Source organism: Sus scrofa, chromosome 5 (assembly GCF_000003025.6).
Source record: "Sus scrofa isolate TJ Tabasco breed Duroc chromosome 5, Sscrofa11.1, whole genome shotgun sequence".
In the NCBI taxonomy this organism is placed as follows: Eukaryota; Metazoa; Chordata; class Mammalia; order Artiodactyla; family Suidae; genus Sus; species Sus scrofa.
The window spans coordinates 40,822,493-40,966,671 of record NC_010447.5 but is presented as its reverse complement, the minus strand read 5'-3'; the positions used below and the strand labels follow the sequence as shown (position 1 = coordinate 40,966,671).

The window sequence follows — 144,179 nt, the reverse complement described above, 5'->3', positions numbered from 1 at the left end:
AGGTAAATAAAGACACTGTTTTCAGGCATGATGTTTCAAGGGCTCAGAAATTACCTTCCAAGAGCTGAGCAAGGGCCAAACTTTTGTTTCAGAATGTTCAGGGTTTGGACCAGCAAGGCCTGCTGAGTTAATCCTTTATTGAAAATATCATGAATTTTATTTTGTAATATTAAAGGAAGTATTATAGAAATTTTTTGTTGTAAGAAAAATAAATTGGGTCTTCTATAATCACTGTATTAAACATAGTGTATGATTGAGACTGATAATAAAACAAAAAAAATACATTCTGTCTGCTATTTCATTCCACCCCCTTTTTTCAGCCTCCTTCAGGTGGTAGAGTACAATTTTCAAAATATAAGACTTTTGAGTTAAACTTTCTGCATAAAAGCCTGGATCTACTATTTACAAAATTATGTGATTCAGAGAAGGGTATTAAAAGGTTCCATGACTCAGTTTCTACATCTGTTAATAATTAGAGCTGTAAATGTTCCCACCAAGCCAGTTACCAATAAAATGTTCTTAGCCTTTGATGTTTATCAGAATTACTAATATTACCTAGCTTTTCTAAATAAACAAATGGGATTACCAAATTCAGAGAGAAAAGGAAGATTAATGGTAATTTGAAGTTTTGGATGAGGTGCCCTTTCAGGTAGGGGTTTCGGAAGGCTCCTGCTCTCAGTCTTTCTCCCAATTAATGAGGGAATACCTGCTATTTGAGATAAGTTTTGAACTCTGGAGAATGAGAAACCAGTATGGAAAAGTGTATTTGTCTTCTGAGGGCTTGCTCATTGCTTTTGGTTCAGAGAGAAAGCTTAAAGCAAATCTCTCTCTCTTTTTTAAGATTTTTATTTTTTCCCTTATTATTGGTTTAAAATATTCTGTCAATTTCTGCTATAGAGCAAATTGACCCAGTTATATATATACACATTCTTCTCACATTGCCCTCCATCATGTTCCATCACAAGGGACTAGATATAGTTCCCCTGGGCTATACAGCAGGATCGCATTGTTTATCTCCAAGTGCATCAACTAACCCCAAATTCTGAGTCCATCCCACTCTTTCTCCCTCCCCTTTGGCAAATCTCTTTTTTATTCCTAAACTGTCTAAAACTATTCACTAAGGTACAAATAAAGCAGAAATTCAGGGTAGCAGTTCAAATAACAAACATTTGGTTGAAGCTTTCTTTTGGTGCTGCTTCTCTTGAGAAGCTCAGAATAGAGTTTGCATATGGTACCCTTTACACATGACAGTTAATGAACAGCCTATACTCATAAAAATTTTCTTAACCAAGATGAAAAATTACATTGTATAAAGAGATGTTTAAGTGCTTTAGTCATTGCTTTCATGATATAAATACAATTTACAAGAGTATGGTAATGATTTGTTTTGCCAAAAATGGGTTGCCATAGGTTTACTTTTATCAAGAACAACTTAGAATAAGAGAATCAGTTAATTGAAGACTGTGTATGCCTCAGCCGAAGAGTCTTCCTGGTAGAGTTACATATCACTTTATGCAAAGTGAAGTGACATTAAGCAGCAGAAAATGAAAATACATATTTTACACTAGAGAGCTTGGCTTCTAGATCAGCTGGCAGGGCATGGGGGTGGTCTTTGGCTGCTATAAAGCAATTCATGCTCCCAACCCTCACTAAAAGTTATTAATTTTTTTTGTAAACTTAACTTTTTCACAGAATTGAAATACAACAGAGCTGTTGAATAGTACAACTTAATCAGAGAAATATCTCCCGGGAGTTTCCCACAGCTGTCACCCAAAGAGATCATGAAACACTGAGCATATTTTACAGACTTCAGCAACCCTGGGAACCCGAGAGTTTACCAGAGTTCTGAAATCTACCTCTTGGCATTTCTGCTGTCTTCAAACACTCTGGTCATGGAAACATTTCCAAGTTCACATTCTTAGCATCCTCAGGCTCCTCTCCACTGATTTGGTCTCTCACCCCTCCTACACTCTCCTAAACCCTTTCACTGTGCCATTTTCTATTCCTGACCCATGATCAGCAAGCTCTTATATAGACTCAGTATCTTTCACATGTTTGCTTTAATCTGACCTCCTTCTTGAGCATCTCTCAAGCTGTTGTTCACCTGCTCATACCCCACTCATCTCTAGGTCAGATCATATAAAATACTTAGGTTACTACTGCATTAATCAGCTGCTTTAACTGGGGTTCTCCCATCCACTTAAAATTCTCATTCTTATTGCTATATTCTGTACCTTTTGCCACCCAAAAGGTGCACCCAAAAGGTGCCACCTTAAAATCCCCAATTCAGACATTCTACTGTAAGGCCTCAATCTAATATTTCTTATTGGCTTATATGACCTGTTGGCATAATTGGGTTTGTTTCCTGCTTTATTGAGATAATTGACATTTAACATTATATAACTTTAAGGTTTACAATGTGATGATGATATATATATATATTATGATCTGTTTATCACAATAAAGTTAGTTAACACATTCTTCATATAATTACCACTTTGTTGTTTCTGTTATGGTGAGAACATTCAAGCTCTGATCTCACAGCAAATATCAAGTATACGATACAGTGTTGTTAACTATATCACCATGCTGTACATTAGATTCCTGGAACTTATAGACGGAAATTTGAATCTTTTTAATTTTTTTAATTTTTTAATTTTAAATGACTTTTATATTTCCATTATAGCTGGTTTAAAGTATTCTGCCAATTTTCTTCTGCATAGAAAAGTGGCCCAGTCACACGTACATATATACATTCTTTTTCTCACATTATTATGCTCCGTCATATGTGAGTAGATGTTGTTCCCAGTGATACACAGCAGGATCTCATTGCTAATCCATTCCAAAGGCAATAGTTTGAAGTTTTATCTTTTGACCAACATTGCTGCATTTTCCCTACCCCTCTGTCCTTGGCAACCTCTGTTCTACTATCTGTTTCTGAGACTACAGTGTTTTTAGATTCCATATGTAAGTGAGACCATATTGTATTTGCTTTTCTCTGTCTGACTTATTTTACTTAGCATAATGCCTTCAAGGTCCAGACATGGTGTGACGTAATTGTTTAATTTTTATGCTTCAGCCCTTCAGCATCAACATTAACTCATGTAGCTTTCTCGTACTCTTCAATAACTATTTCGAAAATTTCCTCTCTATCCTTGAAGACCTACTTCTTTCTTATTCTCAGTAAATGATTTAAACCACTCAGCATAGACATTTAGATGTTTCCATCACTTCAAACTCAATATGTGGGAAAATATTTTTGAACTATCACTTCTCCATCAAAAATGCCTCTTCTTCAGTGTTCTCTCTCTTTCACTCTTGTACACCTCTGATCTATTCTCTCAATATTTAAAAATGCAAACCTGAAATCCTGTCTGCAGGCATATCATTCCCTTGTTAGAAAATCCAAATGAGCAGTTTTCTCTATTTCCTATCCCATTCATCTTACATTTTCTGATTCTTCATGTCTCAATTAAAATATCCCTTCTTCCAATGAAGTATCCGAGGACACATCTTTCCAACAGACTAGATTAGGTCTTCCTATTACACAGTATAAAAAGTTTCATGTCTCAGTTAGAATTATTATTATTTTTTTTACCCTTAATAAGCTCCATAAAAGTATGATATAGGTCTGTTTTATTCATTCATATAGATTCTCAATAGCATTCATGGAAATGACTGAATGAATTTAAATCTATTAGTTCACCATATTTTATAGACTATAATTATTCCAGCTTTATTGTGACAAAGTGGCATGACTTTCCTCATAGAAGATATAAATAACTGCAACCTTACTATTATCTCAATTTCATCCATACTGTTCTTGGGTCACTATCCCCTATCTTTCCAGCTCTCTGCTATTATTCCATCAAACTTTTGTGCCTGTAGACCCAAAGCTGAACTTGACTGGAGAAAAATGCAACCACACTGACTGTTCCTACTTTAAATTCAAGACATAAACTTCAAAGTGAATACTTAATTATGCCCAGCAACCACAGTACATTTCCCTAGGCTGCTCACCCTCCTCTGTTCTGGGAGATTTTTCACATCTTCCTTTCTCAGACTTTGAGTACTTTCCCTGCGATCTTCCCTCTCAGCTGATACTCTTGTTTCCTTCTTCTCTGAGAAAAAACACTGAATCATTTAAAGGAGAACTTCCTCAGATCCCAGCACCACATCTATCAACCTACCAACACCTGTAGCTAAAAATCTGAGTGAATAATAGTACATGAATTGCCTGTGCTCCTGATTCAAGCCAAAACTCCTAGGGCGCATTAGATCTCAGCTCTTCTCACTCATGTAGAGACCTTGCTCCAGAAATTCTTCACCTCCCCTTGTATTATGTTTTCCTTTCTTATACTATTATTGCACCCATGGAATATGAAACTTCCCCGGCTAGGGGTTGAATCGGAGCTGCAGCTGCCAGACTACACCACAGCTCTTGGCAATGCTGTATCCTTAACCAACTTGAGCAGGGCCAGGGATTGAACCCACGACATCATGGATACTAGTCAGGTTCATTGCCACTGAGCCACAATGGGAAATCCTGAAATTGTGCTTATTAAGGTCACAAGTCACCTCCATGTTACTAAATCTACTAGCCAATTCTCACTCCTCATCTTATCTGGTCCTTTTGAAACACTTGACTTCAGTTGATGACATCCCCCTCCTTAATACACTTTCCTAGCTTGACTTGCTGAAACCTGCATCCTTCTGATTTCCCACAACCATCCTTGTTGTGCCTTCTTAGTCTCCTTTAGTGCCTTCTACACTTGATCCATGCTGCACTGTGGGAATCCCCTGGGTCTCAGTCTTTATTTTTTCTTGGACATCTATATTCACTCCCTTCGATGATACAATGGCTTTAAATTCCAATTATATCCAGTTGACTTTCAAATTTATATCATTAGTCTGGACTTCTCTCATATGTACATCTGCTCACTCAACAGTTACATATTTCAAACTTAAACTTGTCCAAAACTGACTTCTGTCCTTCTGCTTCCACTCTTTCTACATGACTTCCCACTTTAGGTGAGGGCAGCCTAGTCTTTCCAGCTAATTAGGCCACCAACAGTCATTTTTTAATCTGCCAGGAAATTTTGATTCAAACTTTATGTTACAAACCAATCAATTCTCTCCACCTCTAAGAGCTATACCCTGGTATGAATGGTCAGTATTCTCTACCTAGATTGTTGCTATAGTGTTTTCACTGTATAGTCTCCCTGACTCCATATAATACAGTCAAACTCTGAACTTGAAATGATAGCTGGGCTAATTTTTGGCTGAAACTATTGGATTTCGTCAATAATCTGCACAGTTTAAAAGTCATCACTTATCAAAAAATAAATTACATCCAAGAACAGCTGAAATTTAGGATATTTTGTGTACTCATAATAATATTGTATGATGTCACCATAAATAAGCAAGCATGCTCATTTTCTGAAACTCCCACAATGACCCCATAACTTAGAAGGAAGCCAAAGTCTTTACACAAAGCCCACGAAATCCTACGTGATCTGTCTCCACTATACTCTGATTTCATCTCTTTTCCTCCCTTGCAGCTCAATGGTCAGCTTGCTTTTCTTTGAACATCTTAGGATGCCCCATTTTACTGTCTTTTACTGGCTATTCCCTTTGCCTGAGACATTCTTCTTTCCAAGTAGCTTCATGTTTAACTACTTCTGCCTGTATTTTTAAAAATTTTTAAGCTTTTTTTTCCATTATAGTTGATTTACAGTGATCTATCAATTTCTACTGTACAGCAAAGTGACCCTGTTTCATATATACACATTCTTTTTCTCACATTATCCTCCATCATGTTCCATTACAAGTGACTATGTTCCCTGTGCTATACAGCAAGATCTCATTGCTTATCCGCTCCAAATGCAATAGTGTGCGTCTATTAACCCCAAACTCCCAGTCCATCCCACTCCCTCCCACTTGGCAACCACATGTCTGTTCTCCAAGTCCATGAGTTTCTTTTCTGTGGAAAGGTTCATTTGTGCCATATATTAGATCCCAGATATAAGTGATGTCATATGGTGTTTGTCTTTCTTTTTCTGACTTCACTTAGTATGAGAGCCTTTCAAGCCTTTGCTTAAATGTGACCTCCAAATGGCTTACCTGACTAATTTTTAAATTTTACCATTCTATTTAGAATTACAACCCACCTTCCTAGCACCTGTGATTCCTCTTAATCTGTTCTTTTTAATACCATTGTCAGCTTATGCCATATATATTTTATCTACTGGCTATGTATAGTTTAATGTATAACTCTCAGATGAGAATTATATTACTGTAGCATCACAGATCTTATTATCTTTGTACTTTTGATCATTGAAGAATTTTAAGCCCCCAAAAGAATTGCTGACATAGAATAGCTTCTCAGTAGATTTTGTTTGAATAAACTAAGTTCTAAAGAAATTTTCCTCCTTGTTAGAAAATCACTGGCATTTATAGTAAAATATATTATTTACATTTGAAACATATGAAAATATATCCAAAGGGAAAAAAGTCACATCAAATTGCATTCTCCTGAAACACAGTTTCATCTTATTTTAAACTTCTCTCTATGTATCAAAATATAACTGAGATGGCAGGTGAGACCACTCTATCTGCACTGCTCAATGCTCATTCTCTTCAGGAGGCAGCTGGTATTATAAACCAAATATCTTCTTGAAATTACTTTAAAATTTATAAAAATAGTTTTCTGACATCAGTATTTTTCTGAAATGTCATTTTTTTTTTGTTTTAGTGCAGTATGTGACATGACTTATTTTGCCAAAATCTTACGGTTGGACTTTCATGCTTTTTACTTAATCCAACACTGTTTGATATAAATATGTGAGGTTTCTTTACTTGCTTTGATTATTTTAATTGATATCTGACCTTATATTGTCTTGTTTATAATGCATTTCCTTTTAATGTTTTATTATTGTTTTCCTTCTTTTTTATGGTCTTCTGCTTTTTCTGTCTGTTAATTTAGAAGATGTATTTCATTATAGTAATATCTGTTTTATTATTTTCCTTGAATATTTGCATCTAAGTATTATTAACAATCTCTATGTATTATAATACATCAAAATTGCCTTTCTTCTTCCATACCTTCCCCATTTCATTTCCAGTTTTCATTAATGAAATATGAAATTTAAGTCTTTGTTATTTTGTATTTTATATCTTATCTTCTCTTTCACGGTATTTTTATATTGCTTTGTAAGAATTTAATATATTTATTCAATAGCCTTATTCCTTAGCAACTATTCCCTTATACTGTTTCTCTATTCTTTTTTTTTTTTTTTTTTGTCTTTTTGTCTTTTTAGGGCCACACCTGTAGCATATGGAGGTTCCCAGGCTAGGAGTCTAATCAGAGCTGTAGCCGCCGGCCTATGCCAGAGCCACAGCAATGCGAGATATGAGCTGTGTCTGTGACCTACACCACAGATCATGGGAACGCCAGGTCCTTAACCCATTGAGCAAGGCCAGGATCGAACCCACAACCTCCTGGTTCCTAGTCAGATTCATTTCCTTTGTGCCACGATGAGAACTCCCTGTTTCTCTGTTCTTAAGATCTTTGCTGTTTTGTTCTATTCTCATTTTCTTGAATTACCTCTTCAAAATTTTTTAATTAAGTCTTTGCAAAACTTAGAGAATGTTGTTCTACTTTCTGATCTTAAAAACAAGATCAGTGAACTTTGGGGATACGTATACCCTGCACCACACCCACAGTTGTGAGAATGTGCCACTGTTAAAATGTGGTAATTTTTTTAAAGTACAGGTAATCAGTAATGTAAAAGATAAATCATATATCCAACTATTTTGTGACAAGGTGAACGTGGAAGTATTTTTATCCAGAAAGAAAATGAAGATAACACAACTGTTTTTTTGTACTTAAATTTTACCACCTCTGTCCTGCTTATGTCCTGCCCACACACCTGTTCAAGCATGCTTGCTTGTTTGCGGTGATGTTGTACAGTATCATTACGAGAGTACACAAACTCTCTTGCACTTCATCTGTGGTTGGATGTAACTTATTTCTTGATACCTGTGATGATTTTTAAACTGACTTTATCAACATTGCCACATTTCCATACATTCATTACTAAGTCAAGAATTTGAAACAAATATTTTATTATTATCAAGAAGTTTCCATCTTGTGTCAGTGTAATGAGAATTTATTGAGGTGCTAATTATCACCTTGTTTTGAAAGTCATGAAAATAAAGGAGAAATAATATCAAAAAATGTCTACCTATAAATCAAGGAAACTTTAAAATAAAACTTGAAATTTTAAAACATCTTGGTTCAGATTTTTATCATTATTTTATATGTAGGAAGTAGAATTTCCTGGTTTGAGTCATTTGTTCTAACAAAAATTTACCCATGGAAAAAATAACTATTTATGGTACAAAAATTCTAATTTAAAGAATATTGGAAAATATAAGGGACATTAGATACTTTTGAAATAAATGCTACTGAGGACTGAATGCCAATTTCTTGCTAAAACTATTGCTGATAATTATAGTTATATATTAAAATTACAATTAAATTATCAAATCACTCACAACAGGTTAAATAACTAACATGAACTTGAAATTCACAGTTACTATGTTTACTTAGACAACCATGTCTATATTTAAGAGCGATGATGTATTTCATTGTGAACATAATCCTTAAAAGAACTATCCCAATGTTTTAATTCATAAGGCAGTATACCCATAAAATTGTGCAAATTTAATATAGAATCATAAGGACTAGAATGCTGCACGGCATTGGTAACTAGATCCTTTTGGATTTATTTAGGAGTTTCTGGTGCAAATAGTGATGTATAAATAAATGACAGCTGTCAGTTCATACAAGCTAGCTGAATTAAATATAAAAATTTGTTTAAGAAGAGATTGTAAATTTTATTGTTGTTGAAGGGACACCTGAAAACAATTTAAAGGGGTTATTATAATGAATCAAATAAATCAAAGTTAATTTAAAGAAGATCTGTACATGTGTATATGACCTCTATATAAATTTGAATTTTAGTGATGACACAATGGTGAGGCTTTGTAATTCCAAAATGCTCTGAACTTTAAAAAAATTTTCATGAAACTATGAATCTGAGATATGATAGGCATTTTATTTCCCAAAACCTTTTTGAAGATGGAATAGGTGTATCATTTAGGAAATGATATTGTTATTGAAAACACATTGAATCGTATAACATCATGGGTTACACAAAACAATGTTTCAAAAATGTAACTTGGCCAATAACTGAAGTGATTTGCTGAAATTGGCTTTCAAATTCAAATTTTATTTTTACCTTAAAACTGCTAGATTTTACTTTAAGGATACCAAAGTAAAAATATAGCCATTCCTCACTTTTCAAGAGTAGGAGCATTGAAGACAAACAAAACTATCAAGGAGGGTAAAGAATTTATGTATGCAAAAGCAAAAACCTAAAAACAACCAAGCAACCTACCAAACAACAACAACAACAAAAAACCCCATCAAAACTGATGATTCTAAAGTTACTAGATTTATAAATTATGAAACAAAGAATTTAGGCTAAAAATTGTGTGAGACGATTTATAAACTATGTTTTATAATGTAAAAACACTCCATGGTCTCTACTCCACAGCCAATTTTGTATGTCAGTTGTTTGGCCAGTGCTGCTACTATCACTATTCTTTCTTTCATTTCCCCATAATCTATATGATGACAGACTGTTGTGTAAATGAAATGAAACATACGTATTCAAAGGGAAGTATGGGCATGAGGGATAGTGGGCGAATGAGCACAGACATAATTCATGGTCCCGGTACAAGAAAGATTTAAAGAGATCAACACCTATTCATTTTGCATTTATCACTTTATGTTTTAAAATTAAAATTTTATATGTTTAACAGTCAATCAACCACATTTGATCAATCAATCTGGTCTCATGATGTGATATATAAAATATGACAGGATGAATGTTAATGAGTTTTTAAATGGACCTCAGTTACACGGAACTGTGTTAATCATAATGTTTGATTTGTAGACAATTTATGTTCTTGCAATGTCTCTTTGATGGTTTTTTTTTTGATATGGTGCATATATGCATTTGTTAGTATAAAAAGCATCCATAAACTCAAATCTTAAGAACTAGAGCATTTCTATTTATTTATTTATTTATTTATTTATTTATTGGTCTTTTTCAGGCAGCACCCAGGGCATATGGAAGTTCCCAGGCTAGGGGTCCAATTAGAGCTGCAGCCACAGGCCTACATCACATCTCATGGCAACACTGGATCTTTAACCCACTGAGCGAGGCCAGGGATAAAACTCGCATCCTCTTGGTACTAGCCAGGTTTGATAACCGCTGAGCCTTGATGGGAACTTCAAGAACCAGATCATTTCTAATTTATTCATCCTTTTTCTATTCCTCTAGCTCTCACTTCCAAATAACCAATATCTTGAACTATTTTGTTTGTCATTCTCTAGATTTTTTTGTAGCAGCTTTATTGGCATATAATTCATACACATTTCTTTTAAAGTATTTAAATGTATGGTTTTTAGTGTATTCACATAGTTGTAAAACCACAATAAATTTTAAAATATTTTCATCACCCCCTAATAATCCTGACCCCTTTGCATTCACCTTCAGTGTCTTCATCCTAGACTGACCTAGGCAATCACTAATCTACTTTCTATCTCAATAGATTTGCCTACTATGCATCTTTAGTATAAACAGAATCATAAATTGTCTTTTGTGATTGACTTCTTTCACTTAGCATGTTTCCAAGGTTCACCATGTTATAGTATGTACCAGTACTTTATTCATTATTTCTTAAAAATAATGTTCTATATGTGGATATATCACATTTTCCTTTCCTATTCACCAGTTGATGGGCATTTGGATTGTTTCCTCTTTTTCACTTATTATGAATAATGCTGCTATGAACATTCACGTACAAGTATTTTTGTGGGACATATGTTTTTATTTCATCTTAGTATATATTTAGGTGTGGAATTTCTGGGTTATATGGAATTTTGTGAGTAACATTTTGAGGAATTGTTAGACAGTTTTCCAAAATATCTGCACCATTTTAAATTCTTACCAACTTTCAATGGTGATTCCATTTTTTATACATTTTTGTCAACACGTAATTCTCTGTATTATAGACATTTTACTGGATGTGAAGTGGTAGCTCATGGTTTCAGTTTCCATTTTCCTGATGACTGATGATGTTGAACGTCTTTTCCAGAGTTTATTGGCCATTTGTATATCTTTTGGGAGACATGTCTTTACAGATCCTTGCTTATTTAAAACAACTGTTCTTAGTTTTTATTATTGAGTTATAAGAGTTCTTTATATATCTAGAAACAAAATCTTTATAAGATAAATAACTGGCATACAGTTTCTCATATTTAGTAGACTGTCCTTTGTCTTGATGGTATCTTTTGAAGCATAAAAATGTTTAAATTAATGAAGTTTAATTTATCTGTCATTTCCTTGATTGCTTGTGCTTTTGGTTTCATATCCAAGAAACCACTGTCAAATCCAAGGTCAAGATTTACCCTATCTTTTCTTCTAAGAGTTTTATCATTTTAGCTGTTACATTAAAGTATTTGATCCACTTTGAGTTAATGTTTTTATAGTGTGTCAGCTTATCCAAATAAACTTCATTTATTTGGATGTGGACATTCATTTGTCCCAGTATTATTTGTTGAAAACTATTTTTTCCTCATTGAATTGTTCTGGCACCTTTTCAAAAGTCTGTTGATCATAAATATGAGTGCTGATTTCTGGACCCTAAATTCTGTCTCATTGATCTATATGTATATCTTTATCCAATTATCAGAATTTTAATTACATTGCTTTTTAAAATTAGTTTATAGGTTTTTTTTGCAATGATACAACATTCTTTCAAGATTAAAACATTTATATAAAGGTGTATCCATAAATTCTTTTTTTTTTTACATAAAAAGGATAAGGGTTTATTCCAGCAATGCAAGGTGTTTTTAACATTTGAAAATCCATCATTGTAATTCACCATATTAACAAATGAAGTAAGAAAAAAATGTATGAGAAGATCAATAGATGCAGAACAAGTGTTTGACAAACCTAAAATACATTCTTGATCAAATTCTCAGCAAATTATAGATAAAAGGAAATTTCCTCAACCTGATAAAACTTAAGGATAAATCTGGCAAAAGAAGTATAAAACTTTATATTAAAAACAATGAAGGAAAAATTAAGAAAAGTCAATAAATAGAGAGAAATACCTTATTTATGAGTTAGAAAACTCATATTGTTAAAAAGTAAATTCTTCCCAAATTGGTCTATGGATTCAAAACAATTTATGATAAAAATTTAAGAATGTTTTCTTATTTATTTATTTATTTATTTTTATTACTCAATGAATTTATTACACCTATAGGTGTACAATGATCATCGCAATACAATTTCACAGGATGTACAATGATCATTGCAATCCAATTTCACAGGATTTCCATCCCAGGCACATCCCCCCACCCCCAAACTGTCTCCTCTGGACACCATAAGTTTTTCAAAGTCTGTGAGTCAGCATCTATTCTGCAAAGAAGTTCAGTCTGTCCTTTTTTCAGATTCCACATGTCAGTGAAAGCATTTGATGTTGGTGTCTCATTGTATGGCTGACTTCACTTAGCATGATAATTTCTAGGTCCATCCATGTTGCTAAAAATGCCGGTATTTCGTTCTTTTTGATGGCTGAGTAATATTCCATTGTGTAAATGTACCACATCTTCTTGATCCACTCCTCTGTCGATGGACATTTAGGTTGTTTCCATGTCTTGGCTATTGTAAATAGTGCTGCAATGAACACTGGAGTACATGTGTCTTTGCGAGTTGTGGTTTTCTCTGGATAGATGCCCAGGAGTGGGATTGCTGGATCAAATGGGAGTTCTATTTCTAGTTTTCTGAGGAATCTCCATACTGCTTTCCACAGTGGTTGCACCAATTTACAATCCCTCCAACAGTGTCATACGGTTCCTTTTTCTCCACATGCTCTCTAGCACTTATTGTTTGTCGACTTTGGGATGATGGCCATTCTGGCTGGTGTAAGGTGGTACCTCATAGTGGTTTTATTTTGCATTTCTCTAATAATGAGTGATGCTGAACATCTTTTCATGTGTTTCTCAGCCATCTGTATGTCTTCTTTGGAGAACTGTCTGTTTAGATCTTCTGCCCATTTTTTTGATGGGGTTGTTTGTTTTTTCAGTATGGAGCTGCAGAAAGTGTTTATAAATTTTGGAGATTAATCCCTATCAGTCAACTCACTTGCAAAGATTTTCTCCCATTCTGTGGGTTTTCTTTTCATTTTGTTTAGGGTTTCCTTTGCTGTGCAGAAACTTTTAAGTTTGATTAGGTCCCATTTGTTTGTTTTTGTTTTTATTGTCATTGCTCTAAGAGGTAGACCTGAGAAGATGATGTTGTAATTTATGTCAGAGAGTGTTTGGCCTATGTTTTCCTCTAAGAGTTTTATAGTGTCTGGTCTTATATGGAAGTCTTTAACCCATTTTGAGTTTATTTTTGTGTATGGTGATAGGGAGTGTTCTGATTTCATTGTTTTCCATGTGGCTGTCCAGTTTTCAGCACCACTTATTGAACAAGATGTCCTTTCTCCATTGTATAGTCTTGCCTTCTTTGTCATAGATGAGTTGGCTGTAGATGCATGGGTTTAATTCTGGGCTTTTTATCCTGTTCCACTGATCCATATTTCTGTCTTTGTGCCAGTACCATACAATTTTGATGATTGTTGCTTTGTAGTATAGTCTGAAGTCCGGGAGCCTGATTCCTCCAGCTCCATTTTTCTTTTTCAGGATATCTTTGGCTATTCTGGGTCTTTTGTGCTTCCAAACAAACTTTAAAATATTTTGAGTTCTGTGAAAAATGTCCTTGGTAATTTGATAGGGATTATATTGAATCTGTGGATTGCCTTAGGTAGTATAGTTATTTTGATAATATTAACTCCTCCAATCCACGAGCATGGTACGTCTTTCCATCTATTTGTGTCATCTTTGATTTCTTTCATCAGTGTCTTATAGTTTTTAGAGTATAGGTTTTTGTCTCTTTAGGTATGTTTACTTCTAGTTATTTTATTCTTTTGAATGCAAAGGTAAATGGAATTGCTTCCTAATTTCTCTTTCTGATCTTTCATTGTGAGTGTATAGAAATGCTGTTGATTTCTGTGTGTTAATTTTCTATCCTGCGATTTTGCCAAATTCATGGATGAGCTCTAACAGTTTTCTGGTAGAGTCTTTAGGGATTCTTTAGGTATAGTATCATGTCATCGCTAATAAGGATAGTTTTACTTCTTCGTTTCCAATTTGGATTCCTTTTATCTCTTTTACTTCTCTGATCTGTGGGTAGTCCTTCCAAAACTATGTTGAAGTGTAGTGGCGAGAGCGGATATCCTTGTCTTGTTCCTCATCTCAGTGAGAATTCTTTCAGCTTTTCACCATTGAGAATGATGTTTGCTGTGGGTTTGTCATATATGGCTTTTATCATGTTGAGGTAGGTTCCCGTTATGCCCACTTTCTGAAGGGTTTTTATCAGAAATGGGTGTTGGATTTTGTCAAAGAATTTTTCCACGTCTATTGAGAGGATCATATGGTTTTTATTCTTCAGTTTGTTTATGTGGTGTATCACACTGATGGATTTGTGGATATTGAAGATCCCTTGCATCCCTGGGATAAATCCCACTTGATCATGATGTACAATCCTTTGAATGTATTGTTGGATGCGGTTTGTTGGGATTTTGTTGAGGATTTTTGCATCGATGTTCATCAGTGAAATTGGCCTGTAGTTTTCTTTTTTTGTGGAATCTTTGTCTGGTTTTGGTACCAGGGTGATGGTGGCCTCATAGAATGAGTTTGGGACTATCCCTTCCTCTGCAGTTTTTTGAAGTAGTTTCAGAAGGAGAGGTGTTAGCTCTTCTCTAAATGTTTGATAGAATTCGCCTGTGAAGCCATCTGGTCCTGAACTTTTCTTCGTTGGACGTTTTTTAATCACACTTTCAATTTCAGTGGTTGTGATTGCTCCATTCATCTTTTCTATTTCATCTTGGTTTAGTCTTGGAAAATGGTACTTTTCTAAGAATTTGTCTATTTCTTCTAGGTTTTCCATTTTATTGGCATATGGTTGCATATAGTAGTCTCTTATGATCCTTTGTATTTCTGTGGTGTCTGTTGTTACTTCTCCTTTTTCATTTATAATTTTATTGATTTGAGTCCTCTCTTTTTCTTGTTAAGTCTGGTTAAGGGTTTATCAATTTTGTTGATCTTTTCAAAGAACCAGCTTTTCGTTTCATTGATCTTTTATATGGTTTTCTTCGTTTCTATTTCATTGATATCTGCTCTAATCTTTATGATTTCTTTCCTTCTACTAACTTTAGGTCTTGTCTGTTCTTCTCCCTCGAGCTGCTTTAGATGTAAAGTTAGCTTGTTTATTTGTGCTTTTTCTTGTTTCCTGAGGTGGGCCTGTATTGCTATAAACTTTTCTCTTAGAATGGCTTTTGCTGCATCCCATAGGTTTTGGAGTGTTGTCTCTTGGTTGTCATTTGCTTCTAGATATTTTTTAATTTCCTCTTTGATTTCTTCAGTGATCCATTGGTTGTTTAGTAGCATGTTGATGAGTCTCCACATGTTTGTGTTCTTTGCAGTTTTATTCTTGTTGTTGATTTCCAGTCATATAGCGTTGTGGTTAGAGAAGATGCTTGATATGATTTCAATTTTCTTAAAGTTACCAAGGTTGGATTTGTAGCCTAGGATGTGATCAATCTTGGAGAATGTTCCATCTGCACTTGAGAAGAATGTGTATTCTGTTGCTTTTGGATGGAATGTCCTATAAATATCTATTAAGTCCATCTGGTTTAATGAATCATTCAGGGCCTGTGTTTCCTTATTGATTTTCTGTCTGGTTGATCTGTCCATTGCTGTAAGTGGGGTGTTAAAGTCCCCCATTATTACTGTGTTATTGTCGATTTGTCCTTTTAAGGTTGTTACCAGTTGCCTTATATATTGTGTTGAAACTGTGTTGGGTGCGTAGATATTTAAAATTGTTATATCATCTTCTTGGATTGATCCTTTGATCATTATGTAGTGAATTTAAAAAAAATTTTTTTTTAGTCTTTTTGCCATTTCTTGGGCCACTCTCATGGCATATGGAGGTTCCCAGGCCAAGGGTCGAATTGGAGCTGAAGCTACCTGCCTACACCAGAGCCACAGCAACGTGGGATCCAAGCCACATCTGCAACCTACACCACAGCTCATGGCAACACCAGATCCTTAACCTACTGTGCAAGGCCAGGGATCGAAGTGAAACCTCATTGTTCCTAGTTGGATTCGTTAACCACTGAGCCACGAGAGGCACAGTGACCTTCTTTGTCCCTTAAAATATTCTTCATTTTAAAGTCGATTTTGTCTGATATGAGTATTGCTTCTCCAACTTTCTTTTGATCTCCGTTTGCATGGAATATTTTCTTCTATCCTCTCATTTTCCATTTTTATGTGTCCCTAGAAGTGAAGTGAGTCTCTTGAAGACAGCATATATATGGGTCTTGTTTTTGTATCCATTCAGCCAGTCTATGTTTTTTGGTTTGGGCGATTAGTCCGTTAACATTTAAGGTAATTGTTGATATGTATGTTCTTATTGCCATTTTATTAATTGCTTCGGATTTGTTTTTGTTGCTCTTTTTTCTTTCCTTCTTCTCTTGTTCTCTTCTGGTTGGATGACTATCTTTAGTGTTGTATTTGAGTTGATTTTTCTTTGTTTGTATATAAATTTTAGGTTTTTGGTTTGCAGTTATTCTGATGTTTTGATATGAGTCTATATGTATATGAGATTTTTTTAAGTTGTTGTTCTTTTAATTGTAAGTTCATCTCCAGTGTCTTGCATTTGTACCCACCTCTTCTCATGATTTCTGATTTTGGTGGCATAATTGTGCAATGATAATTTCATATTTTTATATACTAATTTTCATATTTTTACTATATATACACACACACCTTTAATGGTGAGCCTTTTTATTTGTGGTATTTTTGTTTCCTATTGCTCTCTTTTCTGCCTAGAAAAGTTCCTTTAGTATTTGTTGTAAGGCTGGTTTAGTGTTGCTGAATTCTCTTAGCTTTTGTTTATCTGTGAAGCGTTTGATTTCTTCTTCAAATCTGAATGAGAGGTTGGAGGTTTTTTCCTTTCATCACGTTAAGTATAGCATGCCACTTCCTTCTGGCCTGCAGAGTTTCTTCTTAAAAATCTGCCAATAACCTTATTGGGATTCCCTTGTATGTTATTTGTCCCTTTTCTCTAGCTGCTTTCAAGATTTTCTCTTTGTCTTTAATTTTGGTCAGTCTGATTAATATGTGTCTCAGTGTATTCCTCCTTGGGTTTATTTTATGATACTCCTTGTGCTTCCTGGATTTGAGTGAGTGGTTCCTTTCCCATATGAGGGAAGTTTTTGGCTATTATCTCTTGGAATATTTTTTCTGTCCCATTCTCTCTCTGCTCCTTGCACCCCTATAATATGGATGTTGGTGTGATTAACATTGTCTCAGGTCTCTGAGACTTTCTTCATTTTTTTCCATCTTTTTTCTCTTTTCTGTTCCACATCCATAATTTCTACTAATCTGTCATCTGCCTCACTTATTCGTTCTTCTGCCTCTTGTATGCTGCTATTAGCTGCTTCTAGTGGATTTTTTATTTCAGTCATTGTATTTTGCATCTCTTCTTGTTTAAGTTTGATATCTTGTATCTCTTTGCTCAGTGTTTCCTGTAAGTTATCCATCTTTGCCTCCAGTTTATTTCCAATATCTTGCATCATACTCGGCATCAACAATCTAAAGTCTTTTTCCTAGAGGTTGAGAATCTCCACATCACTTAGCTGATTTTCTGTGTTTTTTTCTTTCTCCCTCATCTGAGTTATAGTTCTCTGTCTTTTCATTTGTATAGGTTTTTGTGGTGCTGAACTTTTTACAGATAATAGAGTTGTAGCCTCTCTTATTTCTGGTGTCTGGTTTCATTGTGGCTGAAGTTGGTACAGGGACTTGCTGTAGGCTTCCTGATGGGAGGGACTGATGCTTGACCACTGGTAGGTGGAGCTGATTCTAATCCCTCTGGTGGGTGGGGCCTTGTCTCTGGGTGAGATAAGAGGCCACTTTGTGCCTGGGGGGTCTTTTGGCAGACTATTTACTGGTGGGTGGGGCTGTGATCCTACCTGGATTGTTGTTTGCCCTGGGGCTTCTCAGCAGCTGACTGATGGGTGGGGCCAGATTTTCCCAAAATGGCCACCTCCAGAGAAAGGCACTACTGCTGAATATTCCTGAGAGCTTTGCTTCCAATGTCCTTCCCTCGCAACAAGCCACATTCACCCCTGTTTTCCCAGGAGGTCCTCCAAGAAGTGCAGTCAGGTTTGACCCAGTTTCCTATGGAGATTTTGATTTGCCCTGGGACCCAGTGCATGTGAAAGTCTGTGTGTGCCTTTTAAGAATTGGGTCTTTGTTTCCCCCAGTCCTGTGCAGCTCCTGCACATAAGCCCCACTGGCCTTCAATGCCAGATGCTCCAGGGGCTCTTTCTTCCAGTGCCAGATCCCCACATGTGGGAGTTGATGTGTGGCTCAGAACTCTTCCTCCTGTAGGTGAGTCTCTGTGAACCAGTTACTTTCCAGTCTGTGGAGCTTCCCACCCAGGAGGTATGGGGTTGCTTATATCATGTAGTTGCCCCTCCTAATTCTTGATGTTTCCTCCTCTTTGTCTTCTGGAGTAGGATATCTTTTTTAAGGTTTCTGGTCCATTTGGTTGAAGATTCTTTAGCCTTTAGTTGTGAATTTTGTTGTTTTTAGGAGAGAAGTTGAGCTCCAGCCCTTCTATCCATCCATTTTAATCCAAGAATGTTTTCTCCTTAAATTCTTTAGCTTTAGGGTTTCCAGTTAACATGTTGTTGGCTAAGGTAATTATTGCAGGTAACAATAATTCAGTCATTCTGACTATTGTATATTATTTTGTTGTTGGATATACTATACTTTTTAAATCTAGCACTTTTCTATAGGTATTCAGGTTATTTCCTCTTTTTACCTCCCCTATTTTGTCCTGTTTCTATGGAAATTATTGTACTTATCAATTAATCCACATGGGTAAATTTTTCTTTCAGTATACACCTGAGTGGAATTGCTCCATCCTAGATATGTGTTTAATGGATACTTCAAATTGTTTTCTTATTACTTTCCTTCCAGATATATATTAGAAATTCTATTGGTCTACTTGTCTTCAGAGTTGGGGTTGTGAGACTTTTTGCATTTGAATTAATGCCTATGATATATTATTTCATTACAAGCTTTATTTGCATTTTCTTGATTAGTGAGGTGGAGCATCTCTGCATGCTTATTGTTCATACATATTTCCTCCTCCATAAAATACCTTTTATGATTTCCATGTTTTTGCCCATTTTAAATTTGGTTATTTAAGCTCTTATGATTGATTTGTAGGATTTATTTTATATAATTTTCTAATTCTTTGTTAATCATATGTGTCATAAATATCTTCTCACTAGTTTGTAGCTTGAATTTTCACTTTTTAAAGGTGACTTTTTTATAATGACCAATTATTTGTTTTTTTAAGTCAAGGTGTAAAGGACATGTATTATATTAGTTTCAGATGTACAACATAATGATTTTATATTGTAAAATGATCACCACAATAAGGCTAGTTAACATCTATCACTACACATAGAATTTGTTTTACTTGTAATGAGAATTTTTAAGATTTATTTCCTTAGCCACTTTCAAATATGCAATATTGCATTAAATAGTCACCATGTTGCACAATGCTTATCCTTGACATATTAATTTTTTAATTGGACATTTAATATATCTTTTGACTTCCTTTTCCATTTTGACACCACTTCACTACTACCCTCCTACCAACTCCAATGCTTCTAACAACCATCAGTCTGTTATCTATATCTATAAGCTTGGTTATTATTGTGTTTAATTTCCACACATAAGTGAGATCTTATAGTATCACTTAATGTAGTACCTACAAAGTCCAGTCATGTTGTCATAAATGGCAAGATTTCCTTCTTTTTTATGGCTGAATTATGTTTATATGTATATTTGCATATATATATGCACACACACACACACATATATATATTCTTTATCCACTCATCTGTTGATAGATACTTTGTTTCCATGTCTTGGCTCTTATAAATAATACTGCAATGAACATGGGAGTGCATGAATATTTTCAAATTAATATTTTTTTCCTTTGGATAAAAACACAGAAGAGGAATTTCTGGATCATATGGTAGTTCTGTTTTTAAGTTTTTGAGGAATCTTTATACTGTTTTCTGTGATAGCTGTACCAGTTTACATTCCCACCAGCAGTGCATGAGTGTGCCCTTTTCTCCACATTCTAGCCAACATTTCTCATTTTTTTTCTTTTTGATAATAGCTGTTTTAACAGATGGGAGGTTATATCTCATTGTGGATTTGATTTTCATTTCTCTGAGGATTAGTGATTTTGAGTGTCTTTTCATGTCCTTTATGGTAAATTTTCTATACAGGTGCACTGTCAATTCTTATTTTTTTCTTTTGTAAACTTCTTTTTTTCTTTAAATGATTTCTATTTTTCCATTATAGCTGGTTTACAGTGTTCTGTCAATTTCCTAATGTACTACAAATTGACCCAGTCATACATACATACATATATACATTCTTTTCTCACATTGTCCTCCATCGATATGCCATCATAAGTGACTATCCCCAGTGCTATACAGCAGGACACTGCCAATTTTTAAACGGATTGTTTGTCTTTTGCTTTTGAATTGTAGGAGTTCTCTATATATTTTGGCTATTAACCCTTTATCAGATATATGATTTGCAAATATTTTTTCCCATTCAGTAGGTTGGCTTTTCACTTTGTTGCTAATTTCCTTCTTTGTTCAGAGGCATTTTTTGATGTAGTGACACTGATTTATTTTTGCTTTGGTTGCTATTGCTTTTGGTGTCAAATTACTTAAAGTAATACAGTTAGTCTTCTGTTTTAATGTTGAGCATATTGTGTGTCTTAGGAAATCATTCCATCTCTCTAAATCATTTATACTATATAGTAGAATTTAAAGTTTTTCTTCAACTTTTAATGCCATTTGAAGGCGAATTTAGTATGTGGGCTGAAAAGAGGATCTGCATTTACATTTTTCCCTACAAATAATCATTCTTTTTTTTTTCCTGTCTCATCTTTTTATTTTTTTTTTCATTTTTTTATTACTCAAATGAATTTATCACATCTGTAGTTGTATAATGATCATAACAATCTGATTTCACAGGATTTCCATCCCAGGCACATCCCCCCACCCCCAAACTGTCTCCTCTGGACACCATAAGTTTTTCAAAGTCTGTGAGTCAGCATCTATTCTGCAAAGAAGTTCAGTCTGTCCTTTTTTCAGATTCCACATGTCAGTGAAAGCATTTGATGTTGGTGTCTCATTGTATGGCTGACTTCACTTAGCATGATAATTTCTAGGTCCATCCATGTTGCTAAAAATGCCGGTATTTCGTTCTTTTTGATGGCTGAGTAATATTCCATTGTGTAAATGTACCACATCTTCTTGATCCACTCCTCTGTCGATGGACATTTAGGTTGTTTCCATGTCTTGGCTATTGTAAATAGTGCTGCAATGAACACTGGAGTACATGTGTCTTTGCGAGTTGTGGTTTTCTCTGGATAGATGCCCAGGAGTGGGATTGCTGGATCAAATGGGAGTTCTATTTCTAGTTTTCTGAGGAATCTCCATACTGCTTTCCACAGTGGTTGCACCAATTTACAATCCCTCCAACAGTGTCATACGGTTCCTTTTTCTCCACATGCTCTCTAGCACTTATTGTTTGTCGACTTTGGGATGATGGCCATTCTGGCTGGTGTAAGGTGGTACCTCATAGTGGTTTTTATTTGCATTTCTCTAATAATGAGTGATGCTGAACATCTTTTCATGTGTTTCTCAGCCATCTGTATGTCTTCTTTGGAGAATTGTCTGTTTAGATCTTCTGCCCCAAATAATCATTCTTACAGTGGCCAATTATTGGTAAATAATTCCTTTTTTCCCACAACTTCTCTGTCACATTTCTAATTTCCATATCTACTTGACATATTTTTACTGTAAATGTTTTGCTAATTTGTCTATCCTCTCACTGGTATCACACTGTTTTAATTACTACAACTTCAGAATAAACCATATTTTTAGAGTAAGTCTCACCTCTTTTCCTCTTTCTGTTCCTCTTCCCCTGGCTATTCACAGAATTTACTTTTCCATACACATTTAAGAATCAATTTGCCCCATGCTGTGCAGTGGGGAAAAAAAAAAAGAATCAACTTGCCAAATTTCATTGACATAAAAGTTAAAAACTCATTGGAATTTTAATTGGAGTTGCTTTGAAAAGTCGAATTGCTTTAGATTAATTTGGAGGATTTTTTAAATCTTTATATTTTAAGACTCTCTGTAATTGTCTTGGGCTATTTTTAATAAACTAGAAAGTCTTGCTTAGATGTGCCTACACCAAGAGTATGAAGATATCTTATTAGTTCTTTCAGAAGCTCTATATGTTTAAGATTTATATTGAGATCTGATGATTTGAATTTAACTTTTATGTATGATACAGTGCAGGAGTCAAATTATTTATTTTCTATGCATTTGCAATTGTTCCAGTACTATTACTTTCACCTTTAAAACACATTTAGGGCTTTTGTGTAAGGATGTGGGATGTATAGAGATGAATTTCTAGAGGTGGATCTAAAAGCACTAAGTAATAGAGAATGACAGCAATGAGAATCTGGAGGTTTTTAAACCAATTAGTAAGATTCATAAAATGCAGACAAAAGTTTTCATGGCCTAAACTAGAATGGTGTCAATGGAAAAATAACTTTTAAGTGAGTTATGATTACCAGGAGTCCATGTTTCCTTCTCTTCTCCTCTTTGTTCTTTCAACATATCTGAAGGGAGTTCCTTCTTTTTAGCAAATTGATATGCACATATTCCTATATTATGGCTCTTCATGGGATTTAGGTATTAATGATGAGGATGATGTTGATGACAAAATATAGTACCAACTACTTGCATAAGTGGTTATAAAAATGACACATACATTAACTATTAGGCAGATAAAACTGATCTCAACTTATAGATGAGTAAAGGACAATAAAGTTCACATTGCTTTCATCTTGGTGATTTACCTAAAGAGGTAAAAAAAATCAATAATTTTTCCATTGTATGCTTAGAGTGTTATATTGAAAAAGCATTGGGTTGCTTGTACATGTAGCTTGAGGACCAAAAATCTAGGATTGAGGCCCAGTCCCTCCATCGACTGCATGACCTTAAGCTTTCATTTAACCTCTCCTAACCACAATCACTATCTCTGTGAATTGGGAGTAGTAAACCACACATGCCTTTGGGAAGAAATAAGAAGCAAGTGTGGAAATATTTTTAAACTGTATAAATATTAACTTTTATATTCCATGACATATAGAGAATATAAAAGCCTAGGCTTTGGGAATGAGTTTACCATGTGTTCAAAGCTGTGTTCTTCAATTAAAAAATAAATCTTTCAATTCTTGACTCTAGTGTTTAATTACTGCCTCAGGTTAAGGTACCTCTATAGCTTTCAACATCCTTCTCTCTTATATTCATTAATTTATGGTGGTTAGATTCGTGTGCTCCTGAAGGCACCATTTACATAGACTAGTGCCAGCAATGTCCCCAGGAGTTGTGTAGTTTGGTGGCCTGTTTTTATCTTGCCTCAATATGATTGTTATCTATTAGTTCTTTTACTTTCTGGTTTACGTTCCTGTCACTGACTCAAATCTAGTTTCCCATTTAAGGTACAATGTTCAGTCATATATATACTAAAAATTATATATAGAAAAAAGGAAACAATTTTGCTCATGAAAATGTACATAAGCTAAACAGTTAGACTCACTAAGTTCATTCACAGTTGAAATTGGTTTCATTCACAATTTATACTTGTATGTGGAACTTTGTATGATATTTTTCATTAAAAAATGAGTTTGTAAAAAACAGAGAAACACTTTGTGGTAAGTGACCTATTTGTGGTTACAGTTCAGATTTTTGGTTTTATTTTCTGTAGCCATTAATGGATATATCTTTTTTTTGTTCTGTATTATTTTATGAGAGTGGATAATTTGAAACTGTTCAAATTAGCACAAAATTTAAATAAAAAATAAACAATGGCTTTTCCATGAATTGAGTGCCTCAAAATTCTTTCAGATACACTGGTAGTGACAGCACAAAATGATCTATAACACTGTCAAGATAATAAATTATGCTATCTAAGATAAAAGATGGTAAACTTTGATAACACTTTGCTTCATATTTCTCACATATATTTTTATTATGTATATAATCATTCATATAGACTGTATACATTTATTTTACAGATTATAACCTAATGTTATATGACCTCTGCTTTGCAGAATGGAAATCTGTTTCATATGTGGGCATATGAAGAATATGTCTGCATTTAAAACATTGGAATAAAAATTTCTAAAAGTTTATAAGGGCAACAATTCCAACAGAAGAATGGGAAAAACCTTAAGCAATAAAATTCAAATTTCCAATATATCTATCTATCTATATCAATTTATCTATCAATTTTTCTATATCTATATATCTATCAATCTATATCTATCTATATCTATCTATACAGTCTATATCTACATATATATTATCTGTACATCTGTCTATATTATATATAAATATAATCTACACATCTATATATCTATATATTATATATCTATATTATATATAGTGATTGTATATAATCTATATAGATAGACAGATTGGACATTTGAATATATATCCAATCTATCTATATGATTATATATATAATCATATGTATAAATGATTAATATCACTGGATAAGAAAGAAGTAAAATCAAAACATTGATGAAATATCATTTTTGTGTTCAAATTGGTAAAGATTCAAATAATAACAATGCCAAGTATTGACTAGAGTAACTGAAAACTCTCATATATTGTTAGTGGAGACATAAGTTTTAAATCACTGTAAATATAAACTCCTGCTGGGAAATATTTGGAAACACTAACACAAAATCTTTAAGAGTGGCTGTTTGACTAATACTTTATAAGCAACTTAGATTTCATTCACGCTCCTCATACTTTTTGGATGTGAAGACAGCAAGACCAGATAGGTCAGATCATTGACTTTTCATTATCCGGCATTCTATACAGAGGCATAGACTTATTTGTTTCTTCTTACAAGAAGAATTGTACTTTTTTTCCTTGACAATGACTCTAGGTACAGAACATCTAGATTATCGATGATTATGATTTCCTTTAAGTCAGTGTTGTGTTGACTGCCTAAGACTAGTTGCTACTTGTAAATTCCCTATGAAAGTATTTTTGAAAATCTGAGGTAAAACAGAAACAAACAAATTAACTGGTATACCCTAGCTACTGTATCACCTGCTAAGGTATCTGTAAGAACTTTTTGCAAATGAAACAAATGTAACTAATATATGTAAAGGTAAACCTCCTTTAACACTTGGGTAATGATTCTTTAATGAAAGTAATCCTACTGGAGTTAATAATTTAAAAAAAAGATACATATTAAGTGAAGTTTCTAAGATATATTCAGTACCTAAGTTACTGAATTATTGATAAATAAATTGCTCTGCTCTCTAATGAGTGCCAAAATTAATGACTATTAAGGAAAGATTTAGCAGCATAAAGTTTTTAGAATTAAATCTGAAAAAGATATTTTCTTCAAAGACAAGAAAAATAATTTATAATCACTTTATTTTTCAAAATACATATGAAACAGTAAAATTATATTTCAAGTGCTTTTCCATTTTCTTTTACAAAAGTAATCATAAATTTTACACTTCATAACAGCTTTGAGGTTTCATTGTTACCTAATTAATCTGAACCTGACAAATATGTTCACATATTTTAAAGAAGACATTGTAAAAATACTGAAATATGTAACATCTTTTAAAGTTGGTTGCAAAACATTTGTTCTAAGTAATACAATTATACACTGTCAAGTTTCACAAATGGCTGGTTACCTGTAGAAAAGCAAGAAACATGAATTACAAAAGATTTTAAAATTTCTACTCTATAATATGGAAGTCAAAGATAATGATTTGAACAATGGCTAGTTTTACATCACAAACTTCAGCTAAAAAGCCACCTTATGAACAATAACTGAGGGATACGAAAAAAGATCCTATACAACAGATCCAAATTATTCAATGTCATGTATGAAATGAAGATTTATCATGGTTTCTGTCAGCTTAGAATAATCTGCAAATATCTTAGACAGTTCATTAGTGGAATCATCATTTTTACAATGTGAGAAATTTATATTTTTAATTTGTCATTCTTCAGTGGATATCTCATTACGTGTATTCTATAATTTATATTTTGCATATGAACCCAATCATTTCTGTCATTTGGGAGGGTCAATAAAAAAAAGTAATGCAGGAGTTCCTGCTATGACACAGTGGATTAAGAATCCGACTGCAGCGGCTTGGGTCACTGCGCTGCAGAGACACAGGTTTGATACCTGGCCCAGAGCAGTGGGTTAAAGGATCTGGCATTGCCACAACTGAAGTGTAAGTTACAGCTGTGGTTCGGATTCAATCCCTGGTCCAGGAACTTCCATATGCCATGGGTGAAACAAACAAACAAAAAAAGGTTAATGCAAATGACATAAACTTGGGTTGGATTTTTTAATTAAAACTATAAATGCATATATTTTGTGTATTACAGTTGGTCTACCTGCTCCTTTCTTATGCAGTGAGAGAATTTATGAAGCTATTTGCACTAGGATTACTGTAGTTTTAAATGAAAAAACAAAAGTATATAATAAAATCCACAAAATGATCTATACATGGCTAGCTCTATATATATGGATATAAATGTAATAAGCCATGCAATTTTTAAAGAGTGTGATTTTGTGGCCAGTTTGTACAGAGCCTTAGGGATTATAGAGGTTTTTCTAGTTCACACGATTTATCCTACAGCAAAACCATAGTCAAACATAATTCCCTGTATTGATGTTCAGATTGGGAAAATAACAACAACAAAAAATTCTGAAAAGATAACAAAAACAAAAATCCAAAGCATTAATCTTCAAACATTGGGGTTTATCCAACTTTTCTTTTCTTTTTTTCGTTTTTGCTTTTCAGGGCCACACCTGTGGCATACGGAGGTTTCCAGGGGTTGAGTTAGAATTACAGCTGCCAGCCTATACCACAGCCACAGCAACACAGGATCTGAGCTACGTCTGTGACCTACACTGGAGCTCATAGCAATGCTGAATAATTAACCACTGAGAGAGGCCAGGGATTGAACCTGCTTCCTCATGGATACTAGCTGGGTTCATTACCTCTGAGCCATAAGAACTCCTCTTAACAATTTTTGACTCATTTCTATAATATGTATTGTTATTCAATAAATTATTTTTGAGGAAACAAAAACACGAAAATATAAATCAAATAATTGAAATCCACCACCCTGTACAGAAAATGGAGGTCCTGTGCATAGCAGGTGCAAATCAGAACAAAATTTCTGCAGATATGGCCTATTTTTACACGTTTATGACAAAAGTCAGACATGGTTTTCTCTTTGGAGAGGGTATTCATGACCCAGATGAGCTTAGAAGAATTTATTGTGAGTTTGAGATGAAAACATTTCCATACAAATACTATATGTAACTTTAGATCCATTAGTAGCGAGTCATTTCCAATATTTCAGAATAGATAAAAATAGTTCTATTCTAATGAATTCTCATTTAGGAGTATATTTAAATTGTTTTAAACATGAAGAATCCTATCTTTTCAATCACCTCTCTAATATCCAAAATGTTTGCATTCAATAAATCCTTAAGTCCCACCTCAGCTCTTAAGTTAGTGCTTTCTTTTTAAAGTCTCTATAGTGTGAAATTATCACACAATCAAGTCAAACTTTGGTTACCAGTCTTCATGATGTACTGGGTGGAAATAAAAAGTTTTTTACTGTGATGAGAAAACACTTGAACTGAATATTTATTAATTGCCACTGTTCAAATACACCTCTTTTTACTTAACTGTTATTTACAGATGACAAGTATTACCAATACATCTTTTATCAAACTGCTATTTACTTTAACATAAGATTGAGCAAATATAGGAAAAGTCTTTTAATAGAAAATTCTTACCTTAAAGAGTATCACTGAATAACATATTGGAAACATTTAGTTTAATTAGCTGTCTTTCCCATGTAAAATATAAACTCACTACTTTATTTAAAATAAGGGGTCTTGGTAGTTCCCGTGGTGGTGAAGCAGAAACGAATCCAACTAGGAACCATGAGGTTGCCGGTTCGATCCCTGGCCTTGCTCAGTGGGTTAAGGATCTGGCCTTTCTGTGAGTTGTGGTGTAGGTCGCAGATGCAGCTTGGAGCTGGCGTTGCTGTGGCTGTGGCGCAGGCTGGCAGCTGTAGCTCAGATTAGACCCCTAGCCTGGGAACCTCCATATGCCGCAGGTGCGGCCCTAAAAAGCAAAGTAAAATAAAATAAAAAATAAAATAATGGGTCTTAACAGGTTTAGCTGAATCATATCCTGAGCCACGTCATTGAATAACTATTAAAATCTGTGTCATGGGATTTTTTGAACAGTGTTAGAGGAGTTATTTTCCCCTAAAATTGAACATACAAAGGTGGTTTTTGATTTTTGTATTCAATGTCTTTATTTCCATATGCTTTAACATCTGTGTTTAACTGCTATTTAGTTGTGTAGATTCTTAATTTAAATTATTTTACTTTCCATGCTTTTGTATAATCCCTTATGGCAAGCAATATATTCTTAGCCTATAAACCCTAAAAGTTTAAATCAATTAAAGTACATCGAAACAACTGGAGCTGCTTCAAGAACAGATTTAGTAGAGGATGAATGATTTTCTTAAATCCTGATCAACTCTAGTTTTCTTCATTCTTTTAAAAATATTATCAGATAATTAAAATACTTGGTCATAATTGCAACTCGGGTGGCAAAGAAAATCATATGGAACTCCATTCCATGAAAATATATGAGATAATAGAAAGTATTCTTTTTAAAGAGTTAAAGAAATAACCATGTGTTCAATGTTAAGATTTTGTGTTACTTTATTTGCAATAGTCTATGGCTCTTTTGAAAACTCATTCTCAAATAATTTCTATTTTGTTTCATGGATAATAAAAAAAGTTGAGAAAGAAGTGAAAGTTTGGCTTTTTCATTTCTGAAGCAATTAATCATTAAATGAAAGCCTTAAGAGATTGATACTTCTTGAGTTTGCAAAGTTTTAAAATAATAAATATTACAAAAGATAATACAGACGGAATTGTCAATTAAATATTAGAACCAAATAGGTTCAAATATATTTTTCTTTTACCTAAAACCTGAGTCAATATTGATCAGCTGTGATCTCCCTGCAGTAACTAGAACATGCACACACTCCCGGAAACTGCATAAGAAAGTGGGCGCTTGGTTCTGTGCTTCCATCTCTAGTTCCCTGGCACTAGTCCTGATGATATTTTTAATTGAACTGTGAATGTATTAACATCATGTGTTTTACATGTAAAATAAAGTGCCAGAAACAGGGCTGGCCTGATAAAAATTTTTAATTGACCAGAAAAATATTAAGAAACTAGTGTAAAAATAGCATCAATTGTTCAGATTTTTTGTGAGAAGACTGTATACTTCACAAATATTAATGCATTTTCACATTCTATTTTCTCATTCCCCTGATTATTGAATCAGGTAAAATAAATGCATGAATAAACAAACTAAAAAGCAAAACCCAAAAGAACATTAGTGTTGTTATGTTAACTAATCAACACTTGTTCCTTTTTCTTAGATTTATGTTTGGCAAGTCCTTGAATAAGTCCCTGAAATTAGGTATTCTTATATACCTAAGCTGCAACACCATAATGTGTCAGTGCTATCATTAAAATGTGGTGTTCCACAAAAATTTATGGAGGATAATCTCAAATCTTATTTTAAATACTGAAATGAAAACAGTCCATCTTCAAGTAGAAAGAGGATAAGTTATGTTTATATAAATGTGTGGCTGTGCAGAATGAGGGTATATCATATTGTATTGAAAATGGTGGATTACATTTTTATAATATGAACTACCATTTTAAGTGATGCATGAAATTTGAGTTTTGGGTTTTCCCTTATCTTTCAAGGGTAAACAACTACTCAGGCATGATGAGTTTATTCTAATCCCTAGGAAAGGTTTTTAAAAATTACCTTATACACTTATTTTAATTTACAATAGCCATATTAAATGCTCCTGGTTGGCTGATTGTTTGCATGTTTTCACCATAAGCATTGATTTTTTTCTCCATAGGAGACAAAAAAAAAAAGCATAAATAAAAAGTACTTGAAATATATTTTCAGGTGAAAATAATTATTATACTCATTTAGGAAATATAGTTGTTAATTAACTGTAAGCTGCAGCTGTACCTACAAACAATTATCTCCAAATATGTCATTTTATTAAGTCTTCCCATCTGACAATTTTACTTCCCAGTAAAATAAAGAATTATAAAACAGAAGTGTCATCTTCAGTTATCCTGCCTATAGCAAATGGTTCTTTTAGGCTTGAAAAAGTAACTGGTATTTTCAAACATGTTTCTTCAATTATTTTCAGTTAGAAAATTTTAGTCAGGAATACTTGTTTTCATTAAGATAGCACAAGCATTTCTGAAAAAATTTAGGGAATTGTGTTTGCCTTTAAAATTTTAATGTGTAAAATAGTTACATCTAAATTGAGTAACATCATATGAGAGATGCCAACATAAAAAAAGAATTTCACGATTTTAAAACTTTTTATTTTTTAATATTTAGAAATAAAGGATTTTATTAAAATCAAAATTTTGTAAGGTTGATAAAAGTTTCTCACTCTGACGAGCATGATTTATAGTCTAACTATAGATTTTTCTTGCCTTTTCAGTTTTTTTGGGGGGTTCTTTTAAACTTCTATTTTGGGATAAGCTTAAAATATGCACCATCTATGGTACACATCTCAAAAGTAAGGTTAGGGATCATTCAATATAGATACCTTCCAATAGGGACCAGAAATGAGAAAATAAAAAGTTGACATGATTTAAAAGAAAGTTCTGTCATGGAAAAAACATTTGCATAGTTTTTACGACTAGTGGCCTGATCCTCATGAAAAAATGTCTTTCATAAAAGACTGTGGGTCTGGGCCTTTAAAATCATTTATTTTTACTAAATGTTGAAGTTGTATTATTTATGGTATAGTTCTATAATTTTCTGAAAAATAAGTCACCCTTTCTTTAGAAAAATACCTGCTTCTAAGGATCAGCTTCTGATTGGGCTTAAAATCACCATTACTGTGTAAAATCCAAACAACAATGAGCACAGACATTTATTGTACCTTTGGTGTCTGTTAGTATGTCTATCAGAAATACAGGATCTATGTAATAGCTTTATGTCACAAAATAAACATGTCACAGTACTTGAGAACCTTATGAACACTTATGAGTTCTAATTCTATTCACTTAGGAATACTAATGCTACATTTGAGATTAAGAGTAATAGGACTTTTAAAATATCAGTTAAACAGTGCTACAGATGTTTGAACTAATGTAACTTTAAGACAGTATAAAACAGTAGCCCAAATGGCTCAATCTTCATTTTCCAGCTACTAAATATTACTTGTTAAATTTATACTCAAAGAGGTTCTTTAAATTACAGTTTTTCTCTATATCTTAAAAAACAAGTGTGAAAGAAAAAGTTTAGCAGAGCCAAACTTTACCAAGAAAAGATTTTGCTGAGAATGAAAGAATATATTACCAGATAAATAATATGAACTTGATTATGCAAGGATTTAACACTCTGTGAGTAAAGTTCAAAATTTCAGTAAAGTTTATATAGAACCATGTGCACAACTAGAAATGAACATATTTTTAACAAAATCCAAAATTATACAGATGTTACACATGCTACTTTATACAATAGCAGCATTAACTATTTAATTTTAGATCAGTATGGATTATTTTCAAAAACTATTTCTTTGCTTATGCAAAGAATTTACAATTTATTAAAATACCATCTGTGCTAATAGGCATATGATGTGAAGAATAAAATGCTTTATGTAAGTAAGGACCATTTATATTCAAGTAAAATATATCAAGATGCCCAAAGTGAATAAATAGACAAAAAAAAAGTAAATAAAATTTGCCATCAAATTTGTTCATTGTCAGAATATACTTTAAATGATGAAATCAAACGTTCCACTTCTTTTTTTTTTTTTCTGATCTGATGAGTACATGTCCTGGGTCCTTATTACGGTGTGGAAGGTGGTTTGGGAGATGGACAGGATCCTTGACTATCAAAGCTAGTTGCCCGGCCGGGTAACTGAAAGATAATAATTTCATAATGTATGATCTAGTGTAAAAAAACAATAGAATGGGTAATTGTTACATTTAAATAGTGAATATTCATCCATGATATGCAAGTCTCTGAAGAAGTTACATAATTCCCCATGCCCTTCAGAATTCACTGTCTCAGGTAGCATGAAGGGACACAAACATCTCACAAATATGTAAGCAGGGCATGGGACACAGATGGCATGCAGAACAGCTCTGCAGAGACAGCTCTTCATGACTTCGGAATAATTTTACATTCTATGACATCTTTTAGTTCTTAATGTAAAATAATTAATGATTTACCAGAGTCAGGGGAAATTGCTGGGTAAGATCAAGAAGGTTCAAGAGACACACGAGATTGCATCCCACTTGCTCTAAGGCAGGAGGTGATTTTTATAGGGGCAGTTAATGATATGAGATATGAGAAGGACAGAGTTTGGAAAATGGGAACCACAAATGATAAAGAATAATTTCTTGCAGTCCCTAAATATATGTATTTAAAATTTTAATTATAACAATAAATTTTTCTACCTAGGTAGGAGTAGCCAGATTTTCCACGTGATGTTTTAGTCTTGTCCTCCCAACTTATTCAGATCTTGAATATTTTATTCCCTTTTCATTTTAATCCCTACTCTGGCAATAAAACATACAATTACACATTCATCACTTTCCCAAAATGCAAGATCCAGCCAGTTCTTAGGTCCCTAGTCTCTGCATTTTGTTTGACCAATGAATGTAGGTGCGTGAGTGGGAAAAAAGGATCTATTTTCTGGAGAAAGTACCTTTAATCTTTTCAGTCCACTTGTGCTCTGATAGTCAGCTGTTAGAAAAATATCTGATATCTTCTGATGCCCATATTGTAGCTTATTCTTTCTGTATACACTACAGTAACTGGAAAGTTCACATATTCTTAGACACAAACACATACCTATTTCATAGTTCCTTTCCATCAGATAAATTTATAACTGCTTATTAAATGGTTCTAAGTGATCATAACATGCACTGGGTCATAGAACCTCTGTCCTTTCATAAGTGAAAGTTATTGATCAAATTATCTCATCTCTCCCTACATTATCCCTGTGAAATGTAGTTGTAGACAGAGTAGGTGGTCTATCCAGGATTAGATGGTCAGAGAAACAAGGGCTTGAATTCATGTCTCCCTTTCAGCATGGTTCTCTACCCAACAAACTTTACTCTCATGTCTAGATTATTAAACTTAATCACGTTTCAGACTTTAAATGAAAATAAAAATAAGAATCAGGAAAAGGAGAGTAAAGCAGTAGAGTATAATTTATACATTAGACAATACACATTGTTGAAAAGAAACAACTTGCTCAGAACTTGAGCTATTGCCTAAGAGAAAGTACTGTGTGAATATGCATTTGCATGTGTCTGTCTTTTATGCTTTACATTAAATGATGAAGTGAGGCAAAGATTTGGGACATTAATATATTTAAGTGGATATCTATGTTGAAAGTTCACTGCTATTGTCCAGCGTTCTTCAAATTTTCCTTACAATGTTCTGAGTAACACAGCTAAGGTCACATTTTCATGACTAAGCTGAGCTTAGAACCAGGGCTCATTGACATTTAATTACACTACTTTGTCTGTACTATTCAACCCAGTGCCTAATGACAGAAGCAGCAGCAGAATCTTACCCATAGGAGAGATGGTAATGTGTTGCTCCCTTACTACGTGGTTATCATAACTTCTTTTTTATTGAATTGCATATATTCCATCCCCTACCTCTCATCTTTTTATTAACCAGTATTACCTCTCCATTAATCAGGTCATATACACGACTAATTTTGTGACTCTTCAAGAGACTCCAGCAATTGTCTTTGGAAAAGAAAGTCACTCCATCAAGCAACAGTGTATTGAGTAGACTGACAACTGACTTTGTGGCTAAAAATCCTGGTAGAGGGAGTTCCCATTGTGGCACAGCAGAAACGAATCTGACTAGTATCCATGAGGATTTGGGTTCAATCCCTGGCCATGCTCAATGGGTCGGGGATCTGGCATTGCCATGAGCTGTAATGTAGGTCGCAGATGCAGCTTGCATCCCATGCTGCTACGGCTGTGGTGTTGGCCGGCAGCTGTAGCTCTGATTCAACCTCTAGTCTGGGAACTTGCATATATTGTGGGTGAGGCCCTAAAAAAGAAAAAATTTAAAAAAATTTTAAAATCCCAATAGAAATCGGTATTGATACTTCTGGTTAATACAACTATTGATATTAAATTATAGAGTAAACATTGTGCCATACTCTGTACTACGCATATACTATTCAGCATTTTCTTTAGTTTTACTCTATGTGTTTACTGCTATTAGAAGGCAATAGAAGAAACTTAGGGTAAGTCTTGTCCAAGGTTCTTTAACATCTAGTGACACAATAGAGACAGGCTTTCAATTTAGGCAAGCTGATGTCTCAGTGTTTTAAAAATCTGTGAGCCCTTTAATTTCCTGATCAGAAAGTTACATAGATGAGTTGAAGTAGATCTAGTACCTCTATTTAGAGATTCTGGGAAATTTTAGGTGAGGTCGCTGTTTTCACAAACAAGAAGCATGAAAATTCAGTTTCCAGTTAGTAATAAATTTACTTGCTCACTCCACCACTCAATGATGTAAGTTTGCAGTCTATGCAAAAATAATAGACTTGCAGTTTTTATGGGCTTACTATAAAGGAATATCAAACTCAGAAAGTTAAGTTGTTTTTAAAAACCAACAAGGCACATGCAACTTTGCATACTGGATGGTAGAGTCAATTGGGGCTTCTCAGTTCTTTAGCTCTTTCAAAACAAGAGCAATGTATGTTAAAAAGAAAAATAGGTGAATATATAAAATGTCAGAGAAGTGTTAGCAGATAAATAATATTTAAGCAAGAGATAAAGAAGAGAGTAGATGTCAGGGAGTCCCAGGGCTTACCTCCAGCAAAGGGTGCCAATGTGTTATTGGTTTTCGGTGATAGGCCAGCATTTCATTCCAGTGGTCTCGCCCAAGACCCTCAGCGTCCAGTCCTGTTCTACACACTCCTATGACCTCATTGTGTCCCACCCTATAATTTGGAGAATATTCTACTTTCATTCTAATGTTCAGTGATAAATGGAGTTTCATACACCTTAGCAGAATTTTAAATATATGATTAAAACACAGATTTTGTGATAGATTCTAGATAATTTTACATATAAAACTACTTCAAGTCAAATAAAAAAAATCTTAAGCGAAAACTTACTAAATAGGATCAACATTCAAACATTTGTAAAAGAAGCACACATAAACCATTTTAGTGCTCTGTAACTTGAGCACATTTCACAATAATAAGGATAGTGTGAAAAGAAATGGCAGCTTGTCCTTACCTACGTGATGAGTTTCTTTCTTGGAAGCATTCTATTAACTTTAAGTGATACAAATCAAATTTCATTATTTCCACAAGGCTTAATGTTTTATAATGATGTCTAGATTTCTCACCAAGGGTTCAATGCAAATTTTCTTATATAAATGACCATAATTAATTGACTAGATGATGTCAGTGGACATTACTATTTGTACAACAATTAAACAAGGCAGCGCATGGCATTTGACTTATTGTTGGATAGCACCAGAGCATACCAAACGACACTCTTATTTCCTATTCATGTCTTGTTTTCATGGCAACATATCAAAATAATAAAGATAATTAATATTTTTGAGAGCTTATTATGTGCCAGACACTGTTCTGAGTAATTTAAATGTACCGGCTCACTTAATCCTCACACCATGATCATGAATATCATTGTCATCATCTCATTTTACAAAGAATGAAACTAAACACCCCGAAGGTAAGGGACCTGTCTGGCTTTGTACACTTAGTTAGAGGGAAAGGGAGGACTTGAATCAAGACAATTGATTCAAGAATGAATGAACTTACTGTGTCAGGAGTAAAACCAGGGAAATTATCTTGCATTTCGATTATTTAACTGTCATCACCATGGCATTTCGTGGTTTATTAAATGCTGGTGCTAGATTGTCTTTTCATCTCTAAGAAAACCCTGAGAGTAGATTTCTTAACTCCATTAAACTAAAGAAAACACCGAGGATCAGGGAGCAGCAGGACCAGCACTTTTGATTCCTGATCGGTGGTTTGTTAGAAATTTAGAAGAATCCAGGGGAGGGATTGATCCAGTTGCCAGAGTTAACATGACAGTGTAAGAGTTTAACATGGTGAAAACACATATAAGAAACAAGCAGGAGTTCCTGTCATGGCACAGCGGAAACGAATCCAACTAGGAACCGTGAGGTTACAGGTTCGACCCCTGGCCTCACTCAATGGGTTAAGGATCTGGCGTTGCCCTAAGTTGTGGTGTATGTCACAGATGTGGCTCAGATCTGGCATTGCTGTGGCTGTAGCGCAGGCTGGATGTTATAGCTCCGATTAGACCCTTAGCCTGGGAACCTCTATGTGCCACGAGGGTGGCCCTAAAAAAAGACAAAAGACAAAAAAGAAAAAAGAAAAAGGTCAGGAAACCAATTTCAAAGAATAAAGAAAACAGAAGAGTGAGGTGAAGAGAAATGTTTCAAGTAAGAGTAAAAATGAGCCCCAAATTAGAGTCTCCTGATATCCCTGTACATCAAAAGATGTATTCAGTCACATATGGGAGAAAATCCAACTGGATGGATGGCCTGAAACAAGAAAGGGAATTTATTGACTGACATAACTGAGAAGTCCAGGGTCATTCTAGTTTCAGCTACAGTTTAATCTGGACTCTTCTGTAAGTCAGTTGTCTGTGCCTTCTCTTTTTAAATGTTTTGTTCTTGTTTTCAGCTTTAGACATATAATTTGACAAATTAAATTATACATAAAGTGAACAACCTAATGTTTTGATATACATGTAAACTATGAAATGATAAAAAAAGATAATTGATTCAAGCACACATGTGGTAAATTGCCTCTCAAGAATGGAATGTAATTTAAAGGCACTTTCTCTAGTGTTATTCTCATAGACATCTCTAAGGAGACTTTTGAGATGATTTTAGAACATTTCATTACTTTTTTTCTGTCACTGATGTAGATAGGTATGCTTAGTATAATTTTCCTTAATATGGGAAGCCATACAAGCACACTTTAAAAAATAACTTAAATATCTTTCCATTTTATATATTGTCTGGATATATTTCCCCAAAATTGTTTCAGTGACAAATGCTCAATTGTCTCTATCTGCAATCTATGTTGTGAGAAATCAACAGGAGTAATTTTTTGTAGTAAAGCGTAACAAGGGTTTCTAATAAAAAACGTTATATCTTTAGAGTTTTCCATTTTAACTAATTCAAGATTTCCCTCTCCCTTTAAATAGTGACAGTTTTTTTTTTTGGGGGGAGGGAACTGTGACATAAAATAATTTCAAAGAGATGGTATAAATCATTTAATTTTTCAGTGCTTTATTTTCCCAGCTCTCATCCAGATGATACCATTTTAATCTCTCTGTATTACAGGGTCCTGGTTACTACCCTTTGCATAATAATATAAATGGATAATCTGAATATTTGTGTATATGTATTCTGTACCACTTGTGCTATCTTTAGAACAAAATAAATGTGGTAATACATTGTGTACATGCTGATAATTTTTTAGGTTAAACATACAGGATTCCTTTCCAAAATTATTATAAATATAAAAAGCAAAATAATAAAAAGAAGTATATAGCAAGGGGTGGATAAGAGATATAAGCTTTTAGTGGGACAAAAGTTCAGAGAAAGAAGAGGCTGGTTAGCTGAGAAAGACACATAAGTGGTGACTTGAGCAGAGCTGTAACATATGAGTGGAAGGAGCAGGGCAAAATTTCAGACAAGGAAGGAGTGGGAGCTGCAGCAGAAAGAAGCTTCAGAGCTGCGTTTGAGAGTTTGTCATTTATTTTACAAAAGGAGAACTAATAAAATTGTGTGGGCTGGAAGAACTATAAACAAAACAATGTTTAAGACTGATGTGAAAGCATCAAGGCAGTATCCCCATGGACGCTATTCACCTTCCACTCTTAATACTGTTCACAGTTTCACATTATGCTAATTCTCTGTAAATGAAAAAGTGAATCTCTAAGAGATAACTTGCCCTTTCACACAGCTATTTAACGACAGAGCTTGGGGAAGTATCATGGTACTCATATTCCAGCCCCGGTGGGAAAGTAAAATTTGTTGACTATAATTTCTGTGTTACTGTTAAAAAGCCTTCATGATAGTGCTTACTATTAGGTATACCATACAACTTCCACCCATTCTTTCACCAGCCCCAGGTATCCTGTCCCTTGAGAATGATGTATTTTGGAAGAGAAAACTTAAAAACATGGAAAAAAATGAATTTTGAATGAATGAAGTTTCCCTCTTCCAACTGAAATTGAAACTGTTATATCAGTGAATAACATGAAAAGCTGAGTCTGGTCTTCCTATGACTAACTGAAATTTGTTCAGTGAGTAGAAAGATGAACGTACCTATCGTAATCCATGACCGCAATAGAGAGGCTAACCTGGTCCACGTTCTCTGGAGGGATGTCGAAAATAATGGCCTCGTTGTACACAGGGTTTAGAGTATTTTTCTTTGTAGTTGTTTTTCTTTTTTTTAATCTTCGACCCTCACACATCAGAGACACTTTGACATATGGATCTAGGAATGGGAAGGCAATTTTATTAAAATGAAAGGAACAGTACAAAGCACAAATAAAATTGTGGTTAGTTGTTACTAAATAAGAAAAGTGGTATATTAAGCCCCTTAGTATTACCTGCTTTAAATTCAAATTACTTAGTTGGGAGCAATAGACTCTCTAGGACTTCATACTTTGAAAAGAGCTTTATCCTTAATTAGCTAGAAAAGAGTTAACTTGTGTTTAGCATAACAGAGAAAATTCACTAGGTTACCAAGAGCCAATCCAAAACTATAATGTGTCTTTTAGTCACATCCATTGGAGGACATGTTCTGTCCCAAGTGATTTATAGGGAATGTAATCATAACAAGTAAAAATAATTGTTTTCAAGTCAATCTCCTATAACATGATTTAGAATAAGACTAAAACTTATGAAAGAGCAAGACTGTATCTAGACAAGTACATATGATCACAATGAATTGAAAACAGCAAAAACTATATTAGTCATGGCTGAGTAGTAGTCCATTGTGTATACGTTCCACATTTTCTTAATCCATTCATCTGTCAACAGACATTTATGTTATTTCCATGTCTTGGCTATTGTGAGTATTGATGAAATGAACATAGGGGTGCATGTATCTTTTTGAATTATAGTTTTGTCCACAGAAGTGGAATTGCTGGATCATAACAAAGAACAAAATGATGTCATTTGTGGCAATGTGAATGCAACTAGAGATTTTCATGCTAAGTGAAATTAGTCAGAAAGAGAAAGATAAGGTATCACTTACAAGTGGAATCTAAATTATGGCACAAATGAACCTAACTACAAAACAGAAACAGACTCACAGACATAGAGAACAGACTTGTGGTTGCCAAGGGATGGGGAAGGAGTTGGATGGACTGGGAGTTTGGGATTAGTAGATGGAAACTATTACATTTAGAATAGATAAGCAATGAGAGCCTACTGTATAGCACAGGGAACTATATCTGATCTCTTGGGATAGAATGTGTTAGAAGATAATAGGAGAAAAAGAATGTGTGTATACACACACACACATATGGCTGAGTCATTTTTCTGTAGAGCAGAAATTGGCACTACATTGTAAATCAACTTTACTAACTAAAAAAAGAAAAATTATATTACTTGGAACTGTCTTGAATTGTTGGGAAAGGTACTAAACTTAGAGGTTCTGTTTACAGTCATAGTGCTTGATAAGGGGTTTGGATTGATGAAATGATCACTACATATCATTTATTAAATGGTCAACACTTTGCAATAAAAAGGTGATATTTGATTTACAGATGTCCTAAAGAAAGTTTCCTGATGTGCATTGCCTGTATAATGCCAATTAGAAGGAGAAACATTTAACTGGAGTCTATTTTTATGGGCCAAAGAAGTCAAATAATTAAATAATTGTTAACAAGTTCTGCCCCAGCTGACAGATCTTTACTGTCTTATTCTTGCCACCTTCAGTAGGAAACTAGCACAAGTGTTATAGATAAGTATACAAATATTAATCAAAATTTTCTTTAAAAAGTCTTACTTTTTGTATCTTTTTCTAAAAAGTTTTCATGGTTTTTGTGTGTTGGTGTTTGGGTACATATGCTAGGTGGTTAAAACAATCAGTGTCTGCTCTGTTGTCATTCATTTTTTTTTTTTTCCATTCTGATCACCCTACAACTGTAGCACCACCACCTCTTTTTTTTTTTTTTTCTAAATCAATGTAGTAATAAATCTTATTTCCCTAGAATAAGCCAAAGATATGGCAACACTAATTTATTTGAGCAAATAAGTGCTTTTTAAGCTCCAGAAAAATGTATTTGTATATTTCACAAGCATTTCTATCAAGGGGCAAAAATATACTCTGTGGCTGTAAATGCTGCATATAGAAAAAAAAAGTAAAAGGGCAATGCTTAATGGCTGTTTCCTATTTATTTTTCAACCCCTTTTGGTCACATCCATAGCGTGCTGAAGTTTCCACACCAGGGATTGAAATCAAGTCATGGCTGTGACAATGCAGACAGTTAATCTGCTAAACTACCAGGGAACTCCTATTTTTCAATTTTTTAATAATAAGAAATATGTTCTAGGGAAGCAACCCATTTTTGTGATACACTTTTTATTTGAACCCCCAGACCTAGGCCTCTTGTTAACAATGGGAATGAGGCCTGGTTTATCATTTGCTACCCCCGTCATGTATATGATGATGATATTTCTCTACTAGTGACAAGGAAAATTTATTGGCTTCTTAGTTGATTCACAAGCCTATTGTGAAAATTAATGAGATGATGTTCTCAAAGCATGCACTACCCTGATGAGATGCTTCGTATAAAAAAAGTAGTCTTGTTCTAATTACAACTTTGATACGGTTTGCTTGTCTGGAAATTTCACTCTCTTTTGATACATAGTAGAAAGAGTAAAATAAACAATAATTTACAGAGTACACTGTTTATCTTAAGTTCTTCAACATTTACTTACATAAGACCTTTTCATCAAAATGAATGTGGAATTTACTTACTTTCTATCTTTATATTTCAATTACGTATTGCAAATTCCAAAAAAAATGAATAGGAAATTCATGCTATAGTTCAAAATTAGATGTTGAGAAAGATGTGTGATGAGAAGTCTCTTATCCATCTGTCCCCATACTTTCCACTAAGTTTTTGTGTATTACTCAAGTATTTATGCAAATATAAGCAATATAGATATATATTCTAAGATTCCCCATTCTTACATAGAAGGGAACATGATATCCATATTCATGCTTGAACTTTATTTCTTTAAGTATATACTGGAAATCTTTCTACTCTAGAACATAAAGTTTCCTCATAATTTTTATGGTGTAAATTTCGTTTATTTATTTATTTATTTATTTTTTTAAAATATTTTTATTGTTATTTCCCCAATACAATTGTTTTCTACTGTACAGCATGGTGACCCAGTTGCACATACATGTATACATTCTTTTTTCTTCCATTATAAGTGACTAGACATAGTTCTCAGTGCTACACAGCAGGACCTCATTGCTAGTCCATTCCAAAAGCAACAGTTTGCATCTATTAATCCCAAGCTCCCAATCCATCCCACTTCCTTCTCCCCCTAGGCAACCACAAGTCTATTCTCCAAGTCCATGATTTTCTTTTCTGTGGAAAGGTTCATTTGTGCTGTATATTAGATTTCAGATATAAATGATATCATATGGTATTTGTCTTTTTATGACTTACTTCACTAAGGATGAGAGTCTCTAGTTCCATCCATGTTGCAGTAAATGGCATTATTTTGTTCTTTTTATGGCTGCATAAATTTAGTTTATTTATTTGTTCTAAAGAACCAGAAAGGTATATTCCATTCCCACGTCATCCTTTACTATATCCCCACTACTATTTTTTACAAATTTAACAAATGCTTACTGATCTCTCTATTCTGTCCTAATCATCTTCCACAGAGCTGTGCCAAAGTTCACCTATTAAATTATAAATAGCCCTGCAGAGCTGTGGTGATTTAAGTGAAGGGACTAAAGAAAATGATGTGGTTTTACCTCTTTATCAAAGTTAGTATAGAAGCAGAGTTCCTGTGTGGCTAAGCAGAAATGAATCTGACTACTATCCATGAGGACTCAGATTCGATCCCTGGCTTCAATCAGTGGGTTATAAGGATCCATCTTCATCCCTGAGCAGTGGTATAGGCCACAAATGCGGCTTACATGTATCTCTCATTGATGTGGCTGTGGTGTAGGGCTGCAGTGGCTGTGGCGTAGGCCAGTAGTTACAGTTCTCATTGGACCCCTAGCCTGGGAACCTCCATATGCAGCCCTAAAAAAAAAAAAAAAAAAAAAAGACAAAAAAATAAAAGTTAGCATAGAAGAAATTTCTTCTATACTTTCTATTGTCCAAAGTTTTTAGTTAGAAATGTGGTAAGAATGCAAATGTAAACAGTGGTCCTGAAACCTTGTTATTTCTCTGCAGGTCAGGTGAGGGAGATAAATTCATTCTAAATATGTCTTCTATGGCTCTTACTCATAGAGCAACACAAGTTTAAATTGAATGGCTTAAAGTTTAAGGATCCTCCTTTATGTATAAGTAACTAACTAGCTGAAAGTAGGGAAGCGTATGGTAAATTATGCATTTTTGAGAAAGAACTAAATCAGTAGAGAAATAAATAAAAATAAAACCTCAAGTTCAAAGTCAGTCTATTTGATAATACCTTTTGAAAATTTCATAATAATAATGTAAATTAAAGAGGTATTTGGAACACTTTATTTTGTTTTATTGATAATCTCTTTTTCTACTTTTATAGTATCCCACTACAGACAAATTAACTCAATAATTCAACAGTGATATATAATTTGGCTATGTAGAATATTTTATTTGGGTACGTACCCTTGACCCACTGCCAATTGTGTACATACCGGATGAGCCAGTGATATCCATAGCCTTCAGATTTCTGCACTTGATGACTGTTAATGTCATACGTCCAGCAGTTGGCAAATAACAAAGGGAAAACATGATTTCACCCAGGTCTATACTTTCCTGGAAAGACAATTGGTAATGTTAGCAATTTCAAATACCAGATAGTGAAAACAAAATAAAATTGAGTGAAAAATCACCTTAATGGAATGTTTGAATGTTTTTAAAATTTTATTAAGGATACAGATTACACTGCAAAAAAAAGCTGTACTAAACAGTGTAGGAAAAGAGAGTATGTCTCAATTATTCATTTGATATATCCACTGGTATTTCTGACAGAAATCTCAAACTTATCACAATCAAAATCAGACTGCTGATTCAACTCATTCCCAATCATCTTCTGAAACCAGTTCCTTTGCTGTCTTTTCAAAATCAGGAGAAATTATCAAAATTCAACCAGAGGCTGGAGCCAAAAAACTAGCAGTCGATTTTATTCTTATTTCCCTTTACCCCAACATATTCAACCCATGTCTTGTCTACATTATCTAAAAATATATCTAAAATTAGTGCCTTTCTTTTCAGCTCTATATTCAAGCCACTATCACTTCCTGCCAGGATTACTACATTAGTCTCTAAAACTGATTAGAAGTAGTCAAAGAGATCACTTATGAAATGTAAATCAAACTGTTTCATTTTCCTGCTTAAAACCATCTAAAGGCTCACAACTATATTGCAATAAAATTCAAATTCTATACCCTGGCATATAATTGGGTAACTATAAATACTGGTATATCTAGAAAATTTCAGGTTTACAACTATTGTCCCAAGATAATTATTACAAATATCTCCTATTATTATTAAATACATCTTTGTTTAGACAGTTCATTACAAGTTCATATGTATAAGGCCCCATGTGATTCGGATCCACCTATCTCTCTAACTTTATCCCTCGCCTCTTCCTCAGCTTACTCTCAAGAAGGTACAAAAGTGTGTTTTTTTTGTTATCGAACATTTGATGTTTGTTCCTGCTTTTGACTTTTGCATTTTCTTTTTCTCTCTCATATATTGCATGGCTGACTCTCACCATGCAGGATCCAGCTCATCACTAAGGCCTTCCCATTCCTATCCTTATACTCACCCAATCACAGATTTCTCACATTTTTTCATAGCACTTATCATTATAAGACATGATTTTTTCAATTGTTTTTTTTTTATTTCTTCGATTCTCATATATAAGGTCTAAGAGAACAGAGTTCTTATACATCATTTTTTTTTTTTAAGGCCACACCCACATTTGGAAGTTCCCAGGCTAAGGATGGAATCAGAGCTGCAGCTGCAGGCCTATGCCACAGCCACAGCAATGTGGCGTCTGAGCCACATCTGTGACATACACCACAGCTCCACAGCTCATAGCAATGCTGGATCCTTAACCCACTGAGCAAGGCCAGGGATCTAACACACATCTTCATGGATCCTAGTCAGGTTCGTTAATCTCTAAGCCACGAAGGGAACTCCCCCACTGTATTTTTATATCCTACTAATGGTACATAGCTGGCTCAGTGCATTTTTTAAGGGATGAAAAAATTACTAATTAATCTGGATAAAGACTTACTTGCTTTGTTTCATTTGTAAAGTAAAACTGTCCACAGTACCCTGATAGAGATAAATTTGCTGTCAATGGCTGCATAGATGGTAGACAAATGAAAATGAGCATGAACAAAGCACATTTAGGTTGCTTTTTAAAGAGCTGTTTACAAGATTTAATCAAATTTTATTATTCCTAGTAAGACAATTTGTGGTAGATTTAATATGGGGGGAGGGGAATAAGTTGCTATACATTCAGGTCCATGAAATTCTTAAAAATTCTTTATGATGAAACTATTAACATTTATTGGACTTATTCTTACAGCTCATGTTCTGCTTTATGTAATTACCATTGCTTTTTCCTTCTTCTTCTTTTTTTTTTTTTTTGTCTTTTTGTCCTTTTCAGGGCTGCACCCACAGCATATGGAGGTTCCCAGGCTAGGGGTCTAATCGGAGCTGTAACTGCTGGCCTACACCGGAGCCACAGCAAGCCAGATCCGAGCCACATCTGAAAACTCCACCACAGCTCATGGCAACACCGGATCCTTAACCCACTGAGTGAGGCCAGGGATCGAACCCTCAACCTCATCATTCCTAGTAGGATTCTTTTCTGCTGTGTCATGATGGGAACTCCAGTAATTACCATTTCTTTATTCATGGTCCATCAATAACAGAGCCTAGTAATTAAGAACATACATTTTAGAGTAAGTTAAACTTGGGTTGACTCTTATTTTCTACTTCTTAGCTGTGAGATCCTAGGAAGTTTAATTAAGCTTTGAATCTCTGAAACTTCATTTTCAGATTGAGGAAAGTGCCCATTCCTTAGGCGTTTCAATTATTAATTGAGATGATATAAATAAATTCCAAGGAATTTAACAGTGTCTGACATATAAGGCACGCTGTTGTGTTCACTGCTGTATTGCTATTACATGGAGCAGTGCCCTACACATATCAAGGGCTCAAAAATACTGGAAAAGTGAAAAAAAAATTAATAAAAAGAAGCAATTATTTTTTGGGGGGAAAATAATTATTTTAAAACAAAATTATATCCACATGGGTCTCCTCTGGGCTGTTTGATTGCTGCAGATCCAAAATTGTGAGCAAGGGAGTTCTGGCTGGGTGCAGGGAAATGAATCTGACTAGTATCCATGAGAATGTGGGTTCGATCAGTGGGTTGGGGATCCAGCATTGCCATGGGCTGTGGTGTAGTTTGCAGACATGGCTCAGATCCCACATTGCTGTGGCTGGGGTGCAGGCTGGCAGCAGCAGCTCTGATTGGACCCTTAGCCTGGGAAATTCCATGTGCTGTGGGTGTAGCCCCAAAAAGCAAAAAAAAAAAAAAAAAAAAAAAAAAACTGGTGAGCAAGATCTAAAAGGGGACGCCTGAGGAGAAACAGGAAGAGCTTAACCTCCTAGGAGAACTCATTCTTTTCCCTACAAAGCAAATACTGAGTATTATTTGTTAGGTGCGCAGGTATGTGCTGTAGACACCTAAATAGAAATGGCATGATTCTGCTCTTGAAGATCTCAGTTGAGGGGCAAGAGAGTAGGCTATAAGGGGCTAGGAAAATAAACCCTATTCTATTTGTAGCTGCTGATTCTTTATTTCTCTTTCTTTTTTCCAGTGTTTCTCTAGGCTCAGTCCATGGGCTGGAGTTCTCTGGTAGCCATCCTTCTTTTCCTCACTGGGCACTTCTTCCAGGAACAATCAACCAGAGTAGGCATATTTTGTTGAGAGATGATTAAAAATTAAGGCATCCCTTTGTATATGTAGAACAAGACAGCAAGTTTCACCAAGAAATATGGTGGGGGTGGTAGTGGAGAAGTTGGGAAAGAAATTAGGAGACATGTTCTCAGAGATGAAACCTTAGACTTCAACAGGAAATACACAACATACAAACAGAAAAAAAATACAAACAAAGATATCTAAAGGGATTAGTAAATGAAACATTTCCACATGTCTGACTGATATTGTTTTATTTTTACACATTACACCATCATTTACACTCAAAAAATAATGATACTAATGAAAATTATATTTAAAAAATAATTTCCTTATTTTGAGTAGGCTAGATTAGGATGGAAAAAGAAGAGAGGGGCCATTGAAGTAAACAGGTATGGGAAGGTGTTGGCTTAAGACAGGTTTGAATTCAAAGATACATTTAGGAAGACTCATTAAGACTTATTACAAAAAAGAGCTTTAAACAAACAATTGGTTGCCATGGTGACAGCAGTCATCACAATTCACTTAACATTCTAAATGTAGTCTGCCTTCCAGATTTTCTGGTTGGTAAGAAAACAGATGGTTTTCCTTACACTATTAAATGATGTGTTATTAGATCAAATGAGCTTCTTCATTAAGTTACTACATTATTTCATGAAATAAAGCTACTGTGAAATGCAGATGCAAAATGGGTCTACAGAATTCAAACTATAGTAAAATATTTATTTCAGTCTTACCCACACCTCCCATTCACCTGAGAAAATCATGGAATTTAACCTCAAGCAACCCATTTAACCCCACTTCGCCTCAGTTTCTTTGGTATAAAATGAAGGGTTCAAAAAGATAAACTAGTTTATTTTCCAGTTCAAAAATTTTGTACTCTTAAGCACCAGCAAAATGAGGATTAAACAGTATACGTAGCTCTGGTAGGGTCAGGAAGGTGTATGGACAGGTCCTTTTAGATTTGCTACGGAGCTGGCAAAGCCTCACTGGAAAGACCAGAAAGGATCAATTGGTGCTAATAGCTCAATTTCATGTCCAAGAATCAGTGGTCATAAAACATGGCTATCAGTTAAATTTCTAGGGGAAGGGTCCAATCCTTAAAGGAGAGAGCATAGGGTTGACTCGGGGATTCGTGAGAAAAAACCATACTGGAGAGTGAATGTGCAGTGTCACTTACATTCCCCCCTGCTCTGCTAAAAATTTCAAAAGGATTGTATTTGACTCTGTTATGTGTTGGACACATACGGCCTACAACACTGAGTCTATCCTCCTCAACGTGACACATGGTCCCTAAAAATCTGGTCCCTACATTTTCTCCTACTTTCATTTTACAAATTCCTTCTTATACACAACAAACCTCGAAACTCTGCACTCTATATCAAATGCCTTATCAATCTCTAAACATTCGTTCATTTATTAGAATGCTCATGTTTATTGAGAGTATCCAAAATGGCAGACACTCTTCTAGTCATTGAGGAAACACAGACAATCATGACAAAATTTTCATAGGGCTTATATGGGATTTTGGACAAGTCACAAAACCTCTCACGATTAATCAAGAGACAAGCCAGAATGAAAACACAGGTCTGCATAATTTTAAAGTACATTTTTTTTTAATCCACTGTGTTAAGTGATTTTAAGAGAGATTCGTGGAGTTTCCATTGTGGTTCAGTGGGTTAAGAACCCAAAATAGTGTCCGTGAGGATACAAGTTTGATTCCTGGTCTCCCTCAGTGGGTTAAGAGTCTGGCATTGCCTTGAGCTCCAGCATAGGTCTCAGATGTGGCTCAGATCTGGCATTGCTATGGCTATGGGCATAGGCTGGCAGCTGCAGCTCAGATTAGACTAACCCCGGAGCTTCCATGTGCCACAATATTGGCTATAAAAAAAATGAAAAAAAGAGAAATTCTTTAGTAATTGTGGGTATAAGACAAATAGTACCTGATTCTTCTCTGGAGGCTCTAGGAGGACTTCAGAGGTGAATGACCTTTATTCTGTATCTTGAAGAGTGACTAATGGTAAAGGGAATTAAAAACAGAGGGAACAGAATATAAAGAAGCTGTGATGTGAGGCTTTGGAGAGTCTAACCAAGACTGGAAGGTAACAGAAGCCATTGGCTCTGACAGCGCCACAGGATAATTTAACTGGCAACACACTGGCTTTATTCTAAATGACTCTTCTCAGGAATACTTAGATCAACCCTAATTTTCTCTGAAGTCAGAATGAGATCCAATTTTATGGCTAATAAAATGGAGAAGTTGCATTTAGATTTAAAAGGGATAAAATACAATGATAGTATGCCAAGGGCCCAGTTTGCAGCCTGACACATGGTGTATGCTCAAAACATATTATTTTCTTATTTATAACAATTTTTATAGAGCCAGTGACTGGTATAAGGTTGATGCTCAATAAAAAGCATATTAAATAAATAAATCATTAAAGCATCAGGTCAAGGTCATGACTTCAGTGGCAGCGGGGTCATTAACTGTTTGCAGAAGTGAAGACTACTCAAAAAGCAAAGAGCAAATGAACAAAGACACTGTTTATGAGTGTTGAGGGTTTTGTGAGTGAGATGACCCCAGACAAGTGCAAGGGCATGTCCACATACATGGCCCTCAGAGTACTGTAAACATAGTTAAAACATCTTTTGAGCCATTTAAAAGGACACTACGGATTTGCAGAGTTAAAGTTATACAATACTTATCTTCTGGTTTTATTAAACTTTATTTCTTTGTAGATCCTTCTATCTAGGGTGATCTGGTATGATGTTTGCTATAATTCTACACTGCATTGGAATTTCAGAATTAACTGTATCCTTAAGGTGGGCAAATTGTCTTTTTATCTTTGTACATCTGTCCATCTGTTCCATCCAGACAGCACAATATAGCACTTCCCTCCTTTTCCTTCAGAGAACCACAGTTTTCCCACAGCACGTCCTCCCTGCCCTTCCTCTTTCTCACAGTCATTCTGATTAAACCAGATTTCATCATGTTCAATGAAGGTAGGGGAAAAGATTGACAGAGGAAGGTTATAGCACTAAACCTAGTTATATTCTTGGATTTTTACATCACATTTTCAGATTTGATTTTTTTCCCCCACCATCTCCACTTGAAGACAGAGAAAATGTTCACCTAATGTCCTTTAGCAGGACCTGCTTATATTTCTATATGAAGGAAGGAATTCACTCTGTTGAGCATATAACATTAAGCATTGTGCTTGGCCATGGCACAAAGATGAGGTGACATTTTACTGAATTCAGGGCATAAATGGGTAGAGAGCATGACAGTGCTACAGATGGGACAATTATAAACCCCACTGAGCATTAAGTAATTAATGGTCACAACCTAGACCTATTACTGCCAGGGATGCTATTTAATAGTGCTCGTGTTTCTTCTCAGTGGGAAAACCATTTTCAGCCCTCAATCCAGGCAGAAATAACTCTACCTGGCACAATGGTTTAGCTCATATTCTATCCAACACAGCCACAGACTTAGCTAGCAGCAGTCATAAAGTGTTCAGGTTGTAGGAACAGAGCTGAGGCCTTAAAACAAACTTTCTTGGGTTTATCAAATCAAGTCTCCTAACTTGATTAGGATAAGAATAGAGTGGGTAGCCTAATATAGACACTGGGACAAGAAGAACTTGGGACATAATTAGAAGGTACAAACTGATTAAGAGATATCACAAGTTCCTTGTTGAGAGGAACTGGAGACTTTTTTCAAACCTTCATCACCATTTATAGATAGGGACATAAACTGGTGTAGTAAACTGTATACGGCAGTCCTTGAAGTGTTTGATGTTTTTAAACATCATTACAAAATTCCTAATTGAAGGAATTCCTCTCAATATTGCTGGATGTAGACACTTGAACTGGATGAACTTGGCTTTACTATTTTATTTTTTTCAAAAATTTATTTATTTGTCATTTTAGGGCCCACTCTTGGCATATGGAAGTTTCCAGGCTAGGGGCTAAATCAGAGCCATAGCCTCTGTCAGAGCTGGATCTGTGACCTATGCAGCAGCTTGCAGCAATGCTGGATCCTTAACCCACTGAGCGAGGCAAGGGATTGAACCCACAGACTCGTGGAAACTCGTCAGGTTTATAATCAGCTGAGCCACAATGGGAACTCCTTGGCTTCACTATTTTAAAGTAAAGAATATGAAATTGGTTTACATGATTCCAATCCTCCCCCCACCCCCGCCAAATTTTATTCTCCACATGGTAGCCAGAGACCTTATTAACAATAAATGAAGCCATGGCTCACTTCTGTTCAAAACCCATCATTGGTCTCACATGTCACTCAGAATAAAACTCAAAGTTCTTTCCAGGACCTAAAGGCTATATATGATTTGACCCTCAGCTATCACTCTAACCCCACCTATCCCTTTAAGAGGCCTTAACTGACCAACTATGAATAGTAGCCCCACCTCACTGCCATTTCCTGTCCCTTACCTTGCCTGCCTCATGTTTCATATAGTGCTTCCATTCATTGAACATATTACATATTCTTTCATTATTACCTGTTTCCTTTTTTTTTTAAAGTAGGCCTTGTTAGACTGGGGACAGTTATGTCGCAAAACATCCAAAATAGTATCTGGTAAGTAGAAGTATTATTGGTTGAACAGATAGATTAAGATCCTTTCTGCAAGTGGGTGTAACAAGTACTGGTCTTGTTACAAAATGTTCTCAGAGTCATCTTTTTTTTTTTTTTTTTTTGTTGGATGGGCAATATATCATACTTGCCCCTCTATAAATAACTAGATTATAAATAAAAACATTTGCAATCTACTTTGTATGGTAAGAACCTAACAGGTTAAAACATAATTTTCTGCTTCTGGTTATTTAAGCTCTTCTATTAGACTTGTATTTCATAGGTGCCTACACTTGTAAAGAATCTCTTTACTTACCATGGGGAATGGGATTGTGTGTAGAATATATAAACATTTAAAAGCACTCCAAAAACATAAATAAAATTGATATTCAGTCAATAAGATCCTTGGTTTACCAAACTAGTGAATTAATTATAGAAAGTAATGCATGCCTCAGCATAATATTATATGACATTGCCATATTTTATTCAATTTCAAGATTGAGGAAAAGAGTAAAGAATATCTCTTTCACTTTTTAAAAATTGTAAGCATAATGGAGTTCCCATTGTGGCGCAGTGATTAACGAATCCGTCTAGGAACCATGAGGTTGCGGGTTCGGTCCCTGCCCTTGCTCAGTGGGTTAAGGATCCAGCGTTGCCTTGAGCTGTGGTATGGCTGCAGACACAGCTTGGATCCCACATTGCTGTGGCTCTGGCATAGGCCTGCGGCTATAGCTCCAATTCGACCCCTAGCCTGGGAACCTCCATATGCCACGGGAGAGGCCTTAGAAAAGGCAAAAAGACAAAAAAAAAAAAAAAAAAAAAAAAAAAAAAAAAAAAAGTAAGCATAATATATTTAAGACATTTAAATATTAATGTGAGAAATTTAAGACAAGTAAGGAATTGGGATATCAGTAATTAAATAAAACAGCTGCTTTGTTTGTAATGGATTACAGCATGTTAAGGATAACCGACACTTAACTTAGCAACTTTAACTTTTATAAGAACTGTACATTTATTATCTTATGTTATTTTCAAAATATTCCTGTGGGGTTGATATTATTAAAAATCTCTTTTTATGGATGAGGAAGCAAGTTCAGAAATGTTAAGCAATTTACCCAAAGTGATATGACTAGATGGTAGGAAGTCCATGATTCTAATTAAAGGACACTCATGTTGAGTTCCTGTGGTTTTCTGCTTTTCTCTGTAACTTTCCCCAGTGGAAATCTACTTCACACTCTACTGGCTGGAAGAACAAACTCGAAATTGTATTTATGACCTTAGATTTCAAATCTAGCAAATAAAGTACTATATTTCTTTGAATTTTTTTAAAATTAGAAAATCAGTTACCTAAATTATAGGAAACTATTTAATACAGTCTATTATAGAGAAAGAGGATGCTATTTTGAAAATTCACATTTAAAAATCAGCTTCATATTTTTTTAATATGTAAGAGAATATTAATCACTAAATTACTTAAATACAGGAGATAAGTGAACAATTCTATCCTAACACTACCTTTAGAATTATACTAAATTCCTAAAATTTGCAACAGACACAAGTATGCTGCTAGAACATAACAGGAATAAGAAGCTTCTCATCTTCTACAACTTTCAAGAACTACAAAACAGAAAGATACAAAAGATATAATTAAATTATACCTCTGATATGGATTTTTTACTAATTATATCCAATAAAGAAAAATAGCCAAGAAATTTCCTGAAATAACACTAATTGTTTTGTTTTTTGTTTTTTGTTTTTTTAGGGCTGCACCTTGGGCATATGGAAGTTCCAAGGCTAGGGGTCTAATCAGAGCTACAGCTTCTGGCCTACGGCACAGCCACAGCAATGCAGGATCTAAGCCATGTCTGTGGCCTACACCATAACTCATGGCCACTGAATGACGCCAGGGATTGAACCCGTATCCTCATGGATACTACTTGGATTTGTTACCCCGAGCCATAAAGGGAACTCCCACCACTAATTCTGACTGCTCTTTTGAACAAGGCCGAAAGTGTCACTGCTTAGTTTTTCATGCATTTTGATAAAAGTTGTTAACAAAATAGATTTGACAGGACTATAAGTTTTAAAGGCCTTATGCATGTATTTTGTCCTAAGTATCATATTAAAAATTTCTTTAATTCAATTTATGTATTTTGAGATTTTCATTCTGAAAACAAAAGAGAACTTTCATGTTAAAAATTTAATTATTTTCATTTCTTTTTAGTATGTTTCAAGAATGGTAACAATCTAACATAATTCAGAACAAACACTGAACTAAGAGTTAATTAAGTTTTAAAAATCTAGTTTTAGAGCTTCTACATGAATTTTAAGTGATTTTCTTAATATCACTGGACCTTCTTTTGCTAAACTATAGAATGAAAGAACCTCTTGAATTCTCTAAGGATTATACAATAATGTGCTCATAAGATCTGGACTCTCAAAATCTTACTCAGAACATACCTATGAACATTTAAGTTAATATAAAAAGATGTGGACTATTGCCTTTGGAATGGATTAGCAATGAGATCCTGCTGTGTAGCACTGGGAACTATGTCTAGTCACTTAAGATGCAGCATGATAATGTGAGGAAAAAGAATGTATACATGTATGTATAACCGGGTCACCATGCTGTACAGTAGAAAAAAAACCCAATATATTGGAGAAATAAAAAAAAAAGAGGAGTACAAAAAAAAAAAAATAAAAAATAAAAAGACTTCTGACCTATTATAAGTCTCATGCATTTTTCTCTGAGAATAAGATCTGTTAGTTAAGACATATTGATTTTGCTTATATATAATTCTCCCAACTTAAGTATTTTATTATACAACATAAAAGAAACAAATTGGAGAAGTAAGGAATGCAGGAAGCATGTATACTTATAATGGAGAGAAAATAGTGTAATAGAAGACAAATGGACAAACATAAAGATCTGTTTTTTAAATATACCATCGTAATTAATGGGGTCATAAAGATCATCACTATCAAGAAAAGGTTAAATTATATTCAGTAGCTTCTACTTAAAAAGTAGAGACGTGTTTCTATTTCGTATTCTAAAGTAAGAAACTGGGCTTATAAATATATGTTTTGAAACCTATAAAATTATCATAAATAGAGTTTTCCCAACTTTTCTATAATAATAATATATGATTTATGCTAAAATCTTGATTTTAAGAGGCAGAAGTTTGGACTACCCAGTTGCTATGAAATGTGAAATTCCAATGTGAGGAGGCCCTCTGAAATTCTCTGTAAAAAAGATTAGAAGGCTTTTAGCAATGTCATGGTTCATTTTCTGGTTAAAAGCCTTGAGTTATTACCAAGTTTTATTTTTTTTGGTTTGTTTTTTTGTTTTTGTTTTTGTATTTGTTTTTTTTTTTTTGGCTTTTTAAGGCCACACCTGTGGATATGGAAGTTCCCAGGCTAGGGGTTTAATGGGAACTGTAGCTGCCGGCCTACACCACAGCCACAGCAACATGGGATCTGAGCTGAGTTTGTGACCTACACCACAGCTTACAGCAATGCTGGATCCTTACCCCACTGAGTGAGGCCAGGGATTGAACCCGTGTCCTCATGAATCCTAGTTGGGTTCGTTACCACTGAACCACGATGAGAACTCCCTTACTATCAAGCATTTTAAGGGACGAATTTAGCTTTCATAAAGGTCATAAACATATCAAACATCTTAGACATATGGCATGGTCCAAGAAGGTACAAGAAATTAACTTGTTTGTAATCAGGAGTCATGTTCTTTCTTTGTGGTATCAGCCTGGGATATAGGCAGAAACAGACAACCTACACAAATTAGGGTAATTCCAGAGGGTTTAATGAAGGACTATCTACAAAGATGTGAGCAAGAAGTAGGGAAACCACAAGAGATGGCAGGGTCCCCTGGTGCTGCTAACAGTAGAAGCTGTAATGATCCATATCTCTGAAAGGGCAAGGGAAGTGACAGCTGAATTCAGAAAAAAAAAAAAAAAAGTGATAAGAAGAAAAGCCTGCTTTGAGAGGAAATGTAAAAGATATATCCAGCCTGAGGCAATCTCTCAGACAAAGAGCTAAAGAGAATACACATCCAATGTCATTCTCCTGTCCTAGCATCTCTTGCCAGAACTCAAGAGAGCAGAGAGCCTGTGGGTAAACAGGCCAGGTTTCCAAGGCAGCAAACAAGGTGAAGACAGTGGAAAGTGAACCTAAAGGAACATATAGAAGATATCCAACATCTTTAGATCTTCAGGTTTTATAATATGCACTATTTAAGTGCATGAAGAGGTTGGTGAGGGAAAAAAGAGGAGAATGTACCCAGTGGAAAAGGGAGATGAGGGGCAGTATGAGTATGTATGTATGTATATGTATTCACAAATACGTATACATATACACAAATACACATACATATACCATAAAAGAAAAATAGTATCTGCTCACTGAATCACAGCATACAGTAACTAGATAGATTTAAATGATCTCGTACACAAAACTTTCTGACCTAAATAGGAAAACATACCACCTAAAACTATCTTCACCATAATAATAGGACATGGCCATTTTTAGGATTAAGATCTTCATTCCTTATTAATACATCAACTGCAACAACCGAAACCATATCCCAATGATATCATTCTGTTAATATTTCTTGGCAGCTAATGTATATTGAGCATTAACAAATTCCTGGTTCTATGCTAAGCATTTGTCTTATTTAGTTTAAATTAGGTAAACTCTGGTTTACCTTCTTATAATCCTCATTTTGCAGATAAGATAATTAAGACATAAAGAGATCTATTAACTTGCTCAAAGACATAAAGATTAGCAATACAGTGAGGATGCAAAAGCATGATCAATTTGTTCTTTAGTGACTAGGTTATACTTCTTCTTAACTATACCCAGAGAAATACAGAGACAAAGAAAGACAGAGACAGACAGAGACCCATGGATAATACAGAAGGTAGCTAGCAATCGTACTCTTTAAAAGTAGAACGATGTAGGGATTTAAACTGGAAATTACATAGATGGCATGAATATAGGCCAAAGTATTGTTTTGCTTTTTAAAGAACCCCAAATAGTATGATTCAAAATTTAGGTTTTAGATATGCATTAGCTTTGAATTTTTGTTTTTTGAAACAGAATTGTGATGAATACCATGAGAATCTACTGCTTCATTGTTAATAAAAGGCTAATAAAATCATTGTTGTGGGCTATTTTACTAAAGCCAGATTATCTGCAATCTTTCACATGAAATGCAAAAGTGATTAGACTGATTAGACACCGAAGACCTGTCCACTAAATGTAAATGTGATTTAACTTTATATCCCATTGTGTCTAAGTGGGTTAAGAACGTGACATAGCATCTGTGAGGATGTGGGTTAAGTCCCTGGCCTCACTCAGTGGGTTAAATATCTGGCACTGCCACGAGCTGTGGCATAGGTCACAGATACAGCTTGGATTCGGCACTGCTGTGACTATGGTGTAGGCCTCAACCCCTAGCCAGGGATCTCCCATATGTTGCAGGTGTGGCTGTAAACTGGAAACAAATATATATAAATTATGATGATTTGTTGAATATAAAATATTTATAATATAAAATCCCTTTCAAGAGTCTGTTGTTAAAAGTTAAGTATGTATTGGGGGAAGGGCAAAATGGCAGCATAGGAAGATCCTGAGTTTACCTTCTCCTTCGGACACACTGAATCTACACTTGCATATACAGCAATTTCTCCAGAAGACCTGTGGACTGACTGAATAGCTAACATTATGCTCAATGGTATTGAAAAAAGTTGAAAGCATTTTCTTTAAGGTCAGGAACAAGGATTCTACTCTTCCCACTTTTATGAAATATAGTATTGGAATTTGTAGCCACAACAATTAGTCATGAAAAAGTCAGAGTTCCCACTGTGGCACAGCAGAAATGAATCCAACTAGTAACCATGAGATTGTGGGTTCGATCCCTGGCCTTGCTCAGTGGGTTAAAGATCTGGCATTGCCCTGAACAGTGGTATGGGTTGCAGACTTGGCTCAGATCCTGTGTTGCTGTGGCCAGCAGCTAAAGCTCCGATTGGACCCCTGGCCTGGGAACCTATATATGCAACAGGTGCAGCCCTTAAAAAAAATAAATAAATAAAAAATAAAGCAAAAAAAGTCATCTAAATTAGAAAGGAAGGAGATAAACTATCACTGTTTTCAGATGACACTATATAGAGAAAAGCTCATAAATGCCACCATAAAAATATTAGAACTAATAAAATAATTCAGTGACATTGAAGGATATAAAACTAATACATAGAAATATATTTCACTTTATATACTAATAATGAACTTTCAAAAAGAGAAATAAAGAAAACAATCTCATTTACAAGTGCATCAAAAAGAACTAAATATCTAGGAATGAATTTATGTTAAATTTATTTAAGGAGGTGAAAGACCTTTATTCTGATTACTCTAAGACTTTGAGGAAAGTAATTGAAGTTGGATGAATCAATATTACTAAAATGTCCATATTACCTAAAGCGATCTATAGACTCAATGTAATTCCTATCAAAATACAAATGACATTTTTCACAGTACTAGAACAAATAATCCTAAAATTTGTATAGAGCCATAAATGACCTTGAATAGCCAAAGCAATTTTGAGAAAGAAGAATAAAGTTGGAGGTATCATGCTCTCTGATATTAAATTATTACATAAAGCTACAGTAATCAAAACAGCATGGTATTGGCACAAAACCAAACAGATAGATCAATGGAACAGAAAAGAGAGCCCAGAAATGAACCTGTATTTAGATGGACAACAAATCTACTTCAAAGGAGGCAAGAAAATGCAATGAGGAAAAGCTTCTTCAATAAATGATGTTGGGAAAACCGGACAGCTAAATACAACAGTATCAAATTGACTACTCTCTCACACCATATACAAAAAGAAAATTCAAGTTGATTAAATATCTGAACCCATAAAATTCCTAGGAGAAAATGTAGGCAGTACATTGGTGACATTGGTTTTAACAATTTTTTTTTTTTAGATATGTTTCCCAAGGCAAAGGAAACAAAATAATAAGTAAGCAGATGGGACTAGATCAAACAAAAAAGGTTCTGCACAGTGAAGGAAACTACTGGCAAAACATAAAGGCTGCCTATTGAATGGGAGAATATATTAGCAAACCATTTATCTAATAAAAGGTTAATAACCAAACTATACAAAGAATTCATTCATCTCTACAATAAAACACAAGCAACCTGATTAAAAAATGGGAAGAGGACATGAGCAGACATTTTTCCAAAGAACACATGCATGCAGATAGCCGGTAAACATATGTAAAGGTGCTCAACACCACTGATCATTAGGGAAATGACAGCCAAAACCACAATGAGATACTAACTCAAACCTGTCAAAATGGTTATTATTAAAGACAAGAAACAATTTTTGGTGAATATGTGGAAAAAATGGAATTGTCATACAATATAGATGGAAATTATAAATTGATGCAATCACTAAAGAAAACAGTATGGAGTTTCCTTAAAAAAATGAAAAATAGAACCACTATATGGTCCAGCAATTCCACTTCTGGGTATTTATCCAAAGAAAACAAAAACACTTTTGAAAATGTTCTGCACCCCTATGTTCACTGTAGCATTATTTACAGCCAAAACATAGATGCCACCTACTTCCTTGATAGATGAATGAATAAAGAAAATGTGGTGTATATTTATGTATAGATATGTGTGTGTGTGTCTGTATCATATATTTGTATGTCTATATATTTATACATATATACGTATACATACACCTGCAATGGAATAATACTCAGTCTTAAAAAAGGAATAAAATTTTGTCATTTATAATAATATGGATAGACCTTGAAGGTATTAGGCTAAGGGGAATAAGTTAGAATGAGAAAGACAAGTACCATGTAATTTCATTGATATTTGGAATATAAAAGACAAACACAATATAACAGAAATAGACTCATAGATACACAGGACAAATTGGTGGTTGCCCGAAGGGTGGGCAGTTGGCTGTGGAAAGAAATAAGTGGAGATTAAGGGGTATAAACTTCCAGCTATAGAATAAAGAAGTCATAGGGATATAATGTACACATAGGGAATATAGTAAATAATGTTGTAACACTTCGTATGGTAACCAAACATTGTGGGGATTTTCAGTAATGTATTAAAATATCACATCACTATTTTGCACATCTGAAACTAATATAATATTTTATGTTAAGTATAATTTAACAATTTTTCTAAAAAGGAAAAAAATCAAGTAGGTTTTAAGGACAAGAAGTATGCTTTGGGAATTCAGATATTCTGTGATAGACTTAATTTCAACTTAATTTTAATTTAATTTTATATTGCAACATAGATGTTTCCTATCAATTCTTGCAAAATGACTAAAATACCTAATAGGTAGGTTCATGAAATTTATTTGCATCATTTGAGTTAAAAAACTAATTAATGGTGGCACATTAGCAGATGTTATTGACATTCCAGTGTCAAGTTTACAAGAAAATTAGGAATGATCAAATAAGTGCAGATATAGGTTTATTGTCCCAATCTGCAGGTCTATGGCTACAGAACTATCTGGTGTACCTTGGATGATCTATGAAGACAGTCCCTGACCAAAAACCACACTGCCCTGCCTTCTACCACACTTTCTTCTTTATAATGAATTAGAATTTTGCATTCTTTAATATGTTATTGGATAACACATTATTACATAGTTAACAAACTTTAGAAGATAATTTTCTGATCTTTAAATGTGAAAAAAAATTCAGTATTATTCTGATCCTGGGATAGATCCAGGATGACTGGGGATAGATTTAAAGACAAATCACTAGGGAGCTCCCACTGTGACATGGTGGGTTAAGAATCTGACTGCAGCAGCTCAGTTGCTGCAGAGGTGTGTGTTCAGTCCCTGGCCCAGCACAGTGGGTTAAAAGATCTGGCACTGCCACAGCTGCAGTGTAGTTCTCAGCTGTGGCTTGAAATTCAATCCCTGGCCAGGGAACGTCCATACACTACAGGTGTGACCATAAAAAATGAAATAGTAAAATAAAATAAAAATAAATTACTCCGAATAAGAAAACAAAGTTAAAATTCATTGAAACATTTAAAGAATTTTTAGTAATGTATATTAAAATACATTATTCAAACCAAAACTCAGCTAGTATAGTTAGTACTCTGAATGACTGGTACAATGAATGCAACAGTTTCTTGGTATTTGTCACATTAAGACCTATTTCAAATAATATTTTATATTTAAAGAAATGGAAAGATATCCTCTGCCCTTGGATTGGAAGAATTAATACAGTTAAAATGGCCATACTAACCAATGCAATCCCCATCAAATTACCCATGACGTTTTTCACAAAATTAGAAAAAAAAAATCCTAAAATTAAAAAAAAAAATTAAAAAGACCCTGAATTGCCAAATCAATCCTTAGTAAAATGAGCAAAGCAGGAAGCATAACCCTTCCAGACTTACAACAACACTACAAAGCAACAGTGATCAAAACAATATGGTACTGGCACAAAAACAGGCATATAGATCATGGAACAGAATAGACAGTCTGGAAAAAAAACTCACACACCTATGGTCACCTCCCTGGTCAGAATGGCCATTATCAAAAAAGCCTAAAAATTATCAAAAATCACCATTATCAAAAAGGTCTACAAATAAAAAAAGTTGGAGGGGGGTCTGGAGTAAAGGGAATCCTCCTACACTATTGGTGGAAACATAAATAGGTGCACTGTGGAAAACAGTATGAAAGTTCCTTAAAAAACTAAAAATAGAACTATCATATGATCCAGCAATCCCACTTCTGGGTATATATCTGGAAAAGATGAAAGTTCTAATTTGAAGAGATACACACACCACAATGTTCACAGTGGCACTATTTACAGTATACAAGATGTGGAAGCAATCTAAGTGTTCATTCATCAAGAGACAAATGGATAAAGATGTGTGTGTGTGTATAATGGAATGTAAGCCATAAAGTAGAATGAATTACTGCCATTTGCAGCAATATGGATGGACCTAGAGGCTTTCATACTAGGTGAAGCAGGTATGACAGAAAAAGACAAAAATTACATGATATCACTTACATGTGGAATCCAAAAAATAGTACCAATGAACTTATTTACAAAACAGAAACAGATTCAAAATATAATATGATACACACTTGATGAAAAACAGTATGAAATAAAAAGACACCCAATGTGACTTTGAAATATAACCCAGTTTTTTCCCTAGTAGATTATCACAGGAGACCATGAAATAAAAAACCCAACAACTAAAAATGTTTTAATGATGCAGTACAATAAACTAACAGTGTAATTTTTTATTTAATTTATCCATATTATTTATAATGAAAATTTAATGACCTCCAATACTGGTTGTGCTTAGTAAAACACCAATAAAGGGAAAATACAAAAGAAGATGTTTTGAATTAGAAAATTATTTTCTTATATTTTAAGTAATCCCTGTCCCTGTCCAAAACTTCAACATTTCAAGCTTATAAATTTTTTAAAATTTAGACAAAAGATGTAAAGACAACTTGGTGGTAAAAACTAATAAATGAAAACAATTTAGAAATCTAACCTCCAAGAGATGAGTTCCCTAATTCTGTTTCTCCAATCTATCCTGGTCAAATAATCTTGGATAGTAAAAATATTTATGTAAAAAGAATGCAACAATTTTCAGTATAACAAAATTTATGCCTAATTCAAATGTCCCACGATAAAAGAAGGGTTAGGTAACTGGGTAATATACTTAAACATCATGGTACTAAAATATAGCATGAAAAAGAATGAGTGTGAAAAAATTTAAACTTAGTTTTATCTTAATTATTTTAAAGAATTCATAAAAAACAAACTAGAAAGCAACATGCCAAGATTTTACATATAACCCATGGCATTACACATTTTAATTTTATGTTTTTTACTCTGTTTTTCAAATTTTCAATATTAAAAAAGTACATTTCAGGTTGGATTTGAGGAACGAAATCATCTTAAATGATAAAAGCCAATAATAACTATGAGGAAACTGAGTGCTAAGAATAGGTCACAGATAATTATGTCAGAAGGCAAAGGCCTACTATTTTTGGCAAATTACAAGAGTTTTTTTTTTTTTAATTCATTTAATTTATCCAGACACTAATGTTACCTACATAGTGTTACATGCCTGAATTATTGTGTATGTATGTAATCACACACTCTATTTACAGGTATTTAGGACATAAATTCCCTAACTTTGTAGAATTAATTTAAGTAATAATTAGTTTAATATATCACTGTAGGTGAAATAAAAAGCAACATATTGATAGAATTATAACTTACTGTGGTAGCACAATGAATATCTTTCCATACTGTGGCTTCCCTGGAGAGATCAGAGGCTTCAAACAAATTATCGAGAATCACTTCCCCAATCATGTCATGTCTAGAAAATCTGTCAAAATCATATACACTGAAATGTAGCTTTCGGTTGCTTAGTTGATCATACGCTACAGGAAATTGAAAAGTTTCATCAAACAGAGGATTTAAAGTCTTTCGGTGTACACGGGTCTGATATTTCTTTTTCCTATCTGGAAGAAGGTACATCTTCACGTAAGGGTCAGAAGTTCCTGTAAAATCTTTAGCAGGGAGATCTAAGGCTTTGATAATTTTAACAACTAGAAGTTCATTTTCATAATCATACTGGAGTGTAAAGTTAAGCTTCCCACAGGTTTTGACATCTTCTTTCCTGTTGCCCTCAGAGTCAACTGATTTCTGTTTGTAGAGCTCTGGTTTTATTCTCCCAATGCTGGTTGTTGTTTCTCTTCTTTGTAAAACAGGTTCTGTGCCCATGCCAAAATCAACACTGGAAACTTGCATTTGCCTTGGGAGATGTCTTCTGAAGGAATTGTGGCTGTAAACACACACATACACACAAAATCATTTAGGTCAATCATTTTGATGACAGTATTACTCCGGCATATAAACTCTCCCCTACATCCAGGATAATAAAAGTGTTATAATAAGCAGATGCTCATGTGCACACACACACACACACACACACACAATCAGAGTTACTTCTGAAAAACCAGAAATGCAGTTTTCAAAGGAAAAGTCTTTTAAAGTTATATAAACACCTAAAACACACAAATGTACATTTATATGAGCTTTTGGAATTTTTACTTATCATCATAGGCACATAATTACCAAAAAAGTTCAATATTCAACAAAATATTATAAATGTTATCAATCACTTGGGTGTAACTAGATGTAAACACTATGCAGACAAATCATTCAGATAGATGGTTTCTTTTCATCTGAATACTTTGGTTTTATCAATTTCACATTTTAGTGATGACAATGTTAAAATACATAGGTCCACATATTCTCACACAGTGTTATTTAAGGTAACTAAATGAATATTTACTTTTTAAAACAATATATTCTTAGTGATAGCCAAAATGAGTACATTTTCTTTTTCAAAATGAAGTGGGCTTTAGGAATTCTTAAGGATTAAAAAAAAAAAATGGAGAATATTAGAATTTGGGGCTAAATAATATTTCTTAAAATTCAAACTGAACTTCCTATAGTCACTTTACTATTTATCTTGCCCACATTTCCAGTGCATTAGACATATCAATTTACTAATGTGTCATAAATGTGACTTGCAATAAGACATACGTATACCTTCTTTATGATTTCCAGCATCAGCTATGTCAACTTAAGTATTTCCTTAAGGTCTGGCCTCAGGTCTTTGTTCTTATCTCGGTCATTCTTTTAGACTAATAATCAGTTCTTGGGCTATGATTATTATCTTGAATCTGATGATTCCTATATCCCTGATCAGATAGATTAAATTCTAGTTCCATGTCTCTTTGTCTTCAAGGGAGATTTCTAAACAGATATTCTAATTTTGCCCCAAACTCAAGCAAACTCATTATTTCTCTACTTTGCTTTCAGAGTAGTTCTCTGACAATAGTGCTAACATTTTCATCAGTCACTCATGCTTGGAAACCTGTAGTATTCTTTGAATCACCTTTCCTTTAATTCATGGGATTTACTCAATCTTCTAAGACCCGTTGATGTTTGCTTTGAGACATATCCATTTCCATTTCTACTTGGTCCAGATCTTCATCCCCTCATACATTGCTTTCCACAGTATCCTTCAGCTTGGTTTTCCCTTGTTCAGCTCTCTCTTACACTCAATATCTCTCCAGCATTTACTTCAAAATCCTTTACTCACTTATGTTGTTTATTACATCGTCTGCATCTTTTACAGCATTAATACTGAGGGCATTGCTTAGTTCATAGTTGACTGACTGATACAAATGTACAGACTGATTTAGGAGGAGAAGAAAATTAATCAACATCCAGAAGTGTGATACCTGGGCATGATACCATTTAAGAGGTAGTTAGAGGAGCTGAGGATGTTGAACCTAGAAAGGAAAGGAAAAAGCAGAAGCAAGAGCAACAATGGGATTGACACTAGTTATTCTCTAATATTTTAAGGAACATCAAGACAGAATAAATAAGAATTTATGGAAGTTATAGGTGGATTGACTTCAATTTAATATAAGGGAATGTTTAAAAATATCTAGAGCTGTCCAATATGGTGAAATAATGAACTTTCCCAAACAGGAAGTGTATAAACGATTAGATGTTGAAGGAGAAGATTTCTGCCTCAGGTGAGATGCTAGACCACTAAGTATTTTCTAACACTTACTTTCTACGATTCTGTCATTCTATGATATTTTGATAATTTTATGACCCTAAATAGTCAACATATATTATTATGCATATTAACAAAATGAAATTTGTATAAGTCAGAATTATAATCAGAGGGGTTCCAAGTTCACTCTCTTACATTTAATGATCTTATTTTCTATAACTGGACTGGAACACTGAACAATTGTTTAAATACTATAACAAATCCTTAGAGCTATATATTGAAATCAATCCAACTCTGTTTAGACTCCTTTTATACAAATAAAGAAAACAAATCAAAATGATCTGAAAAAATATCAGCTACTCCTCGTCTGTTACTGTCTTACTGAGAGACTACTCAAAATTTTTTAAAAAGACAAATATTGCACATATATTGAATTAAGATAAAGATGAAACTGGTAAAATGCTGAACAAGACCTGCCACAGGTGAAAATACACTGCAGCATTTTTGCATGATCTCTTCATCAACATTCTGCTTAGTGGTCTTGTCACCTGAAAGGCTTTCAGTGTGCTGCCATAAAGAGTTATATAGAAGAAAGAAGAAGACAAAAAAAGATTTTCCAGTATCACATAAGAATTGGAATAGAAGGAAATGATATCCAGTGACAATTTGGGGTGAAATAAAAGGTGAATAATAAAAGCCAGAAAAATTAAGGAAATTCACAATATACAATTTCCACAATAAAAAATATAAAGTCTGACCTTGCTCCTCAGATTTTGCCTAAAGGCTAAAATACTATGTGCTTACTATGTGGCAGGAACACTGTGAATTCTTTATCGGTTTCCTTGCTCTTCATGTTACCCTATGAGGTATTTACCACTATGGTCCCCATTTTACAAATGAAGACACTGAAGCACAAGAAGTAACTTATTTAAAGTCACAGAGTAGCCAAGTGCTAAATCTGAAATTTGACTAATTTGACCAAAGTAGTCTGGGTTTAAGGGCTATACTGTTAACGCCATGCTATAATATTATTTATAGGGTAGCTATCTCATTTGATTAAATCATTTAAAATTAATATTAAGTAACCATACTTTTTATATAGTTTTTTCCACTTAAACATTATATTTAACATAATTATTTAATCCATTAAGACCAAATAACTTCAACTGTATTTTTAGAGATTTTTTAACTTTTTGGCTAGTTACCATAAATTGAAAGGGAGCAAAAACGTGTAATTTGCAAATAAAATTGTATCAGACATGTACAAAGTCCTTATCAAGCCTATATAGTTTTCATAGCTTTTATTTTATAAGAAATAACATGTTTTAAAAATATTAAGTAGAAAAGTAAAACCGATTAGGCAATTTATGCTATATTACATACTCAACAATAATTAAGTTTAAACTTGATCATACTTGAAAAATTATTTCCCTATAAAGAAATGCGCTAGGACTACTTTATCTCAGATGACAGAATTAGCTCCTAATTAAAATTATAATGAATTTAAGACCCAATATTTTAGTTTCAGTAGCTAAGTGAGTATGTAAAAGTCTTTATTAACTTACTTAAAGCTTGAAGTGATCTGTTTCCTCAGATTCATCCTCAGATTGATCTCATTTTAATGCACTGAATATGCTATGAAATGTATTTTGTCTCTAAATATATACCAGATATACAAGATCTGGGTCTTAAATTAGGGTCAGGGAATTTATGAAAATAATATAAATCAAAAAAGCAATACAGGTAGTATATGTTTTTGTGACTTATTAAAGGGGGCTAATATATAATCCAGTTTATATATTCATATTCCTAAGATTTTTAGAATATTTTATTAATCTTTCTGACAAAATCACTTTCACTTATCCAATAATTTTTAGTTTTTTAAATTTTTTGTGAGCAAAAATCCCCAACAAGTTGCTTCCTTATTTTTACAAATTGATCCATAATTTTTCCTCCTTTATGCTTTTCAGCATAATAAAATTTAATCATCTATCTTCTCTCTAAAAAATCAGTAATTTCTTTCTTATGCTACTGAATATAACCGTGTATCTGTAAAACACATTCTCACAGAAATCAAAGAGTAGGAACATTTTTGTTCTAGTAAGCCAGTGCCCTAATTATAGAGTAAATAGTGCATGTTCTAAGTCACAGTTTAGCTAGTCAGTTAACAGAAGCTTTAATTATTACAATGTTAAACTATTGCCATGACAACACAGATCTTCTTTATTTTTTGGCATTTTTTTCTCTTTTGGAATGACAATGGTAAGTGGCTATTTAGTCTCATACAAATATCCAACTGATTAAAGTACAAGCCCATTTGACTATTACTGATCCCATCCTTACCCTTCAACCCTAGAAAGGCACCTCATAAGCACTCTTCCAGATGGAGGAGGAAGAATTTTTCCCAACTTACCTGGAATATCTGACTAGATATAGTCAATATTACTTGATACCATAAGAAGAAAATGTATTAATAGGGTAATTTTCAAATATTTTTAACCAAGAACTCCTTTCTTTCAAACACAAGCAGGGATCAGAAGTTGAGTATATGGGAACAGAGCTGATTTGGCTAACATGTGAGTAGAGTCCTTCAGTCTCACTGGAAACCATGCCTATTTTCCCCCACTACCCAAAAGAAAGCATTTGAAGAGCATTACATTGAGACAGAAAGAATACTAGATTGAAATCAGACATCCGTTTGTCCATCCTCCCTGTGGAGTGAGGGCAACTTTGGGCAAGTCACTTCTCTTGTTTGAGCTTTATTTTTCTCATCCATCAAGCAGTCCGTTCACAGTTACGGAGGTCAAATGAGATAGTACAGATAACTTTGAAACTTAACATTTTTCATACTGATAGTAATTACCATTAGAGTTCAGGACACAAGGGCTGAAGGGTGAATGCTATGATGAACTCTGGTTCTGACAATCTCAAATCTAGGTTTCCTGTTTGGGGATGCAGAGCTGGCATAAAATCATTTCTGTGTAAGCATGTCCTGGACTTTCACCCCAGACAACAGATTTCCTCAGATTCCTAGCACCCAGCAGTTCTTTCTTTTCTAAGTGGGAAACCTATATCCTCATACTCTTATTCCTAGGGCATCAAGTAATATTGACTATATCTAGTCAGATATTCCAGGTAAGTTGGGAAAATTTCTCTATATAAGTATAAAATTTACCTTTGATATTGCTTGAGAAGTCAGAGGGGAAAAGCGAAAATATATGTAGCAGCATTTTATTTGTTTATTCAACAGTTTATAAGGAATTCTGCTCTCCTTGCTTTAATACTGACATTTATATTGAAAACTATCAGCAAATAGTTAAAAGTTATCCTATTTCATAGCTAAGGAGGCTCGAATAGTAAATCAATTTTCTGGTAAACAACATTTTCATCTTTATTTGTTTCCCATTTCTTCCATTAAGTTTGAAAAAAAAGGACAAGAGCTATTCAGCACAAAAATATTGAGCATATTGAGAATTTAAAAAAAAATTCATTGTCTTATGTCAGCAAAATCCTCTTGGTTCACTAACACTCTCTGTGACTATGTTTTTGTTTTAATTCCTAACAATGCACAAGTTTCTTCCAACTACTTTGTTTCTAGGTGCTCTGAATTCCTCTGCTTCAATGATGGTCTCTACTTAACTCTGTTACTACCATGTGCACAGCCAGATCTTGCAGTCAACATTAGCTGCAAACTCCCCACAGTCCCAACTTCATGCATGTTCTCTGTTGAGCAACACCTCTGTCCAGCTCACACTCTCTTATACTGTTTTTCTGTTATGTATACAAACAACCTTTCCGACCCACAAGAATTTCCATTTCATTGATTCTATCACTATTTCATAATCCCTAGTTCCTTGATGTCATTTTCTCCTTTTTGACCGGTTTCAAATCCATGGTTAATCATTAGAGCCACTCACACAGTGCATCCCCACTTCCTTTGTTGCTCTCTGCCTTCTTAGTTGCAGGGCAAAACCATAGTCCTGGTGGAATTCAACTTTCCATCTCTACACCTGTATATACGCAAATGAATATAACTAGAGAAAATCATAAAATAACTCTCACTATTCCACTTTAAATTCATTACCACATCTTCATGTAGAGCCTGATTCATTCTTCCTCTCAATTGCTTAAGATTCACAAGAAGACTATTTCACACCATCTCACTTTTCTTCAAATCTCTATCACCGTCTTCATTCCCAATCTCAATTAATGACCTCGTTTCCCATTTCATTAATGAAATTAAAACAAAGAACAGAAATCTTCCAGATTCCCACCACCTCATCAACCTTCTTATCAACATTTGTACTGTATTTTTTACCTTCCTGATTGATATTAATTAATCATGCTGTTACCTAAAGCCAGTTCCTCCACTTATGTACTAAAGCCCATTTTCTCTCATGTCACTTTCAAGAATGGTCCTCTTTGATTCCTGCCTTATTAATTCTGCCTCTTACTACCATCAGCACATTAGGATACTGTTATTTCTGCTATCTTAAAGGAAACTTTTTCCATTCACCCCACTTCTCTTTGTACTGCTGTTTCTTTTAAGACATTTGCAGCAAAATTTGGTGATTTCACCTCCTGGTTTGGAACACCGTCTAAGTGGATGCCAACATTATGTATCACAGATTTTCTCCAGAATTCCAGTCATTATCTGGTTGCGTACTAATTTTTCCACTTAGACTTCTAACAAAATCCTTAAGCACAACAGTTCCAGGTCTTGTGTTTGTGGCTCTTAAACTCACTCCATTCACAGTATCATCTTTCTCAATTTGATCTTTCCAGATGCTCAGGCCAAAACATCGGAGTCATTCTTGACTCTTCTCTTTTTACTCATATGCCTAAGCTAATGTGTCATATACTATCTTTTCTATCTTTAAAATATATCCTGAATCAGACAGTTCTCAGCATCATTAAATACTACCTCCCAGTCGGAACAACCATTATTTCTGGATTACAGTCTACACAGTGGTCTTTTTGCTTCTATTCCTTTGCCTCCAATATTTATACTCAAAACAACCGAGTAATACTTTCAAAACATAAGTCAGATCATGGCACTCCTCTGACTAATAACTCTCTGGTGGCTTCCCATGTTACTCAGAGTAAATCCAAAAACAGTTTAGGTCCTGGTACCTTCCCGATTTTTCTTCTAGTATTCTCCACCTTGCTCTCTCTGCTACACCCACACTGGCTTCCTTGCTGTGGCTGGAACACAGAAGGCTTGTTCCACCTTCCCAGCCTTTGCAGTGGCTGCTTCCTCCACAAGAAAAGTTCTCCCCAAACACCTACATGGACCACCATTCCACCTCTTCAAGTTTTTACTGAAATGTTACCTTCTCAGCAAGTTCTATCCTGACTATCAAATATTAAACTGGTACACTGCTTCCCAATCATACCTACCACTCCTTTTGCACTATTTGTACTATTGTTTTCTATAGAATTTTTTATCTTCAAAATCATCGAGTAATTTACTTAACTGTGTGTTTGGTTCCTCTCTATAAGAAAGCAGGTGGGCAATTTTGAGTTTTGTTCCCCGATGTGTATCAAATGTCTAGAAAAATGCCCAGCACATAACAAGCACTCTATAAATATTATTGAATAAACAAATTAATTAAAAATTCCCCCGATTTAGCCATATGACTAACAATCCAATAATAATAAATGTTATGTGCAGAAAAATTGGTTTTCTTCTCAATTATGTGATATCATGATTAAAATTAATTGAAATAACTTATCTTTATTCTGTTCAAAGATTTACGGGAGACTTGTTCTTTAATAGAAGTTAATGAATGTTGTTATCCTGAAAATACTTGATCTTTCATCATGTTAAAATATATATATACAAATTACAAGAGATGATAAGCAATTGCTTTTGATCCAGCATATATCTAAAGGAATACATATGGAGTATTAGGTTGGGAAATATCTCTTGGTAGCTTTTGATCTACAAATAAAGTTGTAAGAACATAATATTTTATGTTAAAGAAAATAAGCAATATAGAATAAAGCCTAAAAGGTTTTTGTAAAAATATCTCAATAACAACTTTTAAGAATAAGTCCAAGAACATTCTGGTTGATATTACTATGTCCCTATAAGGTCTTTTGACCTTAATTATGTATTCTAGCTCTAAATTTCTATGCTCAATGTGTCTTTTCGGCCTTCCCATAATTGGAATTATGTTTGCTAGCTATCATGAGCCTCTTCCCTAGTGAGTTCAGTAGATTTTGAGGAAAAATGGGATGGTTCTCCAACTGAGTGCACCTAACACCTCCTGTGCCTCTGCATCTCCTTGAGCATACTACAAATAGTCTATTGAAATCATCTGTTTTCAGATCCATCTTCCATTTCCCAACCCTTTTACTAGGCTGTGGTCTTTAGAGTGGCATAAACTAAATATTATTCATATTTTCATGAATTTCATAATAAACATATGCTGAGATTCCAGAAATGTCTGTTGGAGTTTGTAGGAAATAATTTACTCCAAGATTCCTGTGACTAGTGAAAGTCAGCTTCCCAAGAACTATTTGCACTATGAAGGAGTCCCAATCAATTTATAATTAGTGCTTGTAGAAAGGAGATACTATTTATTAGTGCCAGAAAACAAACTTTTCAAGTTTGAGTATATTTTGCACAGTTTTTCTCTGACTTTGGTTCAAAAAGCCACCCCATTTCAAAGAAGTTAGTTTATACACTAAAAATATGTTTTATAAAGGAGATATTTAACAACTTCAAGCATCTGCACAGCATGTTTTATGAACTTCTATTTCATGGAGATAAATCTCAGGTTCACCCATCGTTCTGGTCACTGCTTCTTGATATCCTAGCAAGTTAAATAGCTTTTAAATTCTTCCTTTGTATAACATCTTGCTTCCCACATCTTATGGTATCTTGGAATAAAAACTTCAATTTTTGCAATCTTTTAAGGAGAATTAAATTTTAAAAATATCTGTTAAGGAGAACTATGCAATCCAGTTTTACATATTTTTACATAATTCATTTCTCTTAAAACAATGTGTATTGAATATTCTTCCTGATTTTATGTCTGATGATTTTAAGAATTACTTTTCTACCATCTGATCTAGTGATCTCACTCCTGAGCATGCTTCAGAAGAAAACTATAATTTGAATAGATACATGCACCCCAGTGTTCATTGAGGCACTATTTCCATTAGCCAAGACATGGAAGAAACATTAATGTCCATTGACAAATGAATAGAGAGACACACACCCCCACACACAGCAATATTACTCAGCCATAAAAAAGAATGAAATAGTACCATCTGCAGAAACACAGATGAGCTTAGAGATTGTCATACTAAGTGAAGTAAACAGACAAAGAAATATCATATATCTCATACATGTGGGATCTAAAAAAAATGACACAAATGAATTTATTCGCAAAACAGAAATAGGCTCACAGAGAAAACAAACTTATGGTTACCAAAGGGAAAAGGTGGGGAGAGATAAATTAGGAATTTGGTATTAGTATATATACACTACTAAACCTAAAATAGATAACCAACAAGGACCTACTATATAGCACAGGGACCTAAATGCAATATCTCATAATAATCTATAATAGAAAAGAATCTGAAAAAGAATACATGTATATATACACACACTCTATACATATATATATACTATACTTACATATATATAACATATATACTATATATATATAACTAAATATCTTTGCTGTCCCTAAAACTAGCCCAACATTGTGAACCAACTATGCTTCAAAAAATTACTTTTCTAAAGAGCAACTATAGCTAACTGTAAATTCATCAGCACATATGAGTCAACAATATTTTTCCATGTCATGATTTGTTCATGTTCAATTGGATCAGTCACTAGCTTTCCTAATTATTTTTAATGGGTACTTAGAAACCTAATAGCAGCTAACCTACGTAATTTCTCATCCTTAAATTATTTTGCCACTTACAATTCACCTCATTTCACACTATTAATGAAAGAATGAAAATTGGTGCGTATGCTCATCTATGGGAGTATGCCATCATTAGCCTCTTCCTAATATTACCTCTATTTATCTCACCATCTGATGTTGTCATTAAAGGAGAAAAGTGGAGAGATAATCAATCAATCAATCAAAACCACTCACTTGATGCTAATTCTGCAGCTACAAAGTAATGGAAATTAGGAACACATTAAAGAAATTTATACAGGCTTGTTCTCTGAGAACTTAGCATCTCAGATTTGGCAAACAGCTAGAGCTCAACATTAAGACAATAAATAATTGCTAGACTGTAGGCTTTAAAGCAAGGCTTTGCTTTTGCTAGGCTTTAAAGCAAAATAGCTTATAACTGGACAGAATAAAGGACACTCTCAGATGCATTTTCCTTTCCTTAAATATCTTACAGCAGATAAAAAAGAGGTTATAATTTGGACAAGGGAAGCAGCATAAGCAAAATTACAGAGGCTGAGGGTCGGGATCTACAAGAGGATGATAAAAAGACCAAGCCCCTTCTAATTGGCAAGCATGAAAGATCCATTTGGATAGATAAGATGAGTCATCAAACTCATTTACTGATTTTTTTTTTTTTTTTTGTAAATCAACAAATATACCCTGAGTTCTATAGTGCTTTGTCTAGGTGTCAACAGCAATACAGAAGTGAAACGGGCTTATTTTTTTGACTAGGAAGGCCCAGTGTAGAGTTATATGTATGGAACAATATGGGCCCAAATATTACAATGGTAGCTTGGTGTCATCAGCTTGTAGCAGTCTGGCTTTTAAAAGGTTTGGACTACCTTCAGAATGGATAAGCAATGAGATCCTGCTGTATAGCACTGGGAACTATGTCTAGTCACTTATAATGTAGCATGATAATGTAAGAAAAATAATGTATACATGTATGTAACTGGGAAAACTTGCTGTACAGTAGACAATTGACAAAACACTGTAAACCTGCTCTAATGGAAAAAATAAAAATCATTATAAATGAAAATAAATACATAAATAAAAGGTTTGGAATAGACCTGGAATGAGTGAAGTGTCACTCAATGTTTTTTTTTGTTTTTTTTTTTTTTTAATAAGAGATCTTAGATTCTTCCTTTATAACTTTTCTCAGGTTTCTATCTTTTGTTTTTTTGGCACTTGCCTGATTTTTATCATGCATGAACTACTACATTAGTTTCAAAATAGATGTCTTTTTCTACAGTCTGTCCTACAAACTGTTGTCAAATTAATTTTCCTAAAACACAGCTCTTTATTCAAGGGACTCTTCTGCTGCAAATATTTTGACAAGACAGACCTTGAACATCTTGGCCATGATTTCAAGTCCTTCTCAGACTTTAAATCTGGCTGACTTTATCTTCCATTATTCCTCCGCTGACCTCTATTTTCTGACCAAGGTTAACTTACTTGTAGTTTCCATAGCAAGATTTCCTGTCTTTTCACATTAAATGTTTCCATCTGGAATGCACACCCTCTTCCAATTGCCATTTTGTGAATTCCTATTTTCCTTTGGCTTTGGTTTAATGTCCCTTGTTCATGGCTTAGCTGGAAATGATTTTTCTATTCTCTTAATTCCACATTCTCCATCAGTTTGTTCTCTGCATATGTTGTGAATTTAACAAGTTAATAATAAGAAATACATAGATACCTGTTGGGTTGTTGTCCAACCAGCAGGGTAATGAGGCCAAGAGTCCAGGTATTTGAAAAGGATGATGAAAACTTGGGAAATGTGGCAATTTCCAGCAATACTGTTAACTAATCATGATGTCACTGAAGTATAGAGACAAATAAAACTTGAGAGAATATGTGGTGTTTGTTATCTATCATTTGGGCCAAATAAAGGGAGTCCCAACACTACATTAGAACTGGGATAATCTGATAAGATGAGGAAACCAAACATTAAAGTTCAATTTATTGTGTATGTGTATGGGGGAGAGGTTGATTTTGCTAGCACTTGGAGAAAAGTTAACATTTGAGTGGAATAATGTGATTTACCATGATTACATCATGCCCTCAAGCTCTGTGGCTGCATAATAAGTTTCTCTTCCTCTTCATATAAAGGTAATTTTCATTCAAATTTCATTTAAATTCCATTCAATTTTTTGCTGATTTTTTTTTCCAGGCTGCATTAAAATGTACCTCCTTAAAATGTATCTCCTTAAGGAAGTCTTCTTCTTCCTTCTTTTCCTATATAGTCCTTGGTATGCTTATGGTATTCACCAACACTTGTAGAGTTAACCACACTCTGATCAGTATTAAAGTTTGGTCTATGGGAGTTCAAATAACAACAAAATTTTCCAGCAGTTTATGGTGTAGATGCTAAACAAGTGTAGACTAAATATTAGTCTCTATTACTCAGTTGACTGTGAACTTCTAGATGATTTCATGAAATGCTTTGCAAATAGCTTCTTTCTTGATATATGTTGGTTGTATTAAACTAAATTGAAAGACTGCAAATAGTGGCTATTAACCAGTGATATTTCAAAGGAAAGAGTAGATAAATAATAAGCTCTAGTTAGAAGATTTTAATGAACCTCAAGTTCTACTAAGTCCCTTTCATGGTACTGCTCTCTATTTGGCTTCTTGGTCTTCAATTTATCTCTCTCTTCATTCCTATTTATTCTGTTCTACTCATTCCCTGCTTATTCTATAATCTGTTTCCTATGTCTTTCTCATTTTTCCTGTTTGTCTTTTCTCCTTTTCTACCTCAATTTTTCTCTTAGGAAATCATATACAACACACACACACACACACACACACACACACACACACACACACACGCCACATACACAGTTGTATATATTTGATCTTTCCTTACCGGGATGAAGATGTAGGCTCAGTAGTTTGTCTTTGCACACGTGCATGTTTAATTAAATGTTCCTTTAAAGCAGTTTGGACTTCTGCTGGGATATCAGGGGAAGTGTGGCTGATTTTTATTGCAGGCTCAATAGCTTTTAGTGCTGGCTTTCCATTTTCTTTAACCTCTTTTTTCTCTTCAGTCTCAAAAACTTCAGTAGGAGCACTTGAAATGCTCTGTGGAAGGGTAGTAACATTGGAAGTCACAGGTTTGCTCTTCCAGCAAGGCCAACACAATTTCCAGAAGACAAAAAGTGAAACGACCAGTAAGGCCAGGCCGCAAAAGCTGACAACAACTGCTAACAGGCTGACTGAAATATCTGGAGAAAATGACAATGAAGAAAAACATTAAGTCATTGATAGTGTACATAATAGGGCAGCAATGGTTGGATAATGTGACATTACAGTTATTATTAATAGTTTGCTGATTTAAGGTTTCACAAATTTACTTTTAAGTTATCTTTGTGGGGAGGAAATATTAATAATTATGTTTGGAAATTCTCGAAGGAGTTAATTTGAAAAATTCCATCCCAGGGGAGTCCCTGCTGTGGCTCAGTAATAGCGAACTTGACTAGTATCTGAGAGGATGCAGGTTTGATCCCTGGCCTCACTCAGTGGGTTAAGGATCTGGCGTTGCCATGAGCTGTGGTGTAGGTTGCAGACACGGCTTGGATCCTGCGTTGCTGTGGCTGTGGTATAGGCTGGCAGCTGCAGCTCCAATTGAACCCCTAGCCTGGGAAATTTCGTAGGTTGCAGGGGTGGCCCTAAAAGTAAAAAAGAAAAATTCCATCCCAGGAAGTTTCTGGTGCGTGTGGGGAATGTGGGAACTCCGTACCATCTTCCCCAATTTTTCTGCACATCTACAACTGTTTTAAACAGTAAATTCCATTTAAAGACATTAATAATATCCCCCTTACTCACTTCCATTATCACCCTCCTAAAATAACTAATGTTAGCAGTCTGCATTATAGCATTCTTAAAGTTTGGAAAACCAAATAGATTTCCCATGAAGGAAACTTTTTCTAGTTTAGATAAACTTACACTTTTCTTTTACAACTTTGTTTTGCATCAATATCAAACACAAATCCAACTTCTTTTGTTTCCAATAAAGCTTTTAGAAATATGCTATAGGCTGACCTGTGTCTGTTGCTCCACCCTCTCCAAAATCATATGTTAAAGTCCTAATCCCCAGTACCTCAGAATGTGACTGAACTTGGAGATGGGCTCTTTAAATTAGGGTGAAATGATGCCAAATGGATAAGCCCTAATCCAATAATACTGGTGTCTTTATAAGACCAGATCAAGACAAAGACAGTCACAGAAGAAAGACACGTGAAGACCTGGGGAAAAGGCAGCAAAAGGGGAGATGCCTCAGAAGAAATAAATCCTCCTGACACCTTTATCTCAGACTTCTAGCTTCCACATCTCTGAGGAATAAGCTGCTAAAGCTACCCAGCCTGTGGTACTTGGTTATGGCAGCTCTGGCAAAGTAAAGAATAAATCAAATTTCCTATAACCACCATTGGAAATCCAGGAGATTCTACCCCTTCCCCAAAGCAAGTGACCCCAATTTGGTGTGTCTCTGCCTTGCTCAAGCACTAATAAACAAAAATATCTCTCAAGTAACCATAAAAAATGTAATTATTTAACAAACTTATTTATATAAATGGTTTTTGAACATTTCCTTGTTTAGGTTGATGTTTTTTATTCAACAATACTTGAGATTTCATCATGACGGATATTTTGATTATGCTCTATGTTTGCAATTACAACACCGCTACAATGAACATCTTTGCACACTTGTCTCTATGTATATTTGTGAATGATTCTCTAAGGTAAATATCTAGAAATAGAATTTCAGGGCCATATGCTATGCACATATTTAGTTTTACTAGATATTTCCAAAAAGAATCCCAGACTGACTAACAAAAACATCATATAAGTTTACCAGTTTCTACAAATTCACATTTCCCTGATCAGTAAGATAAAATTGTTCCAGTTAAATTCCCAATTTATAGCCGATGGCAATCCATCCAGAAATTAATTTCAAGTTTTTATTATTATTTAATTATAAGAACAAAAATTAATTTTGACATTCTATGGTACATAGACACTAATATTTTCCCTCATCTTTCAATTGCTTACTAAAGCTACCACTGACTATATATTTCCATTTATATTTCATTGGTGAGGAGTGTGTGATCATATTTTGTATTGTGCAGTTTATTTTTACTTTTTAAAATTATTTATTAGCACCATAATTTGAGGAAAAGGGAAAAATTATAAAATTAGCATGCTTCCTGATTATTATAGTTTATTTAAACTCCACTTACATTATATTGCTCTGGATATTTTAACTAATTAACTTCTTCAACAGGCTAACTTCCACCCGTTTGGAACCAAAGCCAAGACATAAGGAAACTGCAGGACAGTGTGGCAGGATAAGGGAAAGGAGGAAAATAGTTTTCAGTCTATTGACTGAAAATGTCCCCTGTTTCTTAGATTATTTGGGCTGATTTCAACTTGTATGTAGAGGGGGAGCAGGGTTCCATTATCACCAGCAATTCTCTGGATACCAACTGGGTGTTCTTAAAATTCAATTCAATTCAGATGCTTACCTGCCTGGAGGTAGCATCAGATTCCACCAGTTAAGGGTTTAGTCCTACAAGACCGCCAGCTTGCCGTCACATACCAGTAGCAAACCCAGGTTGTTATTTGTGCATCTCTGACCAACCAGCTATAGATTGTTGGTTCCCATGTCCCCTTCCTTGGGTTCAATTAATTTGCCAGAGCAGCTTACAGAACTTGGGAAACTCATTTATTTATCAGTATATTATAAAAAGATACAAGGCTATCTTATAAAAGGATTACTAGTTTATTATGAAAGGATATAACTCAGGAAGATCCAGCTAGAAGAGATGCACAGGGCAAAGTATGGGGAGAGAGCATGCTCTTCCTAGATTTCTGCATATTCAATCCAGAAGCTCTCTGAACCTCAACCGTTTGGGTTTTTATGGCAGCTCCATTACACCAGCATGATTGAGTAAATAATAGTCCACTGGTGAACTGTTCAACCTTCAGCCATTTTCCTCTCCCTGAAGGCCAAGAGGAGGGTACTGCAAGTTCCAACTCTCTAATTCCATGGTCAGTTCTTCTGGAAACCAGCCCCCATCCTCAGGTGAGGTCCAAAAGTCACCTCATTAACCTAACAAAACAGTTTTATGGCTCTCATCAGTAAGAAAATTCCAAAGACTGTGGGAGCTATGAGCCAAAAATTGTGGATGAAGACTAAATATACATGCACAGTATCATACTACCCTTCTCACTAGTGTGGGGATGTAAAATATTTCATCCAAACCAAGTCACTTTTGAAAAGGCTTTAGGGTAGCAGGAATAAGTTAATTCATATTCTTGCAACTCAGATAAATGGTCACTGTACCTCTTCCAGCCTAACATCCTTCTAGATCACCCCTTAGCCATGTGGGTTAGATCCAAACTTTGCATGGCATTTCACTGTATCTTTGTGATTTAACTTCTCGCTATTGATCCAACTATATTTGTATGTCTCTATCCTACCTATTCCCCTCCCCTGACCACACATTACTCTCTTATGATTTTGTTTAGGCAGTGTCAAGCAGCGCCGGTGCATTTTTGCCTCCTATCTGGCTGCCTGGCAAGCTTGTATTCATGCTTCAATAACTAGATGCAGTAGGACCTCTTGCCTGCCCCTCTATTCTTAAAGGGCTTTTAATGCATACCCACGATCATCACACTAGTATAGTAACAATTTATTGGCCTATAATCTTTTATTTCAAATGTTTGGGACAATATGATTGAAGAATTATTACTTTTTAAGGTAATATGGTTCACATTATTTGGGATACAATCTAGTAACAAAACACATCATATAGAGTAGTCATCAGACTTCCTGTGTGGCTCACAATGTATAGAGTAGTCATACTAAGTGGAATCACTGACGACCATAAGCGACTTAATGCAAGTTTAGGTAAGTTGCCAAACTGTACAATTTACACAATAATTTTCAGTTTTCAGAGATTCAGAGGCTTCATAATTGTGGATAAGGGATTGTGGATGTGTTCTTATCTTGCTTCTCCAAATGCTCCCGTCCTACCAATACATTCACTCCCTTTATTTACCTCCTTATTTTTAGTATTTAGTATATATCACATGGTCAAAAAATATTTTTGGAGTTACTGTATACACATTTTGGGAATGATCTGAAAATATACTCAAATGTCTATGAATTTCAAGGTGGCCAGATAACTAAAAGTTCAGTGATATGGAGGGTAAATACAGAAATTCTTTAACAAGGAAAATAGTATAATATAACTTTACTGTAGAACAATTTAGAGTTGGGTTCAAATGTCAACTCCACCACCGTATGACTTGAGGCAAACTGTTGAGACTTTAAGAGTCTTAGTAATATAGGCGAATTTATATTTATTTCTTAGGAATGTTGTGAGGTTAATGAAAGGAAATATATATAAATTATTTAGCATCATAATTTGCATAATAAGTGCAATACTGGGTTGCTAATATTATCAACTTTTTTTTCTTTAAACAAGAGTACCTAGGGAAAAAGAGGCATTAATATGGATTAAGTTTGGATTGAATGGTGATTCACTGATTAGAAGAGAAACTCATCCTGTAATGCTATCTAGTGCTAAAAAGTGAATTTGTTTATAATGGAAACCAAAATTTCTATGTAAATACTAGTATTTCAGGAAGATAATAAATAACATTCTATTTTCCTACCCACTTGTACTCAGAACAGCTGAGAGACATAATATTCAAGCAGGCAGCAATTAAAATACAAGGGAATATCAGCTTAGGTCTATCATAAAGTGGACTTGCTAATATATCACCCTGAATTAACTAGACTTGCCCAGTCACAGGCCTGGTTGGACAACCACAGGAGCTCTCCATGGAGACTTGACTGTACAAAATTTACTACATAAAGGAGCACAGAAAATTTGTTGCCTGATGATATCAATCATATGCCTCAAAGAAGAGGGAAAAAGGTAAATTCTATGATTTTTCCTACATTGTAGCTCCTTCTATTCAGAAATGTAAAGCAAGGACAGAAGGGATTTCCCCACAACAGCAAAAAGGGAAAGTACTTGAGTTAGTTAGAATTTTATCCAGAAAAATAAGACTAAAATTATAAAAACAGGCTTACTAAATTACAAATTTTTACATTGCTTATTATTACAGTTATGATTAATTATTAAAAGTATTAAAAAACAAAACCAAGAGTTTAATTCTCAGGTATTTATGACAATTTTTTTCAACAAGCTTTGTTTAACAAGATAAAGAAGAATCTGACTATCAAAACATTAAGGGAGGATATGTGAGAATTTATAAAGTCATCAAAATTTTTTAAATGATTTCTATGATTGTGATTCGACATTTAACTAAGATATGAAGGATGTTATGAGTTTTGACTTAGCTCAAATTAAAATAAGTGGTCCCGGAAACATTTTTAAGTTAAGGTACAAAATGGTTGGGTACGCATTTCAGAAATGACACTTTGGCTAGGGAGAAGATAAGAGTGTAGTACAGACTAGAAGAGGAAAAAAAAAAAAGATAAAACTGAAGGACTTTATTAAATAGCAGAATCTGAATCCATGAAAGAGAAGATAAAAGATCCTCAATAGAATCCTGAGTAAACCGATAACTGAAGAAAGAATTTTAAGGACCAAAGAGTCTACACAGAAGACTGAAAGAGAGTAGAAACATGAGAAAAAATGAGATTGTGCTTTCACAGAAGTTTGGAGAAGAATATTTTAAGAAGTGGTAAGCAGTATAAAAAGTTAAAATAAGTTGAATTTAAAAAAAGGTTGACGAGTAGTTCCCATTGTGAGTCAGCTACTAATCCAACTAGTACCCATGAGGATGTGGGTTCAATTCCTTTTTTTTTTTTTTTGCCCCTCAATTTTCTAATCTTTATTTATTTTTTAAATTGTTATTTCCCCAATACATTTTTTTTTCTGCTGTACAGCATGGTGACCTGGTTATATATACATGTATACATTCTTTTTTCTCACATTATCATGCTCCACCATAAGTGGCTAGACATAGTTCCCAGTGCTACAATTCCTGACCTCATTCAGTGAGTTAAGGATCCAGAGTTGCCTGAGCTGTGGTGAGGTCACAGTTGAGGCATTGCTGTGGCTGTTGGCATAGGCCCCTAGCCTGGGAACTTCCTTCCACATGCCACAGGTGAGGCCTTAAAAATCAAATAAATAAATAAATAAAATTTTTTCAAAAATAGAAAAGGGTTGACAAGTAACCATTAACTTTAACAAGTAGGTCTTTAGTGAGCTCAATAAGGCTAGTGAAGCAGAGGCTGTGTTAATCAGATTACTGTGTTTAATGCATGAATAGGAGTGAGGAAATGAATCCTGTGAGTATAGATAGTTCCTTTAGGAAATGTATTTAGGAAAGGGGAAAGAGACAGCAATAACTAAGGAAGCACATGGAATTGATGGTGTTTTAATTAGGATATGCATTATTTCAGCATGTTTTAAAATTTAGGAGAAGGGATCAGCAGATGAAAAGAGATAGAAAATTAAGCAGGGTGAATAATCAAAAGTAAAGGCACATAAAGAAGAGAACAATGGATGGAGTCTGAAGCAAAGGTGAAAGAACTGCATCACTTCTTCTTTTGTAAGAAAAAAAAGAATGGTTCTGGAACCAAGTAAGCTTATTGGTAGAGACAGGAAGTCAAATCATTTATTATAATTTTCTATGCAAAGTAGGAGTTGGGGTCAACTGCCAGTTATTTTGAGATATTGGAGAATAATTTGGAATATTTAGAGTGGGAAAATTTTGAAATATAAACTTTAGAGAACAGGAAAAAAATTGAACAGGAAAACACAGGATGAATTGAGGGTACTTTTGAAAGTGGAGACAAAGAGTGATACTAGTCTACTTGGTTTTAAAATCTCCTAAATATTCAGTTTCTTTGGGGTAGGAATAAAGATCAGATGAATTTCCATGAATGAGCACCTCGTACCCTCCCAGGAGAAATGTGATATAAACCTCGAAGGAGAAAGTGGTTGCAATGATGAAATAATGTATTGTAAGTATGATGCCACATTTATTGACAGGGAATTTACACAGAAGTAGAAAAGTGGATAGAGTTTCCAAATGAGAAAGATAAAAGCATAAGAGCTTTTGGTTGGGGCTTGGGGTATTTGGATTTATAATTCTAAGCTAGCACTGTTCAAACATAATGGCAAGTTCTTACACATGATCATAAAAGAAATGAAGTATGGTGGAGATGAGATTATCATTGGATGAAAGGGGCCAACCACTTTAGGTCTGGCTGATGAATATAAATGGCTTGCTTTCTCCACAAAGACTTTGAAGTTATCCATTGTAATGAGTAAACACATTGAGTAGGATATCTCTAGCTCAAATTTTCAGTGTCTCAGGAAAATTAAAAGAATCCATTATACACCATTCATCCAATTCTATCTTGGTAAGAATTAGAGTTAATGAAATTTACAAAAATTAGATTAGGCTCAAAGAAAATCAAGTTTAAAACTGCTCAAACTCTGGTTTCATTACATACATCCATACATATGCATAACTATTGCTTCTACCATTATCTACTTTTCTATTTGTCTATATGTCTGACTCTATGTCTCTGACTCATTTTCAGTGATAAAGATCTTACTTTTATTATTTCTTAGTATCTCAAAATAAAGTGACATAGTTCTGAAAAAAAAAAAAAACAGAAAAGACCACTCATCAGAAAACAGAATAAACCAAAAGATGCTAATTCCTAGAAAACTTTTATTAAAACAGAACTTTGTTAACGTTTATGTAATCAGATTATAACATTTGCATGATTTTAGTCATTGTGGATTATAAATACTGTTACGGCTAATTACCCATGCAGATAGCTACAATGATGTAGAAAAAGCAGAGACCAATTAGTATGCTCTCAACTGGTATACTCTCAATTCCAATTACTACTGCCTTAATTGATAATCTGTGTCTTTCTGGATTACTTTTTTAAATTTTAAAATTCAACTACAATTTAATTTTTATTTATTTATTTGTCTTTTTTTAAGGGCCACACCTGTGGCACACTGAAGTTCCTAGACAGGGGTTCAATCAGATCTGTAGCACCAGCCAATGCCACAGCCAGAGCAACATGGGATGCAAGCTGCATCTGCAACCTACACCACAGCTCAAGCAACACTGGATCCTTAACTCACTGAGCAAGGCCAGGGATTGAACCTGCATCCTCATGGCTACTAGTAGGGTTCGTTAACTGCTGACTTTGAAGAGAACTCCTAGAATTTAATTTTTAGAATTTAATTTCTTAAAATGTACAAAAAAGTAATTTCTCAATTAATCAGAAGTTATAATTTAGCTCACGTATATTCCAAACCTTTTGTTTCTTTGGTTATTCCTCATTGATGACTGACAGCAGACCATGTTTATAAAGCATTCTGTAGAGAACATGGGATAATAAAACTCAAACTAATGACTTTTATTCAAAGAAGGTTGATGAAAGCTGCTTCTAAAATAACGATTTGGAACCATCATTGAAGTTAACTTATTTATACTATTCATATGGTATTGTTGTTATAATGGTGCATAATTGAGATTTCTATAACAAAGGATTAAATTAATAGTTACTTAAACAAGATAGAAGTTTAGTTCTCTCATGCAACCAACTGCCCCAGCACAAACAAGCCAGGGCAGATACATCAGCTTCACGTGTCTGGAATCCTGGTTTCTTCCATATTTTTGCTTCTCTTTTCAAAGGTTTCTTCCTTCTCCTTAAAGTCCAAAATGTCAAGCTGCCATATTCCAGGCAGCTGGATGTAGGAAGACTAACAAGAGAAAAAGAAAGGTGACGGTGCACCCTTTCATTTTAAGGCACAACCTAGAAGTACGCACCTCACCGCTGCTAACATTCTGTAGGTCAGAACTTAGTCATGTGATTATACCAAAATGCAAGGTATACTGAAAAAAAGTTGTCCTTTTTAATGCTGCTACATGCCAAACTAAAAATAAAGGATTATAATGCTGTGAAATAGAAGGGAGAAATGAATACTGGGACATAGCTAGCAGTCTTATTCTCATCCATAAATCCAGTAAATAATCAATCAACATATAACCCTTGCAACTATGCCTCTTATAATTTCCATTTTAATTGTATTACCTTGAATACAAAATATCTTACCTTTATCTTGAATTTCAGTAAATAAGAAATATTTTGTATTGATACCATATTTAATTGATTATAAAATACATATTTTTAAACATTTTCATTTTCTGAAATCAGAATGTATAAGTTTATCAATGGCTTGTTACAATCACTAACAGCCATTAGGTAAGTGTGTCATAATTTTCTTTGCATATGTGCCAAAGCAAATACATCCACATCAGAAGTCAGAGAGTGAGTATAAGTGGCTTGGAAGAAAATACTTGAGAAAATAGTGAAGCACATAGTTGACTTTTATAAGCCAAACTTTGTTGGGAATAGGTGGGGAAGGTAATGAGTCAGATGAGCTCGGAAATCTTGCCAACATTTGACATAATTGTATAGCTAGCTTTAGAGCACAGCAACACTAGGCTTTTATATCTTTTATGAATTATTTTAAGGAAAAAAATGCATCATTACCACTCTTGACAAAATTCTTGATGGCACAGAATCCAATAATGAGTGGATAAAACAAAGATATCACCACTTCTGAATCAAGATGTTCAGAAGAGTCAGACACAGAAACTTAATTTTTAAATTATTTTAGCCACCTTATGTCTTCTTTTTTATATTTGTACAAGATGGGTATATGTTTTAAAAAAATCTATGTTAGACATAGAGTTTAAACTTAGAGTTTTAAAGAAGTATTTCACATAATTATAACTTAACAGTTCTATATGATAAGAAAGCATCAAGTCAATATAATCTGCAACAATCTTTTTCCATTTTTGGTACTATATAAAATAATGATGCATCTTATAGTCAATAGCATCTTAGATTCAATGCAATATGGTATCTAGTACCAAATATGGTATTAAAACAACCACATTTAAAAATTGCTACATATGTTCCTAATTGAGTAACTGATTTATAATCTGTGATTGTATATTACATACTTACATTACCTTGAACAACTATTCACAACATTTAATTAGTGGCACCAGTACATTTTAATGTCTGGCACAGTGGCTTTCATGTGGTAAGAGCTCAATAAATATTTGTTGAATGAAAGCATAATGCCAAAACCACCTCTCTGGTACACAAAAAACTCATACTTTAATGTATTCGAAAAGATAATAAACTTCTTGATGTTGTTTTCCCCATTAGTCCTGCCAATCTGTAACTAATGAACAGAACTAAAGGAACTAAATGAAGACGAAGGAGAAAAAAATAGTCCTCAGTGTTTAATTAAAATAATTCTGGCTTACTTCACTTAGTATGAGAGTATCTAGTTCCATCCATGTTGCTGCAAATGGCATTATTTTGTTCTTTTTATGGCTAGGTAATATTCCATTGTATATATACATGCCACATCTTCTTAATCCAATCATCTGTCGATGGACATTTAGGTTGTGATGGAGCATTATAATGTGAGAACAAAAGAATGCATACATGTGAAAAAAAAAAAATGAAAGAAAATAAAATAATTCTGGGGAGCTCCCCTCCTAGCTCAGAAGTAACGAACTCAACTAGTATCCATGAGGATGCGGGTTCAATCTCCATGGCCCCACTCAGTAGGTTAAGGATCTGGCTGTTGAGGTGAGCTGTAGTGTAGGTCGCAACACAGCTCAGATCACAGGTTGCTATGGTTGTGACGTAGGCTGGCAGCTGCAGCTCTGATCGGACCCCTAGCCTGGGAACTTCCATGTGCTGCAGGTGAGAACATAAAAAGACAAAAAAAAAAAAAAAATTCTGTGGTAGGGACAAATTGATATTTACAAGGTTTTTAAAATTGACTGTAATGTTCTCTATGTTAAACAGTAGATCATAACATACTTTGGGATCCATCTGAATGAAAAAAAAAAAAAGTTAAAAAAAATCAATTCCTTTTTCTCTCACCACCCCCTTTCCATGATTCTACCTTCTAGCACTTAGGCCTTCACAGCACAGTTCCATGAAGGAATACATATATAAATATATATTGTTGTATATTATCTATTGTGTATTACACATATACAGAGTTTTATTTTCTGATAGTCTATCTAAGCCATGTTACTGTCAGCTCTGACAGCTCCAGTGTACACTTAGAATATTTACCATTATGAGGAAAAAAAAAATCACCCTACTTAGATACTAACAAGAAGCCATCTCTTCAATCAGGGATTCTGTTTCTAAACTAAATTGTCAGCATTGGGCTTTCCACAGAGGAAACTGGTAGAGTACAGATTAGAAACAATATAAACTACTAATTACTTACTTAGGCAAAATAAAGGAGGAAGATAAAACATATTAGATTTTATGTATTATTTTTCCAATTAAAATTTACCAAAAACAATTTAAATGGTAATTTAATTTTTATCTGTTTGCATTATAGGCTTTTTAATGAATATATGAAAGGAGCTACATTTCTAATTACATGAGTTCAAAGTTGTACATTTTGAATATACCAAAATTGTTTACACAGTGTTACTATTGAAACAAATCAATTACATTTGTCCAAGAATATGATTAAACACTTACCAGTGTACACTTAAGTGCATGTACATGCATATACTCAAGAAAAGCAGAAAAACATTGTATATTATATTTGGATGACAACAAACCTGGCAAAAAGAAAGTATGGGATTTGGGTAATAATTGCACACTCAGCGGTCTTATTGATACCTTCCAATATGCCACCAAATTACAGTCAGTAGTACAATAATAAAGAGCCTATATTTACAAACATTTGTTACAATGCCCTTTAGCACCATGGACGCCCCCAGAATCTCTTTTATTTCTACTTTTTGTTGAGCCTGGAAGAGAGCCTGGAACAGAATCTAAGGAGCCCTGGGTTTTCATCCCAGCTACATCACTATAATAGTTGTAATTTGAGAGGAAGCTGCTAACTTTTCTTGCCTTAGTTTTCACAACTGCAAAATGATTTTTAGTTCTAACTGGAATGACTAACAGCAATTTTAAAAATGATATAATTATTTTTCCCATGCTACTTTCTACTTAAGCAAACTAACAGGCTTTCCTTTTGCTTATTGTAAATGGATATATTCACCACATGTTCTCACTTTTCTAGAACTTTAATAAACTCAATACATTTACTATGTAACACAAATTGAGCCACAGAATCATAGTTCTACCTGAGCACACTTTGAGGAAGGTCAATGCCTCAAGTGCTCTAATATTTGCCATTATCATAAAACTAAATATGTAGTATGTTTATCTACAAAAGATATTGTATTTGGATACTGTAGACACAAGATATAAGTATACACAATTTAGTCCCAGAAAGGATTTGGAGACTATTAAATAGTAATCATTGTTATACAAATAAGGATACTGAGGCTTCTTGAAGATAAATTCTATTATTCATTATTTCATTCATTCAATAAATGTTTACTGAGACTCTTAAAGGAGCCACAGATTTTTCTAAACCATAAGGATAACACAGTAAATAAGCTGCTGCCCTCAAAGAGTTTACTGTCTATTGAATTAATGTCATTAGTGGAACAAAATGTAGATTGGGAAGAAGAAATTATATTTTCAAAATATAGATTATTTTAATTGGCATTGGAAATTCCACTAAAGCTTTGTGATGGTTAATTTCTTTTTGTTCAATTTTATACAAAAAAGTTTGTAAATGAATGAAGATGTATCCCAAATAATGGCCATTTTCCCCCATAAAACAAAATTATAGTGATCAGGTTTTTAAAAAAGGTGATTTGAGTGAAATGGACAGCTATATACTTTGTATATTAAATTGTTCTTAAAAGAACCAGATTACAGAGAATCACAGCTCGTGTAAAGAGGAAATACAGATCTTTTTTTTTTTTTTTTTTTTTGGTCTTTTTCTCTTTTTTTTTTTTAGGGCCGCACTTGCGGCACATGGAGGTTCCCAGGCTCGGGGTCTAATCAGAGCTACAGCTGTTGGACTACACTACAGCCACAGCAATGCCAGATCTGAGCTGCATTTGCAACCTACACCACAGCTCACCGCAACGCCAAATCCTTAACCCAATGAGTGAGGCCAGGGATTGAACTGGCAACCTCATGGCTCCCAGTCGGATTCGTTTCCAATGTGCCATGATGGGAACTCCAGTTTTACAGATCTTAATTTGTCTCAAGTGGAAAAAGGTTAAGGAAAAAAAATCCTGCTATACCATCAAAATATTGATATCTCAAAATGAAGAATAATAGATGTTTTAGGTATTTGCTGATATCTTGGCCTTTGAAGCCAAGGTAGTTGTTCATTTCCCTTTGGAGCTAATGAGGTCAAGCCCAATATATACTTGGGCTTGTAAAAGTATGATCATGTAAAATTAAGACTAGAAATAGAAGACGGCCATTCTTCAGTGGAGTATCAAAGCAGAGGAGGAAAGAAAAAAAATGCTCTCATGCATGCTTCTTCAAATAGTTCTGAAATCATTGTGGTTCAGTTACTCTTTTTGAGACCTATAAGTCTCAAGGAAAATGTTCTACTATGTTTCTAAATTGTAATTCTTTGTTGTTTGTTTTTTAAGGCCACACCATGGCATATGGAGATTCCCAAGCTAAGGGTCAAATCAGAGATTTAGCTGCCGGCCTACGCCACCGCAACGCAGGATCGGAGACGCATCTGCGATCTATACCACAGCTCATGGCAATGCTGGATCCTTAAGCCACTGAGCAAGGCCAGGGTGCTGTGTCCTCATGGGTGCTAGTCAGGTTTGTTAACCAGTGAGCCACAATGGGAACTCCTAAATTGTAATTCTCGATACAGTCATTAGAATGTATAAAATGTATAAAACTCAGTAGTATAGTGATATAAAAAATAAATTGGGTAATCATTTGCTTTTATATATAGAGAAAACCTACAAAGTCCTCTTATCATTTTAAACAATTCTGACAGACTTTAAATGCCTTAATATCAGAGGAAATCATGATGTAATTTTAAATTTTTTATTTAGCCTTGTCTTTTCTTATTAGTCAATTAATAAGGTCAATAAAGTTGTTTGCCATATACCTACTTGTCCCTACACCTAAGAAATTGAAGAACACATACATGAATTTAGAAGAATGTGTTTAAATTTTTATTTTAGAATTTTTAGTATCAAATTAAAGTATAAAAATGAAAATTTAAACACTGATTTATTAAATGTTTATTTAAAAGTTTTTAATTATGGTTAGGTCTATACAGTTATTATGTGACTGTGAGCTTAAGTGGGTTTGAGTAGCTTCATTAGGTCAGCCTTTCAAGCAACAAAATTTACAAAATCTCATAAACATTTGACTATGGAGCAGCAATTAAAGACTGACCAGAAATGAACCCAAATCCAGTTCAAAAAACTATTATGTATATTCAGTCACAGTATATTTGAAAAATTACAGTTAAGGCCAACATATTGTTTTGTATTTTCCCTAAACATATTAGTGTTAAATCATACTGTATGTTAATTAATTTAGTGGATGACTTATCTATTTAGGGGGAGGGAGAAAGTCAGTGGTAAAAAGACTGCAACAATCTGATTTTCTGAAAAATTGCACATGATGAACTTTCTAGAGTACCAGTAATGTTGATGCCAATAATGTCTCTAATAAACTATTCCAAAAGACTAAAATAACTAGTGTTGCCATCTGCAGTTATGTTTTCATAAATTTTAATAAAATATTGAATTTGTCAATTTGATTTTTTGATCTCTAGGTCAGTACCTGCTGTTGCTTCTGCTACAACTCTAGCAGTAAATGGTAAATGGTGAAGCTTGCTCTATATTGGAATTTTTTTTAAAGTAGGAGAAGATATTACTTATATATGTAATGCATTACTTATTTCTTTTCCAATTTTTATTTAATTGAAATATAGTTGATTTGATTCATTGCTTCTTTAAGGTAGGATAACTTTTGGATTACAGTTAGCCCTCTGATTCCATATTTCATATCTATGGAATCAACCAACCACAGATCGAAAATATTAAAAAAAAATTCAGAATGATCAAAAAACCAAAACTTGAATTTGCCACACAGAGTCAACTATTTACATTGCATTTACATTACATTTACAACTATTTACATAGCATTTACCTTGAATTAGGTATTATAAGTAACCTAGGGATGATTTAAAGTATATGGGAGTATTGCTATAGGTATATGCAAATACTGCACCATTTTATATAAGAAACTTGAGCATCTAGGATTTTGGTATTGGGAGTGGGGGGTCCTGGAACCAACCCCCCACAGATACCAAGGGAGGGGACTGTACATGAACTTCTCTCCCTCTACCCCTATGTGAAGGAATCTAAAACCATACACAATCTGGAAGCTTGCAATTGCCACTGCAGCCTTAGAGTAACTAACACCATCTGGACTGTGCTGATGAACATTCAAGTAAAAAACTGCTATATCATTCAAAGTCTATGTCCTCCAACCAATAGCATTTCTCATTAAACAAACAATGAGTAGAAGGATTATCTACCAGAACTGCATTTATGTAGAGATCTTTAATAAAGGGCACAAGCGTAAGTTATAAGAAAAGCTACTTTAAAAACAAAGTGAGGTTCAGTAGCTAATTAGCATAATTTAAAAATTGGTAAATAATCTTTGATCCATTTCCTAGATATATATTGGCATTGGAACTTTATTTGTGGATTAAAGTATTTTACTTCTAATTGCTGCATAGATTTACAAATGGAAAATATAAAGCAATCTTGTGGATCTTTATATTGCATATATAACCGGGTAGAGTTCTAGGCCATTTAATAAATATCCATACACTACATTGAATACCCCATTTGAATAGTATATATTTTCCCTTTAGGGCATAAAAATATTCGTGTAATTGTTTTAGACTATTTTTTTGCCCACTTTTTTTCACAAGGGCAAGTCCAAAAGGAATTAGGACAACTAATTCTTGCAGTACTGATGACAAGCTCAGTACTCTTTCTACAATTCATGTACTGTATTTTACCTTAAGCTGATAGTTTTGTGTTTATAAAATTTAGGAGCTAATATTTAATTTCCAACATTCAAATTTTCCTCATTACCAACCAATTTGAGACTCTTAAAACTACTACGTGGGGTGATTACTAAGGGTCAGGGAAGGAAATCCGTAATTTTGTTCACAGCATCAACTGCTATATGACCAAAGTATAGGTCTTTGGAATTAAATACTCTCATTTCTTTCACTGCAACTTTTTCTGTAGGTCTTATCTTTAGCATGGTGTATCATCAAACATTTAAGAGGAGTTTACCCAGTCATCACAGAGGACTTGTGTTTATCTCATACTTAGCAACCATAACAAGACATGCATATACACCATATGCACCCAGTCCCTTCCACTAATATAGCTGAGTCTCAAACATTTCCACAAATTTAACACCTACTGAAAACAAGGAAACGGCTCCACTGTGCTTCTAACAGTAACAAAATGTCATTTCCGGCAGGTGTACAGCCGCAATTATGTATTATTCCGCTCGCGCCCAAGTAACACCATCTCCGGTTCTGCCAAGCGCAGACAGAAGCTTCTCTCAATTCCCGTCTCCATGATCAGAGATTGTTTAAAAGTGCATATATTCCACTTAAATAATGCTATTTAAAAAATAAGTCACACCGTCCCCACCTCCATTCCCTCTCCCTTTGTCTTTGGTGGTGGCAGGTGGAGGGATCACTTACTGTGCCCTCCTTGCCTCCTTCCCAGCAAGCAGGGTTCCCACAATCTCGCTCCGCACTGAGCTAAGGGCCGCTCTGACTTGTTGCCCTGGCTACCCTCAACCCACCAAGCCCTGCCAGAAGATTAAAATGACAGGAAAGCAAAGGGAAGGAAACAAGACCCTAGAGAAGTAATGGCAACCTTCCAATGGATGACGACAATCCCAAAGCAACAAGTGACCCGCGCGCAAGGGACTCTCAAAACCGCTCGACCCTCAACTCCGGGAATCTATCTCGTCTGCGTCAACAGCACAACAGGCTACAAAACTAATCATCGCGCAGGCAGTTAAAAACCCTTTCCCCATCATGACCAACACAGTGGCTTTAATACGCTCCACAGCCCCTTACAGGAAAAAAAAAAAAAAAAAAAAAAAAAAAAAAATCTGTCACCTTAGACTTCTTTGCACTTGCAGATTTCTGACGGCCGATGTGCTTCCTTCCTCTGCCCAACCCGTTTTTTATTAAGTTTCCAAGGAGGATGCCTGTGTGTTGCGGGGAGCGGGGGGGGGGGGGGGGGGTATGAGCCTGTGTGGAAAGGATTTATAACATTTTTCCAATCTTCCTTTTAAATCCGTATGTGCACTAAGCCTTATTTGTCGCCTCAAAAAATGAGATTGATAATTCCTGCTCTTGGGCCAATGTTGTCATGAAGCCCTAGAAAATCATATATAATTAGAGAGTTTTGGACGCTATCAGACCCATTTTCAAAGCTGTTCTTTTCCTCCGCCTTGCCCCTTTCCCAAGTCAAGACCCGTGGGACGAGCTAGGAGAGTCCAAGTTCCCTTGGCAAGCGGCCCCCGAGGGCAACGCGCGGCGAACAGTCCAGGCGCTGCCGTCTGCGCTCTCCTCTCCACTCCGGGGAGGGAGCTCGGAGGCGTGGGAGAGCGCGGGGAGAGAGGGTGCGGGCGCCTGGGAACGAGAGACCGCGAGGGAGCGAGAGACCTTTGTGGTGTAAGGGGCGGACCAGAGAAGTGGAAGAAGCCTGGCAGATGGAGGCGAGGAGACAAAACCCGAAGAGTCCACGCTCGAAGTCGCCAGGAGCTGACCAGAAGGAAGGAGCAAGGTAGGACAGGTAAAGGCCGCGTCCCTAAATGCCTGGGGGCCGCGCGGAAAGCGCAGGGCCCGGGAGGTTAGAGCCGAGCGAGCGCGCGGGTCCTGGCGGATTGCGAGGTCGCAAGCGGAGGCCTTCCCCCCCCCCCCCCCCCGTTACCTGTGCTACTTTCCCCCTGGCTGCCCCTGTCCGGGGGGAAGATGCTCGAGCACTTCTCCCATTCCACCTGGCCCGCGAAGCACAGCTCGGTGACGATATGCAGCGCCTTCTGACACAGGCTGCTCACTCCGTCCTCCTTATGGAAACTCATTGCTTGGTCTCGTTTCCCCTAGTTGGCGGTCCTTTCCCCTTCCTGTTATCTACAGGCTGGCCCCTATGGTACCCTAGCCATATCCCGCCAGCGGGGACTTTGGCTGGAGAGCGCGCTGCAAAGAGGCGGCAACTCTTAGGGGCTCCAAATTGCCCCCATGTCGGGAGCGGAGGGTTCCAGAGAAGGTGCAGAGGATGGGATGAGAAGCGAAGCAGCAGCGGCTGCGAGGTTTTCGCCAACTCTCACGCGTTGGGAACGAGCCGAAGCGAGCTGCAGAGACCCGGCATGGAGTACGGAGGGGAGGGGGAAGAGGTAGAATAGCTAAAGCCCTCGACTCGCAGAAGCGTTCCTGTTTGTGGCGGGTGCCTGGCGGCGGCGCGTCCAATCGCAGCTTGGCGCGGGTCGGGTGATCCTGGGCGGAAAGTGCAGTCCTCCTCTAGTCCCCAGGGAAGGGGTTGGCACCCTGCTGAGGCCAGGGACGCTCTTCTAGGTGCAGGAGGGCGGAGAAATCTCCGTTTTGTCTGTACCTTTCCCAGCCTCCGTATCCATTACTCCAACCCCCTCTTACCTCCAACTTTATTACAGATGTGTGCTACTCTCTGTTATATCCATTTCTACTTTTCTGAAAAGTTATTCCCACAGAAAACAAATTGAAAAAGTTAAATTGAAAAAAATGAGTAGATGAATAATCAAAGCAGACATCCTTGGAAAGAAGAAAGTCCCTGGAGAGCATTTTTAAGATGATTTCTAACTATGATGGTTTAGAAAAAATATTTCATCCAAAGGGTCTTTTTACTACTAGTGGTGAAATTCACCATTTTACCCAGTTCCGTTTTTCTTTGTGCATAAAGTGAACAGGAAAATTTAAATTTATTGCCTTCTTAGTTTTTTCTGTATTAACCTTAGGAGATTGTGACACAAAACGAAATATGTTATTTATATTAATATTCAGTTAGGATTCTGCCCACTAATATGCAATTGGCAGTTGAGACTGCATGACCTGACTCCCTTTATCATTCTTACTAGTGACTTAAATACCGAAAAGACAAAGCACAAGTGTTAAAGGGGAGCAAGGTTGAGTTCAAATCCATCACACACACGTCATTGCTTAACCTTGAAGAAGTTGCTTTCAGGCCTTTATCTCAGTCTATAAAATAAGGGGCTTAGATTCCTTATAATTCTGTAGTACAAATGAGTGATAATCACTAATGGAGCTGAAGCTTCAGATAATGTTAATAAACATGTGCCACAAGGTTATAGGAAACGAGTTTACATTGCTTTTAAAGTGTTTTCAGGCAGAGTTTGATCCTGTAGTATAACCTGAAGATTGATTCAACCTTTGTTAGGTAGAGCTTCTTTATTTTTGAAATGGAATATCCTGAACTTAGTGTCAGGGAGGAAGAAATTTTCCTTTACCCTTCTAGTTCTTCTGGCTGGTCAGATCAAAAGGAGAAAACCAAACAAAAATTTTATAACTTGCTTATAATGGGAGAGGCTCGGGAAAACTGAGTAACTCACCAAAATGGCTGAAGCCTTCACCTTAAATGCCATCTTCAGCTAAAGGCAAAAGGGGATGTTATAGTTGGTGCTTTGGGACCTCAAAGATGAGGAAGGCAAATGGTTGAGAAAAGATGAAAAAGCAAATGGTTGATAAACAAATGTGTACTCGGCCATGTGGAGACAATAGGAGATAATGGGAATTATAACAAACAGATCTTGCTAGGCTTCTCTCTATCAACATACCTAGTTCACACTACATTAGCTATGGTGATAGCTCCATTCCTGGATCAGCTCTTTCTATATTCTTTAGGCAGCTAGGGGGAAGGTCAGATTCTTCTTGAGTCTTTCGGGTCTTGATTATTTTCATCTCAAAATAATCTGCATCCCAAATAGACATTTTGAGGTGGCAGATTTAGCTCCCATAGAATAGGTAGTTTTATTTTAAACTGCTAGGCAGTTTGTGATAAATTACTTCCTCTGTAAGGGCACTATGTTAAAGCTTACTATAAATATTTGGTATAGCATCCTAGTAGGTGAGCATTTATTAGTTGAATCATCTTGACCTGATTCATATGACAACTGGTATAACTAGGGCTATTTTTATCATGAATTAAGACAAAAGTAAAGTCCGCAGGCTTCATTTGCTTTTTGTCTTTATGCACATCGATTTTAGATCAGATTGACTAAAGAAATGATTTAGCTATCAATTTAAAAAGACCTGAATATCCAGTATATTTGAAGCTAAGTTACAAGCTCCTGTACTTGCTTTACAGAAAGCCAATCTCTGATAGTGGGTATTTGCAGCAAATTAAGGATTTATTTGCAGACTGCCAAGCAAGGAGTGGCTGTCAGGCAAGGGCTTTTAAAGACAGTGTTAAGGAAGAAGCTCTTAGGATGTATTACCTCACAGACATTATTCTAATTGGTTGGTGGTGAGGTAACAGGATGATGTTTTGGGAACCTCATCCTTCTGGTTCCAACCCATATAAAGCCTACATGCTTGTGGTCCTCATATAGTCCACCTGGGTAGGAGTCTTAATTTCTACAGAATGACTCAAAGATATTCATCAAATTGTTATCCAGATACCTTCAAAAGGAACTAGAAGTCATGTGACTCTATTGTCCTAATAATTAACTGCTTGAGCATGCCCTTTGGAATGCAGGGAAGACCTCAAAGACTAAAGCCTTTTTTTCTGCAAACAAGAAATGACACAGAGCAGATTCCTGACTCAGAAAGGTCCCTTAGGGTTCTGCTCAATATCATCAATAACACATTTTAATAGGGCCCTTTCCAATTTTCCTTGCCCTCCAGTTCTCCACAATATAGACAGACCCATATAAAACAACCTGAAATGTAATGCTGTGTTTTCATATTTACCGTATGACCAAGCTGTTATGTGAGATGACCAAATCAATAATTTTATACTACTTACAAACTCTACTTGCTTATGTGAAGTAATGAAGAATGTCTCTAATGATGCCGTGAACTGAAGTTTGGCACTTGCCATCAGCCTCTGCATGGAGTAAAACATGAGCCACTTCAGCTACCAACCAGCAGCACCCACTAAGTGGAGCTCAGGGTGGAGACCAGGAGTTAGGCATTCTGTGCTCTGGGAAAATTGGAAGAACAGGCCTTCAGATAGATAGTTTTGTTGTTGTTGTTGTTGTTTTGTCTTTTTGTCTTTCTAGGGCTGCACATACAGCGTATGGAGGTTCCCAGGCTAGGGGTCTAATTGGAGCTGTACCTGCCCACCTATGCCACAGCCACAGCAACGCCAGATCCAAGCTGTGTCTGCAACTTACACCACAGCTCATGGCAACACCAGATCCTTAACTAACTGAGCAAGGCCAGGGATTGAACTGGCAATCTCATGGTTCCTAGTCAGATTTGTTTCTGCTGCGCCACTACGGGAACTCCAGATAGTCAGATATTTTTAGAAGAATATTTTATGTGCCCAATTCTTGCATCTCCTCATATCTAGAAAAACACTAAAATCCTTCATGGTGATGTCTGCTCCTTGTGACTGGTAGTAACCTTCAGGAGATCAGCAACACACTTTGTAAAATGTGTGTATGCTGCATGCACCTCCCCCTCACCTTTTTCATATCCTGATATTCCCCCTTTTTGTTCTTGGGTGGTATTTCAGCCCAGTCTGTAGTTAAGGATGAAGAATCACAGTCCTCTGTGAACTCAGTCACCTCCAAGGGTGAGAGCCAGTGAGTCCTGCAGGCTGTGAAAACTCAGGATACTGGCCCTGATAGTGGAGGTGCATATTAAAGGAATGATTTCAATGAGCCCAGGCCTCTTTTGTTCCTGCTCCCTGCCCTTTCTTGCAAAAACTCCTATAAATCCTCCTCCCTCACTTCCTCAGAGCAGTTTCTCAGGGCTACATGAGATGATATCTCTTGGGCTTAAGTCCTAATTTTGCTCCAAATAAAACTTAACTTTCAACTTTCAGGTTTTTTTTTTTTTTTTTTTTTTTTTTAGTCGACAACCCTCTTATGTTTGATTTCAGTGTTAAACATTATTAAGTAAGTAAATTCTGAAAATAACTTTCCTGGTATTTGTTTATGGTGTTCCTGGCCCATTCCTATTCTTATTGATGTGTTTGCCCAATAAGCAGAGTTATTTTCACTTGGATATTCATTTTTCTGAATTCATTTGTACGAAATATTTTTGCTTCATTCAAAATTAATACCATAAGGTTTTGATTTATTTTCTTTGTCTTTGGACCATCTTACAACTTATTGGCAGGTGAATCAAGTAGATTTTCATGTCACTTATTAACAGCTCAGATAAGAGTTTGGGTAAGTAGAAATTGCACTGTAAGTCTTTTTTTTTTTTTTTTTTTTTTTTTAATCAATGAAGGATAGGATGACAAGGATTTAAATTTACAATTTTAAATTTCCTTGCCAAATATTTTAACTAATAATGGCCTAACAAACCATGCAATACAGATTTTCATATACTTCCCAATCAACACCCTGAAGAAGTTGCTGAAATAGTGAAGACGGGGAGAACAGGTTAGACTGACATTTACTCAGCACCATTTGCTCTGCTAAGTGCTATGGCAAGCACTGATGTCAAAACATGCAGGCTGTATGTCAAAACGTGTCAAAACATGCAGGATGTAAATGCTTTGTCACAGCTTCCTTCTGAATGACCTTTGCATTGAGTAGAGGAGGAATTGGTTTGGGGGTGAAGAGCCCAAGAGAACTTCTGTGTGAGCTAAACTAGCCTCTTGAGTGGTAATTTTGGACATCCAACACTTCCTGATTTCCCTGCTTGTTCAAATCCTCTTCCAGTTCTTTCTTTTTCTCTTCCCATGACCCTTTAAAGACTATGGAGGAAAGGGAGTTATCTTTTTAGGTAGACATCTCCCTGAGGAAAAGGGAACTTGAGAATCATTCCTGAGACTATAATTTCAAATATTACTTGAAGCCAAATACAGGGTGAGTAAATGAAGAAATCTCAGAACAGGTGACTCCAGTCTAAAAATGAAGATCACAGACAAATATTACATTTCAACTTACTTAAAGTTTTATCACCTTTTTTTGTGTTCGCTAGTAGCTCAGACTCATAAAGGCCCAATCCTAACTTCCTCTACATGCTTTGGCCTGCTTCTTTATTCCTTAGTTTGGAGAATGGCCTTGCCATTCACTTCCAGCTAGTGATGATGATAACCAGACCTCTGGCTTGCATACATGGGTATTGTTACTGAGAAGTCAGGTTCTAGTCTGACTCCTGATCCTTTTAATCAGCCTGATTCATCACTCTAGAAGGGTTGGTATTGTCTCTTTTTCCATTGTGTTCACTTTGTTCATTCATCTTGATAGATATTATGAGCATTTCAGAGACTCAGTTTTGAGAAAACCTCAAGTTTTGAAAATTCTATTGATTTATTCCTTCAGTAATTCTTTGCCTTCTATTTTTCTATTACTATTTTGAGTCTGGAACTCCTTTATGTTGGATTTTTTACCAGCAGGATTGAGGCTTTAATTTTTGCTATTCTATTTTCCATCTATACCATATCCTTGTTGTTGAACTTTGGGACAATTTCCTTGACTGTCTTTTTTTTTTAATTGACATGGAGTTGATTTACAATATTGTGTTAGTTTCTGGTATACAGCAAAATAAGGTATATATACATGTATGTACATAAATTATCTCTATATGAATGTCCATTATAGGTTAATATACAATATTGAATATAGTCCAATGTGCTATATAGTAAGACCCTGTTGTTTATCTTTTTTATGTATAGTAGTTTATATCTGCTAACCCCAAATTCCTAATGTATAGCTCCTGACTTTCCATAGTTTGTTTTCTGTCTCTGAGTCTGTTTTTGTTTTGCCGTTAAGTTCATTTGTATCCCCTCCCTTTTTTTTTTTTTTTTGTTCTTAGTTTATTTTTTTATGTTGTGGGATTTTCTCAGGTGTCTGGTGATATAAATGCTCTCTATTTATACTTAAGAGCACTGTATTATGGAAGTTGAAATCCGTTAATAAGGATTCTAACCAGAGGGCTTCACTGAAAAGTGATTCAGAATATTTTGAAGTGGAGCACCCCAAAATATCAGAGGGGAATGATCTAATCTTTCATTAGATATGTGGAGTAATAAAGTCTGCCTTCTTTTACTTAACCCTCCTTTTTCTGGGCCCACATCACACCTCCTTGAAATTCTGTTGTCTTGTGTCTGGAGCCTTTCTATCTCTAGGGAAAAACTTTTTATTGTAAGATTAGTTAGGGTAATCACCTGACTGCAAGAGTTGTATGGGTGGAGTCTTGAGCAGACAGCTTAAGACAACTTAAGAACTACACTAACTCCTAACTTCACCTTTAAGCCTCTCACCCTCTCCCATCTTCTGCAGAATAAGTACAAGGTACCTCATATTTTCATTTTTTGAGGGTCTGTGAGACAAAACACTAGCTTCACATTTGCTATCTGCCTCTGGAAGATTAAGCTCCCTCTGCTTAAGAAGGCAGGTATTACTTCTTCACCTGCTTCCATCTTGTAAAACCATTGACATCTTTTTTTTTTTTTTTGATCATCTACTGTGTCCTCTACTATTCTTTTTGTCCAATAATATTTATAGCCTTTTATTGCTGTATTGTCATTTCAGTGTCATTTCAATAGGATCATGAACATATATCTTTAACCCATCATATTTAACTGTTTAAAAGGACAATTCTGATTATGTTACCTCATTTCCTTTCCATTGTGATTTAGCTATATTGGATACCTTGAATGTGGCCTGAAAAGCCTGACCTGACCTGACCTCTACCTATTTTCTTTGTTCTTTGCTGAATTACTTGACTTCGTGCTTTCTTTGCCTTCTCTATGTTATAATTTAAATCAAATAATTAATTTGATATAAATACTAGTAGATAGAGGAACTTCCTTCCTTCATTACTGCTCTTTACCAATTTCCTTGCACTGTACCAGCAGTAATAGTTATTCAATAAATATAAATGAATAGCTTAAAGTGTCATTTGTTAACCCTATCTCTTTCCTTTTCGTTATCAGCAGTAAAAGTATTTACTTTGTTGTATCAGAAATACCAGGGTAAAAAAAGTATTCCATGTAAATAAAAAAAAAAAAAAAAGAAAGTTAGGGTAGTAATACTTATATTAGACAAAATATACCTTGTAACAATATTGTAATGAGACAAAGAAGAGCATTACATAATGATAATGGGACCAATCTAACAAAAATGTTTAATAATTGTAAATATATATACACCCAACATAGGAACACCTAAAAACACAATGCAAACATTGATAGACGTAGGGAGAAAAATGACAATAACACAATAGTAGTAGGGGACTTTAACATTATACTTACATCTAAACAGAAAATCAGTAAGGAAACGCTGGCCTTAAGTGACACTTTAGAGGGAGTTCCCGTCATGGCTCAGTGGTTAACAAATCTGACTAGGAACCATGAGGTTGCGGGTTCGATCCCTGGCCTTACTCAGTGGATTAAGGATCCAGCATTGCCATGAGCTGTGGTGTAAGTTGCAGACACGGCCCGAATCCCTCATTGCTGTGGTTCTGGCATAGGCTGGTGGCTACAGCTCCGATTCTACCCCTAGCCTGGGAACCTCCATATGCCACAGGAGCAGCCCAAAATATGGCAAAAAAATAAATAAATAAAATAAAAATAAAAAACTCATTAGACAAGATGGATGGGGGAGGGAGGGGGGAGAGAATACTCTACCCCAAAGCAACAGAATACACATTTTTTTTCAAGTTTACATGGAGCATTCTCTAGGATACACCACATGACCACAAGCTAGGCCATAAAACAGGTCTTAGTAAACTTAAGACTGTAATAATATCAAGCAATTTCTCTGATTCCAACACTATGAAACTAGTAATAAACTTCCAGAAAAACTGCATGAAACACAAATATGGAGGCAAAATAATATGCTACTAAACAACAAATGGGTTACTGAATAAATGAAAAAGGAAATAAAATAATATCTGGGGACAAATGAAAAAGAAAACATAATGATCCAAAATCTTTGGGGATGCAGCAAAAGCAGTTCTCGGAGGAAATTTTATAGTGATGAAAGCCTGCCTCAGGAAACAAGAGAATTTTCAAATAAATAACTTGAACTTAACACCTAAATGTACTAGAAAAAGAATAACAAACAAAACTCAAAGTTGATAGAGGAAAATAAATCATAAAGATGAGAGCAGAAATAAATGATACAGACTAAAATAATAATAGAAACGATGAGTAAAATTAAGAATTGGCTCTCTAAAGAGACAAAGTTGATCCTTTATCAGGACTCATCAAGAAAAAAGAGAGGACCCAAATCAATAAAATCATAAATGAAAAAGAAGTTACAACCAAGACCACAAAAATACAAGGATCATAAGTGATTATTTATGATCATAAACACCAATAAAATGGATACCAAAAAAGAAATGGACAAATTTCAAGAAATGTACAACCTCCCAAGATTGAATCAGGCCATTGGTTACTGGACCAACCAATGACCAGTAATGAATTGAATCAATAATAGTAATAATAATAATAAACCCTTCCAACTAACAAAAGTCCAGGACCAGATGTCTACACAGGTAAATTCTACCCAATATTTAGAGAAAAGTTAACATGTAATCTTTTCAATCTATTTCCAAAGATTGCAGAGGAAATAACACTTCCAAACTCATGGGGACAGCATCATTCCAATACCAAAACTAGACAAAGATATTACACAAAAAGAAAACTACAGGCCAATAACACTGATTGATATAAATGTAAAAATTCTCAACAAAATATAAGCAAACAAATTCATCAATGCATTAAAAAAATCATACACAATGAACAAGCAGGATTTATCCCAGGAATGCAAGCATGGTTCCATATGTGCAAATCAATCAATGTGATACACTACATTAAAAATTAAGAATGCAAATTCTATGATGAGGAGTTCCTGTGGTGGTCAGAAGGTTGATTCAGCATCATCTCTGCTGTGTCTCAGGTTGCAGCTGAGGCATGGGTTTGATCCCTGGCGCTGGAATTTTCGCATGCTGTGCACATAGCCAAAATAAATAAATAAATAAATATATATGTGTATATATATATATATATATATGTTAATTTCAATAGATTCGGAAAAAGCTTTCAACAAAATTCAACTTTTATGATAAAAACTCACAACAAAGTGAGTATGTTATAGCACCTTAATATAATAAAGTCCATCCATATATGATATGCTCACAGTTAACATTATACTCAATGGTAAATAGTTGAAAGCATTTCTCTGTAACAGAAGTGCTGAATGGAAGAAGATATTTACAAATATATATCCAACAATGGTTTATTACCCAAAATATAAAAGAACTCATACAACCTAACACCAAAAAAGCAGACAACTCAATTTAAAAAATGGGCAGGGGATCTGAGTATCCAGTTTTTAAAGCAGACATGCAAATGACCAATAACCAGGTGAGAAGATGCATAACATCGCTAATCATCAGGGAAATTCAAGTCAAAACTGCAATTTTCACCTCTCAGAATGGTTAGTGTGTGTGTGTGTGTGTGTGTGTGTGTGTGTGTGTAGCAATTGAAAAATGTTGGCCAGGATGTAGTAAGAGGAAATTCATGTGCAATGTTTGTAGGAATGTAAATTGGTATAGCCACTACGGAAAACAATATGGAGATTTCACAAAAAAATAAAAGTTGTATGATCCAGCAAGTCCTCCCTTAGATATTTATCCAAAAAAATAAAAATACTAATTAGAAAAGATATATTCATCTGTATGTGTGTTGCACATTATTTACAATAGCCAAGATATGGGGGCAACCTAAGTGCCCCTCAACAGATGAATGGATATATACTTATATATATGTAAGTATATTATTTAGCCATGAAAAAGAATGAAACCCTGCTATTTGCAACAACATAAATGGACCTAGATGGTATTATGCTAAGTGAAATAAGTCAGACACAGAAAGACAAATACTGTATGATTTCAATTATATGTGGAAACTAAAAAAACAGTACTAATAAACAAGCTAACTAAACAGAAACAATCATAGAGAGACTGAACATTGGTTTCCAGAGGAGAGTGGTATGGAGAAAAGAAATAGATGAGGGAGATTAAGAGGTACAAATTTTCAGTTGCCAAAAAAAAATAAATAAATAAGTAACAGGTATGAAATACAGTGTGATAAATATAGTCAATAATTTTTTAGTATCTTTGGTGACAGATGACAACTGTGATCATTTTGAAATGTACAGAAATATCAGATCACTATGTTATGGTCCAGGAATTAACATAGTGTGTAAGTCAATTATACATGAGAAACTAACTAACCAACTAACTAATTTATTGAAAAAGAGTCAGTTTGTGGCTACCAGAGGCAGAGGGGAAGGGGAGTTGGAGGAAGGCAGTGAAAAGGTACAGACTTCCACTTACAAGATAAATAAGTACTAAGGATGTAATGTACAACATGATGTAATTAACACTGCTGTAAGTTATAAATGAAAGCTATTAAGAGAGTAGATCCTAGAGTTATCATCACAAGGAACAACATTTTTTTTCTATTTAATTCTGTATCTATATGAGATGATGGATGTTCACTAAACCAATTTGGTAATTATTTCATGATGTACTTAAGTCAAATCATTATGTCATATGCCTTCTACTTATGCAGTGCTGTATGGCAATTATATATCAATAAAACCAGAAGAAACAGGAAAAGAAATATCAGAGTATAGTGGAAACTGATAAACTATTCTATTCCCAGGGAAGCTGGGAGAAGAGGCATTAGAAGAAAGAGCATATTTTAGTAATGGAATATGTCCTTTGAGAAGAAGGTGGTCACTTGTATTTTTGGAATAATACTAACTTTTGAGCACCTGCTTTGTGTCAAGACATTTATGTTTTATTTTTTGATTTAATCATGATAGCGTATTAAATAAACAAAATAAATGCTTTGTAAGCTAATTGTTATAGTATTTATATTAACTCATTTACAACAGTGACAGGCATAGTTTAAACTTTCTACTATATTAGCTTATTTAATTCTTACAACAAACTAATGAGATGGGTGCTATTATTTTTTCCACTTTATAGGTGAGAAAGCTTAGCCACAGAGAAGTAAGTAGCCTTTCTTAGCCCATATACCTATTGGTAATAGAATCTAAATTTGGAGCACATCATTAAGTTTGCAGAATTCAGGTCCTTAACTATTATTGCAGCCTTCTGCTACTTCTCATCTATCTTCAAGGCAAAATGAGATCAAGGGACTATTCAGCCAGGCAGATGTAACTGATAAAAACATTTAATGATAAAAGTATGACTTTTTTCTACTTCTCCATTCACATTAACAACCTTTCCTCATCCCTAATAATTATGCCCTTTAAAAACTTAGCATACATCTTGTCATAGTCTTCTCCTCTCTCATGTAATTAAATAAGTATATGGATAGGCATGTGTATAAATAGGTGTTCTGTCATTGTCTATTTCCAAAAAGGAAAATTACCCACCATAATTAATGAAAATTCCTCCAGTTGAACTGGGTAGCTTTAATTATGTTAAATGACCATAAATTTTTCTTTCTTTTTTTTTTTTTTCTTTTTTTTTTTTTTGTCTTTTTGCTATTTCTTGGGCCGCTCCCGCCCAAGAGGTTCCCAGGCTAGGGGTCGAATTGGAGCTGTAGCCACCGGCCTATGCCAGAGCCACAGTAACGTGGGATCCGAGCCGTGTCTGCAACCTACACCACAGCTCACGCAACGCCGGATCGTTAACCCACTGAGCAAGGGCAGGGACCAAACCCGCAACTTCATGGTTCCTAGTCGGATTCGTTAACCACTGTGCCACGACGGGAACTCCTGACCATAAAATTTTCAATGTAATGATATGTCATGATTTATTCAGCTATTTCTCTACTGATAGGAATTCCCCATATTTTTTAATTATTCATCACTGTGGATCCCCAATGCAGTGGTACATGTTATGGCAGTGCATGGTATGTTGCTGTAAACTTCCTACTAATGTTTACTTACATACTGAAAATATTATTTATATGATCTAGATACCCAAGGAAGAGAATTCTGCTATATGAAATCACATTTAAAATCATATTTCTACCAGAAACATATGATATAATTTTCTTTTCATCTCCTGTTTGCAAATATAGAGGTTACTATTTTTAAGTTCTTGCCATTATTTTCAGTGCATTTTTCCAAGACTTCACTAAAAAATATGAATGATATTCTCACATTTATACATTTTTTGTAAAGTTTTATCTATATAATGCATGTGTATAAATGAATTTAAATTAAAATTTAAAACATTTATCTTTAATAAAAAATTGTGTAGGGGCAGCCATTATTTACCTTTTAAATTAGTGATCTCAAATCTTAGCATGTATCAGAATCACCTTGAGGGCTTATCAAAACACAAATCCTGGGCCTGATGCTCAGAGACTTTGGTGGGGTATGAAAATTTGCATTTACAGATTCCTGGTGAAGATGCTGCTTTTCCAGGGACCACTCCTTGAGAATATCGTTCTTTGTGGCCTCTTTAAAACCAAGACATTCTTAAGACTTACATAAGCAAGATCCCAAACATTCACACCTCATTAATAATCAAGTAACTACAAAATTTAGAAATATTTATTTTTTTATAAAGTGGTAAGACCTGGTGTAGGCCTGATTTTGGGGGAAATGGGTAATCATGTACACTGCTGGTAAGAAAATAAATAGGGACTATATTTCTCTAAAATTAGAGTTTTGCATAATTTACTTAGAAATTTGCTTCTCTGAGTTTATTCTAAGGAAAATATCATGAATGTGTTCATCGATTTAGCAACAAAAATATTTATTGAAGAACTGTTTGTAATGCTAGAGATGTTAGAACTGTCTCTGTTTCCCATTGTACTGATTTATTAGATCAAATGTGCTATATCCATAAAATTGAACACCACTCATCCATTCAATAAAAATTAATCAGATTATGGAGAAATCAGTACAAACTTACTGATTTATAAATAATAAGGAAAAAAAAAACATCGAAATCTCACAGTTGTTATGTCAAATATTGGGCTTTGCAGCTATGATGGCTGGTGCTCAACACCATTTCCAATCTCTTCTCAGATGCTTCCTATTCTGTAGAGACTAGAAACTTAGAAATCCCATTGCACCCTGGGCTCTACGTCTACTTAGCATCCACAAACCCTGTGTTACTGCAAGAGGTTTGGAAGGTGCAAGTGAAACAGAAGACATACTTTTGTTACACCTGCCATTCTGCTCAAAAGCATAGTTAGAGACGCATTTGATTTTTTGCTACATGATCAAAGGTGTCCCAAGTGTTGAGACTTGTCAGGAAGCTGAGCATGGGAAATCCATGTTGCTGTTGTATAGTACAGCAGGCATAGCATAGTAGATTTCGAGTAGTTTCCTACTCCTGGCAGTGATGGCATGATTTTGAATTCTTACTTCTAATCATTGAAGAATTAGTAATTCCTTATGGTATGGAGCTGGGATTCTTTCCAACAGCACAGCCCAGAGTATGTCTGTTACCCTTTATAATAATTCTCTAAGTAATTTAGTATTTAGTAAAATCTCTTTTGGTTAACAGTTGTGGGAAAGATTCTGCTCTTTGTCATTGAATACTGAACACTGATAAGACTGGAAATTTTTTTGTTCATTCTTTAGCTTACATAAATGTATTACCTAATTTTTCAACCACCATTGTGTTACCATTGACTATGAAAAAACTATTTACATTACAATAATATTGTTTAGAATAAATCTAATTTACAAAGTGGTTTGTTTTATAATAATAATTTTTTGAACCAGATATAACAGTTTAGTAGTTAAGAGTTTGGTTTGCATTTCTCCAATAATTAGTGATGTTGAGCATTTTTTCATGTGCCTGTTGGCTATCTGTACACCTTTCTTGGAAAAATGTCTATTCAGGTATTTTGCCCATTTTTCCATTGGGTTGCTGGCTTTTTTGCTGTTGAGTTGTATAGGTTGCTCGTATATTCTAGAGATTAAGCCCTTGTCCATTGCATCATTTGAAACTTTTATATCCCATTCTGTAAGTTGCCTTTTGTTTTCTTTTTGGTTTCCTTTGCTGTGCAAAAGCTTGTCACTTTGATTAGGTCAATTGGTTTATTTTTGCTCTTATTTCTGTTGCTTTGGGAGACTGACCTGAGAAAACATTCATAAGGTTGATGTCAGAGAGTGTTTTGCCTATGTTTTCATCTAGGAGTTTGATGGCGTGTTGTCTTATATTGAAGTCTGTCAGCCATCTTGAGTTTATTTTTGTGCATTTTGTGAGGGTGTGTTCTTGTTTCATTGATTTGCATGCCACTGTCCAGGTTTCCCAGCAATGCTTGCTGAAAACACTTTTTTCCCATTTTATGTTCTTGCCTCCTTTGTCAAAGAATAATTGACCATAGATGTCAGGGTTTATTTCTGGGTTCTCTATTCTGTTCCATTGGTCTGTCTGTCTGTTTTGGTACCAGTAGCACAGTGTCTTGATGACTGTGACTTTGTAATATTGCCTGAAGTCTGGGAGAGTGATGCCTCCTGCTTGGTTTTTGTTCCTCAGAATTGCTGTGGCAATTCTAGGTCTTTTGTGGTTCCACATACAATATTGGATAGTTTGTTTAGTTCTGTGAAAAAATGTCATGGGTAATTTGATAGGTATTGCATTATTAGAGAAATGCAAATCAAAGCTACTATGAGGTACCACCTCACACCTGTCAGAAAGGCCATCATTAATAAGTTCACAAATAACAAATGCTGGAGGGGGTGTGGAGAAACGGGAACCCTCCTGCACTGTTGGTGGGAATGTAAGCTGGTACAACCACTATGGAAAACAGTATGGAGGTACCTTAGAAATCTATACTTAGAACTACCATATGACCCAGCAACCCCACTCTTGGGCATATATCTGGACAAAACTCTCCTTAAAAAAGACATTCACCCGCATGTTCATTGCAGCTCTATTCACAATAGCCAAGACATGGAAACAACCCAAATGTCCGTCAACAGATGATTGGATTAGGAAGAGGTGGTATATATACACAAGGTAATACTACTCAGCCATAAAAAAGAACAAACAATGCCATTTGCAGCAACATGGATGGAACCAGAGACTCTCATCCTGAGTGAAGTAAGTCAGAACGAGAAAGGCAAATACCGTATGATATCACTTATATCTGAAATCTAATTTATGGCACACATGAAACTTTCCGCAGAAAAGAAAATCACAGACTTGGAGAATAGACTTGTGGTTGCCAAGGGGGAAGTGGAGGGAGTAGGGTGGTTGCCTTTGGAATGGATTAGCAATGAGATCCTGCCGTGTAGCACTGGGAACTATGTCTAGTCACTTATTATGGAGCATGATAATGTGTGAAAATAGAATGTGTACATGTATGTGTAACTGGGTCACCATGCTGTGCAGTAGAAAAAAAATTGTATTGTGGAAATAACTACTAAAAAAATAATAATAAAAAGCAAAAAAAAAAGCTTGGGCTTTGGAGATTATTTATTTATTTATTTATAGGCCACATCTGTGGCATATGGAAGTTCCCAGGCTAGGGGTTTAATCAGAGCTGTGGCTGACAGCCTACCCCAGAGCCACATCAATGTGGGATCTGAGCTGCTTCTGGGACCTACGCCACAGCTAATGGTGACTCTGAATCCTTAACCCACTGAGCAAGTCCGTGATGGAATCCACATCTTCATAGACACTATGTCAGGTTCTTGACCCATGGAGCTACAATGGAAACTCTGATATCATAAGTTTAAATTCTAGCACTGCCACTTCCTCCTTTATTATTCTAGACCAGTAAACCTTTGAAAACCTATAACTATTTTTTTCTTTTTAGGTTGTACCTGCAGCGTATGGAAGTTGCCAGAGTTAGGAGCTGAATCAGAGCTGCAGAGCTGATGGCCTGTGCCACAGCCATAGCAATGACAGATCTAAGCCACGTCTACAATCTACACCACAGCTTGCAGCAATGCAGGATCCTTAACCCACTGAGTGAGGACAGGGATCAAATCATCATGGATACTAGTTGGGTTCTTAACACTCTGAGCCACAATGAGAACTCCAGAACTATTTTCTATAAACTGAGGATAATAAAACTTTATTTATGGTGTGAAGATTAAATGAGGTAATGTATGTAAAGTTGATATTACGATGCTTAATATTTTGTAGGAATTAAATAAATGGTGGCAATCTTGTTGTCTTCCTTAAAGTTTCATAGAGCTCACATTTTTCCATCCTGATCATAAGAACATCCAAGCATATCTTTTTTAAATGCTTTGCTTTGTACTGAATTTCTTTAAACAACATCAAAATAACTTCAGATAAATGTCCTAAATTAGATGCAAAAAATATCATGAAAACATTAAGTGAAAATTATTTCCCTGTGTGAACTTATATTTCATTATTATTGACATTACTTAAGAAAATTCTATTTTACAGTTATGTAACTTTAGGATTCCTTCAGCTCACTGATTGCTTCAAGTTTAAACCAGTGCTGGCCTGGTGTTCAAAATACAGTGACACATTAATGTCTGATAATTAAGGAATCATTGCTTCCTTGGAGTCATATGTAAAACTCTTAGTGGCATTAATAATAAGAGGCTGCAGATGTTGGCTTGCCAACAAATAGGATGGAGAGAGTTCTGTACTCATGGCTACTGTTTCACCATACTCCCCGATCTAAGCAGAACAAACAATTATCAAGCCATCTCATTCCACACCACAGCTTGGCATGAGACCTGGACCAGGTGGGCCAGGGAAAAGACATGGTCTGACTTTGCAAATACAGTTAGGGGTCTGAGGTATTGTTGGGGTGGAGTGGCAACAACCATTGTCATCATTTACTAAAATGCCATGACCAACAACCTGTGGTCAAGCAAATGCTCTAGTCTCCCTCACTCACTGGATTTGGACTGGATAGGTCCTGGTAGAAGATGTGACCAGGGATACAGGTCAGGGGGATGAGTTGTAGTCTAGGTGGGGTAGTTGGTGGCCATTTTTGGTGTTTACTTAAGCTACATCTTAGGAACAACCCCAATTAGCATTTAACTTCCCTGCTCCCAGTTGAGTTCTGTGGCCCTGCCTACTCCATTCCACAGCTTAGTGCGGGACCTGGGATAAGAATTGATTTAGGGATTTAAGGGGTTCTGGAGCCTGGTGTGTGGTTCAGGTAGGGTGGTGGCAGCCAGTATTGGTGTTAGCTCAATAACCATGCCAGAAATATCCCAGATCCCTGACAATAGGACAGCCAATTCAGCTCATACGAACACAACACCCTGACCCCATTCCCAGCCTGACAAATACTACAGCCCCACATACTCCACACCATAGCATTGCACTAGTTCTGGGATAACCAAAACAGGTGAAGGTATGTGACCTTTGGCTGTATCTGAGCAGAGGTGTGGATGTCTACATAAGTGGTACATCAGACCTCTATGAGCACATGAGCATCATTTACTTCAGCATCTCCCTCCTTTAGGGCAAAACGTGATCTTAAAGGGAACAGAGCCTGCTCAAACCTGTCCCTCAGGTCTTCTGCTGTAGCAATTAGAGCATAGACCCCCCCCCGCATTATCAAAGACATTCAACAAAATGCAGTCTACACAGGGGAACTCCCCTTATAAAAAAATCCCTTCAACATTTATCACAATAGATAAAAGTTTCTCGTAATTTCATAGAGACAGGAAAAGAATGTAAAATGAAAAGGCAGAGGAACTATTCCCAATTGAAAGGAAAGAGAAAACCCATGAAAAACCAGACATCATTAGTCTACCAGACACTGAATTCAAAGGTGTTAATAAAAATGGCAACTACATTAAGAGAGATTATTGATATAAAAGCATCTCATTTTAACAAGGAAGTAGAAAATATAAAGATAACCCTAAACTAGATAATTTAATTTCTGAATTAAAAAGCACTCAAGAAGCAATCAATAGCTGACTAGATGACACGGAATAGTGAATAAGTGATCTAGAAAATAGATAATGGTAATTATCCCATCAGAAGAGCAGACAAAAAACAAATGGGAAAAAATGAGAGCAACATAGGTGATCTATGGAGTAATTTTTAAAGTGTGCCAGGAGGTCCCTGGTGGCTCAGTAGATTAAGGATCTGGCATTGTCACAGCCGTGACCCTGGTTACCTCTGTGGTACAAGTTCAATCCCTGGCCCAGGAACTTCAGCATGCTTGGGGAGGGGGCAAACACAATCCCCCACAAAAGTGCCAATTTACACATAATAGGGGTCCCAGATGCGGAAGAAAGAAAGGTAACTAAAAATGTATTTAGAGAAATTATGACTAAAAAGTTCCCAAGCCTAAAGAAGAAAACAGATATTTGGTTATGGGAAGAACAGAGGGTCCCAAAAAAGATGAAATCAAATAGACCCACATCAAGACTTATCATAATTAAAATGGCAAATTAAAGAGAGAATTCTAAGGACAGCAAGAGAAAAAACAAAGAGTCATTTTTAAGGAAGCCGCATAAGCTTATCAGCTGGTATCTTTATCAAGATTTTGTAGGCTAGAGGATACTGCATGAGATGTTCAAAATCCTGAAAGGGAAAAACTGACAAACTAGGTTACTCTACCCATTGATAATTTCATGTAGAATAGAAGGAGAGATAAACAGTTTCTCAGACATGCAAAAACTAAATTCATCAGTACCAAACACATTCTAAAAGAAATGTTGGAGGGTCTTCTCTAAATGGAAAATAAGCAAGAATCTGTACAAAAGGGAAAAACCCAATAAGAAAGGCAAATATATAGTGAAAACTGCAGATCACTTAAATCAGTACACAGATTAAAAATTGAAAAAAATAAAAGCAACCATCTTTACAATAAACAGTAAAAAGATAAGCAAGAAAATGTAAAATATGACATCTAAAACACAAAATGTAGGGAAGATGAGTAAAAAATTTAGTTTTTTAGAATGTGTTTGAACTAAATGATTATCAGTTTAAAGCAAGTAGATACAAGCATAGGTCAACATTTATGAATCCCATGTTATCCACAAATCAAAAACCTGCAATAGGAATTTCCATTGTGGCTCAGGACCAAAAGTTGTCTCTGTAAGGATGCAGGTTTGATATCTGGCTTTGCTCAGTGGGTTAAGGTTTTAGCATTACCATAAGCTTCAGCATAGGTCACAGTTTCAGCTCAGATCTGGTGTTTTTGTGCCTATGATGTAGGCTGCAGCTGCAGCTCCAGTTGGACTTCTAGGCCAGGGCTTCCATATGCCACAGCTGCAAGTTAGAAACAAACAAACAAACAAACAACCTACAATAGATACACAAAAAATAAAAAGAAAAAAACTCAAGCATACTACAAAAGAAAAATCATCAAACTACAAGGAAAAAAACAAAAAGAAAAGAAATTAAAAAAAGAACTATAAAAACAACTGGAAATAAGGAATAAAATGGTAATAATAAGTATATACCTATCAATAACTACTTTAAAAGCAAACAAACTTTGTGCTCTAATCAAAAGACGGAGGATAACTGATTGGGTAAATAAGAACCTGCAATATGCCTCCTGCAAGGTACCCACTTCAGGCTGAAAATCACAGACTGAAAGTGGGGAGAAGGAACAATATATATTTCATGCCAATGAAAATAAGAAGAAAATAGGGGTAGCAGTATGTGTACTGGAGAAAATAGACTTTAAAACAAAAGGTATTTATATGGAACCATGAAAAACTCAGAACTGCCAAAGCAATCTTGAGAGAAAAGAACACAGCAGGAAGCACAACCCTCTTGGACTTCTACAAACAAAACTAAAAAACTACAGTAATCAAAACAGTGTTATGTTCGCACCAAAGCAGATATATAGACCAACGGAACTGAATGGAGATCCCAGGAAGAAACCCGTACCTTAGTCTTCAATAAAGTGGGCAAGAATATACACTGGGGAAAAGTAAGTCTCTTCAGTGTGGTGTTGGGAAAGGTGGACAGCCACATGCAAATCAATGAGGTTAGAAGACACCTTCACATCATACACAAAAATAAATCCAAAATGGCTTAAAGACTTAAATATAAGACATGACTATAAAATTCCTAGAAGAGAATATAGGTAAAACATTCTCTGACATAAATTCTACCAATGTTTTCTTAGATTAGTCTCCTAAGCCAATAAAAATAAAAGCAAAAATAAACAAACAGGACCTTTAAAACCTATAAGCTTTTGCATAGCAATGGAAACCATAAACAAAACAAAAAGATAACCTATGGACTGGGAGAAATTATTTTAAAATGATGTGACAGATAAGGGCTTAATTTCCAAAATATGCAAACAGCTCATACAACTCAATAATGAACACCACCCCCAAATCCAGTCAAAAAATTGGCAGAAGACCTAAATAGAAATTTCTACAAAAACGTTCAGATAGCCAACAGGTACATGGGAAGATTCTCATCATTGCTAGTTATCAGAGAAATGCAAGGCAAAACTAAAATGAGGTACCACCTCACACCAGTTAGAATGGCCCTCATTAAAAAACCTACAAGTAATCAATGCTGGAGATGATGTGGAGAAAAGGAAAACCTCTTATACTATTAGTGGGAATGTATTTTTCTCTGAACTAGGATAAATAATCCTAAGGTGATGTGGAATCACAAAAATGCCTGTATTGCCAAAGCAACCCTGATTAAAAAAAATAATATTTCCTTCATATATCTGAGACTATCTACAGCTACAGTAATCAAAACAGCATTGTATTGGCATAAAATCATACATGTAGATCAATGAAACAGAATAGAAACCCCAGAAATAAGCCCCTACACCCATGGTTAATTAGTTCATGACATAGATAGCAAGAATATATACATGGAGAAAAGACAGTGTCTTTAACAAATGGTACTGTGAAAACTGGATAGCTGAAAGTAAAATAATGAATTTAGAACATTATCTCACATGATATACAAAATAAACTCAAAATATTTTAAAAACTCAAACATAGGACATGGTATCATAAAACTCCTAGAAGTGGACATAAACAAAACATTCTTTGCTATAAATTGTGGCAATGTTTTTTGAATCAGTCTCCCAAGACAAAATAAATAAATAGGATTTAAAAGCTTTTGCACAGCAAAGCAAACCATCAACAAAACAAGACAAAATACAGAATAAGAGAAATTATTTGTAAATCATGTAACCCACCAGGGGTTATGTCCAAAACATAGTTTGTACAACTCAATATTGAAAAAATCAAACTATCCAATAAAAAAGGATTGGCAGAAGGCTTGAATAGACATGTTTTTAAAGAAGACATACAGAGGGCTAACAGGCATATGAAAAATGGTCAACATTGCTAATGACCAGAGAAATATAAATCAAAACCACAATGAGTATGCTTCACATCTGTTAGAATGGCTGTTATCAAAAAATCTACAAATAACATGTTGGAGAACATGTGAAGTAAAGGGAATCCTCATGCACTATTGGTGGGAATGTAAATTTGTGTAGCACCTATAGAAAAGAGTATGGAGGTTCCTTAAAACATTAAAATAGAACTATCATATGTTTCAACAATTCCACTCCTGAATTTATATCTGGAAATAATGCAAACACTAATTTGGAAAGATACATGCACCCAATGTCCTTTGCAGCACTATTTTCAATAGCCATGACATGGAAACAACAAAAGTGCCCATCAATAGATGATTGTATTAAGAAGATAAGATGTGTATGTATACATGTGGAATATTATTCAGCCACAGAAATGCAGTGTTGCCATCTTCAGCAATGTTTATGGACCTAGAGAATATTATACTTACTGAAATAATTCAGACCAAGAAAGATAAATACTATATGATATCACTTTTATATGGAATCTAAAACATAACATAATATAAATGTGCACAAAAAGCAGAAAGAGATTCACAGACATAGAAGTCAAACTCATGGTTATCAAATGAGAAAATGAAGGATGTTAGGACACATTAGGATAGGAGATTCACATATACAAACTACTATGTATAAAAAAGATAAGCCACAAGGTATTGCAGAGGGGATTATACTTAATATCTATGATAACCTATAATGGAATGTAATTTTCAAAAACTGAATTACTGTACTCTACTCCTGAAACTAATGCAATATTGTTAACTGACAGGCTTCAATTAAAAAAAATCCTGACAAAATAGACTTTTAAAGAAAGCTAGAATCTAATGATAATTTTATGGCAACTAGAGAAGTGTTTAATGAAAAAAAATTGCTAGGTTTCAGCATTAGAGGAAACCTCTGTTAGGTTACTGGCTGAATGCTGAGATAATGGAACAGAGAATTCAGTGACTACATACAATAAGGAAAACAATTTTGTGCTAAAAGAGATTGGAGAAATCTCAAAACAAATCTACAACTGTAGCCCTCAACAAATAACATTAGGTAAGGAGAATAACCTGATTTCCAGAATTTCCACACAGTAATATTCAAAATATCAAGTTTTCAACATAAATTACAAGGTATATAAATAAGTAGGCAAGTATGGTCCAGTCACAGGAAAAAAATTTAAATGGACATAAGCCACCCCAAGGAAAGCCCAGACATTGGCCTTACTAGATAAAACTTTAAATCAACTGTCTTAAATTAACTCAAAGGGCTAAAAGAAACCATTGAACGATTGACTTAAAACAAAATAAAAGCAGGAGACTGTGTGTTATGAAATAGAGAATATCCACAAGAACATATAAATTATAAAAAGGAATCACAAATATGGGAGTTAAAAAATTCAATAGCTGAAATAAAAGATTCACTGGTGTGGATAAAAAGTATATTTGAGTAGGTGGAAGAAAGAATCAACAAACTCACAGGAAAGTTGAAATTATTCACTCAGGAATATGAAGGAAAAAATATTAAGTAAAATGAACAGAGACTAAGGAAACTTAGGTACTATGAAGTATACTGATACAGCATAATGGGGGCCCCAGGAAAAGAAAAGAGTAAAAGAGGAAGAAATAGTATATGGAGAAATAATGATTGAAAACCTCACCAATTTGGTAAAAAACATGAATCTACAAATCCAAAAAGTTCATCTAATGCCAGTAGGATGACCTCAAAGAGATTCATACTCAGAGACATTATAACCAAACTGTCAAAAGACAAAGAAGAAAGAGAAAAATCTTGAAAGTAGCAAACAAGAAGTAACTTATCACCTGTAGATAATCCTCAATAAGATTAATAAGTGATTTACCATTAGAAATTATACAGGCTTGGAGACAGTGGATGAGATTTTTAAGATACTAAAAGAAAAATGCTGTTGACAAAGAAGGTTATATTTTGTGAAACTATGCTTTGAAAATGAAATAGAAAAGATTAATTTAAAAAAAGCTGTAGACTCATCCTACAATAAATGTTAAAGGGAGTCTTTCATGGTGAAATGAAAAGATACTAGACAGTTACATTAAGGCATATGCAGAAATAAAGAATTCCAGTAAACATAATTATATAAATAAATATAAAGCTTGTATTTTTGGTTTATAATACATATTTTTATATATAGTTTGAAAGATAAATACATGAAACAATTATTATGAAACTTTAGTCATGCAATGTATGATGATGTAGTTTTGACAATAGTAATATAAAGGGAGAACTGAGCTATAGAGAAGCAGATATCTTTAATGCTATTGAAGCTAAGCTGACATCAATTCAAATTAGACTGCCATTAATTTCTGTGGCTAATCCTCAGGGAAATCATTAAGAAAATTACTGAAAGTATGTAGAAGACAATGAGGAGGAAATCATAATGGTACACTGGAAGTAATTGATTAAATGAAAAAGAAGGCAATATTAGGGAAATTGAGAAACAATAAAAAAAGAAATGCAGAAAACAAAGAGCAAAATGGGTAAGTTCTAACCTATCACTAATCAATTTAAACATAAATGGATTAAATTCACCAATTGAAAGATATTTTCAAAATAGATTTTACAAACAAAACAAAACATACCTCAAGAGACTCATTTTAGATCAAAGACACAAATAAGTTCAAAATGAAAATAAGGAAAAAGATGCAAATGGTAACAAGAACGCTGAAGTACTATAATATGAGAAAAATAGTTTTAAAAATAATACGAAGAAGAATATTATACCTGATAAAAGTTTTGCTTAGTTGGGAAGACATAAAAATTATAAATATATACTAATCAAACAAGAGAGGCTTAAAAAATATGAAGAAAACACTGACAGAGTGAGGAGAGACATAGAGTGTTCTAAAATAAGTTCTCATCATGACTCAGCAGAAACAAACTGACTAGTATCATGAGGACACAGGTTTGATCCCTGGCCTCTCTCAGTGGGTTAAGGATGTGGCGTTTGTTGTAGCTGTGGTGTAGGCTGGCAGTTACAGCTCCAATTGGACCCTTAGCTTGGGAACGTCCATATGCATTGGTACGGCCCAAGAAAGGAAAAAAAAAAAAAAAAAAAACTTAAAACTGAGAAATGAAAATGTGAAAGTGTGGACATTACTACTGACCTCACAGACTTTAAAATAAGTATAAGAGAATACTACAAACAAATGTACATCAAAAAATTTAAAAACCCTAGTTGAAATGGACAAATTCCTGGGAACACACAAATTATCAAATCTGACTCAAAAATAGAAAATCTAGACAGACCCATACCAAGTAAAAAGATTGAGTCAATAATGACCCCCTACCCCAAAAAAATTCCAGGACCAGATGCTTTTCATTATGTATTCTACCAAATATTTAAAGAATTAACATTCATCCTTTTCAAATTCTTCTGATAACTATAAGGGTGTCAACTACTCCTAACATTATAAGAGGCCAGCATTACCTTATTATCAAAGTCAAAGTAACTAAAAGAGGAGAAAAGCATAGACCAATGTCCCTTATGAATACGTATGCAAAAAAAACCAACAAAAATACTCGCAAGCCAAATACACAGTATATGAAAAGTATAATGTACCACTACTAAGTCAGATTTATCCCTGGGATGGTTCAACATAAGACGATCTATGTAAAATCCACATTAATAGAACAAAAAGAAAAAAAAATCCTATGATCATCTCCATTGAATCAGATAAAGCATGTGACAAAGTTCATCTTTTTATGATAAAAAAATTAGCAATCTAAGATTATAAGGTAACTTCCTCAACATGGTAAAGAGCAGTTACGAAAGACACACAACTAATATCATACTCAATGATGAAAGGCTGAAAGTTTCTCCCCAAGATCAGAAATAAGACAACTATGCCTGCTTTCATTACTGCTATTAGACATTTTACTGGAAGGTTTTTTCTTTTGTTTTGTTTTGCTGCACTTGTGGCATATGGAATTTCCTAGGCTAGGTGTCAAATTGAACCTGCAGCTGCCAGCCTATGCCACAGCCACAGCAACAGGGGTTTTGAGCTGCATCTGTGACATAGACCACAGCTCATGGCAACACCAGGTCCTTAACCTACTGAGCAAGGCCAGGGATTGAACCTGCATTCTCATGGATACCAGTTTTGGGTTCTTAACCCACTAAGCCTGAATTTAAGTCAGGACAATTAGGCAAGAAAAAGAAATTAATGTAATCCTAATTTTTTTTGAAAAAGTAAAATTCTATTCAGAGAAGGCATTATCCTATATGGACAATCCCTCCTCCCCCCAAACTAATAAAGCTAATAAATGAATTCAGCAAAATTGCAAAATACTAAATCAAAAAACAAAAACCAATTGCTTCTATACAAGAACAATTAACAATCTGAAAACTGTCTCTTTTGCAATATTACCTAAAGAATAAAACACCTAAAAATTAATTTTAAGGTGAAAGACCCATATACTAAAAATTTAAATGTTGCTAAAATAAATTAACTAATACCTAAATAAATGGAAAGACATCTTGTGTTTATGAATTGGAGGACAATATTGTGAAGATGGCAATATTAGCCTAAGTGGGCTACAGATTTAATACAACTCCTATAAAAATTCTAACTTTTTTTGCAGAATTTAGAAATACCAATTCTCAAATTTTCATGGAATTGCAAGGAGCCCTGACTAGCCCAAACAATGAAAAGGAAGGAAAAAAATTGAAGGACTCACATTTTATGATTTCAAATTTTAGTATGAAACAGTAATTAATAAAAATTGTATACCATTATAAGAACAGAAATACTGACAAGGTGGATTACAATTGAAAGGCCAGAATTAAACTTATAACACCTGTTGTCAATAGATTTTTGACACAGGTGACAAATACATTCAATGGGAAAATAGTAGTCTCTTCAATAAACAATATTTGCATAAATGAATATCCACATGCAAAGGAATAAATTTGACATTTACTTAACATTTTATATAAAAATTAACTCAAAATGGATGAGTGACCTAAATATAAAGGCTAAAACTATAAAACACTTATAAGAAAACAGGGATAAATCTTTATGACATTGATTTGACAAGGGATTTATCAATATGACACTAAAGGGCAAGCAACACACACACAAAAGTAGATAAACTGGACTATATAAAAAGATAAAGATTTTTGCCTTCAAAGTATATTATCAAGAAATTTAAAAAGGGAACCTATACACTGAGAAAAAATATTTGTAAATCATGTATCTGATAACTATCTATTCCCTAGAATATATAAAGAATTCTTCCAACTCAACAACAAAATGATGTACAACCGAACTTAATGGGCAAAGGACACGAACACATTTCTCCAGAGCAGATATACAAAAGGCCAATAAGCACATAAGATGCTTGACATCATTAGAGAAGTGCAAATTAAGAGCACAATGAGATACTCTCACTAGAATGTTTATAATAAAAAAATGAAAAACAACAAAATGAACAAAATGAGGAAAAACTAGAACCCTTGTACATTTCTGGTGGGAATATAAAATGATGCAGTGAGACAGGATTAAGTCTTAATGGCAGAGTTGAAGGAAGGGAGCCCACCTTCTCACATGAAAACAACAAAATTACAATGTACTGCTGAAAAAACCATCAACAAAATAGAGTGGAAACTACCAAAAAGATATCTTACACCACCCCCCCCCCAAATCCCAAAGAAGCAGATACATCAAGACATAGGAGGGGTGCCTACATGGCATAAACTATCCCATACACACCAGGTGGACAATCCACAGACTGGAAAGGCTTACCCACAGGAGTGAGAGTTCTGAGCCCCATGTCAGGTTTCTATGCCTGGGGGTCTGGCATTGGGAGGAGGAGTCCCTGGGGCACTTGGCATTGAAGGCCGGCAGGACTTGTGTGCAGGATCTTCATAGGACTGGGGGAAACATAGACTCCAATCTTGAAGGGTGCACACAGGCTTTCATGTGACTGGGTTCCAGGGCAAAGGAGAGACTCCATAAGAATCTGGGTCAGACCTACCTGCAGATCTTAGAGGATCTCCTGGGAAACATATCTTGGAGGATCGCCTGGGAAAACAGGGGGCAACAGTGGCTTCTGGGGGAAGGATATTGGAAGCAAAGGTATTGGGAATAATCATCAGTGTTAACTCCCCCAAAGGTGGCCATTTTGGAAAAATATTGTCAGAATGATTATACTACCCAAGGAAACCTACAGATTCAATGCAATCCCTATCAATTTACCAACACTGTTTTTCACAGAACTAGAACAAAATATTTTAAAGTTTAGAAGCATAAAAGACCATGAATAGTTAAAGCAATCCTGAGGAAAAAAAATGAAACAGGAGGGTTCAGGCTCTCTGACTTCAGATGATACTACAAAGCTACACTCATCAAAACAGCATGTTACTGTCACAAAAACAAAAATGGAAGATTATTGGAACAGGATAGAAAGCCCAAGAACTAAACCTATGCACCAATGGTCAACTAATCTATGATAAACAAGGAAAGAATATGCAATGGAGAAAAGACAGTCCCTTCAATAAGTGGTGATAGGAAAACTGGACAGTCACATGTAAAACAATGACACCATACACAAAAATAAACTCAAAATGGATTAAAGACCTAAATATAAGACCGGATACTATAAAAGTCTTAGAGGAAAACACAGGCTGTATACTCTCTGACATATGCCATAGCAACATCTTCTTAGATCCACCTCTTAGAATAATAACAATAAAAACAGAAATAAATAAATGGGACCTAAGTAAACTTAAAAGTTTTTGCACAGCAAAGGAAACCCTAAACAAAATGATAACCCACAAAATGGGAGAAAATATTTGCAAATGAAGCGACTGACAAGGGATTATATTTCTCCAAAATATATAAACACCTCCTGCAACTCAATATCCAAAAAAACCCCAAACAAGTGGAGTTCCTGTCATGGCTCAGCAGTCATGAACCGATTAGTATCCATGAGGATGTGGATTCAATCCCTGGCCTTTCTCAGTGGGTTAAGGATCCAGGATTGCTGTGAGCTGTGGCATAGTTTGCAGATGTAGTATGGATCTGGTATTGCTGTGGCTGTGGCATAGGCTGGCAGCTACAGCTGTGATTCAACCCCTAGCCTGGGAACTTCTATATGCCAGTGGGTGAAGCCCTAAAAAGACCAAAAAAAAAAATCAAAAAAATTGGCAGAGGATCTAAAAAGCAATTTGCCAAAGAAGAAATACAGATGGGAAAAAACACATCCAAAGATGTTCAACACCTAGTTATTAGAGAAATGCAAATCAAAACTACTTTAAGTTACCACCTTGCACCAGCCAGTATGGCCATCATCAAAAAAGTGTACAAACAATAAATGCTTGAAAGGGTATGGAGAAAAGGGAACCCTCTTACTCTGTTTGTGGGAATGTAAATTGGTGCAACCACTTTGGAAAACAGTATGGAGGTTCCTCAAAAAACTAAAAATAGAATTACCGTATGAGCGAGTGATTCCACCCCACAACAATCTGCATAAAATAATGGTTTGAAAAGATATATGTAGGAGTTCCCATTGTGGCTCAACAGTAATAAACCCCACTAGTGTCCATGATGATGGAGGTTTGATCTCTGCCCCAGCTCAATGGATTAAGAATCTGCTCTTGCTGTGAGCAGCAGTGTAGGTTGCAGAGATTTTTTTAGATCTGGCATTGTTGTAGCTGTGGTGTAGGCCCACAGCTCCAGCTCCATTTCAAAACCTAGTCTGGGAACCTCCATATGCCATGGGTGTGGCCCTAAACAAAAAGTAAGAAAAGATAAATTAACTCCAGTGTCCACTGCATCACTAATACAACAGCCAAGACATGGAAGTAACCTAAATGTCCATCAACAGAGGAGTGGATAAAGATGTGGTACACGTATACAATGAAATATTAGTCAAAAAAAGGAATGAAATAATGTCTCTTGCAGCAACATGGGTGGACCTAGAAATTATCAAGCTAAGTCAATTTAGTCAAACAGTGACACACAAATACAATTTGGTATCACTTATATGTGGAATCTAAAAAAAAAAAAAAAAAAGGTGTACAATGAGCTTATTTGAAGAACAGAAAAAGACCCACAGGCTTTGAAAACCTTATGGTTAACAAAGGAGACAGGTTGGTGGGGGAGGGATGAAAATGTTGTAGAATTGAGTTGTGATGATGGCTGTAAAATTATAAATATAAAAAATCATTGAATTAAAAAAAATAGGGGGGTAGAGCAAGATGGCAGAGGAGTAAGAGGTTGTGCTCACACTCTTCTGCAAACACATCAAAAAAACACATCTACATGTAAAACGACTCACACAGAACATCAACTGAATGCTGACAGAAGAATTTAAACCTCCAAAAGCATCAAGAAACTATTGACATAACTGGGTAGAACAAAAGAAAAACAGAGAAAGAGAGAAAAGGAATCAGGACCACACTGGCATTCCAGAAAGGGAACTATGAGGAGAAAAGGAACCCACACCCTGGGAAGCCACCGATGGAAAGATCAGTTCATCTGGAGGGACCTCAAAGTCGCTGGGAAAAGCACAGCAGCAGGTTTGAGAATGGAAAAGCAGAGTGAGAGCTGCACAGATCATCTGAGCCACTGTCACAGACACTGCAGCCTGAGACACTCCAGTGGTGGCTGGGCGCTGAGACTCAGGCTCCAGAGGTCAGCCCCCAGGAGAAGGCTGGGTTGGCAGTGTAGCAGCAGCCTAAGGGGCTAAGGAGCAGTGTACCATGGGTGGGGGAGCAGTACGCTAAAGACTGGGGAGTGGAAAGCCATAGCAGAGGGAACCTGGGAGAAGGTCTAGACCCACAGGAGAGGCAAGGCACCACTGTTGGGGAGGACAAGAGGAGGAAGGGTGGGCTGCAATAGAAAATTCCTTGCACCTGAGTGGGCATGTGTGCCCACGGCTTCACAGAGGACAGGGCATCACTGGCACAGGCCACTCACAGACAGAAGCTGCTTGCTAGCCTGTAGTGGACTGGCATCTCCAGTGCAGCCCTCCAGTGACCAAAAGCTGCTTCCTAGCCCAGGACAGACTGGGCATTTCTGGCACATGCTACCTGTAGCCAGAAGCCGCTTTCTGGCCCACTGTAGCCTGGGCTTCTCCAGTGCAAACCTCCCACAGAGAGAAGCCTCTTGCTAGCCTACAGCAGAACAGGTGGCTCTGACACAGGCAGCCCACAGAAGACTTTTGCTCATATATGGGAGACTGAGTGCTTCTTGTGCAGGCTACCAGTGGACAGGCACCTCTAGAGTGGGCTAAGGGCATCAGCAGGCTAAGTGCGACACAGTGCCTACCAAGCACCATATGCTGTTGTGCTCACTCCCTGGGGAACACACCTGCCCTGCAGCTGCCACTTCCAAACAATCTGGGTGGTGCCCAGGCACTTGGTCACTGTCCCTTCCCAAGACCATGCAACTAGGAACAACTGGTACATAACCTCCTGCATAGTCTAAGTGGGACAGGGTGCTTCTTGTGTGACCTGCAGGTGGTAGGAACAAACCACCACAGTTATCCCTGACTCCAGAGGATGGCATAGCCTACTATCACTGGGGATACCTGAACAAAAATCACATGCATCCCCAAACACCTCAGAGGGCACCACAGAGAAGGACATTATGACAGAACACCACCTGATGTTGCTCTTGCCCCCAAGAGCACATCCACCTTGTGGCTTCCACTGCTAAAGGTTCTTGGCAGTGCCCAGACACTTAATCACTGTCCCTTCCCATGAAACAGCAACTAAGAGCACCTTGTGCAACACATTCTGTGGGGGCTAAGCAGGATGAAGATCTTCTTTCATGGTCTGCAGGTGGCAGGGGCAAACCACCACAGTTATCTCTGGCTACAGAGGTGGGAATGGCCCACCCACTAGGGATCCATGGACAGGCACCACTTGAAGCCCCAGTCACCTCAAGGGCACCACAAAGGAGGGCATTGTGACTGAACACCACCTGTTGGTGCTCTCACACCCTTGGGAACACACTGGCCCTGCTGCTGCTGCTGCTGAATGTTCCAGGCAATACCCATAGATCTGATCTCTGTCACTTCCCAGGATCCTGAAAGTAGGAACAGCCTGTGCAGCACCTTCTATGTGGGCTGAGATGGATCACTTTATATATGGTCTACAAGTAGTGGGGGCAAACCATCACAGTTATCACTGACTCTAGATACAGTCATGGCTGCTACCACTAGTTGTCCCTGAACAGGCACCACCTGTGGTTGCAACCACCTCAGAGGTAGGCAAATGAAAAAACATTAAAGCAATATGAGATATGTGTGATAATATAAAGAGGGCCAATCTACAAATAATAGGAATTCCAGAAGGAGAAGAAAAAGAAAAGAGGATTGAAATTATATTTGAAGAAATTATATCTGAAAACTTTCCAAATCTAAAGGAATCTGACATCAAGATACAGGAAGCACAGAGAGCCCCACAGAAGTTGAACCCAAACTGGCCCACACAAGGACATATTATAATAAAAATGACAAAAGTTAAAGGGAGCAAGAGAAAAGCTAGGTGTTAATTATAAGGGAACCCCCATAAGGCTATCAGCTGATTTCTCTACAGAAACATTACAGGCCAGAAGGGAGTGGAAAGATATATTTAAAGCGTTTAAAGGAAAAAATTTGCAACCTAGAATACTCTACCCAGAAAGAATATCATTTAAAATAGAAGGGGAAATAAAGAATTTCTCCAACAAACAAAAGCTAAAAGAGTACAGCAATACTAAACCCTTTTTAAAAGAAATTCTGAAAGGGCTCTTCTAAATTAAAAAAAAAGGTAAGAAGAAATAGAATGGATGAAACCACAATTGGAAAGCAATCACTCAAATAAGCCACCATACAGATCTAAACATGGAGATGTTTAAAATTTTTTTTAGAAAAAGAAAGCAAAATCATACAATATGGTGAGGGAAAATAAGAAAATATAGATTTTTTTTAAATTTTCCTTTTAATGATGTGTTTTAGACTATACTGCTATGAGGCTAAGAAGGTGTTAACATACTTAAAAAACATGGCAACCACAAATCAAAATGCAACGTCACGTTCACAAAGAGTAAAAACTAAAGCACTCAAGCATAAAATAAATGGAAACCATGCAACCAAAAAAAGAAAGGAAGAAAAGAGAAACATAGAATCAACTGGAAAACAAGGTCTAAAATGGAAATAAATACATATCAATAAATAATCACCTTAAATGTCAAGGACTGAATTCTCCAATCAAAAGATACAGAGTGACAGGTTGGATAAAAAAGCAAAAACCTACAATATGCTGTTTACAAGAAATTCACCTTAGGGTAAAGGGCACATATAGATTGTAAGTGAGTGGATGGGAAAAGATATTTCATGCCAATGAACAAGACGGGAAAGCAGGAGTTGCAATACTCATATCAGACAAAATTGACTTCAAATGAAGGCCATAAAGAAAGACAAAGAAGGACACTATTTAATGGTAAAAGGAAAAATTCAAGAAAAGGATATTACAATTGTCAATATATATACCCCTAATATAGAAATACCCAATTATCTACAACAATTAATAACAGACAAAAAAGGAGAAATAGGTGGGAATACAATCATAGTAGGAGAATTTAATACCCCACTCACATCAATGGACAGATCCTCTAGACAGAAAATCAGTAAGGCAACAGAGATCCTAAATGACACAACAGAAAAGTTACACCTAATCGACTTTTTCAGGATATTACATCCAAAAAAATCAAAATACATATTCTTCTCAAGTGCACATGGATCATTCTCAAGGATAGATAACATATTGGGGCACAACCTAACCTCAACACGTTTAAGAGTATAGTACAAAATGAATGGGTCAATGAAGAAATCAAGAAGGATATTAAAAAATACCTTGAGACAAGTGATAATGAAGACACAACCACTCAAAATCTATCAGATGATGTAAAAGCAGTGCTCAGAGGGAAATTCATACAAATACAAGCCTTCTTCAAAAAAGAAGAAAAATCTCAAGTTGACAACTTAACCCACCACTAAATGAATTAGAAAAAGAAGGACAAACAAAGCCTAAAGTCAGCAGAAGGAAGGAAATCATAAAGATGACAGAGGAAATCAATAAAATTGAGATTCAAAAAACAGTTGAAGAAATCAATCAAACCAAGAGCTGGTTCTTTGAAAAGGTAGACAAAATTAACAAACCTCTGGCTAGACTCACCAAGAAGAGGAGCGAAAAAAAACCAAATAAACTAAAAAATAAGAAGGAGAAGTCCCAATGGATATTACAGAAATACAGAAAACTATGAGAGAATACAATGAGCAATTGTATGTTAATAAATTCAACAACGTAGAAGAAATGGACAACTTTCTAGAGACTTACACCCTGCCAAAAGTGTATCAAGAAGAAATAGATCAACTGAACAGACCGGACCAATCACTAGAAATGAAATTGAATATGTCATAAAAACAATCCCTACAAATAAAAGTCCAGGACCAGATAGCTTCACAGGTGAATTCTACCAAACATACAAAGAAGAATATATACCCATACTTCTAAAATTTTTCCAAAAATTTGGAGAAGAAGGAACACTCCCAAAGCCATTCTATGATGCCATCACCCTAATTCCAAAACCAAAGATAGCACCAAAAAAGACAAATATAGGCCAATATCTTTGATGAATATAGATGCAAAAATTCTCAACAACGTTTTAGCCAACTGAATATAACAACACATAAGAAAGATCATACCCCACAATCAGGTGGGACTCATCCCAAGTGCACAAGAATGGTTCAACATACACAAATCAAACAACATCATAAAACACATTAATAAAAGGAAAGTCGAAAACCACATGATCATGTCAATAGATGCAGAAAAAACATTTGACAAGTCCAACATCCATTCATGATAAAAACTCTTGCCAAAGTCAGTATAGAGGGAACATACCTCAATCTAATAAAAACCATTTATGACAAACCCACAGCACATATAATACTCAATGGAGAAATATGGAACAAGACAAGGATGCCCATGCTCACCACTGTTATTCAACAAAGTATTGGGAGTCCTAGCTACAGCAATCAGACAAACAAAGGAAGTAAAAGGCATCAAAATAGGAAGAGAAGAAGTAAAGCTGTCGCTGTATACAGATGACATGATACTATATATAGAAAACCCCAAGGACTCAAAACAAAAATTACTTGAACTGATCAACAAATTCAGCAAAGTAGCAGGATATAAGATTAACATTCAGAAATTAATCGCATTTCTGTACACTAACAATAAATTAGTAGAAAAGCAATACAAAAATACAATACCTTTTAAAATTGCATACCAAGAAATTGAATACTGGAAGTAAACTTGTCCAAGGAGGTGAAAGGCTGAGAACTATGAGACATTAATCAAGGAAATCAAAGAAGATGTAAAGAAATGGAGAGATATCCAATGCTTCTGGGCCAGAAAAATTAATGTAAAAATAGGCATACTACCCAAAGCAACTTACAGATTCAATGCAATCCCTATCAATTTACCCATGACATTTTTCACAGAACTAGAACAAACAATCCAATATTGTATGTGGAACCACAAAAGATCCAGAATTGCCATAGCAAATCTGAGGAATAAAAACTAAGCAGGAGGCATCTCTCTCCCAGACTTCTGGCAATATTATAAAGCTACAGTAGTCAAGACAGTGTGCTACGGTAGTCAAGACAGTGTACCAAAACAGACATACAAACCAATGGAACAGAATAGAGAACCCAGAAATACACCAAGACACCTATGGTCAGTTAATATTTGACAAAGGAGGCAAGAACATAAAATGGGAAAAAGACAGTCTTTTCGGCAAGTATTGCTGGGAAACCTGGACAGCTGCATGTAAATCAGTGAAACTAGAACACACACTCACAGCATGCACAAAAATAAACTCAAAATGGCTTAAAGACTTAAGCATAAGACAAGATACCATCAAACTCTTGGAAGAAAACGTAGGCAAAACACTCTGACATCAACCTTACAAATGTTTTCTCAGGTCAGTCTCCCAAAGCAACACAAATAAACCAATGAGACCTTATCAAAGTGACAAGCTTTTGCACAGCAAAGGAAATAAAAAAGAAAACAAAAAGCTAACTTACAGAATGGGAGAAAATAGTTGCAAATGATGCAACTGACAAGGGCTTAGTCTCTAAAACATACAAACAACTTATGCAACTCAACAGTGAAAAAGCCAACAACCCAATGGAAAAATGTGCAAAAGACATGAATAGACATCATTTCTCCAAAGAAGATATGCAGATAGCCAAAAAGCACAGGAAAAAAATGTTCCACATCAGTGATTATTAGAGAAAATGCACATTAAAACTTCTATGAGGTACCATCTCACACCAGTCAGAATGGCCATCATTAATAAGGCCACAAATAACAAATGCTGGAGGGGGTGTGGAGAAACGGGAACCCTCCTGCACTGTTGGTGGGAATGTAAGCTGGTACAACCACTATGGAAAACAGTATGGAGGTACCTTAGAAATCTATACTTAGAACTACCATATGACCCAGCAACCCCACTCTTGGGCATATATCTGGACAAAACTCTCCTTAAAAAAGACATTCACCCTCATGTTCATTGCAGCTCTATTCACAATAGCCAAGACATGGAAACAACCCAAATGTCCGTCAACAGATGATTGGATTAGGAAGAGGTGGTATATATACACAAGGTAATACTACTCAGCCATAAAAAAGAACAAACAATGCCATTTGCAGCAACATGGATGGAACCAGAGACTCTCATCCTGAGTGAAGTAAGTCAGAACGAGAAAGGCAAATACCGTATGATATCAATTATATCTGAAATCTAACATACTGCACAAATGAACCTTTCCACAGCAAAGGAAAAACTCATGAACTGGAATAACTGACTTCTGGTTGCCAAGGGGGAGGGAGAAAGAGTGGGATGGTCTGGGAGTGTGGGGTTAATATATGTAGACTGTTGCCTTTGGAATGGATAGGCAATGAGATCCTGCTGTAGAGCACTAGGAATTATGTCTAATCACTTGTGATGAATCTATACATGTATGTGTAACCAGGTCACCATGCTGTAAAGTAGAAAATTGACAGAACACTGTAAACCAGCTATAATGGAAAAAATAAAAATCATTATTTAAAAAAGAATTAAAAAATACAATTCCTTAGAAAAATTTAAAAAATGGTGCAGTGACCAAATAAAAATTTGATGATTCCTCAAAAGTTAGACAATTACTGTTTGGCCTAGTATTTGTACTTCTAGGTATATACACAAAAATAATTAAAAACAGGTCATCAATTCTTATACAGGAATATTAACTGCAGCTATTCACAATAGCTAAGATATACAAATAACCGTTTGCCTTTCACTGGATAAATAAATAAACAAATTTCTTATCCAAATTACCAATTTTAAAAGGAATGAAGTACTGACAAGTACTACAATGTGAATGAAGCTGAAAACATTATATTATGTGAATGAAGCAAGACCCAGAAGGGCATATATTATATGGTTACTTTATATGAAATAATCAACATAAGTACACCTATAAATCCAGAAAGCCAACTGATGATTGCCAGAGGTGAGGTTAAGGGGAAATGGGAATGACTACTTGATGAGAACAAAGTTTTCTTATGAAGTGATGAAAGTGCTTCAGAACTAGACAGAGGCGGTTGAACAATACTGTAAATATATTAAGTGCACTAAATTATATATGTTTAAATACTTAACATTTTATTAAGTTTTACCTCAATAAGGGAATAAAGACCCTACTACATTCTAGTGACTAAAAAAAAAAAAAAAAAAAAAAAAAAAAGATAAAATTGAAAGTGGTACTAGTCAGGGTCCAATCAAAGCACACAGTAAATTTGACAGGGAAATTTTATTATGAGGAATGATTAAAGACCTGGTAGTTCCTGTGGTGGCTCAGCAGGTTATGAAACTAACTAGGATCCATGAGGATGTGGGTTAGATCCCTGACCTCACTCAGTGGGTTAAGGATCTGGAGTAGCTGTGAACTCTGGTGTAGGTCACAGAGGAGGCTTGGATCTGGTGTTGCTGTGGCTGTGGCATAGGGAATTGGCTGTGGCATAGGGAATCGGCTGCAGCTCTGATTCAACCCCTAGCCTGGGAACTTCCATATGTCGCAAGTGTGGCCCTAAAAAGAAAATATATATATGGGATTACCTACTATTATTATTACCCTAAAAATCAAATATATATATATATATATATATATATATATATATATATATATACACACACATATTTATATATGGGATTACCTACTATTGAGGAAATAGAGAAGTCTAAAGAATACAAGAATAGATACAGGGATGAAATAATTTTGGCTGATACAGAGCACTTAGGGAAGAACAAACATGGAAGAATTTACCTTCCAAGGCTCAGGCCCAAACCTTGTTGGAAACTGTGTGGCAGTTGCCCATAAGTGGGGGGAAATATTTGCTGAGGTCCTGCTCTGTGGAACTTACTGGTAATCTTCTTGCAAGGGTGATGGACTAGGAAGTTGCCTTCTGGGGAAAGCTGCCCAAGAAGAGCTGCTGTTTGCTGCACACTTTCCTTTCTGCTGGGTCCCTCCTGTGTTCGGTATTAACAAAGCTTAACATTGTGCCAGCTGACAAAAGTGAACTATTTACGAGGCTACGTTTTTATTTCGATTATTACATTTGCAGGCATTAAAAGAGTTTTCAGCTGAGAGGCAATAAATTGATAACCGGAACAGATTTTAACAAAGTAAGTTTAGACAAAATAAGTTATACAAAGATCTCTAACTTTATCAGTAGTCTCCAAAATTAGTTCATGAGTCATGTAATAATCAATATATAGTTATTTAGTTGTCATCTGTGTTTGTGATATTACCTACAAAAATCATCAGGAGTTGGTAAGATATATTCCTCGGAGGAAAATGTAAGTTAGTCTTTAAAAAATAGGCATAAAACTATAATGTTTAATTGAAGGCATTAGATAAGAAGTCATAATGAATTTTAAAACATGATCAATAAGACATGCTTATTGATTTAAAAAGGGAAAAATCTGTCATTTAGACTCCCAGATGCTAACCATTATTTTCAAGCAGAGCTTATACAGGGTACCTACATAGGAAGTAAGATGATAACTAGTTATATTATAAAATACACTAAAGTAAATATTTCTAAATTTTTAAGAAGTTAAATTTTTATCAAGTTGAATAATCATAACAGAATTTGATAGTAAATAACTGTTAGATACAATTATAGCATCTCTATTATAAATACATTTTCTAGTTTATTTTTAAAGCAAAGTATAAAAAATAAATTATTGCAATAGAACATTTTTTAAAGGTTATTATTTTATGGGATAAAAATTCGTCTCAACTTTGACATTTGTTTTTGAAAAATAGGTCTCACTTCAACATTTATATAACAGCTGGAGATCATTATCTTGTGCAGCACTTCATTGCATTGACATTATCTGTTAATTATTTTTGTCACCACTAATTTCAAGCCTGGTGTGCTGTATATCCCAGCTTTTAACCAGTTGCATGATTGCTCTTGCCTTCCTCATTGATGAATCTTAAAAATTATACAAATTTAATTAAAAGTGTGACTCAAACAAAAGTTGTACTTTGCACAAAGATTTCTGAAGACATTCACACGGAGTGGTTCAAAATATAATCCTTAGGTATTTTAAATTCACTCTGAAATGTATTTTGTTGGTATGGCTACAATAGCCTCTACATTTCCTCTCTCCTGGGTACATCCATCCTTTTCAAAAGAACTCTGAGTGAAATTCCATATAATCTTTACCTAAATGTCTCCCACTTCATGAATATCCTCGCACATATTTAATGAACATTTATTCTGTAAAAGCATAATCAATTTTATGTCCTTTTGGGCATGACAGAAGGAGTAAGCAGACCACAAAAGATGGGGAAAAAAGTGAATGAGAAAGATCCTGTCCTTAGGAAAGTATGGACTTGTAGAAAAGATACACTTTTTCCAGCTTATGTCAATAAACACATATTTTCTTTATAATTATCACCTTGGTTCTGATGAACTCTCCTTTAATTGTCTTACATTTGTCTTCCTGTCTCCTCACAGAGAGATTTCATAAAATCCCCAGACTGTTCACTCAGATCTTGGGATCCTTAGGGGAGGATACACTATCTCCCTTCACCCATCATGCTCTTCAAAGTAAAATATTGTGCTTCTAAACTGTCACCTCTTAAACACTGACTTCCATTCCTTTCTGCCATAGAGTACCGTTCTTGGAGCTTTAGTTCCCAAAGAAAGAACAGGAAACTCAGCCTTCTTCTTGCCTGATGCTGTGTCCTGCCCCTTATCCTCACAATGGTTGTCTCCTCATAATTACATTCCAATGTCTCTTTATGTAAGAGGCAGTACCTAAATATTATGTTTTAAGTAGCCTCCTTCCCCAACCCCTAAATTTCAATTGCCCTTGATCCCATTATTCTAATTTACACTCTTTATAACATTTATGATTCTATGAAATGATATTTTTTCAGGTGTTCCTCATTTAATATCTGTGTTTCTCCACTAATGTCACAAAGATAAGTACCTTTCTTTGTTGATTTCTCTATTCCCACTACCTAACATTGTACCTGGCACCTGGTACTTGGTAACAATTCAAAATATATTTGTTAACATGTATGGATGAATGAGTTGTACCCAACCCTTCTGAGGGAAAAGCTTCAAATTTGAGACTAATCTGAAATCCAAAGTGTGAAGGAGGGGCATATTTTCTCTCTGTGTGAGATGGACCTTCTGACATCTGTCTTTTCCTCCAGGAGGAAAATATAATGAGGTTTGTTGTTTGCTCCTAATGTGGTCAAATGGTGAAAGAAGAAAACGAGCACAGGGATTTGAATTCCTAGGACAATTGTCATATAAATGACTTAAAACTTTCTATATGTGCCCTGAAGTACAGCTTTACCTCCTATAAAGACAATGCAAAATTTTCTAAAACTCAAAAGCTGAACTTCATCCTACAATCAGTCTAATTACAATGCAAGTTGGACTTTCAGCATAACAGTGTTTACTGGTAAAATGAGGCCATTGATTGATTGGAAAGAATGGGATGAAGTTGTGTGTTGGAAGACCCTGAGGAAGTAGAGGACATTGAGTCTCTACATTCTTTTGAGTTTTCTTTACCAGTGGGATCAGCATTCCCACCCTCTGTGGAATTGGCCACTCCATTCTCAGAAAAAAATGGCTTTCCCACCTTGTAGAAGTGATCTCCCCCATCTCAGTGGTAGTGGTCTCCCCACCCACACCAATATCAGATATTCTACCTCTGTTTGAAAGTATCAACTCTGCATTGTCTAAGGAAATAATAATGGCTTCTTCTGAGACAGTTACCACATAAGACAATGTTAATTCTCCTCAGGACCCATTTTTGCCACTCCTCTTTGCTTCTAAAACTACAACTAGACTCAAGTCCCAGCAGGATTCCAAAGGTGTAGTACAAAATGTGATCCATGATTAGGTACACTTCACTCCAAATAACTACTGTTTTCCACTTTATGCAGATAAAAAGGCAGAAAATATGTGTGAATGGACGTGAAGGATGTGAGGTAAAGGTGGAAGGAACATAAAGTTGGGTCAGGCTGAATTTATTGATATGAGCTCACAAAGCAAAGATTCTGAATTTAATGTTGTAGTGAGGGAGTTAGAAAGGGCTTTAACAATTTGATTGGTCAGCTTACCCACAGACCAAGGATGGTACACTGTGAGTGAATTGGAAATGCCCAATCTCCTTTGGTTTAAGGTAGAGGAAAATATTCAGAGTTAGGGAGATTGAGATGTTAGAGTGGATTTTTTATTGGAAACCTGCTAATCCACACTAGGATGATCCTGAGGTTATACATTTTACCAACACTTTGTGAAATAAATTTGTGAGGGGAGTCCCAACCTCCTTGAAGGGCTCCATGATCATCCTTCTTTGTAGGTCAGACCTTAGAATGAAAATCATGGCCACTGAACTGAAAAGCCTAAATGCAGTGGGAGTAATTAGATCCTGGGGTGGCCTTGTCCAAGTGATGACACTTAACACCAAAAAGCAAGACAGGTGTTATTATTGTAATGGATACAGAAATAAAGTAATAATCAGAAGAGTCTGGAATTCCCATCATGGCTCAGTGGAAATGAACCTGGATAGCATCCAAATGAACAATGCTAGCTCCAATCCTGGCCTTGTTCTGTGGATTAAGGATCTGGCATTTCCATGAGCTGTGGTGTTTGTCGCAGATGGAACCCACATTGCTCTGGCTGTGGTAGAGGCCAGCAGCTATAGCTCCAACTGAATCTCTAGTCTGGGAACCTTCATATGCCATGGGTGTGACCCTCCAAAGACAAAAAAAAAAAAAAAATACTCTGACTCTTGTAAATCTATGGAGTTGTCTAGTTAATTGTTATGTGAAATATATGGAAAGTCTCATAAATTCTTACCTGATTTTATAAGCAGAAAAATTCTAGGCCCAGTAAACAAATGTCTAACTCAAATAATAAAACAGAGAATCAGCCCCCAATTCAGTTCTCAGACTTGAGCTAGTTTTACTGAATAAAGAGAAGTTTAGGCCTGTTATCCAAAATATACCCCCCAAAATTCATAAAGCTCAACAAGAAGAAAACAAATACAATTTAAAAAAATGGGCCAAAGACAGCTGCATCACCAAAGAAAGTATACAGATGGCAAATATGCGTATAAAAATATGATCTACATCATGTATCATCAGGAGGACATGAAAATTAAAACAACAGAGACATACCACTACACAGTTATTAGGATGGCCAAAATCAAGAACACTGACAACATCAAATGTCTGTCAGATTGTGAACAAAGGAACTCTTATACATTGCTTGTAGGAATGCAAAATTGTACAGCTACTCTGAAAACAATTTAGTTGTTTCTTATAAAACTAAACAAACTGTTACTACATAATTGAGCAATCATACCCATTGGGTAAGTGCCCATATAAATTTAAAGCTTATGTCCACACAATGTCTTATACAAAGATGTTTATAGAAGCTTTATTCATGACTGGTATATTTGGAAATCAAGATGTCCTTTTGCAGGTGAACGGATAATAATCTGTGGTACATACAGGCAAAGGAATATTATTCAGCACTAAAATGAAATGACTATAAAGCCATGAGAGGACATAGGGAAGCTTAAATGCATTTTACTAATCTGAAAAGTCTATAAACTATATGATTCCAAATATAGGTCCTTCTGGAAAGGGCAAAACTGTAGAGAAAGTGGAAAAAATCAGCAGTTGCCAAGCAGTTGGGAAGATAGAGAGGTAAATAGGTAAAACAGAGGATTTTTACAGCGGTGAAAGCACTTTGTATAATACTGTAGTATTGGATACACTTATCCAAATCCATGAGATGTACAATATCAAGAATAATACCATATGTATCACTTGTAGCTGGAATCTAATAAACAGAACAAATGACACTTTCCACAGAAAAGAAACTCATGGACTTGGAGAACAGACTTGTGGATGCCAAGGGGGAGGGGGTGGAAATGGGATGGACTGGGAGTCTGCAGTTAACAGATGCAAACTATTGCATTTAGAGTGGATAAGAAATGAGATCCTGCTCTGTAGCACAGGAAACTATATCTAGTCCCTTATGATGCAACATGATGGAGGATAATGTGAGAAAAACAATATATATATATGTGTGTATGTGTGTGTGTGTGCACATGACTGGGTTACTTTACTGTACAGTAGAAATTGACAGAACAGTGTAAACCAACTATAATGGAAAAAATAAAAATCATAAAAGAGCAAAGATAAACTATAGACTTTGGGTGATTATGATGTATCAATGTAGGTTCATCCTCGGCTTAAAAAAATCTATCTATCTATCTATCTATCATCTATCTATATATCATCTACCTAATCTATCTATACATATCACTCTGATGAAGATGTTGATAATGAGGGAATGTTACATAAATATAGGAGCAGTAAGTATATGGGTAATCTTCATATCTTCCTCTCAAATTTGTTATAAACCTTAAACTGCTCTTAAAAAACTCTTGAAGCAAAACTGACCAGCTTGAGAAGTATAGTTTCTTTCCAATCAGCAAGCTTTTTCAGATATTAAAACATAAAAAAATACATAATTTAAAAAACAATATAGTTCAATAATTAATTCTTTATTTCATAGAGACTATGTTGTTATTGACTTTGAATATTATAAGGTACTCTTAATAGATACATGAATATTTTAAATTTGAAGATGGGGAATATTTAATTACTGATATACAAAACAACTTAGTAAAGGGGGAAAATTCTGTAAATACAATAATATTACACAAACAGTAGTGTGAAAGAGATTTATTTTTGCAGACATGTAGATCAATACAATTCTTGCAGTAAGCCCATCATTTGTCCTTGTATTAAATTACTCTTTTAACAGTGTCCTCATTACTTAGAAACATTTATAAAGGGAAAATTGTTCTGTGTGTGTGTGTGTGCGCATATGTACACCATTTTTAAAAGAAAAAATATACCTACTGAAGGCCTACTTTTTTCCCCATATTAACTCACATGTCTTTAGTATATTAGTATTTATAACCCTTGGTTTTTAAAATTTATTTACATAGGCTTTGTCTCTACCCCTAAGGAAAACTCAGAGAAGGGTGTATCTCTATAATTTATGACACTAAGGAGCATCCTAAGAGGCCAATTGATATTACTGTGTTCTTTTAAAGATGAGAAAATTGGGACAAAATAAAAACAAATAACCTGCATAATCATACAGACTTATTGAGATTATACACCTACAATGAATAGTTTCATGCCTGCTACATGATAAACAATCAACAGGTCATGGGTATTATTGAAAACAACCAAATATATATAAATCTACTGTATATTTCTGCACAAATGTTAAATATCCTCTGATGTTTGACCAAAATATGGATAGAGTGGTTTTTACACTTTTGAGATCGATTTAATGGAGATTTTTATGTGTGTCTTAATCTCTTTGGTCTGTTTTTGTCATTTCCTATATAAGTATTCTTTGGTTTAATACCAGGGTGGAAGATACAAAAGAGTATGACATTTGAAGATATAATTTTTTCAATAGTGAAACATTCTCTTTTCTATTCTTAACTAAAATATAAGTAGAGTCTTTCCTTATCAGGCTCTATGTAATTGGTAAATACATGGGAATAAGTTGATAACAATTAAAATTATCATTTTATTAACTAAAATATTTGTATCATTATGACCATATAAATATATATTTTATAGCAATAGCTATTAAGGAAAGTTCAAAATATAATTTCAACAAGTTCAGGCCTCCATGAACACAATTTGCTTCTATTGTGTACTATTTTTTAAAATCACTTTTGGCCATAGACTGCAGCAGCTTTATGTGGGATCTCAGTTCCCAAACCAGGGACTGAACCTGGGCCTCAGAAGTGAAAGTGCTGAGTCCTAACCAGTAGACCACCAGGGAACACCCCCTGAACACAACCTACTGTTAAACATTAAGCTTATAAGAGCATAGCTTTAGAAAATATGAGAAAGATTGAAATAACTATAAACATTGATAGACAAATTAGCTATCATATGAGATTTCAACATACTATCTAAAAACCCAGTATAGTATTTTCTTTTAGTATTTTATAAGCATTTTTATTTTATTTTATTTTGTTTAAATTTTATTGGAGTAGAGTTGACTTACAATGCTATATTAATTTTAGGTGTAGTCACACATATAAATATATCCATTCTTTTTCCCCATATAGGTTATTACACTATGGAGTAGAATTTCCTGTGCTACATGGATGGTTCTTGCCAATCATCTGTTTTACACAATGATGTGTATATGTTATTCTGACCCTCTCGATTCCTCTCTCCCCCAAAAGTTTTGCCTATGATAACCATAAGATTGGTTTTGAAATCTATGAGTTTTTTTCTGTTTTGTATCGTTTTTATTAGATTCCATGTATAAATGGTACCATATGATATTTGTCTTTCTTTGACTAACTTCACTAAGTATGATTATCTCCAGTTGCATCCATGTTGCTGCAAATTGCATTATCTCTTTCCTTTTATGGCTGAGTAGTATTCCATTGTATACATGCACCACATGTTCTCTACCCAGTCCACTGCTGATTGACATTAAGGTTGCTTCCATGTCTTGGTTACTGTAAAAGGAGTGATGCAATAAATATTGGAGTGCATGTATCCTTTCAAATTATGGTTTCTCTGGATATATGCCCAAGATTGGGATTGTTGGATCATATTTAATTTTTTAAGGAACCTCCATACTTTCCTCCATAATGGTTGTACCAATTTACATTACCACCAACAGCATGGCTGGGTTCCCCTTTTCTCCACATCATCTCCAGCATTTATTACTTGTATGAATGTGTGTGTGTATATATATGTGTGTGTGTGTGTGTGTGTGTGTGTGTGTGTGTATGAGACTGGGTCACTTTGCTGTACAGCAGAAATTGGCACAGCATTGAAAATCAACTATACTTCAATAAAAAATAGGTGAAAAGGAAAATCCGACAGGTCAAAATTGAATTAATCTTAGGAATGCACAAATTACTTAACATTAGAATAAACAACATATTACTTTAATACTCCACATTAGTAAGTTAAGGAGAAAATAAGTATGATTTTTACCAATAAATAATGAAATACTATTTTAAAAGTTTACAGCAACAAAATGAATGAATAATCAAGAGAAAAGGCCCTTATACAGGGTGGGAGAAATTAACATTATAAACATATCCTCCCCTGGCTCCAGTCCACAGAGCAGCAGTGATCTTGAAAATGGCATCCTGCATACCCAGTGCAGGTATTTAATCCTTGAGGAAGTAGAGATCTTGTTCCTGAAGAATTATGTTTTTCTGCTTTGTGGTGTTTCTGGGTTCTCTGAAAGATTGATGTGGCCTGCCTTTGTTTCTCCTAACATGAAAATTTCTCAGGGGCAAAGAAATGGATATGTATACACAGAGGATGTTCCCTGAAAACATTTAATGTCAAATGAACAGGATGTTACTACCAATTGGAGCAAAATATAAGTTGAGGCAAACAACAGGCAAGTTGAAAGCTGTAGAAAAAAAATGAGGAGTGAGAATATTTTTTTTTGTCATCTTTTAGTATTTTTAGGGCTGCACCCACAGCATATGGAGGTTCCCAGGCTAGGGGTCTAATTGGATCTGTAGACACCAGCCTATGCCACAACCAAAGCAAAGTGTGATCCAGGCCATAGCTCAAGGCAATACTGGATCCTTAACCCACTGAGCAAGACCAGGGAACAAACCCACAACTTCATGGTTGCCGCTTGAGTTCATTAACCACTGAGCCACAATGGGAATTCCAAGGGAGTGAAAATCTTTGAAGGCTAAAATTTCCTGAATATACTGCAGAATCTAAGAAGGCTGGTGCACATGTGCAGGGCAGGATGTATGTAAAAAATATTATAAGCTTTTACTGTTGGCTTGTCTTTAGTTTCAACACATGCAAAAAATGAAGGCTGTGGCAGACTTGTAAGTGATGTGGCTCAACAGTGAAGAGTGTCCCCAAATAAGAGCCAATCTGCAAAGATTTAGAGAGTACCTGTTTTTCTTTTTTCTTTTTATTCATATCATAATATTTTAAATGCCCATTTTTCAACAAATATTTTAAAGTGTTCCAAAAAAGAAGAACAAGAATAAAGAAAATTTAACTGTGCCTAAGAGAATGTCAGACAAAATGAACATACCAACACAATGAAAATTCTAAAAGGAGAGATTGAAAAAGGCAGAAAGTATATTTGAATAATAAAAATGAATACAGGCAAAGGATAGAAAAAAATGAACTTGAATTACACATCCAAGAGTCTCAACAAACTCCAAGTAGGCTAAACTAAAGATTTCCAGAATTAGACACATTATAACCAACAATCAAAAGCAAAAGATAATAAGATAATCATGTAATTAGCAAGGGAAGAATTATGCTTATTATATAGGGTTCTTCCTGTATTAACAACCAATTTCTCTTTAGAAAGAATAGATAAAAGAAAGCAGTGGAATAGCATGTTTTAAGTGCTGGGAAAAAAAAATCCAGTCAAGCATTCTATATCCAGCAAAACTAGTCTTGAAAAAATGAAGGTGAGATTAAGGCATTTTTAGATAAACAGAAGCTTAGTGAGTTCAGTATAAGTAGATCTGCCCTAAAAGAAATGATAAAGGCATCCCTGCAGGCTGCAATGAAAGGACAACAGCAAATATTCAAACTCTCATGTCAAAAATAAATTGTAACCCCTCACAAGACACAAAGGGATGCTCTTGCATAGAAGTAGCCCTCCAAGACTACAGTTCGGCTTCCCTAAACATGCAGAAAAAGAAAAGCATAAGTAAGATGAGGATGGTCAAAAATAATTACAAGTTAAAGGAACAGAATTCACCTGAATCTGCAAACAATGAATCAGAACTCTGCAGTGTGACAGACATTGAGTTCAAAAGGGAGATAGTGAAAATACTGAAGGAATTAATACTGAATATCAAGAAATTAAGAGCAGATATGAACTGTAATGCAGATTCCCTTAGAAAGGAACTAGAAAATATAAGGAGGAACATATAAAAATTAGAAAATTCATTTGCAGAGATGAAAACTGAGCAAAAGACACTAAAGAGCAAAATACAGTGGAACAAAACATGACTTGGAAGATTGAATAGTAGAAATCTTCCAGTCAGGACAGCAGACAGAAAACAAATGAAAAAAACATGAAAGCAATGTAAGCAATCTATGGTATAACATGAAGTGGGCCAATCTATGCACAATAGGAGTTCCAGAAGGAGAAGAAAAAGAAGAGAGGATGGGAAATATATTTGAAGAAATTACATCTTAAAACTTTCCATATTTAAAGGAAGCACAGAGGGCCCCAAACAAGTTGAATCCACATACGCCCAAACCAAGGCATATTATAATAAAAATGGCAAATTTTAAAGACTAAGAAAGGGTTCTAAACGCAGCAGGAGAAAAAAAAAAAAGCACGTTAATTATAAGGGAACCTCCATAAGGTTATCAGCTGATTTCGCTACAGAAACACTACAGGCCAGAAGGGAGTGGCAAGATATATTGAAAGTTCTGAAAGGAAGAAAATTTGCAGACTATAATACTCTATCCAATAAGAATATCATTTAAAATAGCAGGGAAAATGAGGAATTTCTCAAATAAACAAAAGCTAAAAGAGTAACAGCAATTCTAAACCCATTCTAAAAGAAATATTGAAAATGCTTCTCTAAATTAAAAAAAAATAAATGACTATAAATAGGATTTAGGAAAACACAATTGGAAAGCAATCACTTAAATAAGCTGACATACAGATCTAAAAGTGGAATAATAAAAAAAAAACTACTGTAAAAGCAATGATAAACACAAGGAACAGCCAAAAAACAAACATGGAAGGTGTTAAAAAAGGACTTCAAAATCATAGAATGTGGGGAAGGAAAATAAGAAAATACAGATTTTTTTTTTAAATAATGTGTTTGAGCCTATATGACTATCAGGCTAAAGCAAGCAGATATAGGAAGGGATTAACATACTTAAAAAACAGGGAAAGTACAAATCAAAACCAAATATTACATTCATAAAAACTAAAAAGAAAATTACTCAAGCATAAAGTAAATGGAAATCATCCAACCAAAAAAAAAAAAAAAAAAAAGGAAGAAAGGAGAAACATAGAATCAATTAGAAAACAAGGTCTAAAATGATAATAAATACATGACTATTAATAATCACCTTAAATGTCAATGTACTGAATGCTCTAATCAAAATACACAGAGTGGCAGACTGGATAAAAAGGCAAAAACTTATAATCTGTTGTCTACAAGAGATTCACCTTAGGGTAAAGGACACACATATATTTGATGTGAAGGGATGGGAAAAGATATTTCATGTGAATGGACAAACAGGAAAGCAGGAGTAGCAATACTCATATCAGACAAAATAGACTCTAAAATGAAAGCCATAAAGAAAGACCCAGAAGGACACTATTTAATGGTAAAAGGATCCATTCAAGAAGAGGATATTACAATCATCAATATATATGCCCCTAACATAGGAGCACCCAGATACCTACAATGATTACTAACAGACACAAAAGGAAAAATAGATGGGAATACAATCATATAAGGAGATTTTAACACCCCACTCAGAACAATGATCCTCTAGACAGAAAATCAGTAAGGCAACAGAGATCCTAAATGATGAAATAGAAAAGTTAGACCTAATTGACATTTTCAGGACATTACATTCAAAAAAATCAGAATATACATCCTTCTCAAGTGAACAAGGAACATTCTCAAGGATAGATCACATACTGGGGCACAAAGCTAACCTCAACAAATTTAGAAGCATAGAAATTATTTCAAGTATCTTCTCTGACCACAATGGCATAAAACTAGAGATCAACCATAGGAAAGAAATGTGAAAAACCTAACTACATGGAGACTAAATAACATGCTACTAAAAAATGAATGGGTCAATGAGGAAATCAAGAAGGAAATTAAAAAATACCTCAAGACATATGATAATGAAGACACGACCAGTCAAAATCTATGGGTGGCCACAAAAGCAGTGCTCAGAGAGAAATTCATAGCAACATAGGCCTTCCTCAAAAAAGAAGAAAAATTGCAAATCAACAATTTAACCCACCATCTAAATGAATTAGCAAAAAAGAAGAATAAACAAAACTTA

General features: G+C 35.1%; 1 protein-coding gene across 1 annotated transcript; it reads right to left on the bottom strand.

Moving 5' to 3' along the window:
- On the bottom strand, positions 25,821-97,254 carry SYT10 (synaptotagmin 10). Its single transcript, XM_001927016.7, has 7 exons — positions 93,921-97,254; positions 75,808-76,165; positions 62,694-63,261; positions 43,474-43,594; positions 38,916-39,087; positions 35,382-35,511; positions 25,821-32,447 (listed from the first exon to the last, which is right to left on the bottom strand). Exons 1-7 carry the CDS (start codon positions 94,069-94,071, stop codon positions 32,376-32,378), a joined length of 1,572 nt encoding a protein of 523 aa, XP_001927051.3. The 5' UTR covers positions 94,072-97,254; the 3' UTR covers positions 25,821-32,375.

Bases quoted from the DNA above. Each gene is read 5' to 3' on its own strand.
- SYT10 (XM_001927016.7), bottom strand. From the start codon at position 94,071: ATGAGTTTCCATAAGGAGGACGGAGTGAGCAGCCTGTGTCAGAAGGCG. The intron at 43,595-62,693 runs GTAAGTTATAAT...TTGTCTTTCCAG, and splicing joins ATATTCATTGTGCTACCACA to GAAAGTATAGACCTGGGTGA. The intron at 35,512-38,915 runs GTACGTTCATCT...TCCAAATTATAG, and splicing joins GCGGTCATGGATTACGATAG to GGTGGGACACAATGAGGTCA.